The 143,735-nt window shown below is 45.8% G+C and overlaps 3 protein-coding genes and 1 long non-coding RNA gene across 14 annotated transcripts; 2 read left to right on the top strand and 2 right to left on the bottom strand.

The window, feature by feature from the left end:
- Nucleotides 1-56,195: 56,195 nt before the first annotated feature.
- On the bottom strand, nt 56,196-98,597 carry Atpsckmt (ATP synthase c subunit lysine N-methyltransferase). Of its 7 annotated transcripts, none has more exons than XM_087896982.1 (6): nt 96,904-97,213; nt 91,700-91,980; nt 89,018-89,155; nt 85,895-85,945; nt 60,300-60,432; nt 56,196-56,968 (listed from the first exon to the last, which is right to left on the bottom strand). In XM_087896982.1, the coding sequence occupies exons 2-6, from the start codon at nt 91,754-91,756 to the stop codon at nt 56,667-56,669; spliced, it is 681 nt and encodes a 226-aa protein (XP_087753108.1). In that variant the 5' UTR covers nt 91,757-91,980; nt 96,904-97,213; the 3' UTR covers nt 56,196-56,666. The 7 variants fall into 7 exon arrangements, with proteins under 7 accessions (XP_087753108.1, XP_087753109.1, XP_087753106.1 ...); XM_087896983.1 differs by lacking the exon at nt 96,904-97,213 and adding an exon at nt 96,228-96,249; XM_087896980.1 differs by lacking the exon at nt 96,904-97,213 and adding an exon at nt 93,312-93,987.
- Nucleotides 98,598-98,716: 119 nt separating this feature from the next.
- Nucleotides 98,717-109,517, top strand: Cct5 (chaperonin containing TCP1 subunit 5). Of its 2 annotated transcripts, none has more exons than XM_048457006.3 (11): nt 98,717-98,905; nt 102,025-102,085; nt 102,489-102,653; nt 103,939-104,137; nt 105,349-105,541; nt 105,615-105,764; nt 106,242-106,361; nt 106,914-107,099; nt 107,197-107,334; nt 107,533-107,713; nt 109,275-109,517. In XM_048457006.3, the coding sequence occupies exons 1-11, from the start codon at nt 98,801-98,803 to the stop codon at nt 109,400-109,402; spliced, it is 1,626 nt and encodes a 541-aa protein (XP_048312963.2). In that variant the 5' UTR covers nt 98,717-98,800; the 3' UTR covers nt 109,403-109,517. The 2 variants fall into 2 exon arrangements, with proteins under 2 accessions (XP_048312963.2, XP_085532707.2); XM_085676581.2 differs by lacking the exon at nt 98,717-98,905 and adding an exon at nt 99,087-99,105.
- Nucleotides 109,518-110,576: 1,059 nt separating this feature from the next.
- Cmbl (carboxymethylenebutenolidase homolog) lies at nt 110,577-127,982 on the bottom strand. 3 transcript variants are annotated; one of them, XM_048457011.3, is made up of 6 exons: nt 127,847-127,982; nt 118,403-118,635; nt 115,959-116,066; nt 114,605-114,747; nt 111,918-112,009; nt 110,577-111,066 (listed from the first exon to the last, which is right to left on the bottom strand). In XM_048457011.3, exons 2-6 carry the CDS (start codon nt 118,615-118,617, stop codon nt 110,887-110,889), a joined length of 738 nt encoding a protein of 245 aa, XP_048312968.1. In that variant the 5' UTR covers nt 118,618-118,635; nt 127,847-127,982; the 3' UTR covers nt 110,577-110,886. The 3 variants fall into 3 exon arrangements, with proteins under 3 accessions (XP_048312968.1, XP_087753111.1, XP_048312969.1); XM_087896985.1 differs by lacking the exon at nt 127,847-127,982 and adding an exon at nt 124,928-124,951; XM_048457012.3 differs by lacking the exon at nt 127,847-127,982 and adding an exon at nt 119,173-119,287.
- LOC125414896 (uncharacterized) lies at nt 127,971-131,219 on the top strand. Of its 2 annotated transcripts, XR_015735018.1 has the most exons (3): nt 127,971-128,059; nt 129,973-130,095; nt 130,639-131,219. It is a non-coding gene; the product is annotated as an uncharacterized LOC125414896 (long non-coding RNA). The 2 variants fall into 2 exon arrangements; XR_015735017.1 differs by lacking the exon at nt 127,971-128,059 and having other exon boundaries at nt 129,609-130,095.
- The last annotated feature ends 12,516 nt before the right edge of the window (nt 131,220-143,735 follow it).

The raw sequence follows: 143,735 nt of genomic DNA, 5'->3' as shown, positions 1-143,735 counted from the left end.
AGGGAACCAGGGAAGAGGGAGGAGAAAAGGAGAGTGAAAGAAGGAAGGAAAGACCTAGGCAGGAAGGGAAAGGGAAGTGTGGCTGCAGGAACGTTCCCCCAACAGGCCCTGGGACTCACTGTTCCTTCTCAGGCTACGCCAGCCCCAGCCCACACGCACCCTGTAGTGTTGCCCTCCACTGCTAGGTAGAATGCTTCAGAGATCCTCATGGGTCCTGCCTGCCACAGAGGGAAGACAGAGAGGGGAAGTGGTATGGTGGGGATCACAGGAAGGCCCTGGCCTCTGCCGGGATGACATGCTCCCAAAGGAGAGTACATCACAGAAACAAGAGAGTTCAACAGAAAGCCAAAGCCTTCCTCCTCTTCCTCCTTCTCTCTCTCCCCCTCCTACTTCCTTCTTCCTCTTCTTCTTCCTCTTCATCCTTCATCCCCTCCTCTTCCTCCTCCTGCCTCCAGGCATCCTAAGAAGAATAAAATAAAACCAAAACTCTCTGACAGAGCACAAGGGGAAAGGAAGGTGATATCTTTGGTTGGAGCCACGGGATCAGTCAGTGCCTATAAGAGCTAAGCAGCAAGGTTTCACTGCAAGCCGTGATGCTGAGTGTGTTATGGAACTGTTGTTGTGAGCTAGTCTTAGGTACTCCGCAGAGTCACAGGCTCCTGTACCTAGTCATGCCTCCTGGAGTCAGCACACTGAGCGGTTTCTGAGAAATCTAGGTAAACACAGCCATCATCAAGCCTGGCAGGCAGAACAGAGAAAGGGGAGGAGTCTTTGCTGGGATCCCATGCACCAACACCAGTCACTGACCCTCTGTGCCTCAATTCCTGCATGGGAAGATGAAATCAACCTGGGGAGCAAGGGTTGCTATGTAGGGGGAGGTGATCCCTGCCCCTTCCCTAAGCAACTACAGGAACTGACTGGGGGGATCAGGGGCAGCTCCAAAATCAACATGCTATTTGCAAAGGATGCCAGAAGTCCTGGTCAGGGGCAAAGCACCCAAGTTCCCCTCAGAGCTCCACACAATGATGTTGCTGATCCATGGCAGATTAAGACCAGTGGCTCTCTTCCTCTACACACAGAAGAAAACATTCTACAACTGAACCCCTACACCTAAGGCTCAAGGAGCATCACAGCAGAGCAGTCAGAAAGATTATGAGAGCCAGAGAGCCAGGAAGTCTTCATGAAGACTGTGTCTTCTGGTCATGGTAAAGAAGCAACACTCAGGAAATTCCAACAAAATGGCCGCTTAAAGAAGAGCCGCACAAAGACAGCAGTTGCCAAGCCAACAGGAATGGGGGAGATCTCACAAGGCCCATGCCTAGACCAGGAGCTACATACAGACAATGAAAAATTGCTGAGAGAGGGAAAAGCGGTTTACCCAGGGAGGAGCCTCCTAAATGGTTACCCAACACCAAGTCATCAGCCCTAACGCATACATACGAAAGCAACACTAGACAGACTCAGCAGGCAGCATCGGTGTGTTTAGTCACATACATATGTAACAAGAATAATTAAAGAGCAAGAGACCATGAGCCTGAAAGGGAGCTCTGCCGATGACGTGAACGGAAGGAGTGGGGAAAGGGAGGGGGAGGTGATATAATTATATTTGAGTTAAAAAAATAAATACAATCTACAGATACCAATTCACATCTTAAAAGACACCTGTGGGGCTGGAGAGATGGCTCAGAGGTTAAGAGCACTGACTGCTCTTCCAGACGTCCTGAGTTCAATTTCCAGCACCCACATGGCGACTCACAACCATTTGTAATGAGATCTGGCACCCTCTTTCTGGCATACATGCCAGAACACTGTATACATAATAAATAAATAAATCTAGAAAGAAAGAAAGAGAGAGAGAGAGAGAGAGAGAGAGAGAGAGAGAGAGATGGGGGAGGGAGGGAGGGAGGAAGGGAGAGAGGAAGGAAGGAAGGAAGGAAGGAAGGAAGGAAGGAAGGAAGGAAGGAAGGAAGGAAGGAAGGAAGGAAGGAAGTAAACGACACTTGTATTGTAGGTACACAAGTTCCCCACTTTTCCCGAGACGCCATGCAGGGCTGTTCTGCTTCCTGGTTCCACTGCATCAGCTTGAGGGTGTGGCATAGAACTGCCCTCTCCTGTTATGTTAATTTCACCTACGGCCCAAGGGTGTAGCTCAGAGAGAACTCTACTGTCATGGTAATTCCATGTCAAGGTTCTCGCCCGCAGGCAAGGTTCCTGGGTCAGCTTTTCTCTGAGCCTGAGCACGCCCACCTGGCTTCCTCTTTTCTCTGATCAGCCGCTCTCCGACCTTGGGTGCGACCCCCTGACTTTTCTCTTTCCTTGATCCTGATGGGGGGGCTGGTGTCCTTTTGCCCCACAGTATATATATCCGACTTGTGCTTAATAAAGCTGCCATTTGCCACTTGCTCCTTGGCAGATGAGCCGGTCTCTTTGTGTGTGTGTCGTCTGTTCAAACCCCTAGGACATGCGTCCGTTCTCGTGGGCTCGAGTCAGGAAAAGCGCGCGCCTGTTTCGAGGTTCGGGTGTCCACAGAAAAGTGCGGAAGCTTACATTGTATGCCAGTAGGAAAGGATTTGGAGACAAAGGGCCAACTACAAGTGCTGGTATTCTGGCTGACACTCTCATGACTTGAAATTGTTAGCCTGCCCTGTGGCATCCTCTTTAAATGAAAGATTGCATAAGCTCTGGGATCGGGCTGTGCTAACCTCCTGCAGCCGCTCAGAAGCCTCTGTGGGTCTCCCAGCCTCGATCTCACCCCTCTTTCTCACTCACCCACATCACTGACTCCCAGGCAGCTCCCCCTGAACTCCTTGCTGCCCCTGCTATAAAGCAGCTATGACATGGGAGCTATTTTCCTGGATGTCTCCAAAAAATAAAAATAAATAAGTTGGCTTTTCACTGAAGACTCAGCCAAAGGAGGTCGTTACAGGATACAGATACTAGACATGCCTGGTTTAAAAAGAAGAGCCATTCTCACTTGGAATAAACTAAATCAAACTGTACCAAACTTCTCTAGCATAAATGGAAGTGGGAGGGAAGATGTGTCTATGGATCTTCTAAGGATCAAGAACTCTGGCTGGACCTAGGAGAGAAGGCTGCCTTCTGTTTGTGATGCCTGGGATGTCTTCCCGAAGGACTTGCAGGATGCTCAGGACTGCACAAACAGATCTGCAGTTACTTTCAGGCATCTTCACTTGCATCCACGCTCTTGGCCAATCACTGCCTTAGGCTGTAATAAAACACCATGGCCAAAAGTAACTTGGGGAGACAAGGGTCTACTTCGGCTTTCAGCTCTCAGGCCACACTCCATCACTTAGGGAAATCAGAACATGCACGCAGGGCAGGAACCTGAAGGCAGGAACTGAAGCAGAAGCCATGGAGGAGTGCTGGTAACTGGCTTGCTGTCCATGGCTTGCTCAGTCTGCTTTATTAAAGTAATCAGGACCACCAGACTAAAAGTGGCACCACCCACAGTGGGCTAGGTGCTCCCATATCAAACATCAACCAAGAAACCACTCCAGAGCCCAGCTCACAAGCCAATATGGTGGGGGCATTTTCTCCACTGAGGTTCCCTCTTCCCAAATGACTCTAGCTTGTGTCAAGTTGGCATAAAATTAGCCAGTACAGTGTCGGAGGACTGTGAAGATAGCACATCTACACTCAAGGCCTCTCCCTGAGGACTTCACCTGGCTCGTTGAGGCTTCTTCATAACACGGCCACCAGTGCTAAGAACGAGTGTCATGGGAGAACATGGAAGAAGTGCTTGGCACTGTTACCAGGCCTTTTAAACTTTCAGAGTCACATGATGACACTTCTGCTGGGCTCTACTGTAGTATAAGGCTGCTTGTTCATTTCCTGGCTGCCCAGACCCCTGAAATAATCACACAGAAACTATATTATTTGAATCACTGCTTGGCCAATAGCTTAAGCATATTGCTAGCTGGCTCTTACATCTAGAGTTAACCCATTTCCATTAGTTTATATTTTACCATGAGGCTCATGACCTACTGGCAAGGTTCCAGCTGAAAGTTCACATCTTTCCCCTCCAGCGACTACATGGCATCTCTCTGACTCCACCTTCTTTCTCCCAACATTCAGTTTAGTTTTCCCTGCCTACCTCTACTTTTTTGCCCTATCACAGACCGAGACTGTTTCTTTATTCATTAACCAATAAAAGCAACACATATACAGAAGGACATCCTACATCACTCTGCTGACCAACAGTTCTTACCCAGAGTCTAGACAAAGAGGGCACAGACTCCAGCTCTTGATAGAAGACCCTACTGGATAGGTGCCACCATTAGGTCTCATGTTATGAGCTCCACATTGTCCACCACCTTTCCTCTTCTCCATCCTCCTCAGCCTCTCAGCCTACTCAGTATCCAGCTAACTTTACTCACAACTCAACTCCTTGGTTGCTCCCTTTGTCCTCCTGACCACAGCCTCAGAAATTTCTCCTCTCCCACCCAAGTGTCTTTGGGTGCTGAAATCTGGAAATTACCACGAAATGCCTAGTCGGATGAGTATCTTCCACAAGACCAATTATGACCTATTCAGGCATGCAAGATTTGTTTTTATCATAATTTATTGAAGCTACATCTGCAAAACTATATTAATACTTTTACCCGTGGTAGGGGGCGAAAATATTTAGTGAGAGGATGGATAAATAAATGAGTGACTCAAATGTGGACTATCAGCCCAGACAGGGAGATAACCTCATTACTTGGAATTGAGTGTTTTAATGTTATTCATTAAAATACATTCTATCTGTATTTGTGATATATGAATGCTTAAAATTCATGGAGAAAATGAGCATTTTAATTACAAAAGGCTGGAGTCATTAATAATTTAAAGACCATCATTTAGCATCCCCCTCTAAGTCTGCAATACTGCTGTGGACAAAACAGACAAGCCAAGGACACAGCTGCAAGGCCAGTCAGCCCAAGAAGAGAAGAGACTGGAGAAAGGGCAATTGCTTCCTTACTTGTGGGCGCAGAAGGGCTGAAAGCTGCCCAAGGGTCTGAGGCCCAAGGATATTGCAGAAGGATAAGAAGAGGGGTCTCCTGGGACCTCTGGGTGTTCCAGTCTCTGCTGACAGGCAGACTCTCTAACTTCTTTCTCCCACTCAGCAGCCCTTCCCTACTCAAGGCATTCTCCCCATTGCTCAAAGCCTACAGTGTCCACCAGGATTCCCTCACTGGCTTTGTGTCTGCCACAAGGAAGTTCTCATTCTACAGGACCCATGCCTTGTATCAGGCTCACACTGCAAAGACACACTAAAGGCAATGTACTCCAAGAACCAAAGCCCCCTAACTCCCACCCTAGAGCCTAGTGTGCGTGCTCTGTTCACTCTTGTCTCCTTGCTGCCTCAGACTGAGCCCGCCAGTCTCCTGTCTCTACTCCATAGTGAAGGCCCTGCATGTGAGAGGTATTTACTTCACCAGTTGGTCTCATTGCCCATGGACCCCTCACCCATTTGGCAAACCGTCCAGGTAGGAGAGTGTCCCCACTTGTCAAAGAAGCTAAGGCCAAAGAATGAAGAGATTCCTTAGGGCTCCACAGGCAATGGCTGAAATGCAAATGAATGTTGAGGCCCCCATCCCACCCCACCCCCGCCCCAAGAAGAGAATGAATAGCTATGCTGTCCCCTGAGGACCTCACTAGGAGCAGGGTGCTGATCTGTCATTGAGAGGTTTGTCCTCAGGATCTGGGCTGAACTGGGAATTTCATCAGACCAGTTCGGAAGCAGCATAGACTGTATTCTTTTAAGTAACAGTGTGTAATGGAACGAGGAACCACAAATACCTTCTGCCACCTCACAGAGCCATGCCTGCCAAGGCGTGTTGCCCAACACCAACCCACTAGTTACATTCTGTTTGCCCTTAAAATGCACATTTTCTAAATTGGCTTAACTCAAAAAGAAAAGAAATAACTATTCAACTATTCTAGAAATATTTTTGAAAAAAAAACCACTCCTTCTGTGCTCTAAACGTAAAAACATATTACTTAGTACGGGAGAGAAGGGTGACTCCCGGCTGTTTCTAAAACAAGCAGGAATTTTCATCACTGTGTGTCCTGATGTCCCAAACAAGACACCTCACGTGGGAAGTGTTGGGCTTCTTGCCTGCCCATTACTCTCCAAAGCACCGCTGGGGAGACCCTTCCCTCCCGCAGCCTCTGTTCACTCTCCTGCAAACCCATGGAGGTGCTGCCCCCAGCTCTGGGAAGTCCTCCCAGATCATCCCCTGTTCCAGGCCAGCATTTCTGCATTGTGTTCTCTGTTCTGCTCATCACCCTGAATTACATTGGTATGGGAGCTCAAAAGACAGAACTCTGAATGATGACTGCGTCTCATCAACCCCGAAATTCTCACAGTGAACACGCCACGAAATGGTCCATGGAAACTGCAGAGAAGGCAGGAGAACCATTGCCCTAAAGTCCATCTCCCCCTTCACCCTGTCATAACCTCCCTCCTTATTGGTCAGCCACTCCAGCAACCCAGACACTCCACCTACAGCCCACAACCAGGCCTGGTGTGGACTCTCAACCCCTGATGTGCTGTCAAAGTGAAATGTATTTTAGTTATCCAGCCTCCTTTAGTGTCTGACTTCTTTTTAATGGGCCCGCTAGGACCCGTGCCTGGGGCTCTCCCAGCATTAAGAGGCCAGAGCCTGGGAAGAATGCTCACTGGGGGCTTGCTTGTCTCACTCCATCCACTGCCTTCTCTTTGTTCTGTCAAAAGAATCACTTCTTCACCTCAAATCGCCTCCCCACACATACCTGAATGCTGCTTCCAGCTTTGAGTGACTTTTACAAAACTTTCAAGAATCCCTGTTAGATAAATTGACAATTGCCTTTTGAAGCAAATCTGTTATCCATCACAAGCGTGGTCCCAGTGGTTCATAAACAATAGGAGTCTTGGACTGGAGCAAGAGCTCAGCTGGTAAAATTACTTGCCACGCAAGCACAGGGACCTCGGTTTGATTTCCCAGAACCCACATTCAATAAAAGCCAGGCATGGCAGGATGGATTCAGTATCCCAGGGCTAGGAGGCAGATGCAGGTCCACAGGCCAAAACAGGCAGGCCCCAGGGGAGTGATGGCCAAGCAGTCTGGCCTGCTTGGCAGAGTTCAGAGAGTGAGAGACCCTACCTCAAAACAGTAAGATGAAAGGCACCTGAGGGATGACAGCCAAGGTTGTCCTCTGGTTTCCATGTGCATGAGCAGACACATATCTACACACACACACACACACACACACACACACACCAAAACAGGAAATCTTTTACTATCACTCCACTGAATAAGTCTCTCTTCCCTCACTTGTATGACTCATTATCAGCAACACAACTTCACCATGTCAGAGAATGGAACTGGCAGCCGATATCATTGTATTTCAAGCCTAATTTGGAATGGTCCCTTGTGCAGATGGCAGCAAACCTCATGGCCTGCGACTCAGAATGGAGCCATCATTCGTTCTAGAGGAACGGGACACACTGAACTCCTAGGCCAGCAGAGCAACAGCCAGCAAGCTGCCGTCGTGATGGCTGGGCACCACAGCGCTGGCTGCAGTGAACCAAGCAATTCACTTAAAACCAGAAAAGTAACTTTCCATCTAAACGCACTTCCTGCTGTGAGTTTCACACCCTGACTCAAAAAATAAACAAAAAAGTCAAAACACACACGCACACCTTAAGTCCTCATGCCCACATTTACCAACATGGTCTTATTTGGGAAAAGAGACTTTACACATGATTGAGACAAAGTCAATTGTGTCTTCCAGCCCAGTGTGACTGTCGCTATCAAAAGAGATAGCAGGGTGGGCGTGGTGCTACACACCTACAATCCTGGCATTTGGGAGGTGGAGACAGGTAGATCAAGAGCTTGAGGCCAGCCTGGGCTAAAACTCTGACTCAACAAAGAAAAGGGAGGGGAAAATCTAGACAGACGTGAAGATGGCCACGTGATAATGAAGCAGGGGGCAGGAACGACACCTGTAATGTTGTTAGAAAGCATATTCACAGCATACAGAGGGGAGTCCCACGTCACACCCCATTGGCTCTGACCTTGATAGCCCAGAGAATTCACCAGTCTCAATAGAGATTATCTCTCCTCTGTCCGGTGTCCACCATAACCCTACAGATACCTCTGTGAAAAGGAATTTGTTGGCTTTTCCTCTCTTGGGAACCCCTCCCTCCCTCTGGAGTTTCTCTCACATCCCCTCAACCTTGCTTTTTTTTTTTTTCTTCCACTAATTCTTACTACAGCCTCCTTCCACTTCACATACTCCTATGGGAGTCTGTCTTTAATTTACAGACATAAAGCAGCAGACTTGGAGCCTCTGTCTCATGCCAATCTTCCAGTCGCGTGTCAATCTTTGATAATCATTAAAGGTCTAAAATCATCTTGAGTTTTTGGGTCATGCAGTATAGTTTTTAATTACACCATAGTTTGAATTTTTTACATAACCAAATTTGCCAATATTTTTCTTTATGTTATGTGCAGTAAGACCACATCTGCTTGTGATAAGCTAATAATGAATGCCAAAATAAGCATCATTTTTCTTATCTCCAGAACCTGTTTCTTTATCTGAAAGCGGATCTTTTCACAAAAATTGCATGGGTTTATTTTTCATTTGCAGAACCTAGACTTTATGTGTGGAGGTGAGAATCATTTAGGAGAAAAAAGGACATGGGGGTGGGAGAAGAGAGGGTAATGTGAGCTCATTACATACATACATTAAAAAGGCCGAGATGAAGCCTGTTATCTTGTACAATTAAGAGAGGGGGGTCTTCGTGTGGAAGATAAATTTCAGGATCTTGGCATACGATCATCCTGGATACCCCAGGTGGATCTCAGGAGCATCACCTTAGCCTTAGGATGGAGGGAGGCACGGAGATCTCAGTCTCACACCGAGAGGGCCATGTGAAGATGAGGCGGTGGCTAAAGTGATGTGACCTCCAGCCAACAAATGCTGCAGCCACACAGACGTCCTGAAGCTGGAAGCATAGCACTCGCTCTGCCTAGAGCCTCCGGAGCAAGCAGGGCCGACAGCACCATGATTGCACACTTGCGCCCTGAACAACTATAAGAGAATATTCATATTGCTTGTCTGAGGACAGTGAGAGTGTGCAGTGTGGGAAACTGAAATTAATATGTTACCCAGGGGGCGGGCGGGGAGTCTCATTTTTTTTTCAAGTGATATTAAAGATTTGGCTTCATGCTTAAGTCTTTAATTCCTATGGATTTGGTTTCCATCTTTGAGAACTGAACTTAAGGGATCCTTTTTATCTGTGTTTATCCGTATTCTGGGAGATGTAGCTTCCCAGATGGGGTAGTTATGGGTTATTGTGGAGGATTTTATTGGGAGAAACGCCTTTTTGAAAACCTGGGTAGGAAGCATAGAAGGCTGAGAGAATGCCAATACTCTGTGAAAGCTAGACTCAGCTGAGCAAAGGGGCTAGAGGGATGTGTGGTGGAGGCTTTGGAGTCACCTTCAGCCAAAGGTGCCTGTGAGAGGAATCTACTGTCTCCCAGACAGGAGGCGTGGCCTCCACAGTGGTGGACGGGGCCTGGCCATTGTGCCCTCTGCAGCAGGATGTCTGCAGGGAAGTTCTTCACTCCACAGGCTGTCCTTTCCCGTTCCTTGTCGCCAGTACTTACCCCACACACACACTCCCCGACAGGCAGGTAAGTGGGTCCTTTCCCCAACTGAGCCATACGCGCTCACTGTTCACACTTCTTCTATGTCCTGAGACTTCCTTCATCCTTTCTCCGGGGTCTCGTAGTCTCGGCTTCCTTCTCTGTTCTTCTTCTTTTTTTTTTTTTTTTTTTTTACATTTTCTTTTTTTTAAGATTTATTTAACTTTATTTTATGTACATTGGTGTGAAGGTGTCAGATCCCCTAGAACTGGATTTACAGACAGTTGTGAGCTGCCATGTAGGTGCTAGGAATTGAACCCAGGTCCTCTGGAAGAGCAGTCAGTGCTCTTAACTGCTGAGCCATCTCTCCAGTCCCTCTGTTCTTTCATACGAATTCTGGAATTCTGAGAGTCCTCTCTAAAAGGTTTTCATCAGGAATGCATTAACTGTTGTTGTGGGAGATTTGTTTGTGTTGTTGCTCCACGACCACCAATGGAGTCCTGCCTTGGATCAGAGGGCGGGGTCCACGTTAGGAGGGCAGAGTGAACCGTAGAGTTTTCTAGCCGACTCAGAGGAGATGGGCTGGCACGTAGGAGGAATGAGGAGGGGCCAGCGGAGATGTGTGGCCTTTCATGCGTGGAGAAAAGCGGGGAGTAGAGGTCACTGATCGTTTGCTCCCTCGCTCTGTGTATCTATCAGGTTTTACCCCAGTATCTGACTCCCGAGCATTTTTTATTAATAAAACAATAAAAGAAGCCGCTTTAAACTGAGTTAGTTTAAGAGCAATGAAACCTTTGTAGCACGGGGACTCTTCCCATCTGTAGATACAATGTGCTTCTCCGTGCACCTAAGCCTTTTTATGCCCTACGAAACATTACCAATTCTTCCCTTTACAGTGATCATTTGTATTACATTTTTACTTATTTATTTTGTGTAAGTGTGTGACTGTGTGTATTCGCATGCACATATGCCATGGCAAAGGACAACATTCAGGAGTCTGCTCTCTTCTTCCACCATATGGGTCCGAGGAATCAAACTCGGGTCACCAGGCTTGGCGGCAGGCTCCTTGACCCATCTCAATAATCCAGGGTGCACAGCAAAATGAGAGGGAGGCACAACCTCCCCGCATATCCTCATCTGCACATGCACAGCCTCGCCCACTGCTGACACCCCATACCAGGATGGAGTATTTCTCAAACTCCTGGAACCTCCATTGGTCTACACATCAACATCACTCATCCACTGTCTATGCAGGGATTCCCTTTCAGTATCCACACACTGTGAGTTTAGACAAATGTGTAACAAGCACCCACTGTTACGATATCAGAGCTTCAGAGCCCCAAGTGTCTTCCATGTTCTGCCTGTTCACTCTTCCTCCCCAGTCACTGCCAATCGCAGGCCCCTCTCTGCCCCCATCATCCCTGCTTCCAGCTCCTAGGATCTCACCTGCGTGAAACCACAGGTGCAGACCGTGTCAGAGATCTCGGCTTCATTCACTAAATCGCAAGCATTTCAGATTATCTCATTTTCTATTACCAGCTCATTTTTAGCACGGAAGAGAACTGAGAGTGGCCACAACTCATCTATCCACGAACCCACTGGAGGATGTTATGAAAGTAACTCTCACTGACGTAGATATCCGCTCCCTGGGGTGTTCTGTCGATGTCTTCACCCAGTGAGTAAACACCAAGGAGCACAGCTGATGGGCATCTGGTAAGAGCACAGTTTTATAGGAATCTGCAGAACTGCCTCCCAAGGTGTCTGAACCACTCTCTATTCCCACCAGCAATGGAAGAGCATTCCTCTTGATCCACACCCTTGACAGAAGTTGGCATTGTCATGTTCCAGATTGGGGCTATGCATAGATACGTGACTGTCATTTGGTTTTCACACTTTTTTGCAAGTTTTTATTTAATTTATGGTTACATCATGAATGAAAGAGACTAATTATCAGTGGCTTCAATGACTGAGGCCCCTCTTCCCTCCCTTTATTCCATATCTCTCAGCAAGAAGTCTGAGTTTCCTGAGTAAACTGGGAGCATGGGGACCATGGGGGGGGGGGTGAAGAAAAATGTAGAGCTCAAAAAAAGAAGTTTAAAAAAATAGAAGTCTGAGTTAAGATGTCCAGGGCCAACGACTTGTTTCAGGAGATCACTAGAAGTAGAGAGTCCTTAGTCTTGGCCCCACCATCCCCAACACAAAGTTTTCACAACGTGATCGTAAAAAAACACCTCCTCGTGCTTCATGTCTCATCTATGCTCAAGAAGACAGAAAAGCCAAAGCCACCTTCTTGCTGGCACCATCTTCCCATCGGGTAAGAAATTCCTTTTCCCAGAGGAACTCGCCCATGTTTCAGCAACACGATACCATGACCAGATGTAGCTGCAGAAGATGTGGGGAAAGAATCAATTTTAGGCAAGCAGGTGGGCATCCTAATGTGATGGGAGAGAAAGAGAGGCGGGGGGGGGGAGTGTCTAGGTCCATGGCTGATGGGCACAGGTCTATTTCAGGTATCCAATAAATAATTGTTATTGCTATGACCACAGTGTTCTTTCCCCTACCGTTTCTGCTTGCCTATTCCAGCAGAAGACAAATTACTGATCTTTACACAGTCGACTCACACTACGCTCTTGCTAGAGTAGTTTATTGATCCTAATCATTTGCCAAGTGAGACTTCGGATTTTTCAAATTAAATAATTATAGCATCTGAAAATAATAATAACTGTGTTTGTTCCTTTCCAATTCTTATTTCTGTTATTGGATTGTGGTTATGACATAATTTTGGAGGATTTACTTGACTTTAATTTTGTCACACAATTAGCTCTGATGGAGTCTATAGTTTTTCCTGTTTGTCAGTTCAATGAATGTCCTTTTCCTTAGTTTTCTAGGTGTTTCTGTAGTGAATGAATGCTTACTGCGAAGGGACTCAAAAGGCAACATTTACTGGGATAATTATGAAACCTCTCCATCTGATTAACTAGAGTAGTAGTTGAATACACAGCTAGATAGTCCTTGTTGAACCAACTATTATAGTGATTTAAAACATATTATTATAAAACTGTAGGATTCAACTTATTAATATTTCCCTTTACCATTTTCCAGAAGTTTTGTAGATTAATCTTTTTGTGCACTGTGAAGATGTGTAATTCTGATTGAGTTAATAAAAAGCTGAACAACCAATGACTAGGCAGGATTTTCAGAGCAGAGAGGACACTGGGAAGAAGGGCAGAATCACTATGAGACACAGGGGAAGCGTGACATGTGAAGATGAGGTGACAAGTCATAAGTCACGTGGCAGCATGTAAATGAATAGGAATGGGCTAATTTAAGTTGAAGAGCTAGTTAGAAACAAGTCTAAACTATCAGCTGAACTTTCATAATTAATAAGTCTCCATGTCATTTATTTGGGTGCTGGCTGGAGGGACAGAGAAAAAAATCTGCCTACACAGGAGCCTTTGGGATTTTCTCATGCTGCTTTGCTTGATTTGGGTAATGAGTTTCCATTCACTTTATAAAATGCTTGGTTAGCTTTTTATCTTCTCAACTCTACAACAGTTCCGCCATACCTGAGCTTCCAGGTCCTGGGATATCTTCTAGAACTCATCTATTAAGCCAGGGGTGGGGTTAGTGACTCTGGTTCTTGCTCTTTGTCATTCATGTTCATTTAGTTTGTGACTCTCTCTCTATTCAAGTTCCTGGACTTTGGTAAATTGTGATTGTGTGTGATATCTGAGGAAACTCTCATTATCAGCTACTAGTAATGTTCGATAAAAATATATTCAACTCTTGGGGTTGGAGATGTGCCAAGTATGCCCAAGAACTAGGCTGAATCTCTGGCATCACTGTCTAGATGGATGAATAGATGATAGATAGATAGATAGATAGATAGATATATACATACATACATACATACATACATACGTACGTACAAAGACACCTAGATGACAGATTAGATAGATACATATATACATACACACATACATAGGTACATAAATACATAAATGGTAGATTAGATAGATAGATACATACATACATACATACGTACGTACAAAGACACCTAGATGACAGATTAGATAGATACATATATACATACACACATACATAGGTACATAAATACATAGATGGTAGATTAGATAGATAGATAGATAGATAGATAGATAGATACATACATACATACATACATACATACATACATACATGCATAGGTACATAGATAGATAGATACATAGATGATAGATTAAATAGATACATGCATACATAGGTACATAGATACACATATTATACATAGATACATACATAGTTACACAGATCAAAGATACAAAGATGATAGATAGATCAATTCATAAATGTGAAGATTGACTAAATCCACATCTGCAGACCTTCTCATGCTTCCCCATGATATTTATCTTTTTATTCATTTTAACTGCTAAAACCTTATCTACCATATTAATGACTTCAGAATATTTACTTTGCTTATTAATTAACTCCCCTAGACTTCCCGGCTATTTTATTAATTTCTGCTTTAATTTCTTCCCTTTATTCCACTTTCTTTGGGTTTTGGTGTTCTTTTCACTGATTTATTGTTAAAATCTAGGTAATTTCTCCCACTCTTTCCTGTTTTTTGATTCCTATTTCTGGCTCCCCATTCTTCTCTGGGTATTTGACCCTGCAGCTTTTGACATGTCAGCCTTCTGTATCCTCTGGTGTTAAATACTGTGGCGCTTGTTTTGATTCTAAGACATTTGCAATTTAGAAGGGTTGTTTTTAACTTTCTCCTTCTAAGTGGGTTATTCTGCTATATAGCACTGGTTGCTTTTTTTCTCTTTTGCTTTGCCTCTGTTAGAAAGAAGACTTTAAAACATCCAGGATTGTCTTCACTGTCAAGTGCATGCATGATTAATTTTTAATAAATAGATTTACATATTTTAAAAGAATGAGCAAACTACACTGGCTATAAAGTTACATTTGTAAAATCTTTTTATTTGTTTGATTGATAGTTGTTTGTATTGGGTTTTTCATCTTTTATTTAAAAGGTTTTTTTTCATTTTACATACCAACAATTGCCTTACCCTTTCTGTAATTTTTTTTTATGTGTGTGTCTCTATGTGTGTCCCATGTATGTGCAGGCAGGTAAGGAAGGCAGAAGAGGGTTTCAGATCCTAGAGCTAAAGTTACAAGCAGTTGTGAGCTGCTTGGTGTGGGTGTTGAGAACAAACTCAGGTCCTCTGGAAGATCAGCAAGTGCTCTTAATCACTTGGTCATAGCTCCAGCACCTGTAAGTTAGGTTTTTATAATTATATTCATTTCCCATGGCTCCCATGACAAATGACCACAAACTCATGCACTGGGTCAGAAATCCATAACCAACATGTCAGCAAGACTCAGTTCTCACAAGCATGTCATCCCTTTGGGACTTACCATTGTCATCTACAGTGGTCTTTCTCAAAACCACACAGCAAAAATTTCAGGGGGGGAGAGCATGTTTTAATAACTTTGCAGCTTAGTTGTAGAACACATGTATAGCTGTCCCTCACAGGCTGGCCACACCTGTGGGAGATTCTGGGAAAAAATGTCCTATGACCTCTCAGGTTCTAGGTGGCTGCCCACCTCCCTTGGCATTCTTTGGTTTACGGCTACATGAGCCCCCCCTCTACTACCATCTTTGTCTAGTCTTGTATCCCCTTCTGGAACCCACTTTTCCTGGGCCCCTCTCATACAGGGATCTTCGTAATAGCACTGACAGCCCACCTGGATGATCTCATTTCAGGATTCTTAAATTAATCACATCTGTAGTTACCTATTTTCTCAAATATGATATTTAGAGGAGATTAAGGGACCTCAGGAATTAAGGTGTATGAATATGTCTATGGTTACTATTTATATTACTGAGGAAGGACATGTCCAAGTCCTTCCAACCTGCCAATCATCCCTGTCTGGGAAGTGGGGTAGAAGATGACAAGAGTCTGGAAAACACTATCCCTTCTGGGTACATCTTCACTCATTAGCATGAGCTGTCTGGCTTCCCCTTAATACTTTTCACCTTGAGTTATAATGCATCTGAATGTATGACTATTGCTACATTCTTTTGTTAAGTTTTCAACTTTCTGTGCATTCTTCTCCAGCCTGGTTTCACTTTAATGTTGTCCTGATGATATATTTAGACTTAATTCTACCATCATGGCATTTCCTTCCTCCTTACCCGGCTTTGCTCTGCCTGTCCTTGGTCTTCCCGAAGCCTGGCTTCTCTTTGCTCCTCTGAACAGTTAATTCTGTAGCCTCGGGTGTCTTCAAGTTCAATCAAAGTGTCCAGGACAGGTTCAGTTATGTGAAGAAGGCAGCCGCCCTCCCCAGCTAGCACACAGAAGGTCTTTTAAGCATGAGATCTAAGGCTAGCGAGAGACCAGCTACAGACCTGCTTTCCCTCCACCGCCCCAGAAGCAAAATCCCTTGCTCAAGAAGACAGATGCAGTGAACTCACTATGTTAAAATGCATCTGGTCACCCTGATCCTTGTTAAAAAAAAAAAAATCATCATGGTACAGTTTGGAGTATTCCGCAGACGCAGCTGAAAGACACGCTAGGGTGAAAGTCGTGCAAGATACTTGGTTTTAAAAGCAGCAACTGAAAGCCAGCTGGGGCCCTGTCATCTGAAGTTGTCATCCACTTTTTCTTAAACCCAGCTGTGGCCAAGTTGGCTCTGAAAGGGCCAGAGTTACATAAGGGGACCAGTGTGCTGAGAGAGAACTGGCCAGGGAGGTAAAGCGAGGCAGTCCCAGCCTGCGTCTTTCTTGGCCTCCCTACACGAGCATTTTTTGGCTCTGCTCAGCTGCAGCTGCTGAGCAAGGGAAATCAGAGAAAGGAGCTCGGTGAATAAGGAAGACAGAAGTGAAAAGAGAACGCACAGCCAAGAGTCTCCAGATAAGGCCGGGACATTAGGGAGAAAAGGAATTTATGACCCAGAGAACACACTTAGCTGGGGCTGCCTCACATGGCTACAATCGCGGTTGAAATTATCTGGGTTCGAATAAAAAGATGTTCTGTCCTGGTCATTATTCATAGCTCTTCTAAAAGCACAAATTCCAGCATCGGCAATTTCACTGGGAACCCAGCTATTTGTTTACTAGAGGCTTGCTTATGACTGCTGGATCAGACAAGCAGAAATCCTCCTGCTCTCATAGAGTTCGGCCCGGCTTCCTGCGCCTATCCCTAATGAGCGGCATTGTGACTCCGCAGCCAGGTGGAGGGCCGAGGCAGTGCTGCTCCAGAGGGAAGACGTTTGCCCGGAGACTCCTGGCCCTGCACGCTCTGGAACTTACCCCAATTTGGAGTTTACATCACCCCATGCCTCCCTTTCCACGCTCACGTGTAGGTGACAGAGAACTGGTGAATTCAGAGATGCTAGAGGGAAAATCTGTTGGCGATTACCCATACTGTGTGTCGAGGGCATGGGTAAGAACCCAGCATCCCCCAGATGCAGAGCCCTCTGAAGTCAGTGAAACAGAAGATGACCAAGGAACAAGAGGAGAAGGAAGCTTCCCTGAGAGACAAGAACGAGCTCTCAGCCCTACCTATCATCCTGGCTCCCTTCCTTAGAGTCGGTGCGAGACCCAGCTTTGGCATCCATTACCCACACTGGAAAAGTGGGTCACTTGTATCTCCAAATGGACTGTCCTTCAGACTCACTGTCCTTCAGCAACTTCAGGGAGAGGCAGAAGAACTGGGCAAGAGCTCACTGGCATCTGTCTCCTCGGGAGAGCAGGGTTCTGGCTGCTGGCTTCCATGCCAGCAGTGTGCTCCCCACAATCCTGCTGGCACACACACCACCAAGATTCCAGGCGAGATGAGCCTGTCCCCACATCTATTCTGGTGTGTGCCCTGGCAGCACGAAGTCCCCAGTGGTATAGCTATGGTTCTGCCTTCTGCAAAAAGCCATTTGTGTGCTGATACCTGGATTTAATACTGCCTACCCTTCATGAGGACCCTTTTGTCCTGGGCCTGCGCTAGACATATCTTTGAGCTGAGTGTCCAAGCTCCTCCCTAACAGAACCTGGCATCTTCCTAAGAAATCACTCAGCCCCCACCTCATCCCCAGTGCAGATTAAGTCTTGATGCAATAAAAAACCCAAGTGCTGCTGAGTCCCTGGGGGCTCTCAGTAGCTCTGACGAAACGGGTGAAAGGCGAGGGTCTGTTCTCACCAGTCACATGGGAATATGAATAATGGGGCCAAGCCATCACCTTCAGCACTCTGGTCCTGGGACTCCCAATTTTAGTGCATAGGTGTACCCCCTTCTCTGAGGAAGGAGCCTGGATCCCTAAGTTACCAACCGGAAGCATCCTTAAGCAGCTTTGACCTGAGAGAGAAGTCAGCTTCTGTAGGGTCAAACCCTTGACACATAAGGTTTTATTTGGTTCACAGTTGTAGTTACTCCATCACGTACACTAGAGGATCACGTCGAGAAACAGTTCTCATTACAGGGACACGTCCAATGTCATTCTCTCCCACTGTACTGCACTGATGCACCCTCCACGTCTGGAGGCGTCTGGCCAGGCCACCCTCTCCTTGACTAAACTGACATCTTGGTTTTATTTGAAGCTACAAATCCAAGATTGCTCCACACGTATGCCCCATCCTTGGGTCCAGGGCTGCTGCCTCCAGGGTCCAGTAAAGCCTCGGGCATCTTCCTAATGACCCCCACAGAGGCATGCTGTAGTCTGCTTCCTGTTATTATAAGAGCGGGTGTAGAGACTATGAAGTCCCCAGCCGTGACGCCGGTGTGGTCAGGGTTCAGATGCAGGCCTTTCAGCGGCCTCATAATACAGAAGGCAGGCAAGAGAGACAAGGAAGCTTAACTTGCTTCCATAGCAACCTTCTTCTAGGATAACGAACCCATCTGAAATCTTCTCAAACTACCTGTGAGTAAAGACCAGGACTTGATGTCTAATCGGCCATAGACTGACACATTTGTGAAAAATTAATAATCCAAAGACACTAAGAGTGAAGGGGGAAAGTCATGCTGCAGAAGAGACATCTGCACATTTTATCTCTAGTTGTGACAGCTGTAAAATTATCCCAGCTGTGGTTTCTCATCACTCTGCATTTTGTAAACTACACGGCAGAAAGTAACAAACTATCCTGGAACTGGCCCAGCTCACATCCACCCTCCGCAAATACTACCTAGGGCAAAAGCCAGTGACGGCTCCCAGACAGGCCAAACCCATTGACCCATTGCTGGGAGCTGCTCTCATGAGAGAATGCTGTGGAATGGTAAAGAGAATCATTAGAAAACCCAGGGTGGGGGCAAACACCTATAACCTCAGCATGTGGGCAGTAGAGGCGAGAAGGCCAGGCACACAAGACCATCTTGCTACACCGTGAGTCTGAGGTCAGCCTGAGCTATATTATCCACTGTATCTCAAAAACCAAACCAAAAAAGAAAAGACAGAATTACTGACCTTTACTGAAATGTTTATCAACCCACCCCAGGCCACTAGGGGACCTGATCCGTTCATCCCAGCCTCTCTACCCTCTCAGGAGTATGTCTGCCTACCTCCTCTGGCCCTTCAGCAACAGGGAGGATTATATCTGTAACAACCCCGAGCTGCAGTTCCCTGAGGCAAACCACAGCAAACATGCCTCAGAGAACACACATTCTCCCTCAGCTCCCGAGGCTAAAAGCCTGGATGGAGGGCTAGGCAGGGCTGCAACCCCCGAAAGGCTCCGCAGGCTCCGCAGGCTCCGGACATTTGCCATCTTCTGGCTGCATTTCTCCAGATCTGCCTCATCCCCATGTGTCTCTGTCCTCCGCCACAACGGTTCCTATCCCTGGATTGGGAATCCAGCTGGAAAACCCCAAGATGGGATGGTCTCAACATCTTTATCCTGATTGTAACCACACGGACCCTTTTCCCACATAAAATGACCTTCTCAAGTCCCAGGGCTAAGAGTACAGACGTTTCTTTCTTGAGGCCACCATTTGGTCACTGCTCTGAGCATCTATTCTGCAGATCCTGTCCTTTAATCTCATCTTCACAACACTCCTGTAAGGAAGAGACTGTTGTCCCCATGTAAGAAATGAGGAAACCACTTCCCAAGAAGAAAGTCCGTAATGTCCAGAGGACCACACAGCTCACAGAGATGGGATCAGGCAGCCTGTTCTCCAGCCCACAGCTGTGCTCCCTGCACTGCCACAGGGTCCTGGAAGTAACACAAGGGTCACCAAGTACTGTGTGTGTCCAGCGTGGCTCGCTCGCTCTGTGCATGCCCTGCAGCCTCACGCCCACCAGGAGAGACAGCCATAACTAACTTATGTCACGCTTTACAGGACAAGAAATTGAGTTGTTAAGTTAAGGTCGCTAAGCTAATAAGGGACCACTCTGGAGCTTGAACTCAGGTCTATTAAAAGGCAAGTTGTGCTTACATCTACCACCCTAATCAAGATTACTCAATAGCAGACCACTCCCAAAGCTGAGCACCAGAGAAGGACCATTAGCTCCACAGCATCAACTATTACAACTCCACAAAAGGCACCCCCTCCTCTCTGGACTGAGGGAGCCCCAGAGGCTCCTGGGAGAACCAGTGGAACTCAGTGCTCACCATGGAGACAACACTGTACTTCCTCTTCATACTCTGTTGCCTGGGAAGCAAAGGGGTTGGGATGCCATGCAGGGTAGGAAGAGGCCCAGAAGTTTTAATTAGACGGCCTCTAACAGGAGTAGAGATATTTTATGAGACCCTCAAAATTCTATGGATTCCAGCGCATTACAGATGTTCAAAACCCTTTTGAAAGAGTAAATGGAGCCACCTAGGAAGGAATGGAGGTGCTTCTCAAGATGAAGGGCACGGATGGTGCAGCACTGTGGTCGGAGGTACTCCAAGGCCTCCCTAACCCACACAGCCCTTTCCTGCAAGTCATTAAAGACCCTGTCGTTCAAGACAGCCCTCTGTCCTAAGCCTGACCTTAGTTGGAAGCAGTCCGTTTACTGCCACCTACTGGAAGAGGGAAATACACAACTCTGCAGCGGTTCTCACAGGCACGTACCTGGAGTAGGCACCATGTGGGCACAACATGGAAACTGTACAGCACAGCACTGAGTGCTGGTGGTGAGATGGGTTGAGCAGCAGAGGCAAAACAGGTTCCAAATGTGGGAGGAGGGCCTCAGCACATACCTCATGATGGAGGAAAGTATTTCAGGGAGAGGCAGGGACACAGGCTTTCCCCAGATTTGAGGGGACACGCAGGCCTTATTTACAAGCCTCATGGTCTCAAAAAGGGTTTTCTCTGGAAGATAGCTTGCGAGAGTGATGTATCCCCTCATTGATGGGGGCTCTAAGAGGCCACCTTTGCTCCAATAAATGGTTCTACACCCTTGCACATACAGGCAGCGCTAAGTGGATTCTGGGTATTTAGAGAGAAAGCAATAGAGACATCAAGCACATGAAGTTGAGAGGGAAAAATAGTAGAAGATGGAGGAGGAATGATGGGGAGGGAATGGATGGTGGATTTGATCCAAACACACAATGTGCAAGTATGAATATTAGATAAAATATTATTTAAATAAAATAATGAATTAAGCAAATGTCTCTCCTTTCGCTATTTTCTAAGTCTTCCATGCTTGAGCATCCACGAGAACAAGTCTAAAGGTCACACCTCATTTCCTCAGTGATACATTCTAGAGTTGAAGAGTTCACATGGACAAGAGCTACATGAAAGAATATTTGCATGGGATGCCAGACAACCTGGGGGATGCCAGGGTGGGCACAATAAATCCTGCCTGATGGGGCCGTAGACAGGAAACTGATAGACACAGGGGGTCTGAATGAAAATGGCCCCTGTAGGCTCATAGGAGCGGCACTATAAGGAGACACAGCCTTGCTGGAAGAAGTGTGTCACTGGAGGTGGGCTTTGAGGTCTCGGAAACTCAGTTCAGGCCCAGTGTCTCTCTCTTCCTGCTGCCTGATGATCTCAGCTACCCCTCCAGCTCCATGTCTGCCTGCATGCTGTCATGTTTCCTGCCATGACAACAATAGACTAAGCCTCTGAACTGTAAGCCAGCTTCAATTATATGTTTTCCTTTCTAAGAGTTGCCATGGTCATGGCGTCTCTGCACAGCAATAGACACCATAACTGAGACAGACACGAGAGCCAGAAGCCAGGAATACTCATCAGAAAGGAAAACTGAGAAGAGAAAAGAGGAGGTTAAAAAACAAGGCATTGATGGTGCTCACCTCTAAGAGTGCTTTGCCCATTGTCTTTGGGTCTTACGTGTCATACAAAAGGCAAGAAACTCAGCTCAGTACCTGCTCAAAAAATAAACACACCTGAATTTAGAAAGTATTCATATGGCCTGGACATTTCCTTGTCCCATAACCCTCCACTAGACTAGCTAGCAGCGCCAGCAGAGACACTGGTAGAGGTTTGAGCAAGTGTATCTTCTAGGCAGATCCTTGAATTCCTTTAATTTTACATTAGATATAAAATCATTCATTGTAATGGGTTACTAAATGCACGAAGTCCTTCAGGAGCTCCATCGATGGAAGCACCGCCTAGACAGAGGGAAGCACGCTGTGATTTCTGCTCTGGCTGTATTTCCATTTCCTAATAACAATAATGAACTTGAAGCATCGTATTTGCATACAGATGGGTCTAGATTCCTGTTTTGCGGAGGCTATACAGTTAAGCATGTCACTGATGCGTACTTCCCAGCCTCGAAACACAATTTAAAGATCACTTTATGGAGAGTGGAATTATAGCAATGTGTTTAAGCATTAGGGCTGGGGCTTTTCTAAAAATTATTGGCAACAGGGCCAAGTTCCACAGCACGTAAAAGTCTACCACAGGTTCTGAGCCACTACGGCTCGCTAGAGGCGGTAGATCTTTAGATGTCTGCACATCACCATCCGCAGTGCTGTCACCCATGCCATCTCCCAAGCCTTAACACGGTTCCTCCTTTCTCACTGCCCTCCATGCTCACACATTCACTAATGACGGTTCTGAACCTCGGACAGCACCAGATGCCAATGCGTCTAAAGTTGCATGCAAGTCCCAGCTCCGGCACCTCAAGTCAGCTGGGACAACTGGGCACAAAGTGCAGTGTGAACAAGGTGCCCTGCAGTCACCGGGAACACTGGAGGAACCATCTGCTGCCGCCCACTTGGGTGACGGCTTCACGAGTATGAGATCAATGAGCAAATAAGAGGATGAGGGGTGAGGGGGTCGCATCCTCAGCAGTGATCACAGCGCAGAAGAGAACATTAAAAAGCATACATTCTCGGGCTAAGGGCTCAGTGAGCAGGCGTGTGGCTGAACAGTGAGACGGAGGAGGGGTTGGAAAGGTAATGATAAACAGCTTTGTATGAAGCATGGAAGATACATCTGGGCAGCAAAGACACCCAGGCTTCACTGACTCCATTTGTGAGCCACTGCTGTTGCTGTGTTCTGCTTTGAGTAAGAGAAACAACAGGTGTGTAACATGGACACTATCAGTGAACTGGGGAGGGGAAATGGGAGTGAAATGACCAACTGAAACACAACACCGTGTTCCGAGTGGAGCAGAGGGAAGGGAGACCAGAGACCCAAGGTCGGCTCTGAGTGATGGCAAAGAAGCTGATTTCTACTGGCTGGGTCTAGGTGAGTGCTAAGATCAGGCGGAGAGCAAAACAGCCACTGCTTCCACCATGAGGAAACAGGCCAGAGCTAACGACGCTTTTTAAATTCCAGAAATGGAAACAACCTAAACGTCCTTTGACAGGTGAGCGGATAATGAGAATGTGGTACAGATAGACAGTGGAATATTATTCAGCTGTAATTAAAGGTGAAATTTGTATGTAAATGAGTGGAACTAGAAAAGATATCTCTAGTGAGGTAATCTGGACCCAGAAAGCCAACCGCCGCATGTTCTCTCTCATCTGTAGTTCCTAGTTCCAAATTTTCAGAAGTTTAGCCTGGAGTAAATAAAGAAAATGGGAAAGTGTAAGGGACGGTAGAGGTGGGACAGCAGAGGGGAATAAAAGGATACGGATGAAACGAAGGAGGAAATGGGGCAAATGGGGAGGGAGGGAGGTCAGCACAGGAGAAGGGAAGAGAGACAAATAACATCAGGATTGTTTGATACTATTTAATAATTACCTAAAATTATACACAATACATATAATGTATACACTATATGTATAGTATATATTACATATAATATATAGCATATAATATGTAATATATGTCTTAAATGAAGTTATGCCACTTGGGTTTGCGATGTTCCCACAAGAGCCACATAGCCAAACACGCACACACACTAGACCTGAAAAACATGCATTCGAGGGCTTGGTCAGGGTAGATCAACTGACTCCCAAAATAACACAAACCACTGCTGTTGCCCTCGGTTTCCTCTCAGAGGTTTCAATAAATCCCTGTTTCTGAAAACACCACATGCTTAGGACACAGAACTCAGAAGATCTGAGCTAGATCTATCCTGAACGCCTCCTTCCTGGGGTTTAACGCCCACAGTATCAGAAAGCACTATGCAAGCTGTAAAGGAAAGAAGCAATCAACAAGCCTATCCAGCAATGTCTATGAACCACAGCAACAGCCAGCATGTCAAGATATCCCTAAAGGCACAAGAGTGGCGCTCATATGTTGGCAGTAACCAGCAACTGCCCAATTTGACTCAAGGCCCCGCTCACCCAGAGGGAAACCATTCCTGACTCTAGAAACTTAGCCAGCTACCCAGGACTGCTGAGGTCATGAATCTTAAAAGAGACTACTACTGCCCCTTACTATACTGCTGCAGTCCCTGACTGCGTCCTAATGCTTCTCCTTATACCACAGGGAAGAGCAGCTACCACTCCTCGTTAAAGAAGCTTCTCTTTACGGAAACTGGGTCCGCCACAGAAAACCACAGGGGACACAGTGCAGAGGTCAGTGGGTCATGATGAGGTCAGCCCCAGCAGACACATCTACAGAACAACTCCGCACCTCAGGCTCAGCGAATCGCTCAGGGCAGGATGGGGACAGAAAGACTGTAAAGGCCAGAATACTAGTAAGTCTGTTGTAAGATTGTCTCCTAGAAATGGCTGCATAAACAAGACCCGAGCGATGGCAATATCAATGCACACCCTAAGGTGCAAAGGGGAAAACCTAAGGGATCCAATCCCTAGATAAAGAACTACATGCGACTAAGGCAGGGTTCTCTCTGATCTCTCTGCTAAGAGGAGGGTCCCAAGGATGAGCTTCTTAATTGGCTGCCCAATACAAAGTGGTCAGCCTTGAAATTATATACACAGAGAAAAAAACAAATCCAGTTGATTGTGTTTATATAGTTGTGTGTGTATGTGTGTGTACAACAATAATAATCAAAGAAAATGAGGCTTTCAACTTGAGAGGGATTTGGGGGTTGGGAGGGACTATGGGGGAAGTGATGTAATTATAAATTTCAATTGAAAATATAATTAAAATAAAATCCAAGAATTCAAATATCAAACAGTTTAGGGGACCAGAAGAATTAGTATTTGTTCATGACTCTTGGACATCCATCAGAAGTATCTAAAGGTCAACATCAGGACCAAAAGGCAAGCTGGGGAGGAAAGGGTTTATCTGGCTTACACTTCAACATTGCTGTTCATCACTGAAGGAATTCAGGGCAGACACTCAAACAGGGCAGGATCTTGGGGACAGGGGCTGATGCAGAGACCAAGGAGGGGTGCTGCTTACTGGCTTGCTCAACCTGCTTTCTTACAGAAGCCAGGACCACCACCCCAGAGATGGCACCACCCATAAGGGGCTTGGTCCTCTGCCATTGATCACTAATTGAGAAAATGCCTTACAGCTGGATCTCAGCAAAGCATTTCTTCAACTGAGGCTCCTTTCTCTGATAACTAACTTGTGTCAAATTGACACACAAAACCGGCCAGTACAGTCATATTAGGCAATCTAGGCTCTGGGTATAGAAGATGCCTGGGTCCCAGAGACGGTGGTAGAGAGGACGCAGCACTAGGCAGTGGTCTTGACCAAGAGGTCAAACCTGAAACCTGCACCCCAAGAGGTCAAACCTGAAACCTGCACCCCAAAACATTCTAGCTGTGCAGTGACAAGACCTCATGTCCTTCCTACTGAGCCCTGCCCTGGAACATCTTTCCTCACGCCGCTCTAACAAAGCCTTCTGTGGCTCACCCCCTCCTCCATGAATAATTTTGCTTCTCACCGAAGGTGGTGACACCCTGTCTCAGCCCCATGAGCCTGGAGTCCTCTTTTCTGTGAGCTCTCAACGCCGGTTCACATCGCCTGAGCAAGTCCTTGCACCAAACCCCAGGCCTAGATCATCTGCACCTCTTCTAATGGGCATTGGTAGCATCATCAAACCCGTTTGTCAGAGGGAGAAGCAGAGGCCAGGAGAGCAGAGAACCTTGCCCAGGGCTAATCAGAGGTAGAACTGGAGCCACCATACCTCCTTCCAGGGCACTCACGTGGGTGTCACATCAGCTGTGCTGACTAGTCTTATGTCAACTTGAGACAAGCTGGAGTCATCTGAAAGGAGGGAACCTCAATTGAGACAAGGTCTCCATAAGGTCCAGCTGTAGGACATTTTCTTAATTAGAGATTGATGGGGGAGGGCCCAGCCCATGGTGGGTAGTACCATCCCTGGGTTAGTGGTCCTGGGTTCTATAAGAAAGAAGCTGAGCAAGCCATGGGGACAAGCCAGTAGGCAGCACCCCTCCTAATGAACTCTGTCCTGATGGCTCCTGCATCAGGTCCTGCCCCCTAGTTCCTGCCCTGTTTGTGTTTCAGTACTGACTTCCTTCAGTGATGAACCGTGCTGTGGAAATGTCAGAATAAACCCTTTCCTCCCCGCTTACCGTTTGCTCATGGTGTCTCATCACAGCGATAGAAACCCTAAGACTCCAGTGTATGAACAACTCACGTCTGGTCTATGAAAAATGTAGAGTAGAATAATAAAGAAGAATGTACATTATGGTGGTGTTAAGGTTTTTATTTTTATATTTTAGTGGCATATATGGGACAGCGATGTGCACATTTGTACGAGGGTCCAGAAAAGGAAGTCTGGTGCCGTCTGGCGTGGTGATGGAAACTCAGCTTGGGTCCGCTGGAAAGATAGTGCTGATGTGGTGATCCCCTCTGTGTGCTATGAATATGTTTTACTACCGTTGGTTAATAAAGAAGCTGCTTTGGCCTGTAGCGGGGCAGAATATAGCCAGGCTGGGAGAGAGAGAGGCGGGGGGGGGGGGCAGCATCACAGAGACGCCATGTAACTGCTGAAGGAGATGCTCTGAGTCACTGGGCCACACCTCCAGCCCTAGACACATTCTAAAGAGCAGACATCTGAACTGTGCATGTAGCCCGACCGTACAGTGCTTTCCAGTTGGCTAGGAGGTCCTGGATTAGGACTCAGAACGGAAAAACAAAGTTGTTATGAACAAACAGTAAATACTATCTTCCAGACTCAGGCCTAATTGGTATACCCCAGCTTAATTTGCATTCATCCTGGAGGTACAGGGCTGTGTTTCCTTTCACGCCTTCTCCCCTCCTCAGGATACTCTTCCCCTATGTCTCTGGGACAATCAGAACTGAGGCAGTTTTCACACACTGTACTCTTCAGCCGTCACGCTGCTGTGTGAGAGTCGAAAGTCACAACTGCCTCAAGTGTAAACACTGGCTCTGCCACAGAGCTCCTGGGTGACCTTGGCAGAGTTTGCTAACTTCTCTGACCCCCTTCTCTCCGTCATCAAACGGAAGTGATTGACACTCTCCACCCAAATGTGTACAGATAGCCTAGATCCAGGACTGGCATGGAGCAGACAAGAACTGCCAATCATTACTCTAGGCCACACCCTTGTAACATGAGGGGACCTGTTTGTTGGGGTTTCTGTCCCACCTGGTACCCCACAACCGGCAAGTCCCAAAGAAATAACAAAGTCTACATTAGGTTATAAACTGATTGGCCCATTAGGTCAGGCCACTTATTAGCTCTTATAACTTATGTTCCTTAAGATAAAGATATTATCCTTATCTACATTAGCCACATGGCTCAGTACCTTTCTCAGCTGGGCAAGTTACATGCTGCCTCTTCGGTGGTCTGCACAGGAGTGGCAGAGAAAACTTCTGCTTCCCAGAATTCTCCTGTTCTCATTGCATCACCTCTACTTCCTGTCTGGTTTTCCCGCCTATATTTCCTGCCTGGCCAATCAGGGTTTTATTAAAATACATGATTGACAGACTACAGATAATTCTCCCACACCACACCCTGAAGATGCCACTGGGTGAAAGAAAAGGCCAACTTTGCTTGATTCTAAGTGAGAAACTCTTGAAGATGCTGAAAACTACAGAATAAAATTAAATTTCACGCTGCCTTGGGATAGATGAGCAAACTTTCTGTTTTCTCCTCCTCTGCTGTAGGCAGAGGGTGACGCTGTGCATCTGGGCCACAGCCCAACACGCTGGCACAGGGTGACGGAGAGAAAGTTGGGGACTCTAAATTCTGAATCCTTCAGATAATCCCACCAGTTTCCAAACACTGTATCAACATCACGAAATGCTTCGAAATCATTAAAAATACATTTGGCAACAGAAGGCAGTTATTCATACACTATCTGAAAAAAATCAAGTAAAATACACCTTCCATTCAGTTCTCAGGGTAATAGGCATTACAGGGGAGCATTTATTTTTAGCTGACTACCCCTTCTCCCTCTCTTTTTTCTCCAGTTGTTAGCTTCTGGAGGTCAGAGAGAGTTCAGTTGTATACAGAAAGTACTAACTGCTGAGTGGCTCTGTCAGGCGCCTGTATTTAAGGAGACAGAATTGCATATTACAAGAAAATGATTGTTCAGCTACCTTTTCATTAACCATTTGTCTAAGAGGAGACAGACTGAACTGCCTCTATTGAAGTTGGGAAGCAACAACTTGAATGTGTTCCATAAGGATTATGTCATCCTTCAAACATATGGAGAGCTACAAACACCAAGATGGAACATTTAGAAATAGTGGTGGGCTCGCTACTGTTGGGTGGCTGTTTAATTGAACAGCCACAAATACCGACACTAAAAAAGGGAAGAAGACTCTTGGCATCGTCTGCGCCATTTCAGGTGAGAAATTGTCATAATTTTTTTTCATCTACATCTTTTGATCGCTGACACGCTAAAGAAAATTTTATTTGCGAGACTGAGACTGAAGGTTACTAAGAAAAGATCAACAACAAAATGTATCCATGGTTAGCTTCTTTGGGGTATTTTGTTGTATTTTGTTGCCTTCTGGTCTCATGTAGCCCAGGTTGGCCTCAATTTGCTCTATCAGCGATGAGGGAGGCCTTGAAGTCTTAATCCTCTTGTCCCCATCACCCCAGAATGCCAGGTGATGCCACTGTGACCAGTTTATGCAATGCTGTGGACCCAGGACTTAATGCAAGCAAGGAAAAGAATCTACCAATTGAGCCATATCCCTAGTCCTCTGGTCAGAGAAGACATCCAGAGGTGAGGACTGTGGAAATCCTAGGTGAACCCCATGTTGATGCAGATGGGCTTTAGTGGGTGTACCCCAAGACGGAAGTACTGGGGCAGTCAGGCCAACCAAGGTTATGTCTGCATCTGTCTACACTACAAGAGTCCACAACACTACCCACAAGGCTCCAAACCAAATGCCCTGCCTTTTAAACATACTAGTCCACACCACTGATGTACACACTTTAAGGAAGATGGTAGACTATTACCAGTCTCCAAAGCCCAAAGTTCCACACCAATAAAGCATCTGGAGACCAACCAGGGCTCAAAGGATAAAGGTTTTTTCATTGTGTCCTCAAGACCAGTGTGCACCAGGAAATCCACTCTTGCCCAGGCATGAAATCCTATCCACTAATGCTTACTACATGTAAATTTCATAGATGTAGTGCCAAAACAGGTGTTCTGTCCTGCCACTTAATAGAAAGATCACTCATCACCCATGCAGAAGAGAAAAAAAAAATACTAACTTCCACGGAGAACAAAAGATGCCTGTGAAAATCACACTAAGGTATGAGCTGCGTGGGGAGTGTCCTTGCTGGAGAGGGCTAAATTGTTTCCCATTGAGCTATGAAAATAATATTTTGACATAACTTGCTTAAACTATAGAGAGAGAGAGACACTAGAACAGCTGTTCTTCCATTTTTAAGCTCAGTGCCCCCTTGGATAACACACTACCCCTTGGCTGTGTCTTGAAACGTAATTCATTAAAAATGTAACCAAAATAATGCCCACTAGGGTAGCTACTATCAAAAATGCAGAAAGTAACAAGTATCAGCCAAAAGAACGCGGACACCCTGGAACTGCCGAGGGTCAAAACGACAGTGATGTCACCACTATGGCTAGCATAGCAGCTGCTCCCTTTTTTAAAACATGTAAAACAGAACAACCACGTGATCCAGTCATCCTCTTTCTGGATATGTCGTCAGAAGGATTCGAGGCGGTATTTCAATGACGTATTTGCGTAGTCGCGTTAGCGGTTCACACAGCCAAGAGATGGAAACAGCTGAAACACTCACTGACAAGCTAATGTATAAACAAAATGAGACGCATGTGCAGACTGCAATATGACTCAGTCTTTACCAGACAGGAAATCCTGTGCTGTAGTACAACCTGGAGGAACTTAAGGACATTCTCTCGAACACAGAAATACAGCGACTATTGAAATCCTCCGAAGTAAGTGTACAGGACAGTCAGACTCATAGAAACAGAAAGTAGGATGGTGGAGGCCAGGGAATGTGTGGGTGCAGAGTTTCACACACACACACACACACACACACACACACACACACACACACACGATGACGGCATTCTACAGGGCTGCTTAGAGGAATGAAATATGCTAAACACTCCTGAAGCGCACACTCAAAATGGTGACAGTGGTCAGAAATGGTTGTACACACATGGTGTGGGAGAATTGTTTGTATTCTGTCAATCATATTTTAATAAAACGCTGACTGGCCAGGCAGGCAGTATAGGCGGGAAAGCCAGTCGGGAAGTAGAGGTGGAGCAAAGAGACTGGGAGTATTCTGGAAAGCAGGAAGCTCCCTCCGCATTCCTGTGCAGACCACCGAAGAGGCAACAACATGTGAGCTGACAGCTGAAAGAGGTACCAAGCCATATGGCTAACATAGATAATGATAATGGATTAATATAAGTTACAAGGACTAATAAGAAGCCTGACCTAATGGGCCAATCAGCTTTATAACTTACAGAAATCTCTGTGTGACTGATTTTCTCTGGGACTTGCTGGTTGTGGGGTACCGGGCGGGACAGATACCCCAACAAGCCGGCCCTCGTGTTACACACACACAACCTACCACAGCATAACTTTAGAAACAGTGAACACAGTGCCCTAACTGCCTTGGCGCATAAAAGAGGGACAGGAAATATTTGTGTGGTCTGTACACCTCTCGGCTGAGATGACCAGGGAACGTAGCACTACAGAATAGGAAGCAGTGCCCGGAGGTGGCCGCTATCTTTAGAATCTTCAAGAACACAGAAACCACAAAGGCAGGAGGGAAGATGGATCAGCCTCTCACACTGTAGGCTATGACAATCCTGACCTATGTTCACGGAAAACTAGCAGAGTTTGTCTTTTTGCCACTGTCACGCTTAAGATGCTCCTCACACAGCACCCTAAAGAACAACGACCTGGAGGGAGGAGAGTTTCCAACTAAACCATGAGCCTCAGAGAGGCCAAGAGCGTCAGTGGATGAAGCAGTTCTTTCGCAATGCCCCTGTTCATCAAACAGCTCAGGCCCCACCCAGACCTCTGCTGAGGGAGATTTCTGCCATATCACATTATTGCATCTTGCCATATTCAGACCAGAACATAGCTCTTGGCAAACCATCCTTGAACAGAATCTAGGTTTGAGTTTTAATTTCTTTGGTACACATTTCATCTCCTCCACCCACACTCTTCCTGCTAAAGATCAACAAATTTTAGTGTTTTCTTTCTGAAGTTTTGTTTTGCTCTGTTTTGTTTGTTTGTTTGTTTTGAGACACGGTGTGACTGTTGTAGCCCTAGCTATCCTAAACTCACTGTGTAGACCAGGGTTGACCTCAAACTCACAGAGATCCGTCTGCTTCTGCCTTCCGGTGCCGGAACCCGTGGTGTGCGTCATCATGCATAGCTGTGAAACTATATTTTACTTATGACTCAGAACAGAAGTTTCAGGATAAAAAGGAACGGGGCACTAATGCTAAAGACCAAAGCACTTTTGGAGATGTGAAGGACCTGCCGGGTCTGCTGTTGACGTAGAGTGTTGGGTACCCAGACACACCCACGCTGCCCACTCCGGGCACAGCTCCTAGGCTCAGAGCTGGTGTCCATGTTTTTTCACTCTGTGCTTGGCATCTCCCTCTGCTGGGTCGTGCAGCTGTCTGGAGACTAGCGGGGACTCCCACAGCTGCACTGGCTCAGGCAGTCACCCCAGGAGTCCCTGGGCCACAACATTTAAGTAGTTAAAGGAGAAAGAGACAAGAGGTCTAATGAGGAATTATGTCGTGGAGAAATGCCAATCACATGCTAATTAACACACTGAGCACACATCATACAAATAAAAGCAGGGGCCTCAGGCTCCCTTCCAGGCCAAAGGCTACATGATGAAAAGGCTTTAGGAGTTCTTATGACAGCCAGTTCTCTCTGCATTCACGAAGTCCCGATTTCAAAATGCATTTGTTGGTCACCTGCTGTTCTGTGGTCGTAATGTTGAACACCACGAGTGAGAGACAAAGCACCCACAACCCAGCCTCTCCATCACAAAATGCACAGTGCTGCGACCCATAAACAGTGTTTTCAAGAACACTGCGGGGGGTGTGGGGAGAAGCTGGCAGTGAAAACAGTTCCAAAAGAAAGTGCCCAAGGTTCGGAGGTGAGGGTGCCAGAGGGTTCCTGTGTCTGAACGACAGAGAACGTTGAAAACGGTAAGCAAGTTCTGTGTCTAGATGGAGGCGAGTTGAGGAACCGCTATTTGATATGCAATTTTCTACTTAGCAGAGCAGGTACACAGAATTCAATTTGGGAGTGATCTGTATTCTATTTGGGCTCACAATAGCATTCAAATGTAGGCAGGGAACAGGGAATTTATCTTCCTGCAAATTCACTCTCCCTGGGTAGATGCTGGCTCACCAGTGGGGTTTCAGCACTAGCTAGGTGGGCGGCAGAACAGACAACAGTGAGAAATTACAGCCACAAATCGCCCCTCAGGAGCAGTGGGAGCTGCTGGCCTCTGCCCACTCCAGTAATTGCAGCCCCAAAACCACTGCCAGGAAAAGGGATAACTAACCTGCAGGAGAAAAAAAAAATGCCTCTCCTGTTGCCCGAGAAGTTGGCCGCGCTCTAAACGGGAGCAGTAAATCTTCTCTGCTAACGCAATTGCTCAGCTGAAACATTTTCCCATTTACCACGTTTATCATTTCAAAAATTTGAAGTGTGCTTTGTAGTCAAATTGCATATTTTAAGCAGTATTTCTTTCTCTCCCCTTCCCCTCCCTACTGTCATTAAAAAGATAACATGTTTTACAACCAGTAACATCTTAGAATCAAGGAAACTCAATAATTACCATGATTTAAAATTCATTTGCCACAAAATGAGACGCAACGCTGAGAGGTTAAGTTCAGCTTGCCACACAGGCCATGTAATCAAGTGTCTTCTGCTCCCATCCCATCAGCCACCTGGTGGTTCCACTTGTGCAGTTGAGGGAGGAGGATAAGCCTTCCCATTAGATCTGCTCCCTATTGGAGCCCAAACAAGCCAAGACAGCAACCAGGATGTCCCCAGACAGGAAGCAGCCAGCCTCTGAGTCTTAGGGACACTCTAAAGCTAAGCAGTGTGGTGTACACACTCCTGAGCTCAACAGCAAATTCACTTGACCCCAGTTTTAAGAATGCTGTGGCCCCAGCAAACATGATGCAGTTCCTGATGCAGTCAGTCAAGTAGCCAACTGGGTGTGTAGAGGGCACTGGTGGTCACAGCATTCCCTCCGGGGTTCTAGAAAACACAATAGCAGCTGAGCCCATCGAGATGGGGCACGTCTTAGAAGCAAGTGGCTGAGAAACTAGTATGGCCACGGCCCAGTCTTTAGAGGTAGGTAATTCACTGCAAATTACTCGGCACACAGTGGGGTTATAGGCACCCTCTCTACTTAGCACACAGTGGGGTTAAATTGACCCTCTGCATTCAGCACACAGTGGGGTTATATTGACCCTCTACACTCAGCACACAGTGGGGTTATATCCACCCTCTGCATTCAGCACACAGTGGGGTTATATCCACCCTCTGCATTCAGCACACAGTGGGGTTATATCCACCCTCTGCATTCAGCACACAGTGGGGTTATATCCACCCTCTGCATTCAGCACACAGTGGGGTTATATCCACCCTCTGCATTCAGCACACAGTGGGGTTATATCCACCCTTTGCTTCGGTTCTCTTGACCTGCTTTTGAATTTGAGTTCTCTTCTCTTGGGTTCCAAAGGGGCTCACTAAAAAAGAATCAGTAATGACAAACTATAAAAGTTTCTTTTCATTGTCTTGATTCTAGGGCCAGGTCGGCTTTCTTTCCTAACCAGGGTGGAATTTTTATGATAAGCAGCTAAATGCAGAAAACAGTTCCAAGAGCTTCAGAAAGTGCCAGCAACATCCCCACCCCAGGCCGACAAACTTGAAAAGGCCAGCTGGGGCTGAACTGAGTCTTGGTGAGCCCATCCAAGGAGCTGTTAATAGCCTGAGCAGGAACATGAACTGCTGGGAACATCCGTGCTGGCTATGGGCGCTGGTTGGAGCCAGGCATCTGTCAAAACACCTGCAGATGGAGGAGGGAAGGGAGCAGGGGAGAGGTACAGCAAAGAAGATGCTGTCAGGAATTGCAGTTTTACTGAAAACAAAAAGGCTAAAGGAAAATAGAAGGCTAGTGCTTCAACTAGAGTTGAAAATAGGCTACTTCTCTGATACTTCTTTGAAGTAGAAAATTGGGAACCAAAGGTCCCACACCAACTTTCATAAGCACTATTTTTTCCTAATACTGTTTAATGTCCCAGGGCACTAAGGATTCGCAAAAATAGATGGATCAATACAGCCAAGAAGTCTGCAGCAGTTTATGCATAAAGAAAGACAGGACTCCAAACTAATGAAAAGGGAATGGCCAGGTCCAAAACACATCTGGAAACTGGGGGTCTCCTGTCCACAAGACAGAAGTGACCCAGCATCAGAAGCCACCCACCAACTAGAGCTATTCCAACTGGACATGTCTCACTCGTGTGACATATCACTCATAGACATACCAGCATGTCGATGTCTGACAGCCATGCTTAACACGGCAACTAACAAGACCTAATGCCCTGCTTTGTCCCTGGGAGCCTCCAGCCCCAAATCAGCTTCTCAATGCTCTGAAATCCCGTCCATTACTGACCTGTGCACTAACATGTGGCAGTCTTTGAATTGTGATGGCCTTCTGCACTGTGATAAATGCACAGGGTTCCTTTATTGATGTATATTCACTGTACAGTATTGAGTTTCATGAAGACATTTCCATGCAAGTAAATCATTGTCTTCAATGGGTTTTTATTGCTTTGATATAACACCACGACCAAAAGCAACTTGGGAAGAAAAGGGTTTATTTCAAGTTAAAACTTGTAGCCAACCATCCAGAGAAGTCAGGGTCGGAACTCAAAGAAGGGACTTGGAGGCAGGAACTGAAGCAGAAGCCATAAACCAGTGGCTCTCAACATTTGGGTTGCAACCCCTTTGTTTACACACCATGTATCCTGCACATCAGGTATCTACATGATGATTCATAACAGTATCAAAATTACAGTTATAAAGTAGCAACCACAGCACGAGGAACTGAATTACAGGGTTGCTGCGTTAGGAAGGTTGAGAGCCACTGATCAAGATGAGCGCTGCCCATTGGCTGGCTCCTCATGGCTTCTTCAGTCTACCCAGGACCACCACCCTAAGGCTGGCACCACCCACTATGAGCTGAGCTCTCCCACATCAATCATCAGTCAAGAAAATGCATCAATCTTGGGGGGGACATTTTCTCAATTGAGCGTCCCTCTTCCCAAATGACCCTGTCTTATGTCGAACTGGCATGAAACCGCTCGGCACTGTCACATACATTGACCAGATTCGCCAGCACCCTAATTACACTCTCGTTCCCCTTTCTATTTAGTCCCCTTTCTTTCCCCGAAGAGCCCCCTTATAGTTTCATGTCATTCATCTACATATTCATCCTATAATCTAGGATCCATATATGAGAGGAAACATGAAATTATCCTTCTGAGTCTGATTTGTTTTGCTTAACAGCGTGATTTCCAGCTCTACCCATTTTCCTGCCAATGGTATAATTCATTCCTCTTTATGGCATGATACTCCATTGTGTACACAAATTCATTTCCTTTATCCATTCATTTATTGATAAGCAGCCAGGCTGGTTTTATAAGCTGGCTGTGTTGACTGGCACGCAATCTTAATGAAGAGCCTTACGCTTTCTGAGCCTCAGTGTCCTTTCATATGGAATAAAATAGCAATATCACTAAATACGTATGTGTGATTGTTAATTTTGGAAGAGGAGCAGAAGTGTAAACCTGGAACATTGTAATTCTCCAATACACTTCAATAATGCTTATTATTCTCCTAAGGACTGCAGGCTAAGAATGGTCAGGATTGCAAGAAAGTGAATGTATTTAACATCACTAGTAACCAGAAATGCTGAACTAGAAACAGATACATGAGGCAAGTGATATTTGAATATGATACATTCTGTGTTTTCAGGAGTCTTTGTGTTTTCATGTTAGAGTCTTGTCTCTAGACCAGCTCTTCTTGCTATAGTGTGATGCACAGGCTGAGGTGGAAAACCAGTTCCTCTCTGCCAGTTGTTCATACGCTGCTCCTCCCTGTCAAGCCCAGCAGATGCTGACAAGAAAGAGCATTCCCCAGTAGGAAAGGAGAGAAAGGGGCATACCGCCTCCAGGCTGGGTTCCTAGAACCTGAAGGAATCCCCTCCTGATAAAGCACATTCTTTCTCTCCTTCCTGATGCCTGGGTAACATTGTATTGTGTTGAAAATTGCCAAGCCACATTCTTCAATGACCAGACAGAGCAAAGCCACCCACTAACCCTCAGAGCTGTGGCAAACCCTCTGATGTCTTCAGCACCTCCGCCCTGTCCCTCTGTTGCAGCGACTAGTGTACCCTAGCTGGCTTGAACTGTCCCCTCCTGTATCCTCCACCTACAACTGAGCATGACTCAGAATAAGATGCTTAAGAAATCACCAGTGACCCACACAATGTTGTACCCATGGAGCAAAGACCTCCAGAATTCTTCCCAGCCGTGAGAAAAAGAAACCCAGAATTTACACCTTCCGTTTCAAAGAAAAGGACTGAGAAGAAGTGGGAAATGCTAATAACTGCAAACATCCTCCACAGGCAACACACAACCTGTAAAATATCAGTGACGGTCCTGGCTGGCTTTATGTCAGCCTGACACAAGCTAGAGTCATCTGGAAGGAGGGAACCTCAACTGAGAAAATGCCTCCGTAAGATTCAGCTGGAGAGAACTTTCTTAATTAGTGGTTGATGGTGGAGGATCCAGCCCATGGTGGGTGGTGCCATCCCTGAGCTGGTGGTCCTGAGTTCTATAAGAAAGCAGGCTGAATAAGACTTGAGGAGCAAGCCAGCAGTAAGCAGCACCCCTTCATGGGCCCTGTATCAGCTCCTGCCTCCAGGATATTGATAATGTCCATGCTAGAGGCTCAGAGTCACCCCAAAGCACAGCCTTCCCACACAGCCCGTGACTTTTGTGTGGGAACAACCTTCACTTGTTGACCCTCCAGGTGTCTTCTGGGGTACTCTGCCTTTAGGGGTTCAGGTAGTGACTGTTAATGCAGCAAGATGGGATCTATTGCAGAAGGCAAGCTAACTACCCTCACTGGCAAGCAATTTTCATCTTCCCCTTTGTTGACCTGGCTTGAACACCTTTTCTATGCCTACTGACCACCACTGTTACCACTGGAGAAGTCTATTCCCAACCCCGACGCTGATCACTGCTAAACAGATGGACAAATGAATGGAGCAGCTCCGAGGGCCTCAACAACCAGGTCACCATGGGAGAAAGGAAAGGCAGCCCCAGGTTTTCTAAGTGGTGACTCTTTATTATGAAATTAGAGGAACAAGAGGCAGCGGGATGTCCTAGTCCTAACCGGTCACTGTCAGAATCTATGTGAAGACTGGGCAGCACTACTCCATGGGGACAGTGGCCTGCAGCAGAGACAGTTCACTCTCCAGGCTTACCTTCCATGCCTCAGCACACTGGGATGCCCTTGCTTTGCGGATGCCTCACAAAAAGGGACCCAGATGTCAATCAAGTCTTTGTCCCCACTGGCTAGACATCAGCTATCCCCAATTTCCTCCTCTGACAGCAGCTACATTCACCTCCAGTGATGGCCAAGAGCCCTTCCATCTCAGCAGACTCCCCACCACCCCAGCAGACTCTGTCTGTCTGGGTTTCCAGCTCAGTAATAATAAGGGTAGGGTCTTAAAGCTGCATTCCCTGTGGTTTCTCATCAAGCAGCCAGAGAGCAGGGTCAAAGGTATGCCTAAGACAAGGGTGCAAATGAAGTCCAGACATCCCCAAATGCCTTCCCCGTTTCTCATGAACATGTCCTCCAACGTCAAAGCCAACACCTCCAGCAGGGAGTAGGCATTGTCCAGGGAACATGGGCTCAGATTTTCAGGCTTTCTCTTTTATGTCTTTGGGATAAAGGTCACAAGGACAGGGGCATGAGGATAAAGGCTGTGTGGCCTGCCATTGGGAAAGACTCCTGGCTGCCCCAGGGTTTCCTCTATAGAACTGAACCACAGTAAGTCTGTAAGACCACACACACACACACACACACACACACACACACACACACCATGCAAATAGATATAATATCTACGGTTTGTTAAATGCTGTGTGAACATATGTATTAACACATTGAATCACTACAACAATAATCAATAATTACTAGTTCTATTTTCTGTATGAGAAAGAAAGGTTAAGAAAGCTGCCTTTTCCGGTTATCCCTGCATAGTGGCTTGAAAGAAAATGGCCCCCAAAGGGCATGGCACTAATGGGAGATACGGCCCTGCTGGAGGAAGTGTGGCCTTGCTTGAGGAAGTGTGTCACTGTGGGAGTGGGCTCTGAGGTCGCCAATGTTCAAGCCACACTCAGTGAGACAGACCACTTCTTGTTGTCCTGCAGGATGTGGGACACTCAGCTACCTCTCGGGCACCATGTCTGACTGCATGCTGCCAGGTCCCACTATTAAGATAACAGACTGAACCACTGCACTGTGAGCCAGCACAAGAAAATGTTTTCCTTTAGAAGAGGTGGCATGGTCATGGTGTCCTTTCATAGTAATAGAAATCCTAAGCTACCTTGGTCATCAGGATGGGCACAGGGCAGTTCCCAGCACCTTCCTTGTTGGTTTGGAACACCACATCAAACACCTACTTTCAGAAATCTTCAGGTCCCTGGAACACAGCTCCTTCCCAACCTCTCAGAAGGGTCCCTGATTTCAGGAAGTCGCACCAACACCACCTGCCTCCTGGTGTCAGAGGCCAATTACAGTCATGATCCCCTCACCCCAAGAGAGACAAATTTTGCTTCTTGGATTTTGCCTTGAATCCCTACCACAGCAGAGGGGGGATAAACTTCCTTTTCCTGGTCCCTCCAGGTCTCATCTCACTGGGTCCACCCCACAGAGCTGTGCAGCAAATGGCTCCAAGGTCAGCAGGGAGTCTCAATTGAAGGGACCCCTAGGGTCTGCCTGGGTGGGGACTCCAATGGAACACTCCTTCCTAACCATGGGAACAGCAAGGACAATTTCCCCCAGGTGTCCACAAGTGACTGAAGCAAACGGCCGGGTACCAGCAGTGCTTGGCCAATGGATAGGGATGTGTTTGGTAAATCATTACCAAGAGGGCCTGATAGCGGCACCCCTTGCTGCACTCCGGGGATTAGAAGGTGAAATCTCACTTCTAAAATCTGTTCTTCATATTTGGGTGGGGTTTTTTTCTAGTAGAAGAAAATAATACATTCTCATTATGAATATTTTGACCTTTATTAATTTTAAAATTAAATTAAAAGCAAGTAAAACAAAAATTGAAAAACCTCCAAAATCTGCTCCCACATGAAAATAATACTACTAAAAGTTTTGAAACCCTGTCACAGTCTAATCAATCACTTCACCAAATCGGCAGCCTCAATGTTCCAGAGGTAACATGGCTTTTAATACATGAAAGATGCAAAGTGGCTAGTACCACGCATCCATGGGTGGGTAGGGTTCCTGTTTGTTATTGATTAATTAATTACTAATTAAAGTTTTTGTGTGATGGATTTCCCCTCCCCAACTTCTTCAAGATTCTCCCCAACTTACTCCACGAGTGGACAGGTTTCTAAGAATGATGTCTGGCTTCTAGTATTTTAGACACAGTGTTTGTTCTTCTGCCTTCATGTTGAGCCAAATCCTCCCTGTCCCCACACCTCCAGGCATAAAACAGTCCAATGACGCAGCTCCTGAGAGGCCAGAGTTCTAGGGTAAGCGACTACTGAGCGCCGCCCTAATGTGCTGTGACTTCTGGTTGCAGGCAGGCCACGGGGCTCACAGTTCCAATGAGCAAATGGATCTGCCTGGGGTAAGGGCAGTCCCAAGATGCGGAAGCTGTGGGCAGTGTCTCCTTCCCCTGTTGAAGCTACAGGGAGTGACTCAGGGGGAGGCTCAGTGGGTGGAGAATGAGCTGCAAACGTGAGGACCTTGGTTAAAATCCCTAGACACCTCAAAGTCAGGTGTGGCAGGCCATGTCTGTCACCCCAGTGCCTGTACAGTCAAGAAGTCACCACAGAGATGCTGTCTCAGACAAGGTGGTACATGAGGACCAACACAGATTTCCCTCTGGCCCCAACACCCACACAAATACACACCACATAGACACACACTCAAAAAAAAAACATGCAGACTTGAGGTGTGCATGGGGTGACACAAGGACCATATTGAAAAATTCCTCTAGAAAATGAGAATCTTCTGGGAAAGTTTAGGAGACAGCACAAGGCCTCCTCACCACATACCAACCCTGTTGCTACCTTGATTTTGGTAGAAGGTTCAACCTCCAGAACCCTGAAAAATTAAGACCTGTAGCTTCCAGGCTTTTTAACCCATCATAGAACACCCAGTAACAAGCTTTCTATGAGCCTCTGGGGCCCCTTGAGTCCCAGGTAGGATGCCTCTGTTCTTCGATGCAAGAGTCTGTGTCTTCTTCCCATTGCCTCCCTCAGGGAAAGTGTATAACTGGAAATCACTAAAGGAATAAGAACCAAAGTGAAGACACAGTCACACTGAAACACGGTCACACTAAAATAACACCAAGCGAACGCACACAGCTAGCAGGCTCACCGCACGGTTGGCATTCCTCTTCCTGTCATAGGTAGTTTGTCTGAACATCATTTCCCTTTTGCTCCCAGTAAGCATATAAAAAAGGCTTTAGTTTCATAATGTTAGGTGTTTGAGAATTGTGGTAGACATTATTCTTGGGTGGAATCTCCTCCACGATGATAAATCTCAGGGGGAATAAAAGCAAAAGGATGCAGTCTATGGTCCTGGTTTAACGTACGACTTTTATGTCTTTGTTAACACTTTTATCTAGATTCCTGAATATAGATAGAAAAACAACTAATGCTGTATAAAAATATACATATAAAACTGTAAAATAAAAACTCTAAGCAAAGTCATAAGTAGAAATAATTAGGTACAAAAACACCTCTCAAGTTGGATAAAATAGTTAAGTTTTAGCTAAATATCAATCTCGGATACAATTACAGCCCGGTAGTTAGCAGACGACTCAGAATGGATATTTTAGTGTTCTACTTCTCAAATTACAGTGTGGATCTCAGCAATAAAGGGCAGCTTGAAGAAGCGAATAGTCATAAAATGGAAACTGTAAGCCATCGAGCAAGAGCAAGGAGGGAGAGGGAGAATGTGGAGCATGAAATGGCGCTAGTATCGCGGCAGCCATGGCACAGCCTTTGAGGGAGGGCAGCGAGAGGGAGAGCTGAGGGAGGGACATCTAGGAAAGCCAGAAACAGGGCGGGGACTCTGAGGTAAACACCACAGAGAAAAATAAAATGTTTACTAAAATTAAAATCAGCCTCAGCAGAGGTGAGGGGTGTTGCTCAGTGGTAAAGAATACACCTAGCACGCATGAGGTTCCCGGCTACACACACACAGCCTTAACATGGATGGCAAAGCATGTAACCTGTGAGAGAGCTTGTCTACCATGGACAAGGACATGAGTTTGATCTCAGTACCACACAAGAAGGAAGGAAGGAAGGAAGGAAGGAAGGAAGGAAGGAAGGAAGGAAGGAAGGAAGGAAGGAAGGAAAGAAGAAGGAAGGAAAGAAGGAAGACCAACCTTGGTAAGCAAGAACTACCAATAGAAACTGCCCTGAGAAGAACAGCAGCTCCAGAACTGTTTCTGCCACCACCTAGAAGCTGCATAACAGGAGGAAAGTTCATTAAACTGATGTTTTCCATTTTAAAGCCTCTGATGCAGAAAACAGTCCCCTCGCTACAAGACAAAAGCACAAAAGAAAACGGAATACAAAGCTGGGCTCAAAAGTATCTCCCGGAACACATAGTGTGGGGGAATGGGGACTCTATCGGCGTGTTCTGAGGAGCTTGAGGTCCACAGGGGATACCACCTGTAACTTCTGAGGTTCTAAACCAACCCCCAAACCCCCACGTGTTCTGGGGGAAGGTATGGTCCTTATCCTCCAAGGCTGCTTGCTATACAGACAGCCTGAAATGACACCGTAACTAAGGACAGCTACCCTGTCCCTTCTGTAAGGTGTTCACAAATAGAAGTGGTCATTACAGAGGCACGGATTTCTCTTCAGTGCCAATAGGTATCATTAAGACAATGGATCCGTAGCATTCAAGTGATGGACAGTGGCCTAGAATTGAACGCCCTCGGCATGAGAACAAGGGTCTGCTATGCAGTTATAGTTGCTGCAGGTGCATCAGTGGTGGATGCAGAGAATCCCCCAGGACATGGTGGTGGCAACTGCTTCAGAGACACAGCAGCAGAGGTAGCAGCAGGCAGAGGAGCAGCCACTGCTCAGAGAACATGAATGGCACCTTGGGCCACTCATACCACCTAAATCTCAGTGCTATCAATGTTTGTGGTCCGCATTCCAAGACCTGGTATGAGAATGACTGAAATCTTTGACCTATACCTAGCACATATGATGCTGTCTATGAAATCGGAACCTTAAGGAAAAGGAGCCGAACCCTCCTGACAACTTGCCACAACCTAGAATGTCAATTGAAAAAAATTGTCTGCATAAAGTTCGCTTGTGTATGTCTCAATTATTAATCGAGGTGGGAAGATCCAACCTGATATGAGTGACATCGTTGCATGGACTGAGCCTTGCAACCTAGCGTGCACAGGCTAGCAATGATGCATTTATTCTCTCTCTGCTCTTGTCTGTGGATGGGACATGAGCAGCTATAGTGGTACATTATTTGTGTTTTAATAAATAAGTCAGTGCAAAGCAGTCACACTAGTCAGTCATAGAGACCAGGTGGTGGTGATACATGCTTCTAAACCCCACACTAGAGAAGACTATAAGGCAGTGTGAGACAGGAACTTGCTCTCTTTCAAGCTGAAGATTTCAAAGTAAGAGCTCTCTAGTGGCTTGGCTGCTTTGCTTTTCTGACCTTTAGGTTGAACCCCAATATCTGCCTCTGGGTTTTTATTATTGGTGCTACCACCAGCTGTTTGGCTTCCCCTCGGCAATGGACTGTAACCTGGAAGTGTAATCCAAATAAACCCTTCCTTCCCTATGTTTTTTTGTCAGGGCGTTTTATTAAAACCACAGAGATGAAGCTAGAACGGCACCTCCAGAACACTAGGTGAGATTCTGTTACATTCTGTACTCCACACAGCATCTCTTCAGACCATGGCAGTCGTCCCAGGGATGCCTCACGCTGTCCAAATGAAACCTGCTGACTGTGACAAGAATGGGGACACAGGAGGAAACTGGCTGATGGTATAATGAGTGATAATCAACAGTACGATGAATGGTACGATCAATGCACCCAAGAATGTACTGAAAATGACAGCCACGGCATGCTTGCATTGCTTGGACAGACTGAAGAGACCTGGGTCTCACAGGCACCTGACGGTCTGAGCCAGAAATGTGCATTTACAACCTTTACACCAAGTGCCGTGGTACAGACACCTAGCAAGGCAAAGCACTGCGTCACCGAGGTTTGCTTATCCCCAAAGCAGTCAATTGTGGTGGTTCGCGGAGGGACAAAGAACAGCAGCAGATGCGAAAAATCGGCACGGCATGGCAGGCATGGCGGGGAAGCGCTGCTGGTCTGACTATCCTTGGACGCCATCATTTATCACCCCAGCATACCGCTGCCCCTAGGAGCTTCATAACCCTGAGTCGCCTCCACTCACTCCGAAGGTTAAAAGCGATGCAGTTTCAGACCTTGGCCCACCGACTTCTGCAGCTGACTCAGCTCAGAACGGTCCCAGGGCTCTCACTACGGTACATTCAGCAGTCCCCCTCCGAACAGCTCAAAGCCGTCGCTGGGCTCCAGCAACTCGGTTATTCCATGAGCTGCCTTCGACACTGTTTGAAAAGGATGGCTGCTTTAATGGTTGCCTGGACAATGATGGCCCTTCCAACAACGCCAGGAGCACCATGGTGGGAGGCCTCTGCCCAGGCATCCCGTGGTGCCCAAAGTCTCCACAGCATTCTCCACTCCACAGCTTGTTGACACTGCAGAGTGCTGATAACGCTAGAAGCCAGAAAGAAGGTCCTGGGGGAGCTGACCCTGCTCCTCTATCACCTGCCGCGGGTCTCTGGCGCTCAAGACCTGCTACAGATGTTTGTACCCTTTAGGAATAGCGGGTCTGCCAAAGTCTTTGTAGACAATCAGACAATGGGAGCGAGTGTTCCGTTTTGTGAGTTACAGCAATTCTGTTTTAGATCAAGCTGCATACACGAAAGGCTTTCGGCAAGAGAAGGCTTAACATGAAGCTCAAATGTTGGAAGGGTAGCGGCAAGCCAGACTGAGCATGCTCCCCTCCGAGACTTTCCATTTCCCTTTAAACGGGCCACGCCTACTGCCGGATTAAAAACTCAGCATGATGACTTTTCTGGTCACTGTCAATTTTTAAAATGTAAATACATAAATCCCAAAATAATTTCACATTTTCAAACATCTAGTGGACATCAAATTGTAAGCTATTAACTCAAGTTGAGTCTTTTTCCTTCTTCCATCATCAAGCGGCTGCAAGCAGCAATCCGGGAAGCTGGGGAGAGGCACCTAGGCCCTTCTCTCTGTGTTGTTTCTCTTCCTTGCTAAAACAAGGCTTCCAGTTTCTCCAGATCAATGAGAAGGAGAGGCCAAGGGAGGAGGAGAGCCTTACTGCTGCGCAGAGGTGGGCAGCCTACAGTCCCCCACTTGGGTTCAGTCACAGGGGTTCCCATGTCACTGAATCTCACTGTACTTCCAGAAGTCCTTAGTGACCCTGTGCCCTCGCCACAGAAATCTCTTCCCTGCGGTTCACTGGGTAAATGAGAATGGCCGTTCTAGCTGACCACTCACTCCTTGCTTTGTCTCCAGGAATGAAGTGAGGTGTTCATCTTCTCTCTCCTTGGGGAGTTTTTCCTCCACTTGACCTCTTAGCCAGAATCGAAAGCATCCCACAAGGCTCTGTTCTCTTAGGTGTACGGTCCACATCTGATTCACAAAATGCATCTGAAACATCCTTTTGAAACATCTGGCTCACACATGCATCTGAAACATCCTTTTACCCCCAGAAATGCAGGGTGGGTAATCTGTGATTTGCCATGTTCAGAATTAATGAAATTTCCGTTTTATAGTGGTGTAAAAATTCCATGCACCTACCAGAAACAGATGATGAACTGAGTCCAGGGGTGCTGGCTGGCAATCCAAGTGAGAAGTTGAAACGGGAAGATTTCAAGTTCAAGTCCTGCTTGTGCTACAGAGCAGGTTTAAACCTGAGCAATTTAGAGAGACCCTGTTTAAAAGCAAAAAGCGCAAAAAGGACTCAGTTCAGTTCTTGCCTTGCCTGCACGAGTCCCTAGGTGCAATCCTCGGCACTGGACAAAAATAAGCATTGACAAATTAAAGGGAGTGGTGAGGACAAAACACGATAGCCACAGTCCCACACTTGGGAAGCTGAGGCAGTAGGATTACATGTTCCAGGCCTGCCTGGGTTACTTACTGGGGGAAGGTGAGCAATGATGCAAAAACAGTAGAACCTTTGCTTCCGATTTTTTTGGCTCTTTTCCTGAGCTAGCAATGTCCGGTATGATGGTCTCTTGTGGTGGGAGCATTAGCATCATGAGAGGAAGCAACACATTCTAGCCACCCCATCCTGTGACTCAGCCATAATGATCAGTCGGTTGGGGAGAGCAAACACTATTTTGAGCTTACAGGGAGCCTATTGAGATGAAGCCCCATTTTGGGTTGAGAGAGGCATCTTTTCTGATCTTATGAATACGTAAGAGCTTTTTAAAGCTGTGGTCAGGGGAAGGCTTACATATGAGAACTGTAATGGTCATACAATGTATTGGTCAGGGTTGTTTAGGGGAACAGAACTCATAGGAGGGATCTATAAATAGAAAGAAGAGGATGCTTCCAGGCTGTGGTCCAGCTAGTTCAACAGTGGCTATCTATCTACCAGTGGAAGGTTCCAGAATCCAGGCTGTGGTCCAGCTAGTTCACCAGTGGCTATCTACTAGTGGAAGGTTCACGAATCCAGCAGTCAGTCATTCATTCCATGAGGCTGGATGTCTCAGCTGGTCTCAGTGTACACCAGTGAAGGAGAGAGAGCAAGCTTCCTTCCTCCACGTCCTTTATAGAGGCCGCCAACAGACCTTCCCGCCTCAAAGATCCCGATTAGAAGTGGGTCTTTCTACTACAAATGGTTTAACTAAGAATAAAATCCCTCACCTAGGTGACCAGCCATTTGGGTTTTAGTTATTCCAGATGTAGTCAGGCTGACAACCTAGAATAGCTATCACACATAACAAAACTAACCTGGTGTCTTGTTGTATAGAATCAGCAGCAAGACTTTTCTCTGAAGCTGAGAAGTCAAGGACTGTTAAGAGGAAGCAGGCCGCTTGTTTGTCCTGGCCACCCAGCTAGCTTACACCGGAAATAATCACACCGGAACTGTATTAATTAAATCACTGCTTGGCCCATTAACTCTAACTCTTACATATTCATTTAACCCATTTCTATTAATCTGTGTATCGCCACATGGCAGTGGCTTACCGGCAGAGATTCGGCATGTCTGACTCTGGCAGTTCCATGGTTTCTCTCTCTCTCTCTCTCTCTCTCTCTCTCTCTCTCTCTCTCTCTCTCTCTCTCCCTTCCTTCTCCCAGCATTCAGTTCCACCTTTCCCACCTACCTAAGTTCTGCCCTATCAACAGGCCAAGGCAGTTCTTTATTCATTAATATAATCACAACATACAGAGGGGACAGCAGGATGACCACCATATTTCAAAAGCTTTGATTTTACCTACTGGGGAAAAGTGGTAGAAAAGAGTGTTGAACCAAGCCAGGTGTGGTGACACCCACCTTTAATCCCAGCACTCAGGAGGCAGAGGCAGGTGGAGCTCTGTGAACAGACCAGCCTGGTCTACACAGTGAGTACCAGGATAGCTCAGGCTAAGAGTACTGAGCATTCTTCTAAGTACTTATTAACCATTTGTGTTCCTTTGTTTGGAAGCTTGCTGTTCATTCCTGTAGGTAATTTTAATCCAATTGTTTGCTTTCTTGGTATTTAGTTTTTAAAGCTCTTTGTATGGTCTAGGCCCTAGTCCTCTGTTAGACACACAACCAGACAAGACTTTCCTCCCATTGTGCAAGCCGCATTTTCACGCAGTTCGTGGTTTCCTTTGCAGAACAGGGCTTTTGAATTTCATGAGGTTGGACTTGTTGGTCGTTGGGCTTACATATAAGAAGGCGGGGGAGGGAGGAGCGGGGACCAGGAGTCCAAAATGGCTCTAATTAACTAAATGTATGAAACCGTCAAACAATAAAAATTTAAATCACAATGGGATACCATTTTATATTCAGCAGATTGACAAAAAGTGAACCTGCTCCCATCAGCCCAGACAGGCGTGTGATTTGTCATCTCATCGGGAGAGCGATTTCAAAGTAAGTGCTAAAGAGACTGAGGGTTATGCCCCATGGTCTGGCAGGTCCTTGAAGACACACCTAGAAAACACTGACCTGTGTGGACCAGAATTATAAACAGAAGTATTCTTGGCGCCTTTGTCAGAAACAGGGAATGGAGAAAGCAACGTAAATTCTTCACCCACAGGAGAATAGATTTCCTTAAGTTCAGTTTACCAGCAATAAAATACTACACAATAGATAAAAGAAAGGAACTTGCCATTTAGGTGTCAAGACATAAATCTCAAATGTAACACTGAGTCGGGAAAGTGAGTTGTGGGTGATGCTGTGTGATATCACTTGTTTGGATTTTTAAATATGATTAGTATTGCAGTATTGCAGCAGTACCATGCAGTATTTACGGCCCCCTCCGCAGACCGCGAAAGCGTTAACACGTGTGGGAAGGACACACCCTCTCTTGTGAAGAAGACAAAGCGTAGAAAGCAGGCTGGACTGGGGCAGAGCTGGAATGCCTGCCTGCGGCTCTAGAGCTGTAGGTCCTTCCAAACTCTGAGAACAACTGGGAAGGACGGGGAGGAAATGCGGAGAAGCACAGTGTAAGTCCGCTCACAGGAGGTGTTTAAGTAACTGCGTTCCTGGGAGGGTGGTGGCTGCCAGGAGCTGTGATTATACCCTGATAGGTGGGCACTATCGTTTAATGGCACAGAGTTTCGGCTTTACAAGAGCAAACTGGTCCTGGAGCTATGACTGACTCATAAGATAGTTGATGACACCCATTGTACTCTTCAAACAGTAGAAATGGCACATTCTATTTTCCAGTGGAGACAGGAACAAATGTCTGTCCACACCGGATAAGCAGTGTTCCCCCCAAGTCTGACTGGGAGAACAAATGACTTGATGGGGGTTACTGGAAGGAGCATGGGGTGAAGGGCTGCTCATAGGAAGACAGGGAAATCTCATTCCTCTCCATCACTGAGATGCCCACCCCAGCACCCGCCTAGATAATGACAATCTGGGAAAGCTGACCCAAGAGCTTCCCCACAATTCGTAGGCAGTTCCACGGAAGAGTCCTCCGGAAACAACAGGTCGCCGTTACATAATCGATAGAAAGGGTTTGTGAGTCCTGCCACCTTCTGAGCTTCCTGCGTCATTGGTGCCTCTCTCCTTCCTCAAGAAGGGGATACTTCAGTTCTGAGAAAATGGCTTCACAACAAACCACAGTTTGGGTGGAAACATGGCTCACTGCTTAAGCGTTGACTGTTCTTACAGAGGACCCAGGTCCAGTTCCTCACACCCATGTGGAGGTTCACAACTATCTGTAACTGAAGTTTCAGGGGAGTCTACATCTTCCTCTGGCCTCTGAAGGCACACAGAAGGTGTGCCCACATACATTGAGGCAAACAGTCACCCACATAAGATATTTATTTTAAAAATTTATTACAAAATAATGACACTGCACTGCAGAAGTATATAAAAGAACAGAGTGTCACACAGAGACATAAGGTGACAGGACCAGAGGCCATCTGAGAACCCCTCCTACGTCAAAGGACAGGCACTCAGCATGACAAGACACCAAGCACCCGCCCCAGGGCACAAGCTTACGGACTCTCAGACGATAAGCAAGTACTAATTTGGGACAAATGTCCCGCTACACGCTCCATTCTTCCATTTCTCTCGGTAATGGCTGTGTTGCTTTAATTATGATCTGTGGGCCTACAATCTGCGAGTGCGGAAAGGTTAGAGAAGGGTTTGCAGAAGGATGATGGGCTATGACAACCTGTGGGGAACTTACCTGAACTGGCTCCTCGGGCCAGGACTTTAGCCATTTCACCACCCGAGCTGAAGACGAGGGCACACAGACAGAGCACATGCTTTACAAAATGGCTTCTCGAGAAGACATGGCAGAAGAATCTGGAAGCTTCCAGAAGGAAGGGCAATGCTTTGATCTGACTTTCATATCATATGCAGTCTTTCCCGGGAGTCCCCGTGAGGCTGTTTCCCTCTCTGATTCTCTTGCTTCTCTCCTTGAGAGTCTGATTTCTGGACTACAAAGGCCACCAAGTGTTCAAGCCAATAGACTATTCTAAGCTAGTCTTAACTCTCTATTGTAACATCACAGACTGTGTGTTAAGTTCCTTATAAGTCTCATCATTCGTAAAAATATACAGAACCTAGTGGGGCTGCCATGCTCTCATCTGACAACTATTGAGAGCCCTGCATAATCTGACCCTGCTCCTGGCTTGTGGTTCACGTTTAACCTCACCTCAGTCCAGAGATTTTTGGTAGTTCGGAGTCAGTTCCTCTAGTGTCACTGCAGGCCAAAGTGAGCGGAACTAATGCTATGGAGTGAGCCCAGGCTTGGCTTGGAGACCACTGAGCAGAGGACTGAGTGGCTTTAAGAGCGTTTTAATCATCACTATTAAGAACCCCACTTGGAACACAGTCCTCCAACCAGGATTCAACAGTGTTACCTGAAAGCAAAGTGTAGCACACTGACTGATGGGCATCCTCTGAGGTTAGCGCTGTTTATCCAATTAATGAAGAACAAACTCTAATATATTGAATTACTTGATCGTATACAGTCAAATTCTATGAGAATCTGGAAATTTTTCTCTACCTTCTTTATTGATTTGGTGAAGACAGATTTGTTTGTGCTACTGTCGTAAACAGTCCTAACAACTTGAGTGGCTTTAAATATTGCATCTCTCCTATACCCGTGACTGCTGTGGGCTGGCTGGAAACGCAGGCCGACAGACACTCTGCCATCTGGATATCACAGACTGCAGTTATGAGGGGGGTGAAAGCAGCACATGGTGCCTCCGCAGATCAGACAGTCCATCTGCTAGCAGCATATACCTGTAATCCCAGCACTTGGGAGCCAGAGACAGAAGGAAAATCAGGAGTTCAAGTCTATCCTGGTCTACATGAGACCTATTTCAACACAAAATTAAACAAAAAGATTCTCTGCAGAAGAAACATCCATCACTTCTACCTACATTGCTTTGGCCAGATGAGCCATGTGCCCATACCAAGGGGGCAGGGAGAAGAAACCTACCATGATGGAATACTGACGCAAAGCCCCATTGGTGACCACTACCTACCATCTGGTCACTCAGTATTCAGCTGGTTTCATTTCTTCTCTCCCCAAGAGAAGGACTTCAAACCCCTCACCTGGTCATGTATTAGGAACTTATGGTGATGTTCTTCATATCTCTATCATGAATTCATTGTTTGCTATGGCCACTGTAACAAAATTCCACAGACTGGGTGGCTTAGAAAGGAGAAAAGTGTCTCACAATTCTGGAGGCTGCAAGTCTATGATCAAGGCCTCTTGGGCTTAATTCCTCCTGTGTCATCTCCCTAGCTTGCGGGTAGCCATCTCCTCATTATATTCTCTTGCAGAATAATTTTTTGTATACTTTAAGGATACGTCTCTGCCTCAGGTGCCTTCTGATTGGTGTAATAAAGAGTCAAATGATCAATAGCTAGACAGGAGAGAATAGGCACGGAGAGAGAGGACTCTGGCAGGAAATGGAGACACCAGCAAGATGCAGAACAAGTCAAACATACAGAATGAGAAAAGGTAAAATCCATATGACAGAATATAGATTAATAAAGACAGGTTAATTTAAGTTCTAAGAGCTAATTAGGAAAAAGTCCAAGCTAAAGGCCAAGTTTTCATAATTAATACTAAGTCTCTGAGTCACCATTTGCAGGCTGGAAGGCCTGACAAAAGAGTTCTGCTACAATTGGTACCCAACATGGGGCTTGAACCCATGACCCTGCGATTAAGAATCCCAGGTTCTACCAACTGAGTAGACTTTATTTTATTATTTCTAAACTATTTTTATGGCTGTCTATATCCACTTTCTTTTCTTTAGCACCTAAGCACATTTTTAAACATACTGTACCTGTTTAGAGATTATCTTACAACAGTATTGTCATGTGACATGTAGGCTTTCCTCTGTTGCTTTTATCTTCTTATAAAGTCACCAATCTTATTGGACTAAGACCTAGTCTTGTGACCTCATATAACCCTAAATACCTTCTTAAAATCACTGTTTCTCAATTTAATCCCACTGGGGATTAAGGCTTCAACATAAATTCTGAAGGATGCAATGTAGTCCTTAGCAAGAGGTGATAGGGCCTGGATGGCGACCTATTCTGGAGACCAGGAACTAAGAAGACAAGTTATCTACTATCTATACGCCCCATTTGAAAAGGCAAAATAGGAAACATATACCTCCAAGAAGCACTCCTATTTAAGAAGAGGGAAGAGGGGTGGACAGCAACACTGAGTGTAAGCATCTCTGAAAGTCCCTGAACAAACAATGTGAGGTCCACTTAGGGAACTGCTCAGTGAGGGAAGCCACATTTCCCATACTGCTCTGCGGTCTCTGGCTCCTTTTCCTGCTACACTTCACGGCACTGTAAACTAGGTGACCGAGAACCCCTTAGCTTGAAGGCTGCCCAACTTTCCCATTTCACATCCTGCTCCAAATTGTTTCTGGTCCTTAGATCATTTCAAGTCTCTTACACTTTTTTCTTTCTATCTGGTGGCCCCTTTGTAGGACACCTCTTGCAGTGACCCCATCTGATTTGTATCTGCCTGATGACAGTTCATGTGCTAACAACCACACCTACAATTTTCTTCAAAGACTTCCTTGGCCTTTACTCTGCTACACTTTAGTCCCTTCACAGGCTTTGATAATGATGAGATGGCAAATGAAGTCTAATCAGGTGAGTGGTTTTTGAAGGTGGATGTACAGGTCACGCCCTTTGCTGCAAGGTTCAGCTTTAATATATTTTTATTACCAAGAGGCTCTTCCAGTTTTAGCCCCTACTGTTTGGCACCTGAAATCAGTCAGCCTTTCTGACACTGTGATGCTTCACACTTTCCATTAATTCCTGCTTGGAACCCAGCTAATTCTTTTGTGACCTTGTTCCTTACAAACACCTTGTCAAAGTCAACCAATAGAAACCAAAACACATTACTACAACTGCATTTCCCTCCTCATTCCCTATAGCTATCAATTCATATAGAATCTGCCTTCTGAGTCACTGGGGGCAGCAGTTTAACCAAAACTCATGCTGCTGGGTCACTTGTTAGCCTCCAAGACTTTGTACAATGTTCTCTCCACAGCCTGGAACTTGTCCTTCAAACCAAAGACAAATTATGCTTCTCTAATGATGTTACTACCCTGCTTCCACTTGCAGTGTATGAACTGGTCAGAATAGAAGCAAATTCTGGAAAAATAAATAATGATTTCTTTCCCAAGTGACATCCTCATTATGGATTAGCTGGAGGTGGGAAGGAGCAGATGGCTCCATGTCCATCTGACAAAGCCCCCACCATCGGAACTATTATAGTCAGAAAAATGTGACTGTAATTGGTATCCTAGACCTTCCGGGCTTCTGATGACACTTTATTGGCCAACTCAAGTCACATGACCGTGTCTAATTGTGATAGGGAAGCCCAGCCTTACCTTGTCCCTGGATATTACAGTATCAGGATAGGATAGATAAACAGTCTGTGTGTCTAGCATTCTTTTTGGTGGCTTGTGTTAAACCAAGGTGCTTTGGGATAAGCTCCAAACAAACTTACCACAAGTCTAGATCTAAAAGGGCATACCCATCTTCATCTATACTTCTATATGCGTGAGAATCTCAGGCCATTTCCCAGCATGGTCTCAACATTCGAGTCCTACTAAATTTTAGGAGATGCTACATGAAAAAAATAAATGTGTTGTGACACTGTTGACAAAGATGTGTATGAAGAAGGACAGTTTTCTTCACTACAGATCCACTCAGGAGCATCCTGTGGACCTAGCCTTGTAGCATGAAACATGTATGTGTGGGAAAGCATGGCTTTTATCTTTAAAACTACACTTTGGTAAGTGAATCCATTCTAGGTTTTGTTGGCTCAGGAAATAATTCTCTCCTTGGTTATTTTGGAAGATATGGAATCATCAGTATCTGGAGAGGTCGGCTCTGCTTCGGCATGTCAAAGGACTCGTTCTGTGTTTCCGTGGTGAAGGGAGGAAGTTTTCAGCCAGTACAAAGATGTCTGGTGTTTCCATGTAGATAATTATCCTGTCATAGACTCTCTTCAGTTCCCGCTTGACTTCAGTCAGCGATGGGCAGTTGGTCTTTTTCTCTTCAGCACAACACTGAAGGTTTTCAGAAAATCTTTTCTCCCAAATATCGCCTTTGTAGTCTGCATGGAGGTGATTTTACTCATTTACCAACAGAACATCACACCTACATTCTTTATCACCCAGGGCGTGGCTCAAACTCAACCAGTGGAGCCTATCTTCATTGTACTCGATTGCTGGTACTATATTGCTATCACCATTACTAGAGCCCTTCTTGGTGTAAATACTGTGTTCCGGTTTTCCCTGTGGAGTATAGAAAGTCCTGTATGCACTTGTACCTGAGTTAATATGATGTTCAGGACCCAAGAAGCACTTGACCATCTCAGCTCTGTTGCTAAATGCATTATGAAAACCGAGAACTTGTTATATTGTCAAGAACAACGTTCCTCTCTGTGCTCCTGCCTTATTTACTTCAAAAACATTGGGCACACACTCATGAAGGATAACGCTCCGTGGTTATGTCTTCTCCGGGAGTTGCAAACGAGACTCAGCCAGCCTGCCGAGCGCATGCAGATGGGTATTCCAATGCGAGACAGAAGCTGCACTGCTCAGTGAACAGAATGAACCGCAGCTGCTAGCTTAGTTCTGGCTCGCCTCACAATTTGTGACTTGCGCCATCTCCAAGGGCTGGTTAAAGTTCTGATTCATGCATGAGCCACTCAGGCCATATGGGGTAGGCAACTCAGCTAGGTCTAGGGCTTTCTATTCACATTTTATCAAGTCCAAGAAAACAGGTTTCTGCTACCAATCCATAACCATGTTCTAATGATGAGTTAGCAGCTCTGTTTGAAGTCACGTATTTTTTTTTTAATCTTCCAAAATACAATCTGACTTACTCACAGTAGAAGTTAGAGCTGTTAAAAATTATCCTTTCAGTCAAAGGCCTTAGGACAGAACCTAATATTGTTATTTTGCTAAATAATCATGCTGTCAGAGTGCCTTCTAAAGACTTACATGTAGACCACAGACCTGGGCTCCTCCCAGTCCTGCCTGCAGAGGCTTCCTTTTGCAGGAGCAACAGGCAATAGGAGAGAGGGCATGGCTGGTCAAAGGGCTGAGATCTCTAGGTTAATTCTCATACACGCCAAAGGTGGGGTAACATCTCAGGAGAGGCAGCAGGAAGAAGATGGAGCAGGAAGACGGGCCGAGTGCTGTCTCCTGGACATAACACAGCAGTCATATCTTGAACTTGTAACAGTAGAGTTGCCTACATAAGATCAAGCCTGCCAAAGAGCCTAGCATGGGTGGGGTAGATGATCTCCAGGCCTCATCCCCTCCTGAGCAGATACTGGCAACTGATAGTTTAAGGGGAAGGAAGAATCACTTCTTTTATTTATTTTTTGAGAATGTAGTCATTGGTTGTCCTCTTGTGCCCCAGAGGATGGCCTCACACCAATGCATGTATGGACAGCACTGATTGGACTTAGTGGGTCATAAAACCTAACAGTTTTTTAAAAAAAATACTTGGGGATTGGGGATGGAGAGATGACTCAGCGGCTAAGGGCACTGGCGGCTCTTCCAGGGGTCCTGAGCAATTCCCAGCAACCACATGGTGGCTCATGACCATTCCCAGCAACCACATGGTGGCTCATGACCATCCACAGTGGGGCCCAATGCCCTCTTCTGGCATGCAGACATTCATGTAGACAGGTCGCTCAGACATAAAATTCATAAATAAAAAATTAATAGTTGGGAAAAGGAATGTTGAAGGAAATATGGGAGGAGCTGTAGTGGGGAAACAGAGGTAGATATGACCATACTCCATTGTATGCATGGATGAAATTCTCTAGAATCAAGAAGACAATTAAAAAGAAGACAATTTAAAATAATCCTCCCTGGCCACTGACATGGCTCAGTGGGTAGAAGCCCACAAACCTGCATGACCTCACTTCAATTCCTGGGACCCACATGGTGGCAGGAACAAAACCACTCCAAGTTCTCTGGCATCCACAAACACACTGTGGCACTCAGGGCCTCTCGTACACATATGAGCACACACATGCACACACTAAATAAAATGTAGTAAATTTTTAATTAAAAATTATCCTCGGGCTGGAGGGATGGTTCAGTGGTTAAGAGCATTGCCTGCTCTTCCAAAGGTCCTGAGTTCAATTCCCGGCAACCACATGGTGGTTCACAACCATCTATAATGAGGTCTGGTGTCCTTTTCTGGCCTGCAGGCATACACAAAGAATATTGTATACATAACAAATAAATAAATATTTTAAAAAAATTATCCTCCAGCCAAAGTACCTTCTCCATCTCCTGAAACAAAGGCCCAGACTGTTCCCTGCCTTGCCTCATATCCCTCCCAGAAGAAGCCTTGAGCTCGCCCTCTCAAATCTTCCCACTGTGGTGCCCCTCACAGTAGCTGCTGGCAGTGTCCACAGGGAGGCGGGACGCTCTGCCGAAGATGTCTGCAGCTCCTTCCTGTTCTTGTCCTCTTTCATATGTAATACATTTTGTGCATACTCTGCAAATAATCAGGATTATTCTAAAAAGATGGAGGATACTGATTGGTGTTTCTATCACTAGGGACATGTGCCACTCAGATCAGAAACAAAGTGTGCCCACTGTTTAACTAAGAATTTAACATGAGGAGATGACAGTCAAATATTGATCTCCTTTAAAAAGCAGAGAGTAACTAAGACATCAGACCTGGGCAGCTAAAGCAGAGTTTAAGCTTATGAAATAGCCAAAACTGAGAGGAGGGGCCCCAAGAGCTGAGGAAGAGGTCTCTGCTGGCATTACTGGGAGGTGAGGAGCCAAGGCAATTCCAGACGTGTGGAGAAACTGCAACATGAAAGTAAGCGCTGCTTCCAAAAGATGACTCCAGGAAGCAGCGAACTCCAGGGCCAGCAAGAAGAAATAAGAAGGCAGGTCTTCCCACGCCAGGCTTCCAGCCGCTGTCCAGCACACATCTTGGCAGGATCGATGGGGAAGCAGCTGGCAAAACAGCAATGTGTTTGAATCTCAGAATGGGCAGCATCAGCCTGAGCAGAGGCGGGTAGGGAGGAGGGAAGCAGAGAGGCAGCGACTGACTGGCTGCCACACATCCTTTCCGCCCCAAGGCAGTTCCAGGTGATGCTTTAGGGAAATGGGCCATGACTTTCATTCTCTGGCTTTATATGCCTCCACCAAGCAATTTAGAGGCTTGAGCATGTGCTGGCATTGGCTGTAACCAGCCAGGCAGACATGAAGGAACACTGGGACCACAGGCTTCCCTGTGCTAACGCAACAATGGTCTATGACCTTGAATACACCACTTTTTCCATTGCCTATTATTTAACATGAAGAAATTGGATCGAATTTTCTTAAAACTCATTCTAATCTGTAATTCTTGGATATAGAGAGGTGGAAAAATTCACCTCTTATCAGCATTGTTTTTGTGGGAGAGGGGACCCCAGCGTCATGAGATACTGGGATCCAGAAGATACAAAAGGTGAGTCGTGGAAGGACAAGGGAGATGTGGGAGACAGGAACAAAAGCTAGAACAGGGCCATGGCGGCGCAAACCTCTAATCCCAGCATTCTGGGGGCACGGGGCAGATAGAGCTTTGTGAATTTAAGGCTAGCCTAGTCTACATAAAAAGTTCTAGATCAGCCTGGGCTATATAGTAAGACCCTGTCTCACAAAAGCAAAGTAAAAAGAAGAGGAGAAAGGAGGAGAAATAGAAGAAATAAAGAGATGCCAAAGAGGAGCCCCGTGAGTTTTACAGGAAGAAGTCACAGCAGGACCTGCCCAGCTTCACTGTGACTCTGATCACACGTGACAGCCCCTTAATGGCTTCTGGTGGCTATGCCCTGTAACTCCTGCAGAGGCTGGAGACAGAATGGCCACCAGTCACTTCAAGGAAAGCCAGGCATCTGTAGGAACGAGTTAGCGGCCTGGTGCCGATCACCTTCTCCTCTCTTCCCCTCAGGGTTGTAAAAATGGAAGATGAGAAGCCTGTGCATATTGCCATCTGCCACAAAGCATTTCTTGACATCCGACTCCCTTCATATAGATGAAATACTCTGTGCTTCTTGGCAGAATGGTGTTATTTCAATACGCACGTATAACTCACTCCCACGCTGTGAGACGAATTGCTTCTAACTGAACCACAGAAAAGGCAGGAGACAGTGCTGTGGCTGGACTTTGTATGTGTAGGGCACACATCCAAACACTGACCCCCACCCATAACTCTCTGTTGAATATGGTTACAAGTCACCTGATAATCAAATATCCTCTTCAAGATACCGTGCTGATTTAACAAAGGCCAAACCCATCATAACACTGTTAGTCTGAGCGGGAAAGACTTTTTTCCTCTGTTCCATTTCCAGAGATTTTTATTGCTATAAGATATTTGGTTATACTCTTTATTAGGCTGATAAGTTTTGAATTGCTTTTCACTTTATTATCACATTAGTTCCTTCTTAATGGTTTTACTGGAGCACAGAAGCCTCCTGAGTATTAATAACCTCTCTTCTCCCAGTCCTTATAGTCATGGAATTAATTGTATAGAATCATGATCCTTCACTGGATGTGTCAGTGGCCCAAAGAAGGAAATCCAATAAGAAGAATTGGACCTTGAAGACTGATTAACGATTCATCCTGCAGCAGGTTTCTCGCAGCTCTGCAGTGGCAGAATGTCTCTTCTCTCTACCTCAAGAACTTCGCTCAGACTAAGTACTTCTGAATTCTCTGAAGTGGGGAACAGTACGATTAACTGTTTAGGCATCAGCTAAATTGCTTTTAACATATGAAAGGGATCCTTTTATCTACCTAAAAGTAATCTCCTTGGTGCTTGTTTAACGGATGGTAACAATAATACGTACAGAAGGAAATTACCATGTCATCAATAACCAAAGTTTCTTTGCATCTTATTTTCCTGCTAATTTTCCTCGCTCCATGGTGATAATAATTCTCCCAAGAATAAATACCTACTAATTAGAATAGTGAGGTCAAATCCTCTTTACTAAATTACAATTTAATTAATATTAATTAATATTGAAAGAATAAATGTCAGCTGTAACAAGCTGTAAGAGAACAGAAAATTTACATAATTTCTTGGATATTATCAAACAATGAGATTATCGAGTGGAAATAGTCAAATTTCCCAAAAGGAACAAATAATTAAACACCAGATTACAAGAATAAGAGTTGAACAAATTAAAATCATATCTACCAAATAAATCATCATCAAGCAAATAAATATTTTTAATGATTAGAAACATTTGTTTTTATCAGCATATAACTAGGTATGCAGATAGGACGGATGGACAGATGGACAGACAGACAGACAGACAGATAGATGAATGGACAGATGGGTGGATGATAAAAAGATACTTCAGTTAACATCTCTCCAGGAGCAACAAATGAGAACATCACCTCATGTCAAAATCTCCCTTCTAAATCTAACCCATAATGGATGCACAATAAATGTCTGCTAAATGAGTGGGTTTGTTCAATTACTGAATTTAATCGGATCAAAAGAACTGAGGCCATCAAAAATAACTCCGTGGTCTGACAAACCTAAAAGTTTTGCAAGCAGTCAATTGTTAACAAAATTTGCCTTTCAGGATCTGAGCTGTTTCTAAGGAGATGTAAGTAAGCAAAGTATTAAAGTGGGTAGCATATTAAAATACAATCATTAACGTGATGCATTTCTCAAGGTCAAGGAAAGCACATGTAAATGGCTTCACTAGTGAATTTTACAAAATGTTTAAAAAAATAATGCCTTAAAATTTTCAATGCCTTAAAAATTCCACAAAATCAACATCAAAAACATCAAAAGGGGAGGGGTGGTGGCTGATGCCTTTAATAGCAGTCCTTCGGAGGTAAAGACAGCAGAATCACTGGAAATTCAAGGCCAGTCAGACTCCAAGCAGAGTTCCAGGGACACAGGGTTGAGGAGTGAAACCCTGTTGCATTAAACATAACAAAAGTATATCAAGGAAAAAGGAACCTTTCCAAGCACATCTGAATCACCCTAATCCCAAAAGCAGACAAAATCATCATGAGAAAAGAAAGCTACAAAGCAACATCATTTATGACTATAGTCCCAAGTCCTCAGCTAAGCATTAGAGCATGCAAAAACTGCAGGAGCATGCAGAAATGCCTCACCATCACTGAGTGGGGTCTATCCTAGGAGCACAAGACTGACTTAATACATGAAGCTCTTGTAAAGTGATATGACATAGTGACAGAAGGGACACACACACAGCATTTGACAGCATCTGACACCATTCATGAAAACAATACTCAACTAACTAGGACGAGAGGAGAGCTTCCTTACCTGAATAAAAACTGTGTTCACAGCCCACAGCTAGGAGTGCATTTGCCGCTGGAAGTGGGAAGTGTCCCCTACGCCTAAGGAAATCCTGAGAGCTCCATAAATAATCACATCTGATATGTGCAAGATTTGTCTCCTGAAACCATAAAACGACAAAGAAAACAATTTTGGCTAGCCTAAACTTGAGACAGCCCTCCTGCCTCAGCCCCCCAGTTGCTGGGGTTACAGTATGCACCAGTACACCTGGCCTCATCAGCTGGTTTTCAACACAGGTAAAATTACAATAACTCAGGTGAGAAAGAAGCCAGCAGCAAAGGCACACCCTTTAAACCACACCTCACTCTATAAACAAATATTAACCCAAAGTGAACCAGAGACCTAAATGCAAAACAAAAGGTATAAAACTTCTCCAGTTAAATACACCCGGAAAAGCCCTATGCTCTTGACAAAGATTTCCTAATGAACACCCACCAGAACATAATTCAATTATTTAAAAACCTTATTTATATTGACTTTATCAAAATTCAAAACTCCTGCCCTGCAAAGGATATTGTTAAGTGATAAAAAGAAACACCACAGACTGGGGAAAATATTGGAAATCAAACCTGATGAAGAATTTTTATTCTGCAGGAGCGGGAGAGATGGCTCAGAAGTTAAGAGCATTAAAGAGTTCCTGCGTTCAGTTCCCGTAACCACAGGGTGGCTTACAACCACGTATAATGAGATCTGATGCCCTCTTCTGGGGCGCAGGCAAACATGCAGAGAAAACACTGTATACATAATAAATAAAACAAATCTTTTAAAAAAAGAATTTCTATTATAATTAAAGACCTATCAAGGTTCAATGTGAAAAAACAATCTGAATTCTAAAAGACAGAAGTTTCACACAGACACCTCAGTCAAGGCAGCAAAAGCATGTGAGATGTCCCACAGTTAGAACACAGTAGGAAGAAGGGGTCCGGGGCTGAGGTGGGGGCACCTGCTACTGTCACAAGCTGCCAGGCTTTCCTAGAAAGCTGCCATGTCCTGAGCAATCCTCCCCTGCTGTTTCATCTGTAGCCATCAAAAAGAAAAAGAAAAGAAAGCAAACCTTCTTCTGCTGATGAATAGGTCAGCAAAACGAGGTACATCCACACAATGGACCCTACTCAGTAACATGAAGGAATCTCAGATGCATGGGCCCAAGTAAAAGGAGCCAGTTCAAAGAGATGTCTCCATGATGTCACTCATCCAACATCCTTGACGACGCAAGTCCAGGCACAAAAAACGGACCGGTGGTCACCGGGTGGGAGTTGGGGACAGGAGCCATCTTCAGCTGGGCACAAGGGAATCTTATGAATAATGGCTTCATTCTGTCTTAATTGTGGTGATAATCACGTGACTCTGAGCTGTCAAAACTCGTAGCACTGGGAACTAAGGGGTGTGGGGTTTTCCATGCAAATTATAGCTTAAACATGAAAGTGGATGACGTTTATAATTTACCACGAACACCTCCGACTCTGAGGTCACATTTCAGTAGTGTTAGTATATGTCGTCATTATCAGCCTATGCACAGAAGACAGTTCCGGTTTCTTAGGACAGACTGGTAGCTTTTCTGAATAGAGGACTGAAGACTGACAGAAAATACCAAGCTAGCTTTGAAGCTCCTCCTGCTGTGGGAGCGGGAATGCCCAAAATTGCAAATTATGGTCCTTCGTTTCCCTTCAGCTACAAGCCGAGCAAAAAAACCTTCCTTTTGGCTCGTGTTCTGGTGACTGTTCATTTGCTTTGCGGCGAGGCTTTATCAAAATTCATCTGCATTGCTTCAAGCTTGTTAGCAGTTTGTCAGATCTGGCCAGTAGTCACATGGATGATCTGAAATGTTCATTTAATGATATCAATCTAAATATAATCTATAGGGATTCTTTCTGCTCAAAATAAAAAGCAGAACCATCTCTATTTCTAGAAACTCTCCCTGTACAGGGTCAAATTCATGTCTTAAGTGGCAACAAATTTAAAAAAAATTAAAAATTGAAGAAATCATTGACAAACAATTGAAAATACAAAACCCCTGCATGTGAGTCACTTGACCAGGCCGAGTAAAATATAAATCTACTGCATAGTTATCTCATCCAGATTTGTGCTGAGCGCCCGGGTGGCTCCTCTTCTTTGCTTCTCAGCACTAATGGGTGGAAATGTTTGCCGTTCATTTACTGAAAACCACTGAGATGCTGTATCAGCAGACAGGGCCCAACACAGCACACACTGAAAACAAGATGCCACCTAGCAAACAGTGAGCAAAGCAAGGAGGGTTTGCTGCGGCCTGAATCTTGGAACCTAAAGTTCTAAATTCTGAAAAATTAAATTATGGAAGGAAAAATCCTCCACCGAGGCCAGAAAAAGCGCACGGCACAAACCAGGGCACGGAGGACCCGAGGTCTAAGACACAGCAAAAGCAGCACCAAGCTGAATGTCAGAGAGAGGACGTTAACGGCAGCTTAACTCTCCACCAGATGCAAAACTGTTTAGAGGAAAGGTTAGTTACACGGAATAAAAGCAGGAGCATGGCAAACATGAAATTCATACTTCTGGACTCTACCACCTCAAAGTAAAAATCTTAATTAACAAAGCAAGGAAAAATGGCTAGTAGAAAAAATATTCTCCTAGCTAATTGTTTGTTAAAAGAAAAATTTTTATTAAAAATTGTAAATTTCAGACCATCAGGATTACCAGTCAAAGATGTTTCCTGCCAAACCTGGCAGCCTGAGTTTGACCTCCAGGATCCACACGATGACAGGAGAAAACCAACTCCCGTGAGTCACCCTCTGGCCTCCACATGCTGCTGTGTGCATCACATACATAATGAATAAACTAATGCAATTTAAAAATTATAATTTCCTAATTTGGATCCAATAACCCAGGAAGAAGCTAACACGGCTAGAACTCCATAGTCAGAAAAAGGTTAAAAAAAAAAGTAAAAAATTAAAAAGCCAAACAAAGAGCAAAATGCATTCCAACTAGGGATTTTTAACCCACAGAGGGACAGCGCAGCCGCTGCCTGCTGTGAAGGCACCAAGCATGTAAGCAGATGCAGTATACCAGCCAAGCCTCCGAGCGTGCAAGCACATGCACTATTATCCAGAGACCCGCACACACCTGTAAAGAAAGCAGATAAATTCTTACTGAGGATGCTGGAGAAAATGTAAAACAAGAGGAGACGGAGGCCTGGCATTTACCATGAGAGGAAAGAGTGAGCAAAATCAGCTCTGAAATGTCAGCCCGAAGGGAGCCTGCGTTCACTTGTGGGGACAATAGGACTTGAGGGGTTCTGCAGACTGCAACAGGAAGCTGGGGTATGTGACAAGGTATGAGGTACAGGAGCCGATCGCCATCAGCATGACTACATTGTCTGGGATAAAGCCACCAGTGTCTGGGATAAAAAGGAAACAGTGGATCCAGGGATGTAACTCTCTCGGTGGAAGAGCCTTTGCCTCACATGAGCAAATTCCTGGGTTTCAGCCCCAGCACAGAAGATAAAAAGCAATCTAGTAAGAGTATGGGTGTAGCGCGGTAAGACAGGGGGTCCCCTCCTCCTGCCAGCCTCCTCCAGGGTTAGTCCAGGGGCAGCTGCAGACCACCTAAAAGATGTGTGTAACACAAGGGGCCGGCTTGTTGGGGTTTTTGTCCCGCCCAGTACCCCACACCCGGCATATCCCAAAGAAAATCACACACAGGACTCTATAAGATTATAAACTGATTGGCCCATTAGGTCAGGCTACTTATTAGCTCTTATAACTTATGTTACCCCATTATCCTTATCTACGTTAGCCAAACGGCTCAGTACCTTTCTCAGCTGGGCAAGTTACATCCTGCCTCTTTGGTGGTCTGCGCAGGAGTGGCAGAGGAAGCTTCCTGTTTTCCAGAATTCTCCTGTTCTCATTGCCCCGCCTCTACTTCCTGTCTGGTTGACCTGCCTATACTTCCTGCCTGGCCAATCAGCGTTTTATTGAAATACATGATTGACAGATTACAGACAATTCTCCCACACCAGATGCGGGCAGGATTGCTGCTCCAAACCGACCATGGAAGGCTGACATCCTGGTGACATACTCACCTTCGTGGCTTTTAGAATTGAGACCCCCTGCAAGAAGCACCCCAAGTAGACCACTTACTAGAAGAGCAACCTTCTAAAGTGCCGTCGACGGAGCCAAACAGAATGGTGCAGTGGAAAGATCTAGAATCTGACAGCATCCTTGTCTCATTCAGTCCGAGACTATTTCTCACAACAACACAGACGGGAACACCTGGCATAAAGTACACAGGGCAACCAAAGGATGAGTGATTCAATTAGCTTCCCCCACAAAATGCCCTTAGAATTCACAGCAGTGGGGGGCTGGAGAGATGGCTCGGAGGTTAAGAGCACTGACTGCTCTTCCAGAGGTCCTGAGTTCAATTCCCAGCAACCACATGGTGGCTCACAGCCATCTGTAATGAGATCTGCTGCCTTCTTCTGGCCAGCAAGCATACAGACAGACAGAACACTGTATACATAATAAATAATAAATCTTTTTAAAAAAAAGTGTTTAAAAAAATTCACAGCAGTGGGCAGATCTAACATGGTAAAACTTTTAAAGGTCCTTACTTGCTTCAGAAACATAAAACACACTTGGGTCAGAAAATACCTCCACTTATGTGGCTTATCTAAGAAACAAAACAAAACAAACAAACAAACAAAAGCAAATAGCACGTGGGAAATACGGCTTCCCAGAAGCAGGACTGGAAATCCGAGTGAGATGACAACCTGGTCTGGTTTGAAGACAGATTGAAGATAACGGGAGAGTCTACTCTTTCCATGTGGGGGGACGCCTGGGGTCTAGGTCCACCTTCATCAGTCACTTGAACAGAGGGCATACAGCCTAAAGTTAAGAATAGTTGGCAGCCTGAAGAAGAACTGGGAATAGGAGAAAGATTCACTAGGGGCAGGAGAAGTATCCTTTGGATGCCTGAAGTCAGAGTCATGAAGAAAGCATTCAGTATGTTCTAGGTTGCTCTGAAGATGAAATTAGGGCAATGGGGGAGGGGAAGCGGCAGAGTGGCTGGCTTCAACCAGGTATAAGAGGTATAGCCCTGCATTAAAAAGGGTTGCCTTAAAAGTTGGTAGGAGTCAGGTGTGGTGGTGCACTCCCTTAATCCTAGCATTCAGGAGACACAGGCAGGCAAGTCTCTATGAGTTCAAGACCAGCCCATTCTACACAGGGGTTTTCAGGCCAACCCGGGCTACACAGTGAAACTCAGTCTCAAAAAGAAGACTTAGAATGAACTGCCCAGCCCTGAACACTGTGCTTCAGACAGGTGTTGGCAGAGTTTACAGTCGGTAGTGCTTCAGACAGGTGTTGGCAGCTGCTTATAGCCAATGCCTCAGGTCTCCATTCAACACCATCCATGGACAACAGTTTCTCTTCTACCCAACAGATCCTTTGTTAAACAACACTAAGGGCTGAGGAAGCCTTGGCCTTTATGTAGTGGTCTGAAGTTGTTATTGGTCATAAGCTTTCAAAGAAGGTAAGCAAAGTCACTGAAGGAAAACGACCATCTCCTGGAGGGAGGGCATGAGCACCAGCGAGCTAGAATGTGAAGCAGGGAGGGCAGTGGGAAGCTGTTACCTCTAGGTGGCATACCAACACTGCTCCTCTCACTCCTGGTGAGTCTCTGGTTGCTGCCTAACTCTGACTTTTTGTTTCTTTGGGCTGCTGATTAAATCTCAAAAATTATGTTTCTTTCTGTTATAATTTTCATTTTATTATGAAGGCAAAGCATATCAAAGGGGAAGAAAGATTCTAACATAAAAAATACCAGGAGACATGCTATATGACTCAGCAGGTAAAGCCACTAAACCACACAGGGCTATTGACCCACATTTGATTACTGAAACCAACGTAAATGTGGAGAGAACTAACTCCACAATGGTATATTCTGACCTTCACATACATGCACACACGCACGCACGCGCGCACACACACACACACACACACAAAATTATTTTATTCTCTCAAGACAGGGTTCTCTGTGTAGCCCTGGTTGACCTGGAACTTTCTCTGCAGACCAGGCTGCCCTCGAACTCAGAGATCCACCTGTCTCTGCCTCCCACACGATGGGATGAAAGGTGTGTGCCACCCCCACCCAACAGACTATTTTTAAAGATGAGTGAATACTATTTACCCACTACTCCTCACAGAAACCCAGGGCTCTGTCTTCATGAAACCCTGCATGTTGACAGATTTTGTAAATGGAGACTGCTCTTTCGTTTCCCAGCTGCCCAGACCCAAATACTCACACAAAAACTATATTAATTACAATGCTCTTTAGCCAATACCTTAGACATATTCCTAGCTAGCTCTTACATCTTAAATTAACCCATTTCTATTAATCTGTGTATCACCACGAGGCTATGGAATACTGGTAAGATTCCAGCAGCATCTTTCTCTTTCGGCAGCTACATGGCATCTTTTTGACTCTACCTACTCTCTCTATATATCTGTTCAATTACACACCTGGCTTTACTCTGCTAAGCAATTGGCCAAAACAGGTTTATTTATTATCTAATAAAGCAACACACATACAAAAGGACATCCCACATCAGGATTTGTCTTCCTGAACTCCAGCTATCTAATTCCCAGAGACTACTGACCAATCCAATGGTCACATCAGCATATATTTCAGCTCCATGCCGTCACTATTTTCCCTGAATTTATATGGACTTTTTAAAGTTGCATTTTGTCTCACTTAGGGTTTCAATTGCTCTGAAGATACACCATGGCCACAGCAACTCTTATAAGGAAAATGTTTGAGGTGGCAGCTTACTGTTTCAAAGGTTCAGCCCATTATCATCACAGTGGGAAGCACGCCAGCATGCAGGCAGATGTGGCGCTGCAGCTGAGAGTCCTACATCTTGCAGTCAACAGGAAACCAACTGACACACTGATTGGTATACTGAGCAAAGGAAACCTCAAAGCCCACCCCACAGTGATGCATTTCCTCTAAACATACCTACCCTAACAAAGTCACACTTCCTAATAGTGCCACTACCCATGAACTTACGGGGGCCAATTGAATTCAAACTACTACATTCCACTCCCTGGCCCCCAAAAGCTTGTAACAATATCATAATGCAAAATGCATTTAGTCCAACTTCAGAATCCCCACAGTTAATATCAGTCCCAAACTTGTTTCAAAGTCCAGAGTCTCTTCTGAGACTTATGCAATCACTTAACTGCAAGTCCCTGAAAAATCAAAATCAAAAAGCAGATCACATACTTACAACATATAATGTCAAAGAATATACATTACCATTCCAAAATGTAGGGAAGCAAGCATAGTGAGGAAAATACTGGACCAAAGCAAAAGCAGCTGGGTAAACTCCAAACTTTGCATCTCCACATCTGATGTCAAAATGCTCATCAGATCTCCAAATCTGTTCAGATTTGACTGCAAAACACTTCTTTCTCTTGGGTTGGTTCTCCTCTGCTAACAGCTCTCAACAGGTTTCCCACGACTCTGCCACCTCTAACATCTTGGGTTCTCCAAGGCAATCCAGGCTTCAACTTCACAGCTTTAGGCAATGACCACTCTAGGCCTCCATTCAGGGACACCCCTGACACATGCCTGGCCTCAGCAACTGTATTCCATAATTCTTTCCTTCTTTCCTTCTATCCTTAATGATAAAGCCAGAACCACTCCATGGCTAAAGTTGTCACTAAGTTCTGTTGCTTACTAGGGCTGGAACATGGCCCCTCATTCCATGACATCTTCACCAGCTTTCTCTCTTTCATTGCCTAAACTTGGCTGTCCTGAAACTTGCTCTATAAACCAAAATGAAATAAAATGAAATTTATGCCCTGGCAATGCTGAAGTATGCATGGGCAGACCTTATATGATGGTTCTGTTGAACTTGTCCATATTGGGCATCATGATCTAAGTTGATGAGGATGACTGACCAGGTCCCCTCCTCAAGAAGGAACCAGATCTCATTACAGACGGTTGTGAGCCACCATGTAATTGCTGGGAATTGAACACAGAACCTTTGGAAGAATAAGAAGTGCTCTTAACCACTGAGCCATCTCTGTAGACCAGGCTGGCCTCAAACTCAGAGATATGCCAGTCTCTGGCTCTGGAGTACTGAGATTAAAGGTGTGCCCCGCCACAGCTGGCTCTAAACTTTTCTTTAGTTTCTTTCCATAAGTTGGAAAGTTAGCTTGGTAGGATTTTGCCCTGAGGTCACCACTCCATTTATTCCATTTCTTAATCCATTTATCTCCTTGAACATAGGACTTAACTGCATTTCACTTCCTCATGTTCTTTTTCTCCTTAAAAATTTACATTTTGTAATTTACCCTGCTCTGCTTTTAAATCTTCATTAGAATTACTATTAACGTCCACACAACAGAGTATATACCAGGCTGTTTTGTGATTTCTTCTGCCATTGGAATTAATTCAAAACTCTTCAGTTTAGCCTCAGGCAGACTCTTCAGACAAGGGCAAAAGACAGCTACTTTTTTCACCAAAATATCACGAGACCAATCTCTAGTCAATATACTAAAATTCTTCTCTTCTGAAACCTCTTCAGTGAGCCCCCATAGTTCAAATAACCCTCAGCACCACCGTCTTCCATGCTCCTACTAGTATGGCCCATTAAGCAGTGCTTAAAGCATCCACTGCTTTCATAACTCAAAGCACCAAAGTCAAAGTTCCTCCAAACAAACTCCATGTGGTCAATTCTATCTCAGCAATACCCCAGTTCTTGGTACAAGCTTCTGCATTAGGGTTTTCATTGCTATGAAGAGATTCTATGACCATCACAACTCTTACAAAGAAACATTTAACTGAGGGGACTCACTTACAATTTCAGAGGTTCAGTACATTATTGTCATGATGAGGAGCATGGCAGTGTGCAGACAGATATGGTGGTGGAGCTGAGAGTTCTTACATCTTGATAGGCAGGCAGCAGGAAGTCAACTGATACACTGAGTGGTATCCTGAGCACAGGAAACCACAAAACCCACCAGCACAGTGACACACTTCCTCCAATAAGACACACTCACTCCAACAAAGCCACACCTCCTTATAGTACCTCTCCCTAAGAGATTACGGGGCAATTACATTCAAACTACCACACATCTCTTTTATAAATCAAAGCTAATCTTCTATTTGGATTATAAACTTAAATGTTTATCCTTTAACAAAAAGTCAATTTGCTAGGTAGTTTTGTATTGCTATGACACAACATCTGACTTACAAAGAAAACATTTGTTTTGGATCATGGTTTTGCAGACTTTTAGTCTATGGTAGCTTAGACCCATAGTTCTGAGCCTGCAGCGAAGCCTGACATCAAATAGGGAAGAGGAGGAACACAGTAGAAGTCATTCATCCCAGGGTGGCCAAGAAGCCAAAGAGAAACAGGAAGAGGCTGATTCTCCCAAATTCCCTTCCAGGGAATGTGACCAGTGACCTGACTTTCTTCAGCTAGACCACACCTTCGAAAGGTTACACCAGTGCCCAACAGGCGAATACCTCCAACTCCACTTGTAGCAGATGAATAATTATCCAGGCTCCAAACAGCCTTAGTAGACGTAGCCCTCCGGTTGTGTCATTCACAGCACGTGTGATCTCTCTTTGGCCAACTCTACTCTATGCCTGCAGTTTTTCTTAGTAGATAGCCCATGACCCTGGCATCTCAACATCCTGCAGTCTCCACTGTAACTTGGACTTCACCTTCACCACTTTCTGCAGTGGCCTATCAGATAACTGCTCCTTGTGATGCATTACATAACAGTGGCCTCAGCAGGTAATGCCTCACATTTCCTGGACCCTTAGTTCAAGTCTCCATGACCCCCTCCATTGTGCATTTATCATGTCTGACAAAAAGAGTAGTTTCATGTGGCTAAGGCTCCCAAGTCCTGCTGCCAGCCTGAGACACATCCTGGCCTCCTGAGCTCTGTATGCCCTCAAGGATTAACGTTGGTAAGCACTACCCTAGGCAGTTAGTTTTGAGCAGGGATCCTCTGCAGCGCCATTTTAGGTTCAGGCTCTCTCCAGACAAATGAATCTGCACTTTCACAAGTTAAAGCCTTTGAGGGGTAGAGTATCGACATCAGGGCATTTCTCGTAGTGGCCCAGTGCAAATGAATGGTCTCTCCTTAGTGGTGCTTACATTCATCATCTTTCCACTGCTGTGAGAAAACACTGTGACCAAGTTAGAGAAGAAAGGGGTTATAGGAGTTTGTGGTTCCAGAAGGGTAAGAGCTCATCATGGTGAAGAGTGGCAGGCATGGAAGCTGGAGCAGGACGCTGAGGGTTCACATCTTGAAAAGCATGCAGGAAGCAGAGGACAAACCAGGAATTCTCAAAGTCTTCACCCCAGTGACACAGTTCCACTATCTACGTCACACCTTGTAAACCTAACAGGGTCACCAACTGGTGATCAAATGTTCAAATGTCCAATAGTATGAAGACATTCTCATTCAAACCAACATAGGGCTAATCTCTTCAGCAACAGCTCTTATATTCCCTATTTACCTTGTTCACAACTGTAACCTCACTCAGACTCCTTTCCTCACCAAACTACACATCTTCCATCTTTCCTCTCCAGTTGTTGCTCCCTCTCTGTCTACCTGGATAAGGAAGTGAGCAATAGCCACTCCAAAATCTGAGTGCTAGCCTGTCAAGATTCTTCTACTAAATAAATTAGTCCATTAATTTTTAATTTAGCCTCAGTCTATTTCTTGAAACACAGGCCGAATGTAGCCAGATTCTTTGTTGGAATACAAGACAAATGGTCAGTCATTCATTTCTGGTAGAGCCCTTATTCCTGCATGAAACCTCAGAAACTGAGTCTTTACAGTCTGCATCTCTCCACATTCTGGTCTTCCAAACTCTGCCCAGATGTCCCATTAAGCTCTGCTTGCAGCATTCTATGTCTTTATTAGGCCAAAACTCCAAATTCTTCTACATCCATCCCATAACCTAGTTTCAAAGATCACAGCCAGGTGGTGGTGCATGCCTTTAATCTGAGCACTTGGGAGGCAGAGGCAGGTGAATCTCTGTGAGTTCAAGGCCAGCCTGGTCTATAAGAGCTAGTTCCAGGACAGGCTCCAAAGCTACAGAGAAACCTTGTCTCAAAAAAACAAAAAACAAACAAACAAAAACATATCTAAATCATATAAGGTTTTAGCACAGCAATTACCCCACTTCTGGTAACAATTTTCTGTATTGACTACTTTTTTCTCTACTGTGACAAAATATGTCACAAAAGCAATTTAAGGCAAGGATTTATTATGGCTCACAGTGTGAAGGTGCAGCACATCTCTGTGGGGCAGCAGAGGCTTGGAGCAGCTGGTCACATCACACCTGCAGTTAGCAAGCACAGAGAAGTGAATGCTGGTGTCCACTCTTCTTTTCTCAGCCCAGTACCTCACATCATGTAACAGTTCTGCTTACATTCAGGATGGGTCTTCCTTCCTCAATTAGAACTCTCTGGAAACATCTTCACGGATATACCTAAGGTGTCTTTCTCTAGAGGACACTAAGTCCTATCAAGCTGACAATGAGGTTTAGCCATCATAGTCCCAAATGTGCATGCTGATCTTTTATCACCCGGTATCACGTAGTGTGACACTGTTTGGAAACAGAGTAAATGGGGAGATGACTCAATGAGTGTTGGCAGACATGAGGACGTGAGTTTGGACCCCAGCATACATGTAAAAAGACTAGACATGACAGTGGACATCTGTAACTCTAGTACTGGGAGGGTGGGGAGGACAGAGGTAGGAGGACACTGGGGACTTGCTACCAAATTCAGCCAAATCCATAACTTAGGTTCAATGAGAAACCTTGTCTCAAAAAATAAAGGTGAAGATCACAGAGGAAGACACTCAACATGAACCTTTGACTCCCGCAGAAGCATGCACATACATGTGCACATACCAGCACATAGACATGCATGCCTCAACACACATGAGGAAGTTTAAATGGGTCATTAGAGTGAGCCCTAATCTGTCTGGTTTCCATACTAGGAGAGCAGACTAGGGACACAGTGAGACACCGGACATGGACACAGGAAAATTTACATGAAGACACAGCAAGAAGGGAGCTATCCATAAGCCTAGGAGAGAAGCCTCCAGAGAAACCAACCCCATCAGTACTGGCACTTTAGACTCCTGTCTCCAGAGATGAGGAATCCATTTCTGTTGTTTAACTCCCAGTCTGTGTACGTCACAGCAGCTCCAGCTAATAGACACATATATGTGCATGCCATGTTGATTTTTCTAATATGGGTGATATGTTTGCCCAGAGTGTCTGTGAGGAAACTTTAAAGCAGTTCTGTTCTTAGAAGATACTGCTTTGCTAACCTTCTTTAAAGTGCGTAGAAGTCCATCAGACCCCCAGCTTCATCCTCCAGCACATGCCTTCAATCAAGGATCGCCCTTTGCCTACCAAAGGAAGCCTGATTCAAAGAGGCTCAGAACCCAAGCCTTGGAGCTACACAGACGCTGCTAATAATGAGCTCATGCAGTCAAAGGGATTGGCTCACAGCAGCAGCAGTGCCTTCCCCATGCCCTGGCCAAGATGTACAAATAAGAAACACACATGTGTGTCTCTACTGTCAGCCAGCATTAGGAGATTTAAGCACTGCGTGTGCCTTGCCAAATGTGGCATAACTACATGCCTTAATTTATCCAACAGAGAAATGTCATATCTACATTGCAAAGCTCACGTGATAATTTTCTTTCCCCATTTTTTTTTTGAAATAAGGTTGCATATAATCTAGGTTGCCCTTGAATTTGCTGTGTATCTGAGTATGTATGACCTTCCGCCTCCATCTCCCATGTGTGAAATTATGGCTGTTCCAACACACCCATGAAATCCTCCTGTGCTAAAGCCTGTGGTGGACAGTTAACATATAATGGCAGCCATCACTGTAGTTTCTCAGCTGTAGACTTCTCATCACTAACGTGTTCAGGAAGAGAAAACTCACAGTGGGCCAGCTTTGCCTTTCTGAACTGCCACAGGTATACAGCGTGGTGAGCAGGAACTGCAGAAATGAACCTGATATTTCCCCATTACAAATTAGCTTTCTTCAGTCTTACCAAAATCAAACTTACATTAAGGAGAGTCTTTGACAAAATGTGAATACCTTTGAAGAGAACAATAAGTAATCCACGGCTTAAGTCAAACAAAAGTGGCTATGTGAACAAAAGGCCATGTGATAAAATGATCTGTAACACACCAGGGACCAGTTGTGGGGGGCACAATTTGATACTTACACTCGAGGATTTAGTTCTGCCACAGTCATTCTGCGCTCGCGCACACCCCCCCCCCGCCCCCTCCCCCACACACGAGTTGAGGTTACAACAAACCCTGGAAGGCCCCACTACCTAAACGTACCCACCAAATTGCAGAGATATGTGCAGTTCTGAGACTTTTCTGGAGCTTGTGTTTTCCTAAAGACTTGGACTTGACGCTTATTTTCTATCGCACTATGACAGAGAGGAAAACTAACTCAATGTCTCCCTTCCACCCTTGGACTAAACCTGGAGATCAATGAGCCATTGTTTGATCAGTCCTTCCTGGATAATGTTCACACTATAATATTAAATTAGAAAAATAAGACATCTAATTTCCCCACCTATAAAACTTATATGGTCCTTTTGTTCATGTTCAATTTGCATCAGTTCATTGAGTCACAAGTGTGCTGCTTCCAAGAGAATCGTAATGTGTCATTATTACAGAGCACCTCAATCTAAAGGAAGGTGTTCTGCCTAAGAGGACTTTCAAACCACTGGAGGTTTCCAAGCTGAGAGACATTACTGTGCTATTTAGATGCAGCTACCCTTTTGTTTAGACAAATAGCTGCCTTCCTGTTTAAGTATATGGTCCACGCTGTCTTAGGGATAGTAAGTTCCCTGTGCTTAATACCTATTTTGGCAAGTGGTATTTTCATTAGCTCTAAAAGTTACCTATTTTATAAATAGAATCCTTCCAAGAGCAGTTTACTCCATCAGAGCAAATGAAGGCAGACTAGGCTCTGTTCCAAAGGGTCTCTCTGGTCCTGTGACCTGACTTCTCCCAACTGGGACTATGACATGTGGACCTGCTCAGGAGTCTGTTTACTTGTCCTTCCAATAGACACTGAAGTTTCTCTGGCCTCAGTCTCAGCCCTTGACTATGATGTCTGTACCGTCTTTCTGTACCCTAGTCTAACAGAGTCCAAGTAATTCCTCCCTTCTTTCTGCCAGCAAACAGTCCACCCGCCAAGAGTGTCCAGACTCAACTCAGATACTCAACCATGTTCCAACTGATTGTGGGAGGTTTGGAAGGATGTTTGGATCCCATATGGTTGCTCTCTTGACAAGAGAGATAGTAGACAGTGTCCCTTAAGGGAGGATGAGGGACCATTAGTGACCTATGCTGACAAGAGGCTTCAAGAACTATGCCCATGAGCCAGCAAAAGGCTCAGTGAGTAAAGGCCCTTGCCACACAAGCCTGATGAACTGTTGGATCCCTAGGACCCACGTATTCACACAGAACCGATCTTCACATGTGTCCAATGGTACCCTCACACATACCATGCACACATACAAATGTAATGTAAAAAGATTTTTTTTTAATGAGTTACACCTAATCTAGCTAACCCCCAGTCCTGAAATTTTTGAGCCCAGCTTTCCTGACGCCTCACACATCATTGCTGTTCTGGTATGATTTAACTTGATTCACCAGCATCCCAATATTCTGACCATCTTTTCTGCAGACCTATAGTGAAAAACAGTAATGAGCAACTTACATTTGTAGGGATGGGAAGCTCTATCAGAATTACAGAATTATGTTCCATCTTATTATACTGACGTTAGAGGTCTGTTCAAATGATTCCACAGGCCCTACAGAAAGTGGAATAAAACATCGCTTTGGTTCATCTGTGACTCAGGCATGCTGCAAACATTGTTTCTGCAACATCCCCACCAAGTGGCTGTCCAGCTTCTGCTTTCTGTCTACAGAAGGAACTTCCAGATCCAGGGCAAGCCTAATGTCAGGTGACTCCGTGGAGAACGTGTCAACTGGGCGTGGACTTCTTGTCTACATCTTCTGAGGACCCTCAAGGCTCTCCAATGTCAATCAACACAGCCTAATGCCAGGGCAGATGAGCCTGGTGAGGAGCAGCTCGTGCTCATGAGCAAGCTTGGATCAAAGCATGTGTGAGCAAGGAGTGGCACTGGGCCTTACACATGCTGGCAGGACCTCACCCTGGCTGCCATTCTGTCTTCTTAGCTTTGGATTTTATCAAGTTGGCACTGGTTGCTGATTCCAATCTGTTCAGACATGAACCTAATTTTGACATTCAAACAGCTCTCAGGAGCAAACTTGATTGGTGTCTTTTACCTGGTAACTGACAAAAATTCAAACTAGCCACAGAGGAGAAGTATCTTCCGGTTCAAAAGTCCTCACCGCGCTGTTTACTTAAAGCGTCATCTAGCTCATGACCTCACAGAGGTGTCAGCACACTTCTATAACACTCAGAGGTCGCGGGACCTGGCATCAGTTGCTGCTTACCACGTGAAAGGGACAATGGTGAGTTATAAATGGCTGCAGCAGGCATCTTTACAAACCCATCAGAAACACAGAAAACTGCGGAACACCTCCGAGGTACAGAGCCCACATCCACTCACTACAGATGCCTGACAAGGGGCAGCCATACCGCTTCTCAATGTGTGCCTAGACTATTATGGCAGTACCTAGAGCAGAAGATGGACAGCAAGGTCTGTGCTTCCACCAAAACCACCCATCCACACAGAACTCACAGTAAAACCAGAGACCTGGAAAGTGGAAGATGGTGGTGGTCAACAAATGATTTCATACTCTCCATGGTCTCCTCATAAACATACAAAGCTCCCATTTCCTCAGAGAACCTCACACACTCACACACACACACACACACACACACACACACACACACACACTGAAATTTACAGTGTTTCTGCCTTCTACAGAAGACACTCCGGAGGCCAGGAGCCAGGCATGTCTTCTCATTATGAATCAGCGGAGTTTCCACAGACATCACGCCTGTGATGAATGAGTGACAGATGCATGTGTCTCCAGTTGGTCCTCAACAGAAAACTATCAAACGCTCCTATTTCTATCAGTTTAGCTAAATATTCAGCTACCTTTTAAAATTAAATCCTCATTAGGACAGCCTGGGATTTAGGTCCCAGGTGTAGGAGCAGAGCTGGTCCTTTTCCTACAGGAGCTGATGAGTTGAGTTGCTGAGCCACCATTCAACATTGTTTTCAGATCTATGAAGCCTGCCTACTCACAATCAAAGGATTCCCCTAACTTGCCTGCTTTCTAAGTCAGTCAAGTCTTTTTCTCCTAAGAGGGAAATGTTAAATAAATGGCTGTTCTCATAACATAAGAGAAGGGGCTAATAGAAATAATCTGCACTTCCCTGGATAATCTTTCTCTCAGCTCTAAAATGTGACTCTCACTTACAGACCAAAGACTGTGCAGCAGATTTTAAAAATGGATCCATGTTCGGTGTACCACTGTCCTGGTAGCAGACACCAAGGCTGAGAGACAGGAAGTCACTGCAGAGCTCAAGCAGCCACTGCAAAGCCCTCACTAACCAGCTTCTCCCGATGCCTCGTAAGGTCCAAGATGCCACTCAAAGGACACAATGACAGCAAATGGACCACACTGCCAATTAAAGCCACGTGCAATCTGTCACAATTCCCCCAGTTTAAAACATGTGCATGTTACACCGTCTGTTTACACACAGGTGGACATGTACAGATTCAATCAACAAAGTATAGAAAGTCACCAGCATTAGGGCAAAATAGTCCTTATAGATATTATAAAATACAAATGCCACTCTCTGAACCTTTTAGAAAATTAATTTAGCTACAAACTACAGAAAGGAGATAAATCGCACTCGTGAACAAAAGTCCAGGAAACTGCAGATGTCTGCATGAGCCCCCCTTCCCTTCTGTGGCATTAAACCACGCTGCTGCGAGATGAGATCCGTCTGGCCCACAAACACAGCTCAGTATCTGCATCTTCAAGCATCCTAGGGTATGAAAAGGTAGTAAACCCATTCAAAATATTCCACTAAGAGCAAATTTTACTGGGAAGGTAGAGGAGAAAGGATCAGAAGTTCAAGCCATTCTAAGCTACACAGAAAATCCAAGGCTAACCCAGGCTACATGAAATTGTCTTTACACCTAGAAGTTCTTCTGAGCTCCTGTTCATTCTCTCCAGGTAAGGACAGCAACAGGACTTCTCATCCCGTGCCAAGGACGGTCTGCTGTGGGCTCCGAGAGGTGGACTGGATGGCCCCACGTGCTCGTGTTCAAGACCTCTTTTCCCGTCCTCGCAAACTGTCCATGTCGTATGCCCACACGGTATCGACCCCCTCTCCAGCAGTGTGGTCTGGAGTCCAGTGTGGGAAAGGGAACCGGCAGGCGATAACTCGAGCACCACCCTCAAGCTCCAGCTCCAGCTTCCTCTCCAGCTGCAGCATCTGTGAAGAACAAGAGCCGAGGAGACGACGCCAAGGTCCCCGGCAATACAAACACATCACTTCAGGCAGACACAAGGTGACACCGTAACAGCGGTCACAAGAACATCTTCCAGGACCAATTATAAAATATTCAGACAAAAATCATGATATGGCAATAATCAAAATACTAATTATTTCACATGGTTTACCTACTTAAGCACTTCAATATAGCAAGTATTTTATGTATTTAAGAACTACTTTTCTATACTTCTCACATCTCTGAATTGGGACACATCAAACAACTGAATCACTGTTATTTTTTTTCTCAACAATAACAATACACTGTGGAATCAGCATTTAGGGTTGGTAAATTATTGTCTAATTAGACCATGAAAAGGTACACATTCTAACATTTAGAAATAATTTTAAGCCAGGTGATGGAAGCATGCCTTTAACCCCAGCACTCAGCAGGCAGGCAGATCTTGGTGAGTTCTAGGCCAGCTTGGTCTACATTCGAGTTCCAGGAGAGCCAGGGTTACAGAGAAAGAATAAGCATGAACTAGGCTTTAACATGTATATAATGTCCTGATGACACATGTCCTCCCTTAGTGGTGCTCAGTCCTATGAAGTGCAGCCAGGACCTCGCACACTAGGCATCCCTCTCCCACTAAGCTACATCTGCAGCTAATGCAGTGAATTTCTAAACAATAGAACTTATATCAATCTCATAGAATTTTATTACCCTATCTACCAAAAAACGTGTTTTTAATATTTACTGAAAGTATTAACATTTTAATTACATCAACAAACATTTTAAATTATCTGTAGTTTGTAAAAAAATGTATGAGCACCCTCATATTCTAAAAATATGTCTGTCTCACTCTACTTTTAACTGATTTTAAGGTGGTGTCCATCTGCAGACAAGCTGGAAGAACTGAACTAAGGACGCGTACGCAGTCCACCCTGGTGGAGTTCGAGCACTGCTGCCTCCTGCTCACTACCGTCCTCTTCCCCATGAACTGTCTCTAAACCAATGAGAAGAGGCTGCACACGACACTGTTTCTTACACACTCCACGTGAGGCTCACACCCAGGAACTTATTCTGCCCACAGCAACCCCAGAACAATTCAGTCTTTTTCTCCCAGCGGTGTCCTGTGCCGCTCAGGAAGGAGTTCTGTGCTCAGCCATACGGTGTTAACCGAGGTTTCTGTCTCACCTGGTCCTGCAGCTGTTCAGTCCCAAAGAAACACACAGAGGTCTACATTAATCATAAACTGATTGGCCTATTAGCTCAGGCTTCTTCTTAATTCTTACATCTTAGCCCATAATTCTTGTCCGTGTTAGCCACAAGGGAAGGCTTGGCACCTTTTTCAGCGAGGCATTCTCATCTTCTTCCTCTGTGTCTGGGTGACAACTGAAGACTGAATCTTTCCTCTTCCCAGAATTCTCCTGTTCTCATTGCCCCGCCTCTACTTCCTGCCTGGTCACCTCGCCTATACTTTCTGCCTGGCTACTGGCCAATCAGCATTTTATTAAAAATAGTACAGGTGACAGATAAAAGACCATTGTCCCACAGCAGTACGGTTTCTTTGGTCTCCTAGTTTTAGGTTTTTGTCTGTTTTTATGTTTTGTTTTGTGGTGGTAGGGGATGATCAGCCTTGTGCATGCTGACCCAGGGCTCTACCTCCAGATATACCCCACTCAGTCTGACCTGGGACAGTTCTTTCATGACAATGGACCAATGACCCTCACCTCAGGCTCCTCTGCCATTTGCTCCTGATGGCTCAGTGGGTCTTTGGCAATGCCTTTGAACTTATCAGAACTCCAGAAGCCAAGAAGGCCCTCCTGCTCCCGATGGTGACATCAACCACTTGCTCAGGTGATTCTGAAATCTCTGTAATGTATTACTATCTTCCCTTTCCCTTAGTGACGTTGGAAGAAACTGTAAGCACCTTTCCTCAGACCAGCTCTGCCTAGAATACCAGACATTGAGGATTCTGACTGCAGTCAATTTTTACTATAAAGGTTGCAACGTGGCAACACTTTCATAGGGATCCCCTAAGATCACCAGGAAACACTGATATTTACACTATGATTCATAACAATAGCAAAATTACAGCTATGACATGTGGAGGTCCCGGCAGGTATCAATGCAGACAGTGATCTGCAAAGAGGTAAGAATGAAAACCCAGCATAGAGTGACTTCATCAACCTGGATCAGACTTCGGAGAACGGTGGCTCACTGTCATATTTAAAACACAGTACAACTTGAGAAAAGGTTTTCAGGCAACAATCGGTTCAACCAGTTCAATCAGGTGCACAATAACTTAAGGTATGAGTACATGGACTCTTCCACAAAGTTACATATGACCATAAGAATGGGTTCTAAAGCTAAAGGCCTAGATTCTAGTGTGGTCTCTGATCAATATAGCATAGAGTACTTGTGACATCTCCCCTAAAGATGAATAATGGTCTACGGAGGGAAGAGTCTTCTGGGGAATTAGGGTGAGGTCTCCCTCTATAGAAGAAGGCGGGTGAGGTCTGCCTCCTCAGGTAGCAAAAAGGTCACCAGGTCCTTAACAAAATCCACTCTCAACTTTCTGGATGGGATGCAGGTATTTGATTTTTATCTCCACCAGTGAGAAGCTGCGCCCTGCATGATTAACATTCCTAGTTCTCTCAGTGCTTCTCTGTGAGTACAAGGACCTCTGTGCTTGTGCCCCTAACAATGAAGTAGCAAGAAAAATAGTTTTATAGTTGGGGAGACACCACATGAGAAATTGTATTAAAGGGTCACAGCCTTAAGAACAGTTAGCATTATGTTACAAGGGAGAGCTTTCCCTTCCTGTGTTCCTCTGCCTCTCTGCCTGCAACATCTATCTACTGCAAATATACATATCATATTCTAATTTCATTCAATGGATCACAGTTCAATGTTGGCCTTGCTATACTAATTTGGCCATAGAGCACCTCTTGCATCTGGCTGCTCCATCCTTTGGACATACTCCCATTAAATATTTTGAGTACTTCCTCATGTTTTGGCTCAATAAAATGTTCCAATCTTTTGTACCTTCCCTCCTGTAACCCTAGGTCAGCTATTCTCAAGGATTCCTAGTTCCCTGTAGTGAAAAATGATACTTAGAAATGAAGATCTAAGCAAAAACTACTCCCTCTAAAAGTAACTACAGCAAGATAGAGAAACCAGCAGGGCTCTTGTGAAGGTTTTATTCTTGACCAGCATCTTACAAAAATGACTTAGAAAAAAAAACATGATATGGATGGTATAAGTCAAAATTTTAATGCATCAATAGAATTGATAATGGAGAATAAATTCCATTAAGGAGAAAAGATATCTATTCTTCTAATGGCTAGTCAAGAATTACAAAAAAAGGGGAGGGGGAGAAATTATTCCTTGAGGGAAGAATTAAATAAGCAAAAAATAAGACAACATGCATTTTTCAAAATATCAGGTTTCTTATGGTAATTTTGCTCATAAAAAGATAATTGTAAATGTATTCACATTCCTATTCTTTTCTCTCTCATAGTTTCTTTTATTTCAGAGTGACTGTCATATGCTAAGTCAAGATAAACCTAAAACTGAAAGAAGCTATTTCAATCCTAAGAAATTAACTGACTAAATTACACATAAATATGCATCAAATCTGTTCTGATATCACACACGAAGAGTAGTGATGTGTCATGCCTGTCTAATAGAATTCAAAATTATTCATATCATTATGGGTTTCAAAGTGACACAAACTTATCATATTCTAATCACATCTTCAGAATTTGAGGCATGCCTTGAATCAGCTAACGGCATAAGACAGACCTGTGGCTGACAGTGCTGACCCACGACCCAGCAGCCTCCTTCCTCCTCCACTTGGTTCCCAGGGTGGTGACATCCTTACTGAGGATCTCCCGAAGTCTTGGCTGATTATGTCTCACCAGATAAAGCTCAGGCCTTGGGCAGATCCTCCCTGCGACCTGCCTGCTTCCTGGACCTGCCCATGGTTGTGCAGTCAGGGAGTGCTCCTGAGCTCCAGACTTTTCCTTACCCAAGACTGTAAAGCTCCTGACAACCCACACATCCAGGAGCAGAAGACAAGAAGCAGCTGGCCTGGACTCCTCTGTCTCTCATCAATGCTGGAGATGCTCACTACTGCTGAGTTTCTCTCTGTAGTGCAGCTAGAATTAGACGCCTTCTCACCAGCTAACCTACACTAGACTGCGCCTCAGTCTGTCACCTGGACACCCAATAGAAGCACATAACTGCCTCCCAATCTCTAATGTCTGGGTCTGACCTCCATGCAGTGGTGGTCTCTGTCCGCCTAACCAGTCTCTATGCTCTCCTCTTACCCTCAACAGCTCCTTCCCTTAGAAGGACCAGCATCCTTCATGTGCTGGTCCTATTCCCTGACCCCTTTCAAACTGACATCACCCTCATCACCTGCACTTGCTTAGTGCTCTCCAGCCAACAGGTGCACACACCAATCTGCGCTGTGCAACTGCAGGTCGTCAGCCTGAATGACTACCCGTGGAGGGCATCCTTCCAGGGATACTGACCCAGCCCCACTCCTTCCCTGTCCTCGATAACCCCACAGACGCAGACGGGATTCTCCTCTAGGATACGGCATCTTCTCTGTAGATGTCTCATTTAACATATAATCTTTCCACTGACAGAACGCAGTCCAAGAATGGAGTCGTGTGAGAAGAGCTTGGAGTGCATTTGTGAGAACACTCCAAGAAAACAAGACAAGGGTCTTGTGACCTCAGTTCCCTTAAAACACGGAATTGTTCTCAGGCTGTGTGCTGCTCCCAGGTGTAGTGGTAGGAGGGAGTCTACTTCAGATTACTCATTATTGCTTGCGGTTACTGAATTAAACGTTTAAACTATCCTTTCTATGACTCTATGGAAAATGTGTTTTTGCCACATGTGGCTTGTAGACAGCTTGTGCACATGAGAACTTTACTCCTGTGAGCTTTCTTAACCCTCAAAGCATAAACTGTCTGAGGCTCTGAATAGAGTTAGCTATTGCATGCGACTTTAGTCTGCCTCAGTCATTGGCTCCATTCTCCCAGGTCCCGCCACCTCTAGAGCAAAGACAAGGTACCATACAACATTCACGTTTTGTTGCTCACTTATGTAGTTAAGAGATAAAGAGACCTATATCCTGTGCAGCAGCCATACCTACTGCATGAGCAAAGCCTGCAGGCACAGAGGTGCACAGCATACAGTATTTACTGACTGCGACAGAGCAAAAGGTAAGGAACACTAAGGCCCACTTCGTGGGACCACTGAGGACAGCTTCACAGAGGAAAGGGCAGGTGTTCATTAAGTCCAGTGCGGAGTGGGTCTGACGTCAACAAGAATGGACGGCGCAGGCTCTGAGGAGCAGCATAGCCACGTCCAGGGACTGACAAAGTGAAGAGTTGTACAGAAAACTAAAAAAAAAGAACTAAGAAACAAGCGGGTAAGGGCCACTCCAGGCCAATCTGGGTCCTATGGCATATTTGGACATTTTCCCTAAATTAGCAAGGAGTCACAGAGGGTTTAGTGTTTGATGTTTTGGGTTTTCGGGGTGCTCGTTTGAGACAAGGTCTCATGTAATCCAGGCTGACCTCGAACAGGCTGCACAGCCACGGACGACCTTGAACTCCTGATATTGTGCCTCTGCCTCCCAAGTGCAAGAACCACAGCATGCACCAGCACATCTGGCTCAGGAGTACTGGGGATCGAACCCAGGGATTCATGCACAGTAGACAAACACTCTTCCCACCTGAGCTACGTATGCAGCCTCACAGAGGGTTTTAAACAAAGACCAAATTAACCTGCTCTTTTCACATTTTGAAAAGCACCTCTTGGTGCATAAATTCATGCTAAATAGAGCATTTGGCACTTTCGTAGTGTGTTCACCAGGTCCACATGGGACTCCTCACCATACTTGACACATACTTTATATCGAAGTGTTAGGTCTAACTTCTACTTACAACTGCACTGTGCTATCAGAAATAATCCAGTTGGTGTCAAAAGCAGGGCTGAGGAGTTCCAACGCTGGCTGTCCTCCTCCACATTCCCTGCGGCTCCTCCTGGCTCTCCAGGAGCCCGCTGTGCATTAGCTACCCTGAGATGCTTCTCATGATATGTTGGTTCTGGAAGGCCAACAGCCCATGCCAGGAGTACTGATTGGTGTGCAATTCAATAACATCCTTACACAGTCAGGTACGGAACCTTCCCAGGGCCACACAACTATCAGCTTCCCAGCCAGCGTTCTGCCCTGCCCTTCGCTACTTCCAGTTGATCAGAATTTGATGCCGGCTGAAAGTGGGGATCCCACACGTGACACTCCAGCTTAACAGATGCCAAATGAGCTCCCGCCAACCCACTGTGCGCAGAACACGGGCTGGCAGGATCTTTTTTAAGGAACAAGAATGCTCTGTGGATTCCCATTGCTCCTCTTTTCCCTAGAAACAGTGAAATGCTGGGATTCCTTGGTTAAGATTTGTCTGTGTTCAGGAGAATAAGCAATAATCGCAAATATGTTTTTCAAAATAACAAGACCCATACTGCCCCTGAGGAAACAGCCCAAAACAGTGCAAACCAAGCCTGCCTGGCGGCAGAGCAGCCTCCACTCGGCATTGCAAAGGCCACTGCTGCCCCCAGCTGGGACTCGGAAGCAGAACCTCAGAACCCACCTCTCAGCTTAACTTCCTCTCTCCAGACAGCACAGAATTCCCAGTAAATACCCTTGTCTACTTTCTACATTAAAGTTACTTGTCTCCAAAACGCTAACGGTTACATCTTAGAAGGAAAGCCCACACATCATAAGAAGTAAGCCATCATCAAAATTCTCTATCTAGTCTATGATCCCAAATTATTTTTATTTGTGAGGTGGGGAGAATTGAGACAGGGCCTTATTCTGTAACCCAGGCTGGCCTCAGACTTACAATAACCCTCCTCCCTTGGCCTCCTGAGTGCTGGGAGTACAGGTGTGAGCCCAGGCCAGACCCGAGCAAGCTTTAAATGAGCAGGGACCAAGATCTCACACCTGCCTTCACTTTCAGAACAAAGGCACAGTTAATACGGGTCCCATAGCAGACATACTATGGATATACAGTCACTTTTGTAAAACCGACACTTCTGGTTTGTAAGAAGAATGTGCCGTTACACTGAAAGCTCCAGTGTGGGGGTCAGTTTCTCATGCAGTTAAACACTGTGTATAAAAGTCCCAGGCAGACCTGGGCCTGGCGGCACGTGTCCATAACCCAGACTCTTGGGAATCGGAGGCTGCAGGCTGAAAGCCAGCCTGAGTACACAGCAATTTTCAGGCCAGCCAGCCAGGGCTACATACACAGTGATACTCCAGCTCAAAAAACAACAATAAAAATCTAAGGCATAAATAAGAAATCAAAAGAACAAAAATGAAATTTCCTTTTTATTTTAAATGTAAAACCCTGTTAGTTATACAGTGCCAATTCAGCAACCATCCAATCATGCCAAGGCTATTATGACTACAATTACAGACTTTGCGAAGTAAAGGGGATTGATTTGTCTGGTCTCCAAACCAGCAATGGCAGTGAAGCATCCTACCGTGAGCATCTCTGCAAGGGCTAGAGACACCCATTTTCAGTACAATAATGTGGCGTTCTCACTTTGAAAGTACATAATTAAAGTTCAATACTCAGCTCTTTAGCAAATCTGTGAATGGGAGGAAACTGAAACCAGTCACTGCTCATCCACCCTTAAAATTATCTCCAGAAAAACTGAAGAACGGTCAATTCAAAGGGAACATTCCATTAACTTCCCCAAGTGACAGCAGCGGGTGTAAGCGAGCAGCCGTGAAAATCACCAACTTCACTCAATGCTGGGGCCTCATAAAGCAGTTTCCAACCTGGGATTGGGAAGGCTTTGGTGGAGCATTGAGAACTTTTTCTCTGAAACTAAAATTTTCAAATGCGGCTGAATCTTTGATAACTACACTTGTAAAGTCCTTAGTAGTTCATTAAACCAGGGTTCCCTCAAAGCTTTGGAGGCCATCACTGCCTCGTGAGAGCCACAGAGGACGGGGTGCATACTCACCATCTGGGGCACACCAAAAACGACGACATTGGAGTACTGTGCAAAGGTGACCTAAACAAGGTGGAGAACAACGGAGTATTAATCCTAAGTCAAGCATCACAAGGAGCCCACAAGGCCAGGAGGCAGGTTCCCACACTCTCCCAGACAGCCTCCTAATGCATCCTGGGCCCCATCTCCTGTCCTCACAGGGACTCTGCCTGCCGCCAGCCAGCTCACTGAGAGCCACAGCTCCACACACAGTGTCTTCAGACCCTGATCTTCCTCTTCCCTAAACACTGCACTGAAAGATCGATAAAATAGTTTTTGCAGCGTTGAAAAACAGGGTAAAAGTGCTTTGCCCGTCAGAATTGTTATTGCCCAATAAAAGTCGTATTTACTCTGTGAGACCGTTTAGTTAGACACAGCCTGAAAACAATGCGGGCAGAATCCAAGTGCTTTTTCATCAGCTGCTGAGGACAGTGCCACAGCGGGAATTGTCACATAAGGAAAAGCACTTTGTGAAGTGCTTCGTAACATGATTCACGGGCTTTTTTGGTTTTTTGGGTTTTTTTAAACACCAATAACATGGGCACTAAAATCAACAATTAATAAATGGGACTTCACGAAACTAAAAAGTTTCTGTAAGGCAAAGGACAGCATCAATAGGAAAAAAAGGCAGTCACAGAATGGGAAAAGATCGTCAGCAACTCCACATCTGACGGACGGCTAATATCCAAAATATATAAAGAAGTCAAGAAACTAGGGGCTGAAGAGATGGCTCAGAAGGGAAGAGTGCTGGCTGCTCTTCCAGAGGTCCCAAGTTCAATTCCCAGCAGCCATGTGGTGGCTCACAACCATCTGTAATGAGACCTGGCACCTTCCTTGCCAGTAGTACATCGTATGCTTAACAAATAAATAAATCTTTAAAAAAAAAAACAAAGAAGTCAATAAACTAGACACCAACAAACTACATAATCCAATTACTGTTTGTTTTGTATTCATTATAATCATTCACTTAAAAAACATAATGTAACCACATTGTAATTCTTATATTGCCTGAAAGACTTTGCTGGAGTATACATTCTATAGAAAAAAAAGTATACAGTAGAAAGAACAAAGAAAGAACATGAAAGAAGGAAGAATAAAGAAGGAAGCAATCAAGAAAAAAAATAATCCAATTAAAAAATGGGGTACAGATTTAAACATAGAATTCTCAACAGAGGAAACTCAAATGGCTGAGAAACTTAGTTGTTTCAATTAATGTTCAACATCCTTAGCCATCAGGGAAATGAAAATCAAAACAACTTTGAAATTCCACCTCACACCTGTCAGAATGGCTAAGAGCAAAAGCACAAATGACATCTCATGCTGGAGAGGATGCGGAGAGGGGAACCTCCTCCACTGTGGGTGCAAGTGCAAACTTGTTCAGCCACTTTGGAAATCAATATGGCAGTTTCTCAGAAAATTGGGAATTAATCTACCTCAAGACTCAGCTATACCACTCCTGGGCATATACCCAAAGGATGTTCCATCCTACCACAAGGGCACTTGCTCAACTATGTTCATAGCAGCTTTATACTAGCCTGAACCTGGAAACAACCTAGATGTCCCTCAACTGAAGAATGGATAAGGAAAATGTGATGCATTTACACAATGGAATATTACTCAGTAGAAAAAAAAAGATATCATGAAATTTGCAGGCAAATGGCTGGAACTTGAAAAATCCTCCGGAGTGAGGTAACCAGACCCAGAAAGACAAACATGGCATGTACTCACTTGTAAGTGGGTGCCAACTGTGAAGTAAAGGGAATCACGCCCATTTCAGGGGCGGTGTAATACCTAATACAAAGGACACTAAAAGAGTGACCCTAGCAAAGACCCCTGGTAGTGAGGGACATGGAGCCTGAACCAGCCGGCCAGCTTCTGTAACCAAACAAGGCCTCACGTGGAGGAATTGGGACCCCAACCCAGCTACAAACCTACAGCTTCCACTGCCTGCAGAGTGTTCTAGGACCTCAGCCTAGCAGACTCCTCAACAAAGAGACCAGGCTTCATCCAGCAAGTGACGGGAGCAGATGCAGAGACTCACCGTCAAACCTTAGGCCAAGCTCGGGGAGTCCTGCAGAAGGGAGGGAAGGATCAGAGGAACCAAGGGGGACAAGGACAACACGAGAACACAGCCCACAGCTGACTCATGGGGGCTCTCAGCAAGCAGGGAGCCTGTAAGGTCTGACCTAGGTCCTCTGGACATATGTTATGGCTGAGTAGCCTGGTGTTCTTGTGGGACTCCTAACAGCAGGAGCGTAGGCAGTACCTGACTCTTTTGTCTACTTATGGGACCCCTTTCCTCCTACTGGGCGCCTCATCCAGCCTTGATTTGATAGTATGTGCCTGGTCTCAGAGCAGCGTATGATGCCATGTTTGGCTGATGTTCCTAGGAGGCCTGCTCTTTTCTGAGGGGAGATGGAGGGAGGAAGGATCTGAGAGAGAGGGAAGAGGGGGGTGAAGGGGGGGGCTGCAATCAGGATGTAATAAATGAGAAAAGAATAAAAATAAATTTAAAAATATATAAAAATAAAGAGTACAAACATATTTAGAATGTTTTTCCTTTATGATTACAAGGGGCCAGCACAGCCCCACAGCACCACAGCACCACAGTCCCACAGCACGGGCCACACTCTCCCTTCTCTCATCCATCTCTGTCTCCCTCTTAACACGCGAGCACACACACAGAAAAGTCACAGATTTATCAAGAAGAATCTGATTTCCAAGTGAAATGAAATATCTCATTATTTCACAAAAAGAAATGAAAATGCTTTAATTTAGTCAATAAATTCTTAGCATTCATATGACTTTTATAAAAACTTGAAGCTTCTATACTAAAGTACAGCCTCCTATAAATCTATCAGGTTATAAATGCATTTACACTTTGTTACACCAAAATATTCCTTTGGACTTTTTTTTTTCAACCCACTTTCTCATCCATCACACTAATGACTAGAGAAGGCCTGTGAGATTTGCTAGCACCATCCCCCACGTTCCGCACCTTCCACAGATCTCACATGCAAAACGTGGCAGAGCCGCGCACTAACATGAATAAAGAAGGTCCATTAGCTCCTCCAGCACCACTCTTGCGTTACACACCTTCCACAGATCTGAGATGTAAAACGTGGCAGAGCCGTGCACCCCTTCTCTCCAGGCACGGTACCTGGAGTACCAGACCAGCCAAGGGTTCAGCTCATAGCCGACAGCTGGGAATCCTTCCTTTGCAGCTGCAATCACCTGGACAGAGTGGGGGCAAGCAAAAGAAAATTGTCATCTTGCATAAGAGTTCCCTACTAGGGTTTATAGCCCTAAAATATTCCACTAAAATGTACTTCTTTTTCTTTTTTTGGGGGGGGGGGGCGGGGGCTTGAGACAGAAAAACTACGTTTGCTGTAGTTTTTTTAGAGCCTGTCCTGGAACTAGTTCTTGTAGACCAGGCAGACCTCAAACTCAGAGATTCGCCTCTGCCTCCTGAGAATTCCAAATTCTGCTGGAATTAGGGGTATGCGCCACCACTGCCAGGCAAAAGGTACTTCTTCAGAGCTATTAGGAAAGAGGAAGGGATCGGGGAGAGGGGAAATCAGTAGTTTTAATGAGAATGGTCCCATAAGCTCATATAGTTGAATACTTGGTCCCCAGTTGGTGAAACTGTTTGAGAAGGACTGGTACCAGTAACCTTGCCAACAGTGGTGACACATGCCAGCACTTGGAAGGCAGATCTCTGAGTTCGAGATCTACAGATCTACAGAGAGGGTTCCAAGACAGTCAGGCTACACAGAGAAACCCTGTCTCAAAAGAACAAAAAAGAGAGGCTTTGTTCAAGGAGATATGTCACTGGGAGTGGGCTCTGAGGTCTCAAAAGCCCATGCCATTCCTAGCTGGCTTTCTGTCTTTTGCCTACAGGTCAGAGAGGAGCTCTCAGCTATTATTCCTGCACCCTGCCTGCAGCCGTGATGGTGATGGACTCCAACCCAAACACTCTTTCTTCTATAAATTGCCTTGGTTATAATGTCTTACTACAACAATAGAAAAGTAACTAAAACAGGACCTAAGAGATAGAAGGGGAATGAGCAGGCTCAAAGTGCATTATGTACACAGACAAAATTTCACAATGAAATTTTAATTAAAATTTAAAATTTATAATATTTAAAAAGACTACAACTTCTTTCGATGAAGATCCCATGTAAAAATGTTATATCTAAAGTTCTACAGTTCATGGACAAGACCCGACTAACCCAAAGTTTTCTATGTTTTGTCAAAGATCTTGCCTTGAGTATCAGAGGATACTCAGGCTTGTGTTAGACAAATGCATCCCTGGTTCTGGCGCAGCTATCCCTAGCGGTAGAAAACCATGGCTGAAAATGTGCACCTCTCTCCAGCAGTGGCTGGCAGAGTGGACGGGAAAGTGAAAGCGGATCATGGATAATGCCCAATGAAATGACCTGTCCAAAAGCTGCAGCACCCAGGAACTCACGGCAGCTGTGGTCGCCTGCATGGGACCTGTACGAGATAAGCCAGTCAGCCTAGCTTGGAAGGGGAGAGGAGTTCCCAGGCCCTCCCCGGCAGATGACAGCACTCAGCGGTGGGCAGTGGTGGAAGGGGGAGAGGAGCTCCCAGGCCCATCCCTGGTAGATGACAGCACTCAGCAGTGGGCAGTGGTGGAAGAGGGAGAGCAGCTCCCAGGCCCTCCCCGGCAGATGATAGCACTCAGCGGTGGGCAGTGGTGGAAGGGGGAGAGGAGCTCCCAGGCCCTCCCCGGCAGATGATAGCACTCAGCGGTGGGCAATGGTGACAACCCAACAACGGGAATGACTTCACATCACAGAATAAAAATGATTACGATTATGGTTTGTAATATTTTGCCACACTGTAAGAAATGTCTAGAGAGCCTGAGTCACTTTTCAGTGTCTCTAGTGTGACTGCAGGCAGGCCTCAATCACAAAGCCAGGGTCCAGAGGACAAGCGACCATAGTGCAGCCCTGCCAGTCTGCACCCCACATGATGCCAGGACACACCCCATGCTCACTCCACTCCTGTCACCTAAGGACAAGGCCTAGGGATGTGGCCGCCTTCCTCGCTAAGGATCACTTACCTGCCAGCCAGTGACTTTTTCTTTACTCAGAGATTCAGGCTAGGATCGCACAACATGTTACAGTCACTAAAAATTTGATTTTTTTTTTTCTTGGCAAGGTCTCATGTAGCCCAAATTCTGTACCTAGCAGAGGCTAGCCTTGAAGCCCTGATTTTTCTGCCTCCACCTCCCAAATACTGGGATTTTAGCTACATGTAACTATGCCTACCCTGAATTCCTATCTTTAGTCAAGCTGGGTTTCACCAATGGCCTTTCTTATTTTTAACTTTCTATCGGCTCCTGGGAATCATTACTGACTCATGTATCGCTACAGAGAAACATAAAGCAAGCATCTAAACTGCAAAAGAGTAAAGGTGATTCAACTCCCCAACTCCACATGTTTCTTGTAATCATGCCACATTTACTGGACTAAAAATTCTAATAGACATTCGGTAATTAGCAATTAACTGATTCTTTCTATCTGGCATGTTTACAGAGTACTTTCCTCCAGAAGAAAAAAAAAATCAATCAGAGAAAAAGGAACTCTAAACACATGCTGGTGGTCCAACAGTTTAGCCAAACACAAAATGAAACACACACTTTTCAAACCGTCGCATTTGGCAAATCTTTGCAGAAGCCTCCTAAGAAACATAAAGCAGAAATCCCAACAGTGGTGGCTCCAACCCTGTAGAAGCTTTTACGTGACTCACAATGCGTCCGTCGCCACTGCCGATGTCAACCAGAGAGCCTCTTCTGTGCTGCAACATCTTCACGACATTTTCAATCTGCTTTGAAGTGGCAGGCACAAACGGCAAGCAAACTTTCCGCAGGGCCGGTGTGATAAATGGGGTGGCCACAGCGTACACTGTCACCAGTGCCCCACCAATGATCCCAGTAAACAAGAACCCCCAATTGCTCTTCTTCAAACTGTCGGATTCCAAGTTGGTAGGCAGAACATGATGGCCAGACTGCCTTTCTTCCTCAGGCGTTTCTAGGTACGAGCCGTTGTTGAAAGGAAGCAGAAACACAGAGCATACATTAGAAAGGCAAGGCTTCATCTTCCCAACAACTCTTCTGACACACATTTCTTGTTTATGTTTACTTGTGTACATGTGTGTGGACGTGCATGCGCACATGCGTGTGTGTGTGTGCATGAGCCTGTGCAGATGCCCGCAGAGGTCAGAAGAGATGTCAGTCCCTGAAGCTGCAGTTACAGGTGGTTGTGGCTGCCTGGCACGGGTGATGGGAAGCGAGCTTGGGTCCTCCGCAAGAGCAACAAGTGCAACCACAGAGCAGCCTCTCCAGTCTAACTCATCTCTTTAAAGGATACATTCACCGGGTATAATCTAATTTACAAGATAAAACTCCGCAATGACTTCAAAACCCCACCAGTAAAATTAAAGAGATTAGGGGAAAATTCTTCAATACTAATGAAAGATTAAAATCTTTTCTTTCCGTTGTACTGATTTATGTATCTAGGAGTCTAGTAATTAATGTTATCTCAAAATCCATTATTGCATGTTTTAATCATAAACTTCACATTTGTATAGTCTAAACAAAGAAAGCTTCAAGGAAAAACAAGCATTAAAATGTCCAGTTATTGCCCATTTAAAATACGCTGAAGGCATTACACACCAAAACCGTGCTAGCATCTACAATCTAGTTGTACAGCTACAAATTTGAGGCGACCAGAGATGAAAATCAGATTTTGCCAAAGTGTTTAATAAATATGGTAATAAAAAAATGTAAAAGCACGTGGCAGGGGGGTCATTTCAATACTCTCAGCACAGAAGAAAAACGACAAGCTCTACTCTGACTGCAGAGAATGTCACTGTACTATTCCTTGTCCTGAGCTGCACTTTAAAATGCAACCTTGTGGGACGCAAAACTAAAGGGAGGGGAAGTTGATTAAGGACAAGCAAAGCACAGTTAAAAGCCAGACAAGGTGCCAGTTCTGTGAGTGTAACCATGTGACCTCAGTCTTCCTGATGACCTTCCACCTCCTCACCTGAGAACAGCTGGAGAGTGACTGAGCAGGTGCAGGTAAGGCACTCCTGAGGCTCAGGCACACAGGAAGCAGGGACACCCAGTGTCAACTATTTACACATTACGGGAACAGTGTGGAATCCCATAGCAAACAGATCACTGCTGTGGGTAAGACTGACAATGCATGAATCCACAGGAAGCAGGAAACAGTCAGAGGAGGGACAGCAGATGCTTGCCATTCATATATGGCTGGTTCCAGCTATCAGAAAGTCATTCAAAAGGCCTGCAGGGTTTACTTCAAGCTGCTGTAAGAAGGGACCACAGCCTATTTCTCACCATCCAATGGAGGTCAGACGTCTGCAGTGGGCTGACAAGTGGTTCGGTCCACAGGAATCATGCAGTGAGATCTCAGCTGATAAGACAGAAGGCTGACCCACCAGAACGAATGCGTTCTGGTGGAGAGAAAGCCAGTTCACAAGGTGCTGGTCTACCTTCTTTTGCATATTGACAGTGGACCTCTTGTGAAGCCATAAGCACTCTCCCTTGTACAAAATTCAGCAGAGTATGGATTATTGGGCACAATTCTTTCTTTCCCATATACTGGTGTATTGAACCACCACCACCCCCATTCTCTGGGAATTCCAAAGATGTGGGATTCTCCTCTGTATGCTTGAATACCATTGGTTAACAAAGAAACTGTCTTAGGCCTACACAAGGCAAAACTTAGGTAGTTGGGGAAAACTAAACTGAATGCTGGGAGAAAGAAGACAGAGTCAATGAGAAGCCATGTGGCCTGGCCAGAGACAGATGACAGAACTTTACCCAGTAAGCCACAGCCTTGTGGTGATACACAGATTAATGGAGATGGGTTAATTTAAGATATGAGTTAGCCAGAAATATGCTTAAGCTATTGGCCAAACAGTATTGCAAATAATATGGTTTCTGTGTGATTATTTTGGAGCTGAGCAGCCAGGAACAAGCAGCCTCCAACAACATCGTGGGAATAAAGAAACTGATGCAGAAAAGTATGTAGTGGAGAATTCATTTCACCCTCAAATCTAAATTCCGTGTTTGCTGTAAGTCTTCTTCTGAACCCTGAAGGGGACACTGAGGCTGGCACTCAGAGGTCCCTGATAGACAAGACTGCAGTAGTGACATATTATTTGTGTTCTAATAAATAAATCTTGCCTGAAGACCAGAGGCAAAGCTAAAGCCACTAGAAGATAGGCAATGGTGACACACACCTTTAATCCTAGGGTTCAAGGCCGCTCTGGGCTCTACAAAAATCAATGCAAAAACAAATCCAGGTGGTGGTGGTCTACCCCTTTAATTCCAGTGCTAGGGAGTCATACTCCCTTAATCCCAGCACTAGAGAGATACAAAAGAGAGAGAGGCTGTCTGTTAAGTATGTCTGTTAAATCTGTGGTCGCCCAGCCTTGGTAGACGTAACACTTCTCTAGAGGCGTGACTGCTTTGCTTTTCTGATTTTGGGGTTCAACCCCAATGGCTGACTCCAGGATTTTATTATTTGTGCTACAGGCTGCAGTACTCCTAAGGCCTTTAGACTGAAGATCAGTTCCTTTGCATTTTCCAGCTTTCAAAAGTCACATGCTTTGATTTTAACCCCACAGCACTCCAACCCCTTCTTCCATCCTGATAGCTCCTTTCTCCCTTTGCCCTTCTTTTCGACAAGAGTGTGCACACCTAGTTAGTGCAAGATAATTTCTGATCCAAGATTTTCAATCACATTTGCACAGGCTACATCAGTCAGAATGCATATATTGGGGAAAAGAGTTGATATTCTACACACTACACCCACGGAGTGGTAACAATCTATTCTGTTGAGTTAAAACTCATGGGACACAATAAAAGCTGCCACACAGCAACAGGTCACAATTCAGTACAGCTCTCAACACGCAGCTTCCTTAGTTCAGCATAGCTTTATGCTCTGCTTCTGACACCCCCTTAAAATGAGTTTTAGAGCTGCTTTTGTAGTAGAGAGCCAACGTGAGGAGAAAGGCTGCTGTGATCATGAGGAAGGGAAGTAATTCTACTGCTGATGTTGTGATCGTGGGGGTGGGAGTGCGAATCTGTTGCTGATGCTGTGATGGGGGGGTCTGCTGCTGTGATGGGGGTCTGCTGCTGATGCTGTGATGGGGTGTCTGATGCTGTGATGGGGGGTCTGCTGCTGATGCTGTGATGGGGAGTCTGATGCTGTGATGGGGGGGTCTGCTGCTGATGCTGTGATGGGGGGTCTGCTGCTGATGCTGTGATGGGGGTCTGCTGCTGATGCTGTGATGGGGGGTCTGCTGCTGATGCTGTGATGAGGGGTCTGCTGTTGATGCTGTGATGGGGAGTCTGATGCTGATGATGCTGTGATGGGGGTTCTGCTGTTGATGCTGTGATAGAGAGTCTGATGCTGATGCTGTTATGGGGGTCTGCTGCTGATGCTGCCATCAAGATGTATAAAGTTACCTTTAGGTGTTTGATAACAGAAACCTTCAGCAATTACACTTATAACTTTGACATTGTGTGGAAAAATATGCTATAATTATTGCACATTTGCTTATTTGAGAGAAGTCAAGACTCATTTGCCTTGCTTTCATGCAGTGTCCTCTAGGATCATCCCAATGAAACACAGCACAGTCTGTAAACACACTTGAGACCAGATCTGGTGTCTCAGAACCTAAGCTAGTTGTTCAACATCTGATAAGCTGCTACTATAGTATGGCTTGCTAACCAGGGAATTTTTCATTGTTTTTTGTTTCTGCACAACTCAAAACTTAAGAAAGTATTTGATAATACTACTATCTTTCTCTGATTACCACATTTAAATGAACACGTATAAAGTATAAACCGAAAGACTGTGTAGCAACTATTAATTGTCATCCTTGAAGACTACCATTTGAAGGAGTGGAGGATCCATTGTTTTTTTCTTTTTGAGATAGTCTTGCCATGCTGGCCTTGAACACTCTTGCCTCAGCCTCCCAACTTCTAGGATTACAGGCATCCACCACCACACTCAGCTTAGAAACCCAGCTTTTCAGACTTTACTAGGACAGAATTAATAGTATGCCCATTGAATGTGCACAATTTAACAGGTTTCAGTATAGATGTATGCTGTCACATGCCCTAAGTAGCCAGGACTTTTAGTCTTTATCTCCTCTACTTTGGACTTATATAAGTGTCTTGCAAAGGCCAGGGAGATGGCTCAGTGGGTACAGTGCTGCTTGTTCAAACATGAAGACCTACATTCAGATTCCCAGCACCCATGCAAAAGCCAGGCACAACCACAGCACTGGAAGGTGGAGACAGATCCCAAGAAGAAGAAGAACGAGGAGGAGGAGGAGGAGGAAGAAGAAGAAGAAGAAGAGGAGTACAACAGAAATACCTTGAGTCAAACTTTGGCCTATGTGGGTACACATGTGGAATTCTGCACCCACACATATGTGTAGTATGTGGCCTTCTAATCAACTTCTGGCATTTAAAATGATGTGCTCTAGAGTCATCCATGCTATTCCTTTTCAGTACTTGATTGCTTTTTAAAGCTAAATGTAACTCTACCATATAGATAGACCATACTATTTACTAATTTGGGCAATAATTAAATATTATTATTAAATATAATACTTAAATATTAATTATTACATATAAAATAATTATTTTAATAATAATTATCAGGTGGCCCAAATTCTACCTCACCTATATATACATGTACCCTTTCATAAAAACAGCAATGTATACAGTAACAAGGGCCTGGTCTCCAGGGTCTCCCAGCTGGGACCAACTGAGGCAAGCAAAGGATGTAAGAATGTTATACTGAACAAAGGGACAAGGGAGGGAAAATATAAATAGAAAATCTGAACTGAGGATAAAAGCAGCAAGCATTGTGCCTGAGGCATGGAGGTAGGACAGAGTAGGAACCTACAGGAAGGCAAGTCTCTGAATACAAGTGGTCATCCGCTCTCTCCTTCACCACATGGGATGGAGATCCAGCACCAGTTGTCGGGCTTGGCAGCAAAGACACCCTTGAAGTCTTTCGAGAAACCAGCCTTGATGGCCACCGGCAGATGAATGGCTGGAGTTGGATATATACACACAATGGAGTTTTATTCAGTTGTAAAATAAAAATGACTCAGAAAGGCAAACATCTAATGTTTTCCCTCTGATGTAAAACCTTGAGGAGGGAGAGGAAGGAAATGGGGCAACAAAAAAGACAAAATACTGCCATGTGGACTCTAGATTTAATGATATATGTATATATGTGATAAATAACTATTTGGGGAACAACGAGGATCAGCAAGTGGGAAGAATGGAAAAAGGGACAGTGAGCGGTTCTTAAAGCAAGGTGCAGTGACATAATTAGATATATGAAAATGTCATAATGAAACCTTATTTTGCATGTTTTTCTTTAAAAAAAGAATCTTTCTTATACCGACCTAAGGTCATCTGTGTCCTTTGCTATACATACCCTGCTGATACTAATTGTCATCCCAGACAGCATTCTGACAGAAAATAAGGTAAAATCAACAGCAAAATGGATTTGCAGAATCCACCAGTTGAATTTTTTAAAACAACAACTCATCAAAATTAAAGGGAAATAAGGCTACTATAAAATACAACCGACACTGGGACCATCACTGACTCTAAAAGACGGGGCTAAGGCATTAGGCAAGATTAACATGACAGCAGGCTGGCTTTCAGGTCTGTGCGGCTACATGCATTCTAATTTTGAGTACGTAATAAAACCTGATAATACAGTAGGGACAGTACGGTTAGAGAGAGTGGAAATTAGTAATAAATCCAAGTTTATAAAACGGATCGTGATTTCGGGCCGATGGACAGTACAATTAGCGTTACGGTATCTTTCTAGCACCAAAACGCTGGGATTAAGAGACTCTGAGCCCAAGACCGTGCTACATGGTCTCCACCTAGCACCCCTGGGCAAGTCACAGGATTTGTGCAACGTGGGGCGTTAAGAACAAATACAACGAGAGACCAGGCACTGTTCTCCCTGAACACTTCCAGCAACCCTGTCAAGTAGGCAATATTATTACTGCCATTTTGCAGACAAGAAAATAAAACCGCAGACTCAGTCACCCAAGCAGCAGCTAGTCCACGACAGGGCTTTGATTTCAGCAGCCGAGTCACAGATCGGACTTAGGCATAATTCGTGTGTGCACAGAAGCGGGAAACCAGTTCCCAGCAAGCACCGCGACCCAGGTAAGAGAAGACCCACAGGGGCGTGGAGGATGGTGCAGGCGGAGAGCGCGGCACCCACGCGCGCCCGCGGCTACACCGGCTGACAGCCGTGCACCCACACCCAAGCCCTCCTGCACCGCAGCCAAGCGTGGAACCCGCCGCCATGCCAGCCAAACCTCACCTCCTCGCTCCATCGCGAAACTTCCGGGGAGACCGGAAGTGGGACCTACCATCTTTCCAGAGCCGGGGTGGGAAGAACGGAGAAAATGTCTTAAGGAAATTAGCTCCGCGCTCCGACTCTGTCTTCAAAAAAGTCTCACAAATCAAAACCTTAAATAAGTGACTGAATTGGGTCTAGTATTAGTATTTGGGTTCTAGAAGCTGTCTTCCTAGTTTTGGAATCATCCCCCTAGCTTCCTGGATGATAGAAGTTTCCAAGAGCGGCGGATTCCAGAAAGTACTCTGTGGCGTTAAAAAAGTCACACTTGAAAAGAAAATCGCGCACGGTCTGTACTGCGCACGCGCGCGAGATTTTGCGTCCTCTCGCGAAAGCAAGGTGCCTTCTCTGTTCCGGAGTGGTCCCTTGCCGGTTGTTGGGAAGCGCCTGTTCTAGTTCGCCCACCATGGCGTCCGTGGGGACCCTCGCCTTCGATGAGTATGGGCGCCCCTTCCTCATCATCAAGGATCAGGACCGCAAGTCCCGTCTCATGGGGCTTGAGGCCCTCAAGGTAACGGGCCCGCAACGCCAGGCAGCGGGATGTAGGGAGGCGGCCGGAGCGCTCTTCTGCGCCTGCGCTGGCGTGGGAGCGGTTCAGCCATGTGCTGGCCCGAAAGGTCGAGAATCTCCGGTTCCGAGGTGCCTTTGTGGGTTCCGTGTGCACACCCACCCTCTGGGCGCGGGAGAGGTCGTGGAGGCCTCAGCCCAAAGGTGGGGTGGCCCTTCCGAGCCGGGTGGGGCCGCATGCATCAGCTCACCTGGGGAGCCGGCCCGCGGACCCCCAAACGGAAGGTGGAGTCACTGGTGTTGCGGTTGTAAAAGGCATTGCCGTAGACACGGTGCCGTCTCGTAAAGGGAGAAACTTGGTTAGAAGCGTAGAGAAGGGGCACGCGCGCGACATGCCGTGTGCTTTCCGGATGGCTATTTGGAGGATAACAAATGGCAGCGGAGGAAGCTCTTCCAACTTTTGAGAGAAGAAACTGCCGGACACACACACGCACGTGTTTGAAAGGGCCAGAGCGTTGTGTTCAAAGGAGATGATAAATTCTCTTGGGCCAGAAAACACATAATTTTGGAGTGGAAGGAGACAGCTTCAATGGAGCACACACAGTTGGCTGCAACTTATATATCCCTGAAGTTGGAGCTCTTGAGCTCCATCATAGGGGAACAAAGAAGTTACCCTGAGGAAAGGCGGAGCCGAATTGTTGAGTAGAAAGGAGTGTCCTGTAGAAAGAAAGGAATGAAAAAAGGGGGGGGCAGATCCCAGATAAGAAACAATGTCACTGACGGGTGTTGCCACGGAGCCCAGTCTTGGGTTTCACGTGTGCCAGTCATGCCTCCGGGTTTTCTGCCATGCCAAGGACTTGACAGGTGTGTTGGAGTGACCAAAGAAGTGGCCAGAGCAACTGTAGATGCTTGGTTCTGTTTGCTTTCTAGGGGGATTTTTTTTTTCAGGTTGAATGCATTATGTGTTCAGTTCCATTTTTGTCCCCACCTCGGGGTGGGAGGAATTTTACCGATGTAATTAATGTTGACAGTTGTGTTGTGTCAGCCGTGTGTGCTAACTACGTGGACTGTTGCCGTGGTCCATGCTCAGGGCAGGTCTGCTTACAGAATTAGGCGCTTAGGGACAGGGAAATCGCTAAAGATTTCCCAGCTGCTGTGCTAGAGGAGGGCCATGACGTCAGTCTACCTTTAAGTCAAAGCTAGTGGTACAGAGCAGTGAGCTTAGCCTTGGCATTCGGGGCCAGATTATTAGTAGTAGAGGCTTGTTCTGTGTTCAGTGTTGACCTCGACTCAATAATACATATCCGGGTAGCCAGCCAAAAATAAGCTCAGGTGCCCAGTATCCTTGGGCACCCAGAGATACATTAACCAGTGATGGTTATTCAAAAAGCCTCTTAGGGAATACATACTTGCAAAGTACATTCTAAGAGTCCCCAGAGTTTGCAAAGACAAAATGAACTTGGTGTTTTCTAGTCTGCCACTGGGGGTGAGGAGAGACGTTAATGAACATGTATGTTTGCACCGCTCTGAAAACACCCAAGATTTCTGTGGTTAGAGAAGTGTGCGTGCACTTGCACTTCCGGGGTGAGATGAGTTTGGAGAGCCAGGAGTGCTCCAGCGTGCTTTGCTTTCCAGCTTTAGTACTCAGTCCCCAAGAGTCCTTTTCTACCTTGTTGGGGCTTGTGAGTAGAAGGAGAAGTCTTGGAATTCTGTAGGATGATATTGACCTGAATTGGTGGTGGCAAGAATAAAAGAAGATGACATTGAAGGAAATGAGAGCCGAGTGTGTCTGGGGACGGGGAAGGGTCCTTTCAGGCTTGTACCGTGAATATTTTAATAACATTGATATAAATTCTGGTGTGGGGAGATTGTTGTAGTTAACTCCTGAGTTACAAGAATTTCAGTGAAAACAAACGAACCAGACCAGATGTTGCAGTGGAGCTGTGGCTCGCGTTCCTAGAGTGTAGGGATCAAGATCTCAGGCCTATGAGGATGGTAGTATGAGTATTAGGAATCAGGTGTTCTGGGGCAGCCCCTTTGAATATTCAGGTTCTTCTGTTTAGGGACATGTAGTTGGCCCTTGATATCATAGAACTTCTGATGCACTGAGGGACCCAAGATGACCGTCTGCGAAGGTCACATGACCATAATGCTTATATGGATAGGGCTTTTACACCTTTTCCTGTGAAGTTCTACATAACCCAGGGTATAGATATATGTAAAATAGGTATACAGATCAAAACTGAGACTAAATCATAAAACAACATAGCTCTTAAACAATGTTTGTTATATATGTAACTTTACTGTTTTTATATTAAGTACAGGGCAGATTTGTGTAATAACAAGATGTCTATACTGTGTATTTTTTATTTTAGGTTTATTTACTTTATATGTATGTGTGAGTACTTTCATGTATGTGTGTGCACTCTGGTGCCTGTGGTGGCCAGAAGAGGGCATCTGATCACCTGGAACTGGAGTGCAGGCCATTGGGAGCTGGGAACTGAACCTGGGTCTTCTGCAAGAGCAAGTGCTCTTGACCACAGCTCTCTCAGCCACTCAGTCAGTGAGCTGAGCTTCCAACCTTACACTAGTATCTCTCACAGCTAAGTTTGGTCTGTCATCTGTACAAGGATTTCAGGTGGAAGATGAATTGTGGAGCAGTTTAAAACAGCAGTCTCCCTGTCCTGTCCCCACAGGGTCATTGGTACTAAATTCTTAGCCATCATTCAGAACTTTCCTTTTGAAAATAGTCTTTGCTAAGAATGTTAGCAGGGGTGGCTCTCCTGTGGGGTTAATGCAGTGTTTCTCTGCTACGGTGAGCTTTGGGGGAAACGGAAGGTGTTAAGTTTACAGTTGGCCTTTCTGTTTTCCTTGTCAGTAATGGAGCCGCCTGCCTCCTCCCGTGCTGAGAATGTAAAACACAAAGCACTTGATTCCAAAGCTTAGAGTTGTGAACGTTCCTGCTTAAGTCAGACCTCTCTGTTAGTGTGGAAGTGTCTAGTTTTGTTTTTTTTTCTTTTTAGAAATTCCATCAAGTCTTTTTTCTGTAAACATCAGCTGTATGCCTTTAGTTGTTGAAATGACCTGTAACTTGCTTATTTTTGCCTTTTCTGTTTTATTTAGTCTCACATCATGGCTGCAAAAGCTGTGGCAAACACAATGAGAACGTCACTGGGACCAAACGGTGAGAGAACCATTGATATCATTAATAAAGGTTTGACTTCATAGTACAGTCAGTAACACCTTCAGAAATGCAGTGGGGCAGTTTAGTGTGCTCACAGCTTTGAGATGGGCTTTTCTTCCCTTCATTAGCATGTTCCAGAGCATGCCTATGTCCTGAGTTAATGCTGTATTCAGTGGTGTTCTGAATGTGGTGGCTGGTCCCTTTTCTTTTGTTTGAGACACTTGGTCTGTTTCCAGTGTGGAGTTTGGATGAGCTGGTAGAAGGCTTTCTTTGGTGGATGTCTTATGTGTGTTGGACTGTTTGTTTCTAATGAATGTCACAGTAAGAATTGCTTGAGATGCTCTCTCTAGGCCTTGGTTACATATCATTTTTCCCAACTTCCTTCTGAACTTTTGTCTTTCAGGGCTGGACAAGATGATGGTAGACAAGGATGGCGATGTCACCGTAACAAACGATGGTGCCACCATTCTCAGCATGATGGATGTTGATCATCAGATTGCCAAGCTAATGGTTGAACTGTCCAAATCCCAAGATGATGAGATTGGAGATGGAACCACGGGAGTGGTTGGTAAGGAAGAAACGACCTTCCTAACTTAAGAGGTTTTTTAAAAAGCATCACAAGAGCCAGTGTTTCTGTATCCAGTCATGAGGACAGTGGGACAGACTGGAGTTGGGGACACATAGCACCTGTGAGCCAGACTGTGGGAAGTGAGTGTTGGGAGAGAGCAGAAAGGCGGCAGGCAGAGACAGGACAGCCTGTAATGTGTCTTTTTTAAGCTGCAAAAGTTGTTGAGATAAATGTGCAAGAGGCAAATTTTTGGGTTGTTGGTTATCATATGGTATTAGTGTTCATTGTCCTTGAACTACATCACGGTTTTACATCATGATCTGGTTCTCATACCAGAACACAGAAGGAAAGTGACAAACCTTGCTTCCTGCACCTAATTCTCAAAGAGTTAATTGGAGGAGAAAACACAGTTATCACGTTTGGTTCTTTTTTGTTGTTGCTGTTGTTTTACTGTTCTTAGCATTTTTTTTCCTCTGAGATTTGAAATCTTCAGAACGATCCAGAGTTTGAGGGCCAACAAGATGGTTCAGCTAACAAGTAAAGGTGCTTGCTCACCAGCAAAGCCTAAACACCCAAGCTTGACTTTGGGATCCACATTGTAAAAGGAGAGAGCTGACTCTAGCTGGTCATCCCTCGGCTCCACATCCGCGCATGCTTGTGCAGATATGCAAATCAAAGGAGATGAAAACATATCTGTGGCTAATTTAAGTCAACACTCTTGGAATTGCTGTAGTTTTGTCAACTTACCTGGAATGCAGCAAGGTATACATTAGCAGAACCAAGTTCATTTCTGTACATAAGAGCAGGAGGAGCCAGGTTGGTTAGGGAGCAGGCGCTTGGCAGGCCTTCACAGCCAGGGTACCCTCACTCAGCAGAAGTCACTGGCCACAGAAACAAAATTTTCTGCTTTCCAATTAAAATGTTGTTTTTGCATTGTGGCCTACATTTTGTGTATGTTTATTGTGGGGAGGGTCACATGAAGAATAGAAGACAACTTTAGGACTCAGTTCTCCTACTATGGGAATTCCGGTGCTGCTGTTATGGCAGGGGGTGCCTTAAACCACAGATCCATCTCACTGCCCCCACTGCCTAAGTTTTTATATCAAATTCATCTTTAAAGGGCAGCCTATTGAACTTTTACTAAGATCAAAACTAAGAGAAATGACTTTCTCCCTTTCAGTCATAACCCTAGGTTCTAAGATTACATTCAGCCCAATTTGGGTGTAGCAATAAGGCTGCAACTTAAATTTTGTAAGGTAAACTAGTTGTCTATTGTTGCTTGCAGTCCTGGCTGGTGCCCTGTTGGAAGAAGCCGAGCAGCTGCTGGACCGAGGCATCCACCCAATCAGAATTGCCGACGGCTATGAACAGGCTGCCCGAATTGCTATAGATCATCTGGACAAGATCAGTGATCGTATCCTTGTTGACATAAAGAACCCTGAACCCCTCATTCAGACTGCAAAAACCACACTGGGCTCCAAAGTGTATGTGTCCTATCAGTAAAGCGGTATGGTTTGCAAGCCTACTCTTTGGAAGACTGTTCGCCTGTTCTAAAAGGCAGCAGTGTGTTTTGCTTGTTTTCCTGTGTTTTTGTTGGAGGCTGGATTTGCTGGTTAAGTTAGTAATTCACCCTGACTGTTAAGTTGTTCTGACACTTCTTCCCATCACCTCTTCACTAGGAAGTCATTCTGGGGAAGCATATGCACTGCTCTAAAGATGTAATTGGGATGGTTTTAAAATTGACCTTCCTATCTTACAGTTTCTGTCAATATTTCCTAACATCTGCTCTAAAGACTTAAGTGGTCTCAGCCTAGGGAAGTTCCTGTCTGCAGTGGCAGAAACTCTGGTCTGCTGCTATTACATGACATTTAAACCCAGCGAAGGCATAACTACACATGAACTCTTTAGTCACTTGTAGTAGGAATTCACCGTAGCGTTTCATGAGTGTTTCCTTGACTTTGCTCCTGTTTGTCACCTCCTGCTCGATACCACTTTTTTTTATGTAAATATTCTTCATGTGAGAGAGGATTTGCTGGTGTCTTTATTCCCTTCTTTTTGCCCTCTGATTTCCCACTTAGAACTCTAATTACATTCATTGTGTGTGTGCATGTATAGCTTATGGGGTCTGCTCTCTCCTACCGGGAGGGTCAGCAGGCTGGGGAGCAAGTGCTTTGACTGCTTGAGCCATCTCGCCATTCTTGTAACCCTTTGTTGCATCACTTAGTGAGCAGTGTTTAACGGTGGAGCTGTTGAAGTTTCTGTGTGTCTGATAGTTTTAGCAGGAGTGGTCTCAGCACAGGCAGCTGCGGGAAATCTGAGCTGTGAAATGTCTAAGGACCGCTCATTCTTTCTGAGAAAGCACAGGAAAGCTGAGCCCCTGCAGTGAAGGGCCAGATGTCCAGAACAGAAATGAAGCTAAAATAATGTAGTTAGTATTCGAGTAGATCACCAAGGATCCTGCTTTCAGATGGACCTGGGCACCACCAGATGGACAATCACTTAGGTCTCAAGACTTGTAAGTAGAATCGGTTCAGATCATAAAGGGTTCATACGGCTCATGGTTACTGTTTTGCCTAGGCCGTTATTATCCCGAGTTGGCTCTGGACTTGGAAAGCAGCACTAATTTTCCTGGGAGTTTTGTTGAGTTGCCTGTGGTGATGGTTTGAGGAATGTGAAAATTGTTTGTTTTCATCAGGGTTAACAGCTGTCATCGACAAATGGCTGAGATCGCTGTGAACGCCGTCCTCACAGTGGCAGATATGGAGCGGAGAGACGTTGACTTTGAGCTCATCAAAGTGGAAGGCAAAGTGGGCGGGAGGCTGGAGGACACCAAACTTATAAAGGGTGTGATCGTGGATAAGGACTTCAGCCACCCACAGATGCCTAAAGTAAGTCAGTGCTCTTACACCTGGGCACTGCTTCTGACTACACCACCACTTAGGGGTCCTTTCTTCCCCACAGCAAGTGAAAGATGCTAAGATTGCGATTCTCACGTGTCCGTTTGAGCCACCGAAGCCAAAGACCAAGCACAAGCTGGATGTGACCTCTGTGGAGGACTACAAAGCCCTGCAGAAGTACGAAAAGGAAAAGTTCGAGGAGATGATTCAGCAGGTGAGTCCTGCGGTGCTCCATGAGAACTAACTGAACCCGTCTGGGGACTTTGTCACATGGTTACAAATAGCATGCAGTGTTGCCTGTGTTCGGTGTCAGCCTGAAACAAACAAATAAGTACAGTAAGAAAAGTTGAATGGCATATTAGGAAAGAAGTCGGCTGTCCTGGACTGCCTTCTGAGCTTGGCGTCCTAGCTGTGCATTTCGTACCAGCTCTCCTGGGCTTGAGTGGAGCAGGCGAGAGCTGTGAAGGACCAGGAATGAAAGCATAGCTTGTTTCCACTGAAAGGTGTATTAACGTTAGAAGGATCTGGTAAAGACACACACGTGTATGTTCCTTCTCGGTGTGTGCTTTCCTCTGGTTTTTTTCAGTGCACTGGCTCCACACTGCTGTGCATCTCCCTTGTTTTCAGATCCTGTAACAAGGAACAAATAACTACTTGTTATTAATGAGATTTGTGGCATTTCTTTCCCCAGATTAAAGAAACTGGTGCTAACCTGGCTATTTGCCAGTGGGGCTTTGACGATGAAGCCAATCATTTACTTCTTCAGAATGCCCTCCCTGCTGTTCGCTGGGTAGGAGGACCCGAGATTGAGGTAGGAGGCTATCACTCAGCCTGTGCTGGGTGTGGGGTGAACCTGCAGTGCATGCTGGTATTTGGTGCCACTTGGACAGCACTTGCCTGAAACCACCACACACGAAAAGCAACAACGTAGAGAAAGAGTAGCTGGAATGATGCTAGAGAATCATCTTTATTGAATGACGATGCTTTGTATTTCTGGTGCTGCGTAGTCAACTCTCTGGGCTTCTCTGACTCTTGGGGGCAGGAAAGCCTGGTACTGTACCATCTGTGGGAGCAGAACGGCTCTCTTAAGCCCTGATCTGGACCAGCCTTGCTTCCCTTTTCCTTCTGCACTTGCTGTGCTGCGGGGGACATGTGGCTGGGTTCACAGACAGGGCCACCCAGACTGTAAGAGACTTTGAGTTGGGAGTTGACAATAGAACTGGGTGCACCAGCCCCCAGAGCCTGTTGGTCTGACAAGACGCTTTGCCCGTCTGGTGAACAAGGTGGTCCTGGGTTAGCTGTAGGTCACTGTGGTCCAGCTTTGGAAGTTCACCAGCATTGACCACATCTGTTTCTCTAATAGCTGATCGCCATTGCAACAGGAGGACGAATCGTCCCAAGGTTCTCAGAGCTTACGTCTGAGAAGCTGGGCTTCGCCGGTGTGGTTCGTGAGATCTCATTTGGCACTACAAAAGACAAAATGCTGGTCATTGAGCAGTGTAAGAACTCCAGAGCTGTGACCATTTTCATCAGAGGAGGCAACAAGATGGTGAGAATAATCTGTTGTTGGGCTGGGAAGTGGCTCAGTGTGGCTCCAGGGTCTTGCTTTGCTCGCGTGAAGCACTGAGGCATGCTCTTCTCCCCAGATCATTGAAGAAGCAAAACGATCCCTCCACGATGCCTTGTGTGTCATCCGGAACCTCATCCGCGACAATCGAGTTGTGTACGGAGGAGGGGCTGCTGAAATATCCTGTGCCCTGGCAGTCAGTAAAGAAGCAGATAAGGTAACAGGCAGAGTCACGGTGGGAACTGCTGTGTCTGTGGTTTCAGATGTGTTTTCTATCCTGCCACCTTCATCCTGTAGATAAAGTCACCATGGTTTATTAAGCTTGCCTGAGTAACTTTTCTGGTGTCTACGTGGGTACTGTTGTTGGATCAGGTGGCTCTTTCCTAGTGCACTCACTGCCCTTGTGCCCTTCCAGTGCCCAACTTTGGAGCAGTATGCCATGAGAGCTTTCGCGGATGCCTTGGAAGTCATTCCCATGGCCCTTTCAGAAAACAGTGGCATGAATCCCATCCAGACCATGACTGAAGTCCGAGCCAAACAAGTGAAGGAGTCCAACCCTGCCCTTGGCATTGACTGTCTGCATAAGGGCACCAATGGTGAGCTGCTTGTCGGGTTCTGTGAGTGAGCCCGGTTCCCACTGACTTAGACGATGTACTCTGGCTGTGCGGAGTGGTTCGTGCCACAAGGCCGCCATTGTGAGTTCTCGGTTTTAGTTGTTAGACTGCTGTAGGACCTAGTCTTGGTGACACTCATTTGACTGCAGTGCAGCACTGTCTTCCTTCACACCGATGTCTCGCGTTCCTTACACAGTGGTCCCCTCACAGCATACAACCTGGATGTGTGTGGCTGTGGAGTGTTTGGTAGACTTTGGGTTCTCTGTAGCAGCCTGGCAGGTCAGCGTTGAAAAGGTGGCATACATTTAGCTTGCTAAACTTTGCTACATTTCTTTACTAATAGACCATGCCTGCATTCCTGCAATGAGTCCAACCACAGAACTTGACAATTTATGAAAGTATTTTGACAGCGGCTCCAGCATCCAGCAGGAGACCAGGGTTCAGTCTACACCTGCATCCAAAACAAAACAGCAGCTCTTGTTCTGACATGAAGTATCTACAGACTCAGCATTGTAAAGAGTGGATTTCATGCAGTACCTCTGGGTGCTCGGAGGTGTCGGGTCACTGACTAGCTTCCTTGTGGTCATGAGCACTGGCAGTTCTGAAAATGACATAGGGAAAATTGTAGCCAGTTGACCACTACAGCTTTGAGATTTTTCGTTTGGGGTTTTATTTATCTGTTAAGATTTATTAGCCATGCAGTGGTGGTGCACACTTTTAATCCCAGCACTCAAGAGGCCAGCCTAGTCTGCAGAGCGAGTTCCAAGACAGGTCTACAGATAAAGAAAATTTTTGGAGATGGGATTTCTATGTGCAGAAGTATTTTGCCTGCATGCATTAAAGTGGTGTCTCTGTCTGTCTGTCTGTCTGTCTATGGTATTCTTGAGGACCAAAAATGGGCACTGGATCCCCTGGACCAGGAGTTAATTGGATGGGTATAAGCATGCTATGCTAGGAATAGAAGTCCACTTGATATTCTTAATCGCTGAGCCATCTCCAGCCCCTTTTACCTATATAGTTTTTATTTACTTCATTGTTTGACACTTTGATATTGCTATAGGTAGATGGATACAGATGTAGATACGATGTATTCTGGATACTCTTGCCCCACGCCCTGTTTCCTCCCTTAAGTCCCTTTCCCACATTCCTGCTATTTGTTCTATTTGCATTTAACCAGGACAATCTCTTCGACAGTTTATAAAACTGTCCATTGGAGCTTGGTGGGCTCACCCATGGGTGCAGTTGAAGGCAAAGATCACCCAAAGTCCACAAGGGGCCGGTAGCTTAGCAGGAAGAGGATGGACCCCATGAGCCTCTCTCCGTCCGTGAACTGACAAATGGCACAGTCTTAAACTGTTGTTTTTGAAATGGAATTTTGCTGTGTTGTGCAGGCTGAAGCTCAGCCTGCTCCATAGTTAGGAACACAGACGTGCACCTTGCAGCCTGCTGTTTCTTAAGCTCTGCTGTGACTACAGAGATTGAACTGCTTGTTGGTGGTAAGTGTGTGCTCTGGGGACCGCTGATTGCTGTGTTTGTCTTTCAGATATGCAGCACCAGCATGTCATAGAGACCTTGATCGGCAAAAAGCAGCAGATCTCTCTTGCCACACAGATGGTTAGAATGATTCTGAAGATTGATGACATTCGTAAGCCTGGAGAATCTGAAGAATAAAATGTACCGTCCACACTGTGACTAAATAAAGGGGTGTCGTGCTGCATCCACAGTTATCACTGGTCCTCTCACAGCCTGTAGATGCTGGAATAAAGGCTGCTGTTTGGTAACTGTCCCCTTGTTCAGAGCTCAGTGCAAGACACAGTCTCACAGCTTCTGTGTTCATCGGGTGTCTTAAAGCATCCTTCGTCTGCAGAGTTAACCATGTAAGGAAGCAGAAACACTACAGATGCTGTTTGAGCAGCTTAGCTTTCCTGTTGTCAGGGTTTTGTTTCACGTTGATGAGATGAGCTACCCATCAGGAAGCAGAGGGGGCACAGTCCTGACATGATAGTATTTGGGTTACACAAGCACTGTAGGATTGATGAAACCACTGCTGGAGACTCTTCACATGGCCCCTGTCCAGCACACTAGGTGCCAGTCAGAACTGGCATGGGCAGTGCTGTGCCTCTAGTATATGCTTTGAGAGCAGCTGAGACACAGGTACCTTTTTGGCTGGTGTAGCATAATGCTTAAGCCTGGGAGGTGAAGGCCAACCCAGGTAACCTGGCATTCACTGTTTCAATGGATCCCATGAGAAACAGAACATTGTTGACATCTGGAGCCTCGTTCCTTGCAGACTTAGACTATGAACTCTGCCCTCTACCTTCACCTATTTAATGGACACTTGCAGCCCAGTCTTGGACATAAAATACCAGTGCTTGAGGAAAGTGTATGACACAGCAGGATGCTAGCTAGTCTTGCCATTTTCTGTCAAAAAGGCCTGCAAGATGGTTCCGGCTAAAAGTTGCTGCCTTGGATCCATGTAGTGGGAAGACTGCCATGGGTTATCCTCTGACCTCCGCACGTAGTGGCACATATACACAAGTTTTTGTTTAAAAGTGAAGCTAAAAATTCGTCAAGTTTAAAAAAGTCAGTTCATTAGGTTGAATAATTGGGCCTGTGGGAAGGGAATCCACACTGCTCACACTGAAGTGCATATGGGAGGTATTGGGCTTCCCCAAAGCCCATAGCACCAGGGAGGGTTAACCCACCTAGTTGGTGACCATCTTTCTGGCTTTGCACATGAATTGTTTAACAGAGTGTTCAATGAACAATGTAAGGCCATGTCTGAAAACATAGCTGCTCCCTGAATGAACCCAGATTCCCCCTAATAACTACAGTTACACCATCATTTGAGTTCTTCAGGTACCGAGCATTTATTAAAAATTTCTATTGTGCCAGGCAGAGGCAGGCGGACCTCCGTGATTTCAAGGCCAGGCTGGTCTAAAAGACCAGGAAAGGCTCCAAAGCTACAAAGAGAAACCCTGTCTCAGAGAGAAAAAAAAAAAAAATTCTATTGCATACTAAGTACTTTTTAGTTTCTTTTGTATTTGTGTTTCAGAAGAATTTTAAGATCCCTATATTTTATGTAAAGTAAGAAATCAGATGGCTAATTATTCCCAGGAAAATCTGAATGACAGCTGCCCTGTGCTTGAGCACTGTTACATGTACTTGTTCAGCCACTCAATGAGATTCCTCCTCGCCTCCTCAATGTAGGGCTTGTCAGCAGGGGAACAGTCTTCTCTCTTCCGATGCACAAAGCCATGAGTTTGCCCAGAAAATGTTTTAACTTGGTAATTAACTATACAGTGTGTTTTCAGTTTCTTAGTCAGCACGGAGACCTAATGCACAAAAAGAAAAAAGATGAGATGGTGTGACTTTAACCCTGAGCTGACACGCTTTGCATGGTAAACAGGGTCCCCGGCTGCTGAATTGACTCACGGTTCCTAGCCTCTGTCAGGAGTTGCAGAGCAGGGTAAGGCTGGTGGCACACCAGTTAGCAGAAGCTCCTACTTTATGCCTGGGGCTGAGACCCAACAAATCAAAAGTGCACTGGGCTTGGTGGTGGACATTCTTAGCCCTAGCGGAGAGGCAGAGGCAGACAGATATCTGCCTGAGGCCAGCCTGGTCTCTGTCATGAGACCTTAGTCTAAAAAGGATTGATGCATGTATCAAGCCTGCTGGGTGCAGTCCCCTACAGCACCAGGCAGGACGGGCATTCGGTACAACTGCCCTACTGACAGTCTAGCATAGCAAAGCACAATGAGACTATTGCTGGTTTCCATAGTGACCATGGGGCTGTTGGGAAGATGTTCTTTATCAACGTCATGAGACATACAGGAGTAGCCTCAGCCAGGAAAAGAGCCAAAGTTGGCCTTCCGTGTGTCTCTTTCACACTAGAGTAAAATTAAACCAACTGATCTGAAGCTGAGGACTGTTGAAGAGTGATTTACAAATGACTGCTTTAACTTAGACTTTCCTTATCAACTTCCTGGGCTTAATCTTGTTATATGGTAACCAGTGGGCGACTGTGGGGACCTTTCCTTGAGCTCTCGCTCTGAACAGACCCAGTCTGGGCTCAAGTTCCAGTCTTTAGTAAGTTTTCATCATTGGAAACAGTTACAATGATAAATGCGTTCTTTGGAACTTACTCTAAAAGTGTCAGGGTACGCTATGAAGGCTGCCCACTCACCTGCTCAAGTGGGATCACAGCATCATTTTCCGCAAAAATGAACAGCGTCGGGTTTTTCAGATTATAAACATCTTCACTGTCTTTGATGATGCCTGAAGAGAGTTGAGGGAGATTGACTGCCACAGAAACCTGCCCCAATTTGGTGTGGTTTTTACAAAGAAAAGCATGTATTAAGAGATTTCCAGCCGGGCAGTGTTGGCACATGCCTTTAATCCCGGCAGAGGTAGGCTGATCTCTGAGTTTGAGGCTGCCTGGTCTACAGAGCAAGTGCCAGAACAGGTCCAAAGCTACACAAAGAAACCCTGTCTTTAAAAAAATTTGTGTGGTGGGGGAAGTGGACATGTGCGTGTGTGTCTGTGCATGTGTGTATGCAGTGTCGCTCTGTGCACGTCCACATGGGGTCTTCTGCATGTATGCAGTGTTGCTCTCCGTCCTACTTTTTGCTGCAGGGTCTCATTGACCTAGAGCTCAAAGGTTTCTAGACTGACCAGTGGTCTTGAGGAACCTGTCCAGTGTGGGGGTGAGGGACCGTCCCCCCAGCAGATTTTTATGCAGCTGCCAGGGATCTGGACTCCGGTTTTATGGATATGCAGTCAGTACTCCCCACCTTAACCATTTCCCCAGCCCTTGGTTTATTTCCACAGGAGCCTGACCTATGAACTGGGAAAGTGCAGCTGACTAGCCAAATCTCTATACTGTTCGTACTCTGTGCCTTGTTCACCAGGAACCAAACTGCTGTGGGCTGCTTGGTATCCGAGGACGGCAATCTGAGAGGTGCTCCCTCGACATGGCTGTTAAAGTCGGTCATAATTTTCAAACCATTGCCCTAGAAGTTTCTATACAGGCCCCACTTGCTCTGGTTTCAATGAACTAGACAGTTTTATTCATAAGAACAACAGCCTTGAAGCAGGATATTAATCCAACAAGACCCTGATGCTCCTCAGGCCATTGTGTGACATTCCTTGTCCATCCTTGTCTTCGCTCTTTAAAGGTTAAGTGCAAAGTATTGACGCTGCCAGGCCCAGGCAGCCCCCCCTCCAGGTGTGTTTGCTAAGGCCTGAGTTTGATCCCAGAATCCGCATAAAGTTGTCTGACTTCCACACAGGCGTTGCACGCAGGTCCCAAAACACTGCACACAAACACGATCATGATTTTAAAAGGTGCGAGAAAAACAACTCCTTGCTTCCTGCCAGGGTGACAACACACAGCATCTCTTTTCCCCATTACTCCTCTCCAGAAGGCAGCAAACCACAGGAGGATGGCCAAGCTCCCTGCCCAACTCGGGCAAAGCCACATCATGGATCTGGACATTAGTGGATGTCTCCTGCCCAATTCCTGCCATAACCTTCCACTGACAACAGTAATCAGCAGGTGGCGCCAGAGAGACGTGCACCCAGAAGCAACCTTTCAATTCACTATGCACACTCTTGGCCTGGTGTATGAGGCCAACTGGTGATTTATTAAATTTGTTTTGTTAGTTGAGAATGGCTCTCACTATACAGCTCATGCTGGCCAGAAATTTCCAATCCTGCTTCAGTCTCCCAAAGACTGGATTACAAATGTGTGCGCCAATGCCTAACTATAGTTCTTTTGTGTAAGGAAATATTTTAGTGGTTTATTTTGGTGCTAGTAGTAGATGAAGTGCCAAGTCGAGGAACTCATTTGCTATATAAGAACTGTTTGTGCATGTGTAACTTTTTGAATAGCAGTCATCTTTCTTCCATTATTTTTGACATATTTTAGTCTGGATGCTCTTAAATTGTGCATTCACTGTGTTGCTTCTGCCAACAGATACAGAGTTTTTATATCATGGTTAGAATAACTTTGTTTTCTTTTGGCTAAAATGTAAAAGTTGGAGTGGGATAAATGGCTCGGCAGTCACTGGCTGCACCTCCAGAGGACCCCACATTCAATCCCTAGTGCCCCATGGTGCCTCACAACCATCTGTCACTAGAGGGGATCAGACAACCTTCTGGCCTCCATGGGTACCAGGCACAAACAGACATGTACGTAACATGCCCATACAAATTTTTTTAATTTGCTAATTTTTAAAAATGTGAAGCCGGGCAGTAGTGGCACATGCCTTTAATTCCAGTACTTGGGAGGCAGAGGCAGGCAGATCTCTGTGAGTTTGACGCCAGCCTGGTCTACAAGAGCTAGTTCCAGAACAGGCTCCAAAGCTACAGAGAAACCCTGCCTCGGAAAACCAAAAAAAAAGGGGGTGGGGGGGATTAAGTTGCTGTTTGTACTTTAAAGTGGACTTTGCTTTTTTTTGTGGGTGTGTGTGCACGCATATACACAATTGCATGCACTTGCATTTGCTGGTGCATAGGTGCACGTGACTGGGAGTCAAGTGGAACCCTGGATGTGTTCCTGGGAAGCCTTTCCACCTAGATTTTCAAGACAGGATCTAGAACTTACTGAGTAGGCTAGGCAAAGTACCCAGTAAGCCAAAATATCACCTGTCTCTGCCTCCCTTAACATAGGTTCTGGGGACCAAATTCAGGAACTCTTTTGCAGGACAAGAACTATACGGACTGAGCCACCTACCCAATTCTGCTTTCAAATCCAGAAAACCACACCAAGCTGGTTTACCTCACGCCTTTGTGTTTTGTACTGCAGTATGTGGGAGAGGCCCGTCATTCAGCCACCCTCCTTTCACTGAGTAAAATGCACTGGGCACTTACCATAAACAGACACCCCCGCCCTGACTTCTGGGTATGTCAGCATCACGTGGTGCACAACGACACCCCCCCAGCAGAAGCCTACAATGCCAATCTTCTGGGCGTGACACTCTTGTTTCAGATACCTCATGACAGCCTCAACCTCTCTAGAACAGAAAGAAAAGGCGTTGGAAAGAGAGGGCTGATTCAGGAGCCTTCAGGGTTTGGTGACCGGAATGCCTCAGTGGTGAGAACAAGAATTCCTAGAAAGAAGCTGTAGCTGCGAGGCTGACAGTCTGCTTAAAATAAGAGTGTAAGCAGCTGTGGAGAGTGGGAGGTCACAGGCCTAGAGCCTAATTACAACGTATCCTGATTTCTTGCCCACCTCTGCTGACACTACGGCCTGTAATAAACAGGTAAAGCTGAGCCTAGCATACTGATAAACAGATTAAAAACCTTTGGAATGTATCAACTCAATAAAACCCAATTCTCCACCAATCAAAGAGCTAAGAATACTATAAGATAGCATCTGGGTCCTACAGCCGAGATTTCTTTATTCTGCTGTAGCCACCTAATTAATGTTTTCACCAATGTTTTTTTAAAGTGTCTTGATTTAGAATTTATCTTTGTTCTGTTACTATAAAACCTTTGCAACGCTGCTTCCATAGTAGAATGTGAAAATTGGGGTAAACCAAATCTCTGGTTGCGAGTAGTCTGTGGCTTATACCTGACCGACCAGAGAAGAGCAGTCTCTCCTGGTCTGAATGATGGGTTTGCAGGATGCAGAACCGGTCATAACCAGGGTGTGGGGGAGAGGACATGGTGCTCTCCGGGTTGCTGGAGAGAGGCTATGGAAGACTGGTCTGCCTCTGAAGTGAGTACATGAGGGTGAAGCCAGCACACAAGAAGTGAGGCTGAGCAGCCAGGGAAGAATGAGAGTTGGGGATACCTTTACACTATGGGCCAATTGCTACTTGAGCCCTGAGCTAATTTCCTTGGTTCTATAAACAGTAGCTCTTTGAGCTGCTGATCCACCTGGGATAAGTGTTCTAATGCTCACTAACAAACACCTATGTGGACGCCCGACTGAACTCATCCCTTGTAAGGTTGGTGAGCAGCTATGCTTGCTGGGGCAGTGGGGCCAGAAGAGCGTATCAGCCTCCATCCACAGCTCCCTTGTAAGGTTGGTGAGCAGCTATGCTTGCTGGGGCAGTGGGGCCGGGAGTGCGTATCAGCCTCCACCCACAGCTCATTGTGTGCTGCTGGAAGAAGGGCCAAACGATGCTCTACCCCACAGGGAGGGAGGGAGGAAGTCTGGTGTAGCCCAGCTCCTCCTTGGGCCGTGTCACATACAAAATCAAGCCTGTTGATAACGTACCGATTGACTTCTCTGGCATTTCTTGATTTTATCCACTCAGGGAAGGTGGACCAGTCATCGGCTGGGTCCCATGGTTCTCGCCCCACAAAGAAGTCTGGGACAATGGTTCTGTAAAATACGGACATTAATAAGCCTTTGATCACGTCGACTCAATGTTTGTCCAGGCTTATTAAGGTTGCCTTAATTAGTGCCCTAGTAGGCTGTCAATCCCAGGCAGAGGGGAAAAAAAGACCTGGGTCGTGAAGGCCACCCTTAAGTACATCAAAGGTCATCTAGAGCCAGGCCAGATTGCCTCAGACTCCACAACCGCAGGTACACAGGCTTCCAGCAGCTTGGGTGTGATCCTGCCCTAGCAAGTGAGCCAGCCGCCAGCAGGGACTTCTCAAGAGCTATTCGGGTACAGAAGGAAACCTGGACTGGTGGGCAAGGGTATGTACCCTCGGATACCCTTCCTTCCTCCGTGAAGTTAGCTTTTCTCAGCCAGCCCAGGACTATCCTGGCCTTGAACACTGGCTTGGGCCAAAGGTCATCCCTGAGAAATATGACTAGTCACCGTGATCAAGTAATGTGCCCCACCCCCACCCCGGCCTCTGCACAGGCTACCAGTTTCCTGCTCCAAGAATAAGGTCCACAGCAGGTTCTAGAACAGGTCAGAGAAAAAGTAAACAAGCAAAGGGAAAACTAACAGAGGTTGCCCTCTACCCTCTATTTACACTCTGTGGTAAGCACGAACCCTCACTCATATACACATGTATTCAGCGTACATATGCACAAATCATAGAGAGGATCAAATGACTGAGAACCCAGCACAGGTAACTGGCACAGTTTGGAAACCATGGATATTACAGAGAGAAGAGACGGGATTGCACACTGGAGTCCCTGCCGTTCTAGAAGCCAACTCAGGAGGGATGGAGCCGGGGCCGCAGTCTCCCAACGTAAAGAGTTAGCTGTGGCCAGAAAGGTCAGGTTCACATCTCAGCACCCCGCCCCCGTCCTGTAGTGAGACCTTGACAAATCCCTGACCACGTTTGGCCAGAAAGGTCAGGTTCACATCTCAGCACCCCGCCCCCGTCCTGTAGTGAGACCTTGACAAATCCCTGACCACGTTCAGCCCTCACATTCTTTATGATCCATTTGTATGTGTATGAATGCTTGTTTGCATGTGTTATGTACATGCCTGTTGCCTGCAGAGGCCAGAAGAAGGTGTCAGATCCCCTGTAACAGTTATGGACACCTGTGAGCTGCCATGTGTGTCCTCAGAACCAAACCTGAGTTTTCTATCAAGTCATGAAGAACTTTTAACCACTGAGCCCTCTCTCCAGTCCCTAAGCCTCACATTCTTGACCAAACAGACAGAATTGTGCACTGCCCAGCCCCAAATTGCTTGAGGGTGAATAAGTAAGAGGGTCAGGGCCTTCTAAACCCTAATCCCATTCATTCAGCTGCTTACAGTTCACCCAGAGCAACTAAGAGCCTCTGTCTTCGTGCCTGGACTTCCCAATCTGCAAGATGGGGAAGGTACTATCCCTCCCGCCCAGGATGGCTGCAGGGGTTAGGGTCCCCATCTACATGGGCTTTAGAGGTTTATTTAGAGGCTTCCCCCACCCTCCTCAAGGTCATCTCTTCATCCCTCTGTTGGTTTGTTTCGTTTGTTTCGAAGCTCAATGGGGTAAAGAAGACAGACTCACCCTGGACTTCCAACTTTCTGGAGACTATGAACCCAAGTTACGAGAAAAGAAGCCACCTCACCTGTACAAAAGGGAGCGCGCTAGGCTAGTGCACTGATTGGAGCTTCACCACTGTGGAGAATTCGGGGAGCTGCAGGTCCAGAGCCCAGGTCCCCTGGGTGTCTTCAGCCCTCCTCATCTACCCATCACCGTCTCCGTCTGACCTAACACCCGTGTGACTGTCAGCTAAATCACCTTGGAATGCAGTCACCGGGCAGTAGCATCCACCGACACAGCGCTAAGCGCATCACCAGCTATCACGTGACACCGCAGCAGCAGGCTTTGTAGAACTCACTACCTGATATTTCCACACACTTTAAAAGTGCCTTGACCTGTGACTTTCTTTTGTTCTGGGTCACCTTCCAAGGAGACCTGTGAAACCCACCCTGAGGCTCAGGTGCTTGAGTGTGCACCGGTGTGCTGGCCTGTGCCTGGGTGGAACCCTTTATGGGGACCCTCTGTCCAGCATGTCTGTAGGGTCAGGTACCACTGGGGACTTGATGCCCAGGGATTCTGTTGGGAAGACTTGGCTCATCAAGTCAGTGTTAGATTTCAAAGGACAGTTCCCAGTTCCCATGACTGAGCTAAGGAAACAGATAATGTAAAGAGAATACAGCTCAGGCTGTGTTAGGCTTTTGAGTTTGTCTTTCTGAAGGGAACAAAGTGGACCACAGAGATTCACATGAATTTAACAAAAGAACAGAACTTTGTACGTACGTGTATCCATTCCCAGCAATCATGTCGGCCATATACCGGGTGTTGGGCAGCTGCCAGCCAAATATATCCTGAACGACAATCACAGCTTTGCCTGCATCCACAGGGGACTTGGTGATGTACGCCTTGAAGTGCTCAATCTGAACTTCCTGGCCCATGCCACCATACTCCAGCTTGTGACCAATGTCACATGGGCAGGGGTTAGCTTCATTAGCCATTGGGGTCTGGATGCCAGGCTACAGAGGAAATAAAATATGCATTACATGCTGATTGGTACAGATCTAAAGATAATCTATACTGCATAAATTATCATCAAAATTACTAGAAAAACATCTAGCTCCTGCATGACATTTATTCTGAAATAACTTGGTGGTGTGTTGGTTGATGTCGACTGTGAACTTGACTGGATTAGGAGACACCTAGGGGTTCAGTGAACCGGCCATCTCCAGAGACAATTAGATCGTGGTATTAGGACCGTTTAACAGATTGGTCCCTCGATGGTTTTGTATCAGGACATACACGGGTGTGATGCCTTCATGAAGCATTGGCCAGGACAGTCTTTTCAAACGGATATGAACAAACTTCCCCTATAGTAACTTTGGTGTAAATCTCCACAAATATTTTATGTAAATGTTACAAGTGTGATGAAAGACCAAACTGGAAACATAACTCACTTGCTAGAGCACTCATCTGAAGAAGGACGCTTAAAAGAAATCCCACACCAGCTCAGAACCGATAATAATTGAGGGTTATTTATTTAGAGGTAGACTCACAAGTCAGAATCCTCTGCTGAAACAGAGAACAGCAACCGAATCCCACAGCCGGAAAACGAGTCCAGATGTGCTTTACTTCGGCATAAATAGCATAAGAGGCCACACCCAAGTGGGTGGGTAACTTAAAGGCTACTGGCTATAGGATTTCCTACAGCACCATCTAGAGTTCATGGAACCCACAGTTAGATCCCTATCATAAGCCAAGTGTGGTGTGCACTTGGAAACCAGCGAAGTCAGGCAAGCATGGGGAATAACAACTTAGGACTCCATTGAGTTGAGATAGGCACACACCTCTCTTCTGATAACACACCTAACAGCCTGGAAACCTTCCCTGTCCATATGTGCACACATACGCACTCTGAACAATGCACATAGCAACCTAGACTCCCCCTGGCATCAAGCTGTGTGCAGAGCCCCTCAGAACAATGGAATAAGTTTCTCCTCTCCTTCAGTCTCCATGCTTAGATTCTATTCAGTCATGCTCCAGCTATGTTACAGTAGGAGGGGCTGGGCTGGTTTCAACTGGTTTGGGGGGGGGGGGCAGCACTTGCAGTAAGGCACACTCTTCTTATCTTCTAACTGAACTTTCAGGAAGAGTCCTCGGTTTGCCATCTTGTGCCTAATCATTGCTGGGCATACATATGATTAAAATCGGGTGCATTGTGGGAAGAGCTGTGCACAATAAAGAAAAGACTACAGAGCCTAAAAACTGAAGTAGAGAAGCCACACAGAGAAAGAAAGAAAAAGGAAGGTCCAGGCATAGTGGTACACGCCTTGAATCCCAGCACTTGGGAGTTAGGTGCAGGAGGATCTCTTCCAGTTCAAGGACAGCCTTATATAGTTCAGGACGGCCAGAGTATCATAGTAAGACCCTGCCTTAAAACAAACACAAAATATAAGACCACCCAAATCATCCCCCTTGACTAAACACTCCCTCCTCTCAAACTCTACAAAAAGAAGGCCAACGCCATGATCAGAGTTGTCAAGTGCTTTCTCAACCCTGTACCCTACTCCCACTCTTGATGGAGGAGCTGACCTGTCCTATTGTTTTGTTTTAAATAACATTTCAGACTTGTGCAAACCTTTATTTCAATTCCTTAAATAAGAAACAGACAGCCTGAACATGCCTGGTCCAGACCCTGAGCAGTTACCCTGGCTGGTAACTGGACCAGCATTTAGGAGGTAGTGGCAGAAGGATGAGATGTTTAAGGTTATTCTCAGCTACATAACAGATCATGTGCTAGAGACCATGTCTCAAAATTAACTAGCTAAATATAACAAGAGCATAATAAAAACTCAAAAGGTTTAGAAATCAGCTACAATGGAAGCTGTACATACTTAGGTCAGTAAGTCAGTACATTGCACTGCAAAAAAACAGTCACATGGCAAGTATTCAGGGGGACAGAGTGAAAATGAGCTCGGCCCCAAGGAGACACGCAAAATGAGGCCCCTTAGGCTGCTGTCACAAAATACAACAGCTCAAAAGAAATGGCATGATCCTGAAGACTGAGGGCTGAAAAGCCCATGGTCAAAGTGGCAGTCACTCTGTTATCTGTGGCAGGCACTCTTTCTGACCACAGACATCAGCTCCCCCCTGTATCCTCACATGGTAGGAGCAGACAGACAGTTCTCTGGAGTCTCTTAGGAGAGTGCTCATAAAATCCTAAGAGGAGCTGGGCCCTTGTGACCTTTTCCTCTCCCACAGACTCCTCCTCCTGATAGCACTGTCTTCAGGATTACATTTCTGTATAATTACTTTGGGAAGCACATGTACATTCAGATCTAACAAATCCTTCAAAGAGATAAACAACAGAAGAAATGAAAATATTAAATCCTGGGCTGGAGAGATGGCTCAGAGGTTAAGAGCACTGCCTGCTTTTCCAAAGGTCCTGAGTTCAATTCCCAGCAACCACATGGTGGCTCACAACCATCTGTAATGGGGTCTGGTGCCCTCTTCTGGCCTGCAGGCATACACACAGACAGAATATTCTATGCAAAATAAATAAATAAATAAATAAAATTTAAAAAAAAAAGAAAGAAAATATTAAATCCTGAATCTTTGAAGAGTTCTAAACCAGGCTCATACACAGCCAAGATGTGAGTGATAGAAAAAGAGAGAGGGGGAGAGGAAGAGAGGGAGAAGGGGGAAGAGGGAGAGAGAGAGGAATAAGCACGGAAGGAAGCGTGGGTGGTGCTCAGAGGAGCAGTGGAAAGGAAGTCAAAAACAAATCTAAAAAATAAAATGTAAAAGGTGTTCGCACCTGAAGAATGTCCCCCAAGGCTATCTTAGGCCTCTCCATGCATGTATACTCATACACCTGTACATGTGAACACACAGACACACACATGCACAAAGAAATAAAACATAAACCATCTGGAATTAGTGGTGAAATTCCAGGGAACCAAGGAGGAGTAAAACATACAGGAGGTGTCCCAAGGTCAACTGTGGGAGAGCAGAGTTACTTCATTTGCTCACAGAACTATGGAGAGGTGGGAATGGGGTAAGGTGGACAACAAGACACTGTCCTAGACACCCCAAGCCTTGTTTGTCCACTAAGGTGTCAGGTGCACAGAAAGGCACAGCGGGGTTCTGTAGGATCAACCCAGAGGCCAACAAGACACAGTCAGTTCACATGAGAAGGACAGACTGGCCAGGGAAGGAACAACAGAAGTCACATGGAGTGGCCCAGCTGAGAAAACAAGTCACAGGGACCCCCTCACTGAACAGCACAGATCTCATCCCAAGACTCGGAATCCAAGCGGAGGATGCAGAATTAGTCTGTTCCATGCACATGCAGGAGACATCTTTCCTAACGTTGGACTAAGACCTGATTTCTTAAATGCGACCTCAAAATCATACTATCATCAAGGAAAAAGATTAGCAAATTTCAGTTAACTTTAACTAACTGCTAAGGAATGTTAAGAAAAAAGTGGGACTGGTGCTGTGGGACCATGGTCTGTACCCTGTCACTTGTATTTTAAATAAACACTGATTGGCCAGTAGTCAGGCAGGAAGTAAAGGCGGGCCAACCAGGCAGGACGTAGAGGTGGGGCAATGAGAATTCTGGGAAGAGGGAAGATTCAGTCTGCAGTTGTCACCCAGATACAGAGGAAGCCAGACACAGAGCAAGCAAGATGTGACTGCCTTGCCAAAAAAGGTACCAAGTCACATGGCTAACATAGACAAGTATTATGGGCTAATATAAGTTATAAGAGTTAATAAGAAGCCTGAGCTACTAGGCCAATCCATTTATAATTAATCAATGTAGACCTCTGTGTGTTTATTTGGGGACTAAATGGCTATGGGACCTTATGGGACAGAAACCTCAGTCAACAGACTGTAGAGATGATCCAGTGCCTAAAAGCACTGACTGTTCTTGCAGAGGACCTAAATTCAGTTCCCAGGACTCAGGTTAGGTAACCTGGAACTCCAATTCCAGGAGCTCTGAGGCCCTCTGGCCCTTGAGACACCAATATGCATGCAGTGCACATAAACTTACACAGGCACACACACACACACACACACACACACACACACACACAGATATAGTGAATCATTTTTTTTAAGGAAAAAAACAAGCTGGGTGCACACCTTTAACCCCAGCACTTGGAAGGCAGAGGCAGACAGATCTCTGTTAATCTGAGGCCAGCCTGGTCTATAGAGCAAGTTCCCGGTCAGGGCTACACACAGAGAAACGTTGTCTCAAAAACAAAACAACAAAACAAAAACAAAAAATAACTAAAACTACAGAAAACTGAATGTTAGGTAGCTATGTAAAGATGTGAATGCCTGCAGCTGTGAGGGTGAGGGAGGGTATTGAGGCAGCAGGGCAGGAGCCTATCTTCCAGAGACAGATGAAGACATCTGGGACCTTATTTCCCTGTGTGGGGGAGGAGGGGAGAGCACCTCTGCTTCATCAGAGTCTTCAATGAGTTGTGAGTTCAAGGTTGCCCTAGTCTCTCTAGTTAGATAGTACAAGTTTCCAAATGTTCACTATAGAGAAGACAATAAAGTTACTAAGAAATAATTAGGATAAATGATAAGATTAAAAGGCAAAGGGTGTGGTGATGCATACCTTTAATCCCAGTACTCAGGAGATACAAATGATCAGTGCTCCTGAGCATGTATATATTAAAAGGTGCTGAGCAGTGGTGGTGCACACCTTTAATTCCAATACTCGGGAGGTAGAGGCAGGCAGATCTCTGTGAGTTCAAGGCTAGAAGGCTAGCCTGGTCTACAAGAACTAGTTACTAGTTCCAGGACAGCTGGTGCTGTTACACAGGGAAACCCTGTCTCGAAATCAACAAAAAAATATTAAAAGACTCCATAAAAAGCCAGATATTTCATACAAGGAAAAGAAACAACATAGACTAGATGTGTGTCCTGTGTCCTGGAGAAAGTCAGAGGGAGGTTTGCACACACATTAGTGAAGAAGCAACATTCTTTTTGTTATTGTTGTAGTATAAGACAGGGTTTCTCTGTGTAACAGCTCTGGCTGTCCTGGAACTTGCTTTATAGACTAGGCTGGCCTTGAACTCACAGGACAGATCTCAGTGAGTTCGAGGCCAGCCTGGTCTACATGGAGAGTTCTAGGACAAGCAGAGCTACATAGTGAGACTGTCTCAAAAAAACACAGTCGCATAATAGGGTTGTGGGGAGGTAATATTGGTCTAGATCCATGGTTCTTAACCATCCTAATGAGTCAGGAAAAGTCCGCCCTATACATTGCTCTGGGCAGAGGAGGAATCTTCCAAGCAAGACAAAAGTAAGCAAGAAAGTGGGCTGAACAAGGCAAGAGGAGAGAGCTGGTAGACAGCATTCCTCCATGCCCCTGCTTCAGTTCTTGCTTCCAGGTTCCTACATTGAGTTCCTGCCGCGACTTCCCTCAGCACTGAATGGTGATGTGAAGGCATAAGCCAAACAAACCCTTTGCTTCCCAGCTATCTTTTGGTCGTGGTGTTTGATCACAGCAGTAGGAAACAAAGTAGGACACAGGAGGATTACAAGTTGGCTTGGAAGCCAGCCTGAGTGAGAGACCCTATCTCAAAACAAAAGAAGAAAAAGAAGGAAGGAATTGGTTCGATGAGCTGCTTTCTTACCTGTGCTCGGCTGTGAGGACCTAGGAGAGTCTAGCCTCTCCAAGCCACTGGTAACAGGCTCTTTTTGACTTGAGCTCCAATTACAAAAGGAATTTTTACATCCAGGAGTGCCAAGTTTTTTCTCCCACAGAATGGGGTAGAGCCAACATAAGCCCAAGAATGCCACATGTGGAAGGCTGGAGTCCTGCCCGGCTCTTTCACATGGTCTCAACTCCCGAGCCCAGCCTGTGAAGCAGGAGCCAAGTGTACTCTAAACAGAGCAGGCAGCTTCTACCCACGGTCTGGCCTGTTGGGGTCCAGGCTAAGAATCGGGAAGGTGTGCTTGATCCTTGGCAGCCCATGTTTTCTGGGTCTGTCTGAAGGATTTTTGGTTTTGCCCATGACACATTTTCTAAAAGACAGAGTTCAGTATAAAGTAAAGGTCTCACTCCCATACAGACATAAAAACTAGACTCACTCATGGCCAGTGAGACTAGCTAGTCTCCAGAATCAAAGGATCTGGGTGGGGACAAACCACAGGACTCCGGGCTTCTGAGCTCAAGGGCAGCACAAAGTACTTCTCAGTTTTATTACTAAAGTAAAAAGAAAAAAAAAACCCACACACAAGGTGACCTTTACAGTTAGTTTAAGTAAGATAATGCACCTGGTGCTATACCTTATCATCTTTGGTCCTGTGAAAAGAGCCAGGAATATTTCTCCCAGGCCTTTACCACAGAGATACTGTGGACGTGCCAGGGCATTCCTTCATTCCTTGCTTGCGGATACATTCACTTGTGATCGTTTATGCAATTTTTTCTAGAAGGCCACGTTGTGTGAAGAACATTCTGCACTCTGTCCCATCCTTAGCTCACAGTAAGTTCTCACCTGGGGTGATGGGAGAGAAAGGGGAGATGCTCTAACTGGCTGGAGTGCGTGTCCCTCCATTAAGGTGGGATGAAGTTCACAGCTTTCTTCCCAAGGAAGGGAGGAAGGAGATTAATTATGTAACAAGCAGGATGTAATTTAGAAATTTATCAGTCTATCAGTTACCCATTATCTAAAATTGCAAAATGACTCAGATACACAGAATAGGGCTGGACTCCAAAGAGCCAGAGAGTGAGCCAAAAAGGAAAGACATTTTGTACTGAAGCATGGTCTGTTCTGCATGAGAGCGGGAGGGTTCCTGTACCTCCCAAAGAAGGATAGGCTCATTAACTGTGTGTTTGAGGACACACCCTTAGATCAGGCCTGTAGTTGCCACTGGCAGAGCCTCCAGAACTCACCAGGAAATATTAGGACATTCCCTAGGGAGGACGTTCTGATGATTACATCTATGGCCAGAACTACAGTGGCCAGCAGTACAAAGTACTGACTTCCCCAAAAACATTCACGGAAGGCACTGCAAACGTATAAATCTCTTGCAGCAGGACATTTGTTGCCCCTTCAAACCTGCCTCCCACAGGCAAATTCCTCTGTAAATTACCAGCCAAAAGACAAGGTGGACTGGGTGTATCACTCAGCTGGTGGAGTGCTTGTCTGGCAAGCACGGAGCCCTGGCTCCAATCCCCAGATCTCCCAAAATACAGCATGGTGGCCCAGACCTGTAATCTGAGCACTGTGCAGATGGAGAGCGAGAAGTTCGGGGTTGTCCTTTGCTACTTCGGGAACTTGAGGCCAGCCTAGGCTAGTGACCCTGTCTTTAAAAAAAAAAAAAAAAGTCACTTGTGGTTTTGAATGCCAGTGGGATTTGCTGAAGGAGGCAAGGACAGGAGTTTGAGGCCAGCCTGGGCTACTCATTTAGCTGGGCAGTTCTGGCACACGTCTTTAATCCCAGCATTCTGGAGGCAGGGGCCGGCAGATCTCTGTGAGTCTGAGGCCAGCCTAGTCTACAGAGTGAGTTACAGGACAGTCAGGGCTATACAGAGAAACCCTGTCTTGAAAAATAAGATAGAGAGAGAAAGCAATAGATGAATGATAGATAGGTAGATAGATAGATAGATAGATAGATAGATAGATAGATAGATAGATAGATAGGAAAAAACTCAAAGAGGATTCCTGCTGTAGGTGTGATATGCAAATTTCAAGGGCTTCTTCAGCCCATCCAAGAGTTCCCCCATCCCTACAAGGGCTTTATCTTCCCTACAAGAGCCTCCTCATCCCTACAACGGCTCCCTCATCCCTCCAAGGGCTCCCATATCTCCTCCAAGGACTTCCCATGTCTCTTTTCTCACAGGCCCCTCTCTGGGGCCTTCCTTTACTGGATACAAGTCTGCACTTTCTGACTTTGCTGAACCAGCTAGTCCATCTGTCTCCTCTGTCATGACAAACACAAAACATGTTTACACCTGCCTGGAGAAACCTTTTGTGGGAAACAGTCTTTTCGCAGCAGAACTCAGTATCATGTCCCTCCCCGGAGTCAGACAAGTCACTAAACCATGTCGGAATGTGAGCTTCCTGACTTCATAATATTTAAGGTTGTGTGTAGCTCAGAAGTCAGAATACACAATGAAGTTGTCCAAAAGAAATGGGAAAAAAAAGTTCAGCAATCTGAAGGCACAAACAGGATTGTAAAAGCAGTATCTACAAGATTGCAAAAGCAGTATCTACAAATAAGAATCATAAGACAGGGCTCATGGTGCATTTGATTTTGTAGAAAGCTGGTGTTTACCAGGGAGGCCTTGGCAGTTTGCCAGGTCAAATGTTGAAGAAACTCCACTGCTCTTGATTTTGAGTCCTGCCCTGGGGAAGGCAAGCCAACTCTTAATCTTAGGTGATTCTGCTGTCCCGCCTCCAAGTACTTAGCTTTCCTGACCGTGCCAGTGGTTTGCAAAAGGTCTATTGTTTGGATGGCAGTAGATAGAAAGCTAAGGTAAGAGGCCCGTAGCAACCTCTTTAAACATGCCAATCACAGCCCTGCCTTTGGCCTGTCCTCCGACTGCTGCAGGCCCAGCAGGCTGTCCCGCGTGTGTGCGTGCACAGGGCTCCTTTCTGACTCTCCTGTTTTAAATGGGCTCCGCAAACAACAGGTGGCCATTTCTGTCAGCAAGTGGATATAAACTGCATCAGCCAGTCTCTGCAGCCTGGGCCAGACCCACTGGCCATGCAGTGCAAAACCACACTGTCTGTCTTGGCAAGACCGACCGGCCATCTAGGATGTCGGGTTCTCATATGACTGCACCTCTTTGCAGCACAGAAGATCTTCCAGACGTGGGTACTGATTCTGATGCAAAGGTGCTGTTTGTTCACGGTTCCAAAGACCATACAATCAAAAGACCCAGCCTAAAATTAGTATTTAAGGGGAGGGAGAAAGTTTCCTTGGGAACACAAGTTGGTCTACAGGCTCTCAGCTGTTTTAAAAGCTAACATGGCAACACCTACACGAAAGTATACTCAGAAGTAAAGGGTGGCTGCCTAGGTCTGGATCAGGGTGTGGTCCTTGCCTTTTTGCAAGGACAAATATACTGTCATGAAAGTTCACTTTGGAAAACGGACTTGGAAAGTGCCTCATCTCTACACCAGCAAAAGCCCTTTGCTTTAATGCAAACCCACGCACAAGGTCCAGCAGGCTTGTTGGTCTCCAGCGACCTGCACCTACCTTGTCTGGTGGTGAAGAAAGAGGTAGGCAGCGGGAGACAGACACTCTGGAGCTTACTGCGAGGGGAGGGACGTGCAGAGGGTGGGAGGAGCCTCGTCCAGCACGGGAAGTGGACGCGGTGACGGGGCGGCCCGGTGACCTGTATTCCGGGGGAAAGTCCGAGCCAAGGAAGCTGGGAAGGAGGAAGAGGAGGAGGAGACCTGAAATCAGGGGGTCTGCGGGGACCGCGAAGGGGCTCGCTCTGGGATGGAGGCAAGAGGGCGGGGTGGGAAGAGAGGTGATAGGAGGAAAGCAGGGGTCAGAGGAGACAGGGAGGGAGCCTGGGATGCTGCCCGGTGCCTGTCTGCTGGGACCTGTGCTTCTCGGTTGTCAGTCACAATCAGGCTTTGTCAAGGAATAAGCTACTATATTTGTGTACTTAACCCCCACGTCCATATTCTTTTCATGTGACTCGGGACACTGTCTAAGGAGGAAGGAAAGGAGTGAAAGAAAACCCTGAGGAAAAAAAAAAGATGGAGTGGGTAGCGGCTTCCTGTTGCCCCAACCTTCCCTCAACACCCCCAAGCAAAGGCAATGAAACAGTGTTCATTTTCCGTGCGGTTGCGAAGACGGGCTTGCAAGTTTGTGACCTTGCTTTGGGCAGCCCTGTCTTCAAGACAAGCTAGACCGTACAAACAAAAAGACCTCCCCACCCCCCACCCACACCCGGAGAGCAGGTGACTCGCAGCAGAGATCCCTGAACTCCGGTCAACATCTCAGGAGGGACAGGATTGTTCCTCTGTTATGAACTGTCAAAAGCGAGCACAATGAAGGGGAGGGGGGGAACCCTTCGTCAGATTCCCACTAAATCAAAACTTTTTCTCCTCAGAAAGTGTGTGTGTGAGAGAGAGAGGGAGATTTGGGTTTGTTTGTTTTATTTCCATTTTTTAACTTTGTGTATGGGTATTTTGCCTGCAGGTGTGTCTGTGTGCCTGGTGCCCCTAGAGGCCAGAAGAGTGCAGTGGACCCCAGGGACTGGAGTAATAGACAGGTGGTGTGAGTGCTCCAAACCAAGCCTGCCTGTGTTCTCTGGGAGAACCACGAGGGCTCTTGAGTGCTGGGCCGCCTTTCCAGCCTCAGTTTGTTTGTTTATTTATTTGTTTGTTTCTGAGACAGAATCTCCCTGTGTAGCCCAGGTTGGCCTTGAATTTGCCCGGTAGCCTTTTCTGGCCTTGAACTCTTGATATTCCTGGGGCTACCTCCCAAGTGCTAGGCCACGATGTGTGTGTCACCACACAAACTATATGACTTTCTCCCCCCTTCTCGTTTCTTTAAAATCTCTCTCTCTCTCTCTCTCTCTCTCTCTCTCTCTCTCTCTCTCTCTCTGTGTGTGTGTGTGTGTGTGTGTGTGTGTGTGTGTGTATGTGTGTGTGTTTTGCCTGCGTGACCACTCCATGGTATGGCTGAGGTTTTTATTGCAGATATGAGGGAGAGTACATCCAGAGGCTCTTAGAAAAGTCCAGATTGGATACAGGGAGCAGAACAGACTGGGCCATGAGAGGAGAAAGAAGGGAGGCAGTGGTGATGTAAGAACAGAGAGAAGAAAGAGGGAGCAAAGGAGAAGGGGCCAAGGAAGGAAAGAACCAACAGAATCAAGAGAGAGAATGTGGCTGAAATGGCAGGGTTCTATAGGAAAGAGAAGTTAGACAAGGGAGGGAATGGAAGGAGATGGGAGAGAAGGGGAAGAAAGGGGATGGTAGGGGAAGGGAAGGGAGGGGAGGGAAAGTCAAGTCCCTGGGCATGATGAGAAAAACTGAGAGGTGCCCTGGGTACTGAGTAAGCCTGGAGGCCTGTGTGTGCTTTGATATGCTAATAGGTACCACAGTTAGCCATTTGTCCTGAGTTTCTTGGGGACCTGACACATGTATGTATGTATGTATGTGTGTATGTATGTATGTGTATGCATGTGCACCATGTGGTTGCCTGATAGCCTTCAAGCCTCAAAAAGGACATTGGATCCCCTGGAACTGCACTTAGACTCCAGCTGTGAGCTACTCTGTGGGTGTGGGGAACCGAACCTGGGTCCTCCGGAAGAGCAGCATATACGCACTGAGCCATGTTCTGGCTCTTCGCTTTTCCTTCTTAAGAAACAGAAACAGAGACAGTATGTGAAGAAGAGGAAAGCAGGCCAGATGTGGTGGCGCAGGTCTTTAATCCCAGCACTCAGGAGGCAGAGGCAGGCAGATCTCTGTAAATTCGAGGCCAACCTGGTAAGTTCTAGGGCAGCTAGAGCAACATAGCTATATAGTGTGTCCCTGTCTCTAAGTAAGTAAGTAAATAAATATAAAATAAGAGGAAAGCACTCCTGCGAATGGGAGTGGACTAGTATTCACGGACCATAATGAACTCAAAAACTGTAAGAGTGTTTTCAAGGGCTGGGACTGTAGCTCAGTTGGTTGAGCGTTTGCCTGACAGGCACAGCCTGGCTTGGATTTCCCAGTACTGCATAATAAAATCAGGACCACTGGTATATTGCCTTGATCCCAGCACTCAGGGGGTGGAGGTCAAGAAAAAGTTCCAAGTCTTCCTTGGCTACATGGCAGATTTGAGGCCAGCCTGGGTTACATGAGATACTGGAGCGTTAAAACAAACAACTAAAACTGTTTTCAAGTATCGTTTCACGTCTTTGAAATAATAGATATGACTAATTACATATCATTTTTCCCTATTTGCTAAATTTAGCTCCCCCAGCATCAGTTCTGGTCTCTAACTTAATAACACTGTTATTAATAGATGGGATTTTATATTCTAAGGACTCTGCCTTTGCACAGTTTGCCAGGCTGTGAGGAGCCCAGCGCGAGGGGCTGGAAGCCCGTGGTGATGGAGAGAAGCTGGGTCCTGCGCTTCAGAGACCATCTTCTGGGCAAGGAAAGCCTGCTCTTTACAAGAGTCACTCTCGCGGTGCTTTGTTTGTATGTAATAAATAAAGTCTGCCTGAAGACCAGAATGCAAAGCTAAGCCACTAGAGGCCAGGGAATGGTGTCACAAACCTTTAATCCCAGGACTCGGGAGACAGAGGCAGAAGGATCTCTGTGAGTTCAAGGTTACCCTGGGCTACAAGGGATCCATCAAGAAACAAATCTAGGTGGTAGTAGCTCACATCTTTAATCCCAGTGTTTGGGAGTCACACACTTTTAATCCCAGCACTAGGGATGTGGAGACAGGAATAATATGGCTGAGGGGAGAAAGAAACATAAAGGGAACTCACTGGACTGAGGAGTCTAGGGATTTGTGGAAACAGGATCTTGCCCTTTCGGTCTGAAGATTTGGTAGAGGTGAAAGATCTTTCTAGTGCTTGGCTGCTTTGCTTTCTGATCTTGAGCTTGAACCCCAACGCCTGTCTCTGGGTTTGTGTTATTGGTGCAATAAGTCGTCATTAACATTTCTCCTACCCCCGCTCTCAGCCACCCAAAGAAATGCCTCTGCTCTTTGCCTCTGTCCCCTTAACTGCAAAGTCAGGGGATCACACTGGGTTTGGCCCTTCTACTCTTCTCAGGGGTCGCTGGTTACACTGTAAGGCTAAACTCTGACCTCAGAGCTTCCCATCGGGGGTCCAGATGAACCTCAGACACTGAGCCCCTTGATCCTGACACAGAAGCGCACACCACGCTTTGTCTTTGTCGTTTCAAGGGTTCGGCATATTTACACAAGCTGGCTGTGAAGTGTTGCTAGGTAACCATATCTAATGTTAAAGGCCAAAGGTGACAGTAAGGCAGAGAGAAGGTAAGAAAAGATCGTGAGTCAGCGACACCCGCTGAACAAGAACCGGTGCTCGTCCTGCCTGCTTCTCACCAGGATGATGAGGTGGCCTTGCAAAAAAATGGAGAGCTGTTCTTCGTGAAACTTAAGTCACACAGTTGGGCAGAGAGGCGGCACACTAGGAGAAAGCTAGATTGTTAGTCCTGCTGCCGCTTCAGGCGGCAGAGCAGTGCCACAGGGAGCGCTAAAGAAAGGCTCCAGCCTTCCTCGCTCCACCGCTCTAGACAGCGCATTCCTCCCGTCTCACCCAACCTGGGAACACAGCAAAGGGAATTCTAGGAAATACGGCTCAGTCTACGACAGGGGACGCATTGCCAAACCGCGGCACCATGGTGGATGCCTTAGCCGACTTCTACACATCCAGTTCAGACGCTGATCCTAACTCTCACTGTGGTAGGATTAGGAGGTGCAGTCTCAGAGAGGAGCTCAGAATAGTGTTAGTGCCCAGAAGAAGGGACCAGAGTACAGAACCAAAAATAAGGAGCTACCTCTACTATACTGCCTTATCTCAGGCTCACAGCTGCCTTAGGGGTGTCTGTCGTGTAACTCACCCAGTTTAGAACGGTTTTGTTCTAACTGTCTGACTCTATGCCTGGAGACAGATCAGGAACGCACAAATGCTTTTCGGTACAGTTGCTTCACGGCGAACAGAACCCTTCATGTGCTAGTCTGGTGTGTCTGTGGTGGAATCACATATTGCCTCGAGACTTGCCTGAAATAGACAATAGGCACATTTTAGGGTTTGTTTTGTTTCTTATTTTGTTTTGTTTGTTTTCTTTGTGTTTTTGAGACAGGGTCTCACTCGGTAGCCCAGGTTGGCCCGGAACTCACTTTGTAGACCAAGCTGGCCTCAAACTCACAGAATCTACCCGCCTCTGCCTCCTGAGCGCGGGGACTCAAAGTATGTGCCAGCACACCCGGCCTATTTTGGATATATTTTTAAAAGATTTATTTTATTTATGTATCTGAGTGTGTGTGTGCCATGTATGTGTGGATGCCCACAGAGGAGAGCATTGGGTTTCAGGGAGCTGGACTTACAGGCAGTCGGGAGTCACCGGAGTGGGTGCAGGAAAAGAACACAAGTCCTCTGGAGGACGAGTGGCGAATGCTTTTAACCACTGGGCCATCTCTCCAAACCCGATGTCTTACCTGTAAACATCTGAACAACGAAAAGAAGCCACCAAGGTGTAACCACCTAGAATGAATTGAGGACCCGTCATAGTCACCAGTTCTTTCTGGGGCCGGCTGGGGGTGGGGGTAGGGGCTGTAACAGCGGAAGTGGCAGCTTTCTGGCATCAGTTGCTTCCTGTCAGGCTCTACTGGAAACCCATCCCACAGCGAATAGTTAATTAAAGCCAGTGCGGTTCCCGGATGAGCTCTCCCAGCTGAGTGAGCACCAAACTTCGGGGTTGAACTCCGGCAGTTGCTGCAAGTTACTCTTGCAATGTTGTTTTGATTTTTCATTAGGAAATAAGGAACCAAATTCCAGGGACCGATGAGTCCAAGCTGAGTTAACAAAGGAACAAGGGCAAAGTTAAACAAAACTGCTGACTGCGCCAGCCCCTGTGAAGACCGCTGCCCTTCATCACAAGGTTAGAAAAAACATTCCTTCTGAACCATCTCTCCTAAGAAAACTGGAGCAAATCGGGACCGGCACCTTCAGGGTATCTGGGGAAAGTACCTGAGAAGAGCACCCCCACCTCATCTGTTCACACTTATAGGCTGCAGCTGAAGAGAGGCGACTAGGAAGTGCCACCCCCACGTGCAGGACAGGCATGGGGGGTTGCTTATTGCTCTCTCACGTGGTCTCTCTCTCTCTCTCTCTCTCTCTCTCTCTCTCTCTCTCTCTCTCTCTCCCTCACTTGTTACATATCTTTTCTAGGGAAATAGCTGCCATGCTTTCTTGGTGTGGCCCCTGTGGGCTTATGTGCAACTCCTGCTCACACCTGAGAGATGCTGAGGCAGTATCACACAGCCAGATCTGGCCTCCCTCTCCCAGAAGCAGAAACGTGACAGTCACAATATACAACAATGTTAACGGTTTCGCCCCACTAAGATTGGGGCTAAATTTAGTGATTATCGGTATCTGAAGTAGGTGCTGCTTTTACTAAACCTCCCCTGTGGAAGTGGCTTTGGAACTGGACGAGAGACTTGTTTGAGAGTGGCTGAGAGCCTTGGACAGCCTCAGTAGGCTTCCGGTGCTTGCAGGAAAGCAAGGCCGAAGCTGTGAGAAATGCAAGGATGGGCCAGGCGGTGGTGGTGCCAGCCTTTAAACCAAGCACATGAATCTCTGTGAGTTCGAGACCAGCCTGGTCTACAGAGTGAGTTCCAGCACAGCCAGGGCTACACAGAGAAACCTGTCTCAAAAAAACTAAAAAAAAAAAAAAAAAAAAAAAAAAAAAAAAAAAAAAAAAAAAAAAAAAAGAAAGAAAGAAAAAGAAAGAAGAGAAGAGAAAAGAAATGCAAGGATGGGCTCTTCTAAAGCAGCCGCTACTGAGCAGTGCTACCTGCCACAGCCATGGGGACAGAAGCGGATGTACTGGGGGACCATTCAAATCAGAATGTTGGCCTTTGCCTGTTTCCTCCAGTTGCTTCAAGTAAGATGCTGATGGGAACACTTCAGCAGATAAAGCAGTTGGCAGTTGGCACTGTGCCTGGGGAGACCTGGATAAGAGTCTCTTCACCCCAGATGACAGACCAAAATAAGGGTATCACCAAGTCTTACCTGGCAAGCCAATGAGTTTATTGGGTGAGAGGCCATTTATAGAATCAGAAATAACTCACAGGCAGCTGTGTCATGAGAAGCCCACCCCAGCGTGAGTAACAGCTCATAAACGCTGAATGCTGAGCTCAGCATACCACTCAGAGACAGGTCAATGGTTTGGAGAGTCTCTCCGGGCAACCAGTCTGAGTCACTTCAGCAGTCCTTACTGCGTCTCGGACTGTGGGGTCTGATGAGCCGTGATGTGGTCAGTTTCAGGGACTTCCTGGGAGTTTTTAGTTTGCTTGAGTCTGAAGAGCCTTCTATAGAAGTCATTGGGTCCTAACAGAGAAAACTGCTACATACAGGAGCTGGGACTTTGGAAATCATCAGCCTTCTCAAGAGAAAACTATGCCCAAATTGTGAAATGGCTTCCAAGCAAAGATCAAATACAGGGGTGTGCTGTGAAAGCTGCCACCCAGAGATCTGTAGGTATGACCCAAAATACACACACACACACACACACACACACACACACACACACACACACTATCTATCTATCTATCTATCTATCTATCTATCTATCTATATTAGATTTCAGGAGCAGGGGAGATAGCACAGTAAGTAAAGTGCTTGCCCTGCAATCTAAAGGCCTGACTTCAGGCCTGAAAAACCCAGGTATAGATCCGGGTTTGCCAAGCGCCAGTCTGTAACTCCAGCCTTGTGGGAAGGGGAGCAGAGCCAGCAGAGCTGAACTGAGGAGTTTCTGTTCTGTGAAAGACTCTGTCTCAAAAAAAATCAAGGTGGAGAGCGATCAAGGACAGACACACAACACTGGCGTTGGGCTCCCACATGCCAGTGCATATAGATACATGCATACCTGAACATACATGTGCACACATACACACATACTTCAGAAATATAAAAGGCATCAGCTCAGACAACCTTATTCAAACAAATGGTCCTTCACTGAGGTTAAGAGCACACTTCACAGACCAAGCAGTCAGTGTGCTCAGTGGGGAACTCCTCCACAATGCCCTCAGGGCTGATGCCCTGCACAGCACACACTGTTTCCAGAATTGGAACCCCACTAAGGGAGGCAGGTAGGCATTACTCCTGACAGTCATTTTTTTTTTTGTAAATGTGATTTTCACCTTGATGCTCAGGTCCATTTCCCTTCCCTCCATCTTTCTTTCCCTCCTGTTAATCTAGGAGATTAACTGTTGCTCTAGGAGAGGCCAGTACCAAGAGGCCTCATGATGAAGAACTGAGACAAAGGTCGGCACAGAGCTGAAGATTCTCTCCAATTGGTCACGTGGCTATCTGGTGTAGGAGGTCTTTCTGTCTATGTGTTGCTTTCATTGGTTAATAAAGGAACTGCTCTGGGCCTATAGCAGAGATGTAGGGAACAGAGCTAGGTGGAAAAAACTAATCAAAATGCTAGGGAGAAGGATGGTGGAGAGAGAGAAGCCATGGAGCTGCCAGAGTCAGACATGCTGAATCTCTGTGAAGCCACTGCCATGTGGTGATATACAGATTAATAGAAATGGGTTAAATTAATATAAGAGTTAGCCAATAAAAGCTAGAGTTAATGGGCCAAGCAGTGTTTTAATTAATATAGTTTCTGTGTGGTTATTTTGGTTCTGGGTGGCCGGGATGAACAAGCGGTCTCCTTTTACAGCTATCCATTTAGGGAACAGATTCTTGGACCCTAGTAAAGCACCAGAAGATTACACACCTGAATACGTACTGAAGCTAACTTCCCGAGAAACTCTGAGTAAGCCACTGAGCTAGGGTGCTCAGATTCCTGACACTTGGAAGGTATATGAACTACTAAGTGTTGGTGGGTAGCATTCATTTGTTGAGAACAAGATCTGTCTCAATGCAGCAGCATTTTACTAAATGGTAAAAATCAAAGCACTTCCACCCAAATTGGGAACAGACAATAGTGTTCACTTTCTCCACTCACATGCAATACAGTACTTGAGTTCTTAACAGAGCAACAATACCAGAGGGGAGCAGGAGGGAGACAAATAGGAAACAAAAAAGCAGAAGTCTTTATGGGTAGATGATACATGAGAGACCCTAAAGACTCCACTAGAAAACCCTTAGATCTGGCTAACACTTTCAGCAAAGGATACAAAAAATAAATCTGTAGTCTTCCTATATACCAGTAACAGAGATGTTAATAATCAGTGGAACTTGCTCTGTAGACCAGGCTGTGATGGGGAAAGCCTTGTTAACCAATAATCTTTAAGGGGTGGGTCTTAGTTAAGGCATGGTTTCACTGGGGCCCAGGTAAAAAGGTGTGCACCTCCCTGTGCGCCCTCTCTGCACCTTTTCCCAAGGGACATTGCAGTGCTTGGATTTCTCATTTCCTGTTTCGTGAGTTTTCCTCTTATAATAAATAAAACATAATTGTTTTATCCTTAGCTAGCCTGGTTATTTCAACAAGGCTGGCCTCGAGCTCACAGAGATCCACCAGCCTCTGCCTCCCGAGTACTGGACTTAAAGGTGTGTGCACCACCACCTATCCCCCACCCACTGCACCCCACCTCCAGCTAGAGTGGTGGTTCCCCCCCTCCTGATGGCTAGGTTGCCTGAAAGCTGCTGCTGCTACTTGCTGCCACTGGCCAACATCACAGAGTACCAGTACCAAATTGTCTATCACTAAGCTGGCTCTTTAGTTTGGGGTGAGTGACTGCTAGGGTATGGCTGGAGTAGCCATGTCCTGCGCTACTGTCTCGCCAGCAAGAACAACGCAGGGCACGTAGGATCCTTCTGCAGAACAGCTTTTTAATGCATCTTGAGAGCGAGAGCATAAGCCGACATGGCGGAGACCCAGAGCGAGGCGAACCCAGTCCTTATATAGGAAACAGTCCCCGCCTCGGACGTGTCACTCTCAGATTGGTCAGCTACCCATCATCCCAGATGACGCCTCGGGAGAGGCAGGGACTACAGTGTTGGAAATTTACCAACACATGCGCGTTATCCTGTTCACCAGGCGGGGGAACCGGATGTCAGCGCCATCTTGGAATGGCGAATGTGGTTGCGGTCCTCTACATAGCCACACATGAATTCAGGTGCTTTGCCATAGCTACACTCCACAATATGAGCACCTCTGTGGTGAGAGAAGACAGTGAAACAAACAGACACCGAGGTGATCTTGTTAAGTCTCCCAGGCTGTCCTTGAACTCATGATCCTTCTGCCTCAGTCTCAGTGTTTGTCCTTTTCTCAACCTTCAGTTCTAGTAACTCGCTCCTTTAAGACAAGTGTCACTTTCATACTAAGACTTGGTGTGGGAGAATTGTCTGTATTCTGTCAATCATGTATTTTAATAAAAACGCTGATTGGCCAGGCAGGCAGTATAGGCAGGAAAGCCAGACAGGAAGTAGAGGTGGAGCAAAGAGACTGGGAGTATTCTAGTAAGCTCCCTCTGCCAGTGCTGCCCAGACCACTGGAGAGGAAAGATGTAAGCTGCCCAGCTGAGAAAGGTATGGAGCCATGTGGCTAACGTAGATAAGGATAATGGGGTAACATAAGTTATAAGAACTAATAAGTAGCCTGAACAAATGGGCCAATCAGCTTTATAACTTATAGAGATCTCTGTGTGATTGATTTTTATTGGGGCTTGCCGGTTGTGGGGTACTGGGCAGGACGAATACCCCAACAAGTCGGCCCCTCATGTTACAAAGAATGTCATTAGCTTTCCATGCTTGCAACTCAAGAGTCTCATTATATATTCCGTGAGATATGGCTCCTTACCTGACATCTACAATTTGGAGAATTAAGGCAACGGGAATGGTTCACTCTCAGTTCTGAATATAAAGGCTGTGCTCCCTGCAATGCATCTTGGGGGAGGATGCTCCCCTGCCTCCTTCAGCTTCTGAGGCTGCAGGTGGTCCTTGGCTGTAACTGCATCTCTCCAGTCTCTGCTCCACCCGCATGGTGGCCTTTTCTGTGTCTGAGTCGTCTTTGCTAGGTGATGTTTTATTCTTTTGACTTTTTTGGGGGCCCACCACCTAGCTCCCAAATAAGAGGCTTAGTTCTTAGGAATGTCCAGCTTTAGCTTGGCTTTTTTCTTATCAGCTTTTCTCAAATTATCTCGACTACCTTTTGCCACTGGACTTTTTCTTTTTCTTACTTCTGTATGTCTTTCTTTCCTTTTTACTCCATGTCTGGTTGGGTGGCTGGCCCCTAGTGTTCTCTCCCTGTTCTCTTGCTCCTCTTCCTCGTTTCTCCTTCTATTTCTACCCTCTGTCTGCCAACCACACCTATCCTTGCTCCTACCTCACTATTGGCTGTTTATTCAGCTCTTTATTAGGATCATCAGAAGTTTTAGACAAAGAACCACAGCATCACAAAATTAAACAAAGGCATCATAAACAAAGGCCACACACCTTCAAATAATATCCCCAACACATCTTCTCTGTCATCTCTTATGATGACACTTGGCCCCAAACAGTAATCCAGGAAGATCTCAGCTCAAGATCCTTAATCACATCTGTAAACAAGATTACATAGACTCTAGGTGTCAGAATATAGACTCTACTTCACACAGGCTTCTCACCAGACCGTGGACAGAATAACCTCAGCCATGGATGGATGCATGTGTGACATCCAGATTTCAGTCAGTGGTATTTTAAATAAAAGTTACCTTTGGTCTGACAATGCAAGAGAATGCAAGCATCCAACAAGCTTAAACTTCTTCTGAGTTGAAGGGCATGAGTGTTTTTTCTGTTTTGTTTTGGTTTGCTTCTTGGTTTTTTCAAGACAAGGTTTCTCTGTAGCTTTGGTGCCTGTCCTGGAACTAGATCTTGTAGACCAGGCTGGCCTTGAACTCACAAAGATCTGCCTGCCTCTGCCTCATGAGTGCTGGGATTAAATGCGTGCACAACCACCTCCCAGCTTGGGCAGGAGTGTTTTTTAAGACCCCTGTCAAAGTGAGAGATGTGTGACTGGAGTGTAGACTTGTGAGCTACATGACACACACTCTTTAGGTCACAGAAGCAACAATGTTGTGGAAGGCAGTCCACACAGGGCTGTCAGACAGCAAGAGGATTTATTCTTCATCTCTGAAGTACAGGATTCCTAAGTGAACCAATCCCTGACCTTAGCGGATGGGATAGTGGCTGGCTTTTCTTGGGGGCAGGTATCTTTCAGTTGAGAATTCTGATCTCAAGTGAAATCTTAAGAATTAAACAAATGAGATCTGTAACTTGATCTTTAACAACTAACAAGAGAACAAAGATTTATGAAGTGTGAATTTCATATATTGAAAATTAACACGGAAAGACAGAATAAATACCCACACAGTTCAGTACTCAAAAAAACTAAACTCAAGGATACCATAAGTCTCCTGTCAATAAATCCGCACCATTCCCGTCCCTCTCTAGCTGCCAGTACAATGAAAACATTCTAAGGTCCAGCTAAAACACATCAAGTTAAAATTCTCCTGGGTCTGCAATGTTTCCTACAGACCCTCATGCTGAGAGCTTGGTCCTCAGTTTGGGGCACTACTGTGCAGCTGTAGAGTTTGACCAGCAGGGAGGGTCTTTGGTGGTTGGTTATGCCCACTCCTGGTCTAACCTGCCTCCTAGTTCATTCATTACAATGTGACCAGCCAGTGCCTCACACTTGGCCATTGTGGGGAGCACCATGCCTACCACCCTGCTATGATGGACTGAAACTTCCAGAAAGTGACCCCAAATAGGCCTCGAAGTTGTTTCTGTCAGGCATGTTGATGGTGAGAACACAAAGGACCAAACAGACGAGTTTTCTATCCATGCATGATCTATGCATAACTTCGTACTCCAAATCCCTGCCTAGTTTGTTCGTGTCTGTGGTATGGGCATACACGGCCTGTGTGGACTGTAGAGCTGTGTTAAATCAAAAGAACCAAGTGGCAGATCCCTGAGCTCTGGCGCCAGACTGGGTGCCTCCCGGCTCTGCTCCCGTGTTTAACCCATGGCCTCATGAGCTCATGTGTAAACCTGGTAGAAATGGTGCCCACCACATGAGTGGGTAAATAAAGTGCCCAGAGCATTGCTTGGCTCTTGATAAAACTGCACAGACAGATGGCAGCGTCTGCGTCGTTTGAGACCTCAGGGTCTCCGTGCTGCCCTCCCTAGACGGCAAGCTCACAGTGCATGGGCTCACCCACGCTGGACCGAACAGAAACAGAACTTGTCGCTCTCTTTGCCAAGGCTGCTCAGGGCCAAGCAATGGACTGGGCTCCACGCTTGTTCAAACAACAGCTTTGGTGAACGGGCTGTAAGAACAGCCCCTGCCCCATTAAGTTGTGAGCGTGACAAGCTGCCTTGAAGAATGCCAACTTGCTAGACCACGCAACTGCATAAACTTTAAGATACATTTAAATCCACCCACCTACCCACCCTTGTCTACCAGGATTATCATAACTAAGCACTACAGGTTGGGCGACTTCAACAACGGACATTTAGTTTCTTACAGTTACGAAGGACAGAAGTTCAAGATCAAAGTGCTGTCGTAGTTTGTGTCTGGGGAGGTTTCCTTCCTGCCTCTCACACAGCTGCCTTCTGCATGTCCTCACGTGACTTCTTCAGCACACCCGTGGAAAAAGAGAGACACCGTTTGTCTCTTTCTCTCCTGGAAAGACAGTCTTCCTTTCGACCACAGGCCTCAGCCCACGACCTCATTTCACCTTCGTTACTTCCCTCAAGGCTCTACCTTCAAACTCAGTCTCAGTGAGGGGAACTTCTTCAACATTTGAGTTCAGGGACGAGGCATACTCCAAACAGAACTCTATCGACCCATCCTATTGAACTGCATGTGTAAGCCAAATGAACCCTTTCCCCCACAACTTACTTTTGGTCATGGTGTTTTACGGCCTCAATAAAAACCCTAACCAAGACAAGCTGGTGCCAAGATTGTGGTATATTGCTGTGGCAGCCCTAGGTGTGTTTTAGGGGGACTACGGAAGGACTTTGGCACTTTGGGCTAAAAAAGCCTCCGAGTGTTGAGAGCTCAGTGAGCTGGTCTCCACAAACTTGGAGATACAAAGGTTGAGAGCAGTACCGAAGATGGAGGCCTGGCTCGTGACGTTTCGGAGGGAAGTTTAAAGACTCTATGGGGTGGTTTACTATTTTGAACTAAGATTCTGTTGTTCTGGTGGAAACAAAGGCAGAGACCCACATCGGAACTCTGGACTGAGCTCCCAAGATCCAGTTGAAGAGGGGAAGGAGGGAGAGTATGAGCCAGAAAGTCAAGACCATGAGGGGTTCACCCACTGAGACAGTTTGCCTGAGCTAATGGGAGCTCACCAACTCCAGCTGGACTGGGAGTGAACGAGCATGGGATCAAACTAGTTCCTCTGAATGTGGTTGACAGTTGAGGCAGACTGAGGGGCCCCTGGGATTTATCCCTACTGCATGTACTGGCTTTTTGGGATCCTATTCTCTTTGGGTGTATACCTTGCTCAATCTAGGTGTAGTGGGGAGGGCCTTGAACTTTCCTCAGGGCAGGGTGCCTTGCCCTCTGTTAGGATTGGAGGAGGGTGGGGTGGGAAGGTGTGTAGAGTGAGTGGGAGGAGGGGGAGGGAGTGTGAATTTGGGTTGGTATTTTTTTAAGTAATAAAATAAAAGAATAATAATAAAAAGAATAAAAAAAGATTCTGTTGTTCTGGTCAGCTAGGGCTGAAGAGTCAGCACGATTAACGAAAGACTGGCAACGCTGAAATGAAATCTTTGCATCACTGGCAATAGTGGATGCTGCTCAGTTGGAGCTAAGAAATTAGCCGTGATTGTAAGAGGCCAGCATCACGGAGGTGAAATCTTCTGGGAAGTGTTTCCTTGGGGTCGGCACACACAAGCTGTGTTCCAGAAGCAGCGGAAGCTGTGCTTTGTGCTGGCAGCAGAACTTGGTAGTGCAAGTCACCCAGATGGTCCCGGTTTTGAAGGCATGAAGGGGTCACGGAGAACAGCTGAGGCTTCGCACTGTGGGCATCCAGGAGAGGTCATTGGTAAAAGTGCAGCCCAGCTGCAGCAAGGGACCTCAGCATTTTGGAGATGCTAGTACCAAGGGATGACCACTAAGCAGCATCAGTAGGTGAAGTCAGCCAAAACCCAGAAGACAAACTGTGCCTGCTGCAGAGGGCGGAGCTGGAGGAGCGACTCATGCTCCTTGGGGGAGCCCAGAAGCTCCTGAGTGGATCCCAGATAGTGAACATGGACTTATTTACACTATTGGAGTTTGGTTTTGCTTGGTTCAGGTTGTGACTGTGCCCTGGTTCTTTCGTCTTGAAGAAGATATCTAATTTACTTATGACTTTTTTATAGAAGCCCACAATGGAAAGACTTTGATCTTTTAAAAGAGATTTTGAATTTTTAGAGAGATTGGATATTTTAAAGAGACTGGAATTTTAATGTTTGAATTTGTAGAGACTGTGGGACTTTTAAAGTTACTTTTATTTTTTAATGTGAGATCTTGGGAATGAATTAAAAAAGAAAGGTATGGCTTAATGGTGATGTGTTTGTGTGTCATGTTGACAAGGGGTCAGTTGTACTGAGTAGGATAGTGTGACTCGAATTGGTCTCAACAATAAAAACCCAGAGTCAGACATTGCGAGTCAACACTGATAGAGAAACAGAGCAGCAGCCACTAGAGGGACTTCTTACCTCCACTGATTCCTCAAACCAAAGGGGCGCTCCTGTTCCTACGAATCCTCAGACTAAATGCCTTCCTGTCTACTCCCTTCTTAGATTCCTCTTTCTGCCCAGTCACATCTTGTCTGTCCCCCTTCTTCCAAACGCTGGGATTAAAGGTGTGGGCTGTCACCACGTGGTTCTGTTTGTCTTTGGAACTGGTTCAACCTCACATAGCCCAGGGTGACCTTGAACTCTCAGAGGTCTGTCAGCCTCTGCTTCCCAGTGCTAGAATTAAAGGTGCGTGCCACCGCCACCTGGTCGCTCTGTTAACTAGTGGTTTAGCTCCACACTCTGATCCTCAGGCAAGCTTTATTTGTTAGATCATAAGCAAAATATCACCATAGGATAGACCCACAAACTGGAGTTATCTGAAAGGAGGGAATCTTAAAAGATTTGATTGTAAGGCATTTTCTTAATCTGTGATCAATGGGGAAGCTCATAGCATATAGTGCCAACTCTGGGCTGAGAGTCCTAGGTTCTAAAAGAAATCAGACTGCGCAAGCCAGGGGAAACAAACCAATAAGCAACACCCCCCACCATGGCCTCTGCATCAGCTCCTGCCTCCTGGTTCCTGCTCTGTTAGAGTTCCTATCCTGATGAACAGTAATAAGGAAGTGTGAACTGAATAAACCCTTTTTTTCCCCAACTTGCTTTTTGGTCATGGTGTTTTGTTGCAGCAACAGAAACTGTGACTAAGACAGTTCT

The sequence above is a fragment of the Myodes glareolus genome, chromosome 15, assembly GCF_982192425.1.
Source record: "Myodes glareolus chromosome 15, mMyoGla1.1, whole genome shotgun sequence".
Lineage (NCBI taxonomy): Eukaryota > Metazoa > Chordata > Mammalia > Rodentia > Cricetidae > Myodes > Myodes glareolus.
The sequence above is the reverse complement of the archived record's forward strand: the minus strand, read 5'-3'. Positions and strand labels throughout refer to the sequence as shown.

Coding starts and splice junctions, on each gene's coding strand:
- Atpsckmt (XM_087896977.1), bottom strand. CDS start 98,410: ATGGTAGGTCCCACTTCCGGTCTCCCCGGAAGTTTCGCGATGGAGCGA. Junction 89,156..91,699: donor GCAGTGGCGACGGACGCATT/GTGAGTCACGTA, acceptor CACTCTGTCCAG/GTGATTGCAGCTGCAAAGGA. Junction 60,433..85,894: donor TTTTTGGTGTGCCCCAGATG/GTGAGTATGCAC, acceptor TTATGGTTTCAG/GAGACAAATCTTGCACATAT.
- Cmbl (XM_048457011.3), bottom strand. CDS start 118,617: ATGGCTAATGAAGCTAACCCCTGCCCATGTGACATTGGTCACAAGCTG. Junction 116,067..118,402: donor ATTGCTGGGAATGGATACAC/GTACGTACAAAG, acceptor CGTATTTTACAG/AACCATTGTCCCAGACTTCT. Junction 112,010..114,604: donor GGCGGGGGTGTCTGTTTATG/GTAAGTGCCCAG, acceptor AACTCTCTTCAG/GCATCATCAAAGACAGTGAA.
- Cct5 (XM_048457006.3), top strand. CDS start 98,801: ATGGCGTCCGTGGGGACCCTCGCCTTCGATGAGTATGGGCGCCCCTTC. Junction 105,542..105,614: donor GCCACCCACAGATGCCTAAA/GTAAGTCAGTGC, acceptor TCTTCCCCACAG/CAAGTGAAAGATGCTAAGAT. Junction 107,100..107,196: donor TCAGAGGAGGCAACAAGATG/GTGAGAATAATC, acceptor TCTTCTCCCCAG/ATCATTGAAGAAGCAAAACG.